At 43.6% G+C, this 144,179-nt stretch overlaps 3 protein-coding genes, 1 long non-coding RNA gene and 1 pseudogene across 14 annotated transcripts; 3 read left to right on the top strand and 2 right to left on the bottom strand.

Annotated features, from left to right (window-relative positions):
• Positions 1-227: 227 nt before the first annotated feature.
• Positions 228-69,456, bottom strand: LOC147615268 (sucrose nonfermenting 4-like protein). Of its 11 annotated transcripts, XR_015262803.1 has the most exons (16): positions 69,133-69,456; positions 63,492-63,521; positions 63,340-63,402; positions 43,466-43,615; positions 43,217-43,276; positions 43,020-43,109; positions 42,744-42,878; positions 2,133-2,277; positions 1,858-2,022; positions 1,671-1,734; positions 1,449-1,518; positions 1,122-1,239; positions 900-1,003; positions 702-752; positions 576-618; positions 228-456 (listed from the first exon to the last, which is right to left on the bottom strand). XR_015262803.1 is itself a non-coding variant. In XM_086779348.1 (14 exons), the coding sequence occupies exons 1-13, from the start codon at positions 69,229-69,231 to the stop codon at positions 906-908; spliced, it is 1,287 nt and encodes a 428-aa protein (XP_086635474.1). In that variant the 5' UTR covers positions 69,232-69,456; the 3' UTR covers positions 228-752; positions 900-905. The 11 variants fall into 11 exon arrangements, 4 of the variants coding, with proteins under 4 accessions (XP_086635474.1, XP_086635473.1, XP_086635475.1 ...); XR_015262804.1 differs by lacking the exon at positions 576-618; XR_015262802.1 differs by having other exon boundaries at positions 228-618.
• Positions 22,070-24,717, top strand: LOC147615269 (uncharacterized). Its single transcript, XM_086778869.1, has 3 exons — positions 22,070-23,484; positions 23,580-23,895; positions 24,026-24,717. Exons 1-3 carry the CDS (start codon positions 22,070-22,072, stop codon positions 24,449-24,451), a joined length of 2,157 nt encoding a protein of 718 aa, XP_086634995.1. The 3' UTR covers positions 24,452-24,717.
• Positions 67,041-69,124, bottom strand: LOC147615270 (uncharacterized). Its single transcript, XR_015262805.1, has 2 exons — positions 68,122-69,124; positions 67,041-67,983 (listed from the first exon to the last, which is right to left on the bottom strand). It is a non-coding gene; the product is annotated as an uncharacterized LOC147615270 (long non-coding RNA).
• A 38,536-nt stretch (positions 69,457-107,992) lies between the features above and the next one.
• LOC147615271 (uncharacterized) lies at positions 107,993-109,017 on the top strand (annotated as a pseudogene).
• A 964-nt stretch (positions 109,018-109,981) lies between these two features.
• Positions 109,982-112,865, top strand: LOC147615272 (uncharacterized). The gene is made up of 2 exons (XM_086779351.1): positions 109,982-110,190; positions 110,669-112,865. Exon 2 carries the CDS (start codon positions 110,671-110,673, stop codon positions 112,756-112,758), a length of 2,088 nt encoding a protein of 695 aa, XP_086635477.1. The 5' UTR covers positions 109,982-110,190; positions 110,669-110,670; the 3' UTR covers positions 112,759-112,865.
• Positions 112,866-144,179: the final 31,314 nt, after the last annotated feature.

The raw sequence follows: 144,179 nt of genomic DNA on the forward strand, positions 1-144,179 counted from the left end.
TGGCTAGCACAACTAAATGTGGAAAAAAAAAGGGGTTGATCACTCACCCATAGAACTACGCAGTAGCCCATTGAGATCAATAATGAGGATGCCATACATGATATCCATCACATAAAAAGTGCTACTGGCAAAATCATAGTGATAATAAGCTAGATCGTTATGATAACAAGTTGAGACGTGGCAGCTAAGTAATGATGAGACCTGATAGATAGCATCACACAATCGGCATGAGAAAGATCATAACACTCACCAAGCTTACAACTACTAATTTAGCAAATATTAAATATTCTTCAGCTAAGCCAATAGTAGAGCCCTACTGGCCTTCTTTGTGGCTGCCACACTTCTTGTAGCAGATTCTGAGATCTGCCTCTTGCAAGCTTTACTTAACACTGCCCACTTACGAGACCAGCCCCTGTCAAGCTTTGCTTACATTGCCACTTCTTCTGTTGGTGTCTCCTGGCCAAAGGGACAGTCCAAAAAAATTAAGTTTTTCCACAAGGGGTTTTTGAGAGAGAAAATTTCATTAATAAATCACTAGCTCCTCGTGTGCAAATAGGCGTGCTTCACATGAGCACCCGATTCTCCTTTCTGATCACCTCCGTTTGTCAAGGACATGGCCTAGGCGACAAAGAGATCCAGAAAACATAAGCTATGGATCACATCACTGCATTATCATTTTCAGTTTGTATGCCTGACCCTACCTGCATTACTTCACACTCACTGAAGAATCCCAATACTGCACAACGAACCTCCTGCATTCAGATTTCTTCTTTCAAAGAACATCCTCTGACCACAAACTCAAGGACTGAGAGTATGAATTTCGCTTGAGCTAGGCAAATTGGGCTCCCTACATGGCTTTCAGGGGATTGAAAAAATCATTAAAAATATACAAGACATGCCATATGTCAGCACTCAGAAAGTAGGAAACCAAAGACATCACTTAATGTGATGATGCCTTCCACGCGCCGACTGCCAGCTTCTACACAAATGATTCGCCGCACGCCTGCACATGGACATGAATAATGAAAAATGAATAATAATACACACAGTTGGCTCCAGAAGTAAGCTTGTAAAAGACCTGCTCACTGTTCAAAAGCAACATGCACAGGAAGCTATCATACCGGGTATGGCCAAACGCTCCAAGATGATCTGCAAAGTATCAGTACGAAGACACATCTGGCATCTCAAAACAGGAGCTGCACCTGCTGAGGCTCTTCCATCATGAACTAGATGCAAAGCCTGACAAAATTCAAAAAAATCATCTTAACTACTGAAACTTTTTTGGGATTCATGCATGGTTGGTGTGTGTGTTTCACGTGTAGGTGAGCATGGGTGGGGGCATGGTCGCGGGCACATGGGTGCATGCGGTTGGGCAATCTTTTAACGATTGCCAAAATGTGAAGCTACGACATGCTATCAAAGAATACAATGATGATTTAAGCTTTTACTTGCTCAATAGTCAATTGGTCAGGTTGCACATGGACATAGGCGTTGTCCCTTGCCAATGCTGTGACGTCACTGTATACATGAGATGCAGAAAAGAAAACGTAAGCATAAGTGTACAGATTATCAATGAAGTTTTTTATAGACAAAGAAGGCCTCCCTCTTGCTGCCTCTTTAAATCACCCGATTAAATAACTGAGATCAACAATGCTGAGTTTAAAGCATACCTTCTGGCAAAAATATCTAGCAAAGAGCCATTTTCATCTACAATCGGTACTGCACTAACTCTTGCTGCACAACAGAACAAAAATTACAATTTTTGTAAAATAAATATTTTACATATAGGGTGCACCACGAGTCACGACTGTACACACCTGCCAAGAATCATTTCATAAGTGATGCCAAAGCAATTACCTTGTATGAGTAATGCCAAAGCAGTACTAAGAGAAGCGTTAGCTCTAAGAACAGCAAGAACGCAGTTAGGTGCCTCCCTCCTCCAAGTGCCCACAGGCAAAGAACCTATTGGCTGGTTTAAAAGCGGCAATGACCCAGCTGCATGCTGGAAATGCCTACACAAGCCTGACAGAAAAAAAGAACAAAAAGGCGAAGTCTTTCAGAGAAAAATAAAAAAACTATTCGTACGTGAGTCAGCTTCTGATACAAAAATGTTGCAGTGACCTGTCACTTACATTTCAACACACTGGAGAGAGTGGCCAAATGTAATAGCTGTGGCCATGCCCAATCTCGAGCTGGACAGTGGAGCACCGGCACTGTTGTCACCTGATAGTGGAGTAACTTTTTGGCTACCAATTTTAAAGAATCATCAGGGCCAACCTGCCAACATGAGCAAAGTGTAAATTGTGAATTATGATAAACCTAAAGAACTCTATGCCTGCCTGCACACATTGGGGTGTGTGCATGCCTGCGCCTGACTAAGGTGTAAACGTCTGTTTGGGTTGGAAGGTGAGGGGGATAGGAGAAGAGGATGAACCAATGCTGGCAGTAATGTGCTAGCTGAACCAACATAGGCAGCCCATGAAGTGAAACTTTCTTTCCCAAACTGCCAATTTACTTTTCAAGCTAAATACTCGTCAAGAACAAGGAGCATGTGGTGGCAGATGCCCTCAGCAGGGGACAGCATTCAATGCAAACAAAAGAGACCTGCTCAAGTAAGAAATTTTTCCTATGTAGGAAGGATTGCACTACTTCAGTATTTGTGAAGGGCTACGGAAAAGTGCTCCACAGACATGGAATTCTTTTTAGTACTCTAATTACAATGGCTATACAAATTCCAATATTGTGTAGTCAAGGATGGAAATTTCAAGCACTGTTACGGACCCAATGGTCATAATGTGACTGGCACTTTTGATGGGGTTTATACTTATGCCTATGGATGGTTCCTGGAGAGGGCTATAAGTGCTTTTCAGTATCACCCAGGGGTATTGGGCTCTGGCAATATGTAACACCAGGGTTTGGGCAACAAGCTTTATTTGGTGTTGGTGTAGCCTCAGACTCCGGGGGGCTCCCCGTGGGAGTTATATCTGGTTGGTAAGCATGTCAGCTACATCTACTACAGTGGTCTTTGCATTTAATTGTGTATTTTGCATGTGTTGGCTGGGGCAACTCTTGAGAAGTTGACCTTTTTTCCTTTTTTGGCTCACAGCACACTCTTTGGCTACTCCACACTTGCCAGGGGAAGACGTTTCTATGCATACTGCGAAAGTCGCCAAAGAATGCATCCTCATAATTATGGATCACTTGAGTAAGCAGATGCACTAATCCCTTGCAGCATACTTGCTATGGGAAGAAGTTACTAAGGATCTTGCATTAGGGTTGCCAAAGAGAAGCAAGTTCTACATCCTCACACTCATGGATCACTTGAGTAAGCAGACGCAACTAATCCCTGGCAACCCAGATGCCAATGCTCAGAACTTACAAGATGGCACATGAGCTATGCTAACTTCATGGGCTGAGTCCAAGATGCCAAGATCACATATCCTAGGGTACACTTCAATTCAAAAGTACTATTCACCCTGTAATGACACACAGGAAAGTATGAACAATACCATTATCGCACTGCTCTCTATTACTGCCAGACACTTTGAAAGGACTACTTGCTGTCAGAGTTACTGCAAATCAGATGATGACCCATACATTACTTTTAAGGTACCAACATTACATTTTAAAAAATCCATACTGTATGAGGTATGGACATTACATTAATAAACACTATTATTACATTTTGTATAAGCAACCATACATAAATGAGGTACTACATAGGCACAACATAAAAAACAAGCAAGCTAGCTGTTGGTGAACAGAGAACTTGGAGAAGAGAGAGTGCAGGAGAGAGACGGGGAGAGTCATAAAGGAAGTCATGGAAACAAATGTAGATGCACTTAGATGGTGGCTATTAAATAGCCTTTGAAGTACAGAAGATAAGGTCGTGAGGACCATACAAAAAATAAAGTGCTACATCACACTAAAAATAAAATCTAGATAATACTAGGGTGTGTTCACACACTTACACACAGGTGTGCACACACTTATTATTGTGAAACCACTATCAAATCCCTCAAAGCAAGAAGCTCTCATTTAAGTGCATCTAAAAACAATCTGTTGCTGCAGCTCAAAACTGTCATGCAATGACTGACGTAATGATTGACGGAAGTACACATACTTGGCGATCCAAGGTTGTGCAAACACCTCATAATTACGATCCAGCCATATTGTCCACATAGCCCAATATCTTGCCCAGGCAAAGAAAAGAGCATATTCCTGCACTCTGAAGGAAAATCTTCCAAACATCCAAAATATTTTCCTAAATGTCACCCCACAGAACCTTATTCGCATATCCGAAAATAGACAATTCAAAAAATCTCGTGTCAATGCATGCCCATAGCAAATGATAAGTACTCTCCATCTGATGATGGCACCGCAAACAATTTGGAGCTTCAATTTTCCGCTTTGTCAAATACTCTCCTACCAGGGGCGTTCTCATGAGGCATCTCCATAGAAAAACCTTCAATTTTAAAGGCAATTCGCTTTGCCATATCTTTCCCAAATTGCCTTTCCACCAGCCTAAGGACTTGTTCATATGCCACACCCAATCTGCATGTCCCTTTATCCATGGCTATCGAAGCAGTAATCTATATGCCCTTGCTGTTGTCAATCCACAAAGAGGAAACTCCATAGAATAACCTCGTCGTCTGTTCTTTAGTAGCCAATCATCCTGTCGTTCCCAACCGATCCATAATGGGCTCCCAATTACCACCGTCATCATACTTGTGGAAACGATAATGATCTGCCTTCAGTCGATATGACATCTCCCACTTTGCAAATTCCTTTTTGTGCTAAAAAATAAGCTTTTCTTGGCTCAGCCACAGCCAATGGTGTATCAAATGCTCTGCTCCAATGCACATTTTCAGCTACCAGCGTGTGTTCACGGGGCACTAGCCTATGTACTGTATGAGCACAAACTACCAGTCTTGCAGCAATCTCGAAGAGTAGGGGCAGCTTGGGATTTTTCCTTATACCTAACCTACCAAGATATCCGAGTAGAAGAGATTCCAATGCCCAAAGGAATCAACCTTGTAACACGCACACATTGCAGCCAACATCCATGCCCATGGATGTCCTTGTTCCACGAAAGTTATTATTATGGTACTTTTTCGAGCCAGTACACGGTAATGCACATTCAAGATATTCAGCCCACCATGCATTTTAGGGCTGCATACATGCTCCATTTTCAATAGCCTTAAAGCCTTCCTATCAATGCTTGTTTTCCATAACAGTTCCATTGTTGATGACATGAATGTGTTGAGCGATTTTTTGTCCCAAATTAGCAACGGCAAGAAGAACTGTATGTAAGACATTATGATAGATTGTACTATTCGCAACCTGACATGCAAAGGCCATGCAAACAAGTGCTAGTAATCAACCTTTTGTTTGCACCCATGCAACTGCTTCTCTCAAAGAAATGTTCCAACCCAAAGGATATCCCAAATGGCTAGTGATTTGGCATGGGGATAGCGTCGGAATGTGCAACGAAAAATGAAACAGAAAACTGAGAGAAGAAAAACGCAGAAGTGATGGAGAGAGAAGTGTTATATACCTAGATGAATCCAGGAACATGCCCAAATTCACTTTTTAGGAACGTGCATGATATATAGTCATGGTAGTCAACCCACAAGACTATATAACTATCAACTCCATTATGCATAGTATGGACTAGATACTACGACATCCCCACTAACGTTATCAGTGCCCAATAGTGGGTGTAGAACTCTATAACAAGATATGCTCTCACACACACACATAAGAGCATCTAATCACACAAAGCCCTTCGTACTGAGTTTCTATCAAACCTCCAGAGATGCAAGGCAAACTCAGCCATAATGAAGCCTAGCACTCAGGGAAGTAGCAAATAGAAAGAATTAGTATAGCAAATAAGTATAGATCCGGTATAAAACTGGGGAAGGGGAGGGGAGGGGGGGATGAAGTGGTATATACATGGACTGGGGTTGCCAGTCGGCCAGTGGAAAACAGGCCGACAGCCCCTCTATATGCCCCATGGGCTGGTCGGCCAAGTCGGCCACCTCCTACAAGCCGACAGAAGAGAGAAAAAAAGAGTATCCCCCCATGATTAGAAAAAAGTTGGAAAACATGGACAAAAAATGGATACTCCTCACGTGGGCGGGCACACCCACATCACTCGCCCTCACTCCCTATAGTGTAATATGGTACAGACAGGAGATGACTCCTAACACCCCATCTTAGCTCCTGGATGTGGAACCAACCCCAGTGACATAGAGTGGTGACGGAGTATCTGCTGAGGTAGAGACTTCGTGAAGAGGTCCGCCGCATTGTCCTCGGTTGAACAAAAAACCAGCAAGATGTCACCAGCCAAAATCTTATCTCGAACAAAGCGATATTGTATCTCTATATACTTGGTTTGGGCATGGAAGACCGGGTTCCAAGCAATAGCTATACAACTCTGGTTGCCACACTACTCGATAACCGTGGGTTCCTTCTATGGAAACCCAATCTCGCCAAGTAACCTCCGTAGCCACACCACCTCGCAAGCAACACCACAAGTAGCTTGATACTCTACCTCAGTGGAAGAAAAGGCAATAATTGGCTGCCTCTTGCTGCTCCAAGAAATCGCTCTTGAGCCAAGGGTAAAGCCGTATCCTGAAGTAGATCTCCTCATGTCTGGATCTCCTCCCCAATCAGAGTCACTCCAACCTCGGAGACTGACTCGGTCCTTCACTCCCCCTCCAGTGTTATAAAAGAGTCCAAGATCCTTTGTAGTCTGCAGATACCGCAAGATCTGCAATCCTACGTCCTAATGAGTCTTCAAAGGTGTCTGCATAAATGAGCTCAACAACCCCACTGGAAAACTCAAGTCCAATATGGTGTTCAGCAACCAAAACCATGAACCAACAAGTTTCCGATATAAAGAGGCATCAACCGCTCACAAGGATCATGTAGAGTAAGTTTGGTATTCGGGTCCATCAGAAATGAAATAGGCTTGCAGTTCTCCATCCCAAAGGCCTTCAGTAACTCATCAACATACCGCTGCTGAGAAACAAAGAACCCCCTCTGGGTCTGCCAAAGCTCCAATCCCCAAAAAAAAAATGAAGCCAACCTAGATCCGTCATCTTAAATTCCTCTGACAAGGCAACCTTCATCACAGCTATGTGCTCCACATGACTGCCATTGAGGACAAGATCATCCACATAGAGGATAATCAAAGTGATCATACCACATTCCCGAAAGAGATACAAGTTCAAATCTGCAATTGATCTCTGGAAACCCTGTCTATGAAAGAAAGTATCAATCTTCTGGTTCCAAGCCCTAGGAGCCTGTTTCATACCATACAAGGCTTTCCGCAACCTGTAAACCATACCTTTTGAGCTCGGAACCTCAAAGCCTGGAGGTTGCTCAATAGACACCTCCTCCTGCAAGTCACCATTTAGGAACGCAAATTTAGCATCCATCTGATACACCGGCCACTACTGATGAGAGACAAGGGCAAGAACTGTCTGAATCGTGGTCATCCTAGCTGTCGGTGCAAAAGTGTCCTCACAGTCGATGCCTGGCTGTTGAGCATAGCCCTTATCTACAAGTCTGGCCTTGGGCTTGTCCACAGACCCATCGGACTTATACTTGGTTTTATAGACCCACTTGACGCCAATGACTGACCGTTTTGACAACCTCGGAACCAACTCCCAAGTCCCATTCTTCTCTATGGCCTCTAGTTCCACTTACATGGCTTTCCTCCAAGTCTCCTAGAAAAGAGCTTCCTTAACTGAAGTAGGCTCCTTGTCCCGAATGATACGAGACATCAAGGCATAATTTACCTCTAAATGCTCCTCTGATTAACATTTGTCACGAACTCTATGTGATTTTTGAGGTCCATCCTCCGTGGTCCACTCGGAGAGATACCGCGTCACACCAGACTCTCGAATGGTATCCAACAACCACTTCGGTACTCGAATAGAACGCAGAGCCTCCTACTGCGGCTGGGGCAAATCTCCAACCTCGGGATCAACCTCTTCGACTGACTCAGGCTGGCTAACTGGAACAAGAGCCTGGGACTCACCCTCATGCTCATCTGGCTCTCCAGGAAGCGGTGGCTACTCAATAGTGGAAGTTGAAACATGCTCATCTAGCTCTCCAGGAAGCGGTGGCTACTCAATAGTGGAAGCTGAAACATGCTCATCAAAGACAACATCTCTGCTGACAACAACCTCATTCCGCTCTGAATCATATAACTTGTAGCCTTTGGAAAGAGAGTTATATACCACAAAAACAAGCTTCTGGGACTTGGAGTCAAGCTTCCCCCTCTACTTCTTCGGAATGTGAACATAGGCATCACTCTCAAAAACATGGAAATGGGAGACATCTAGTTTCTTCCCAAAATAAGCCTCAAACAGAGTCATCTTAGACACTGCAGTCGTCAGAAATTGGTTGAGGAAATGGACAGCCTTAGCCACAACCTCTCCCCAAAGTGGACAAGGAAGGTCGCAATGCTCCAACATCGTCGTCGCCATCTCCACCACAATCCGGTTCTTTCGCTCAACCACTCCATTCTCTCAAGGCGACCTTGTATTGGCCAGCTCCCGCTTGATGCCATGCTCCGCACAAAAGCATTAGAAGAAAACTCCCCTCCTTTGTCAGCCCGAACAGTCTTTACCTACAATCCAAACTCCTTTTCCACCAAAGCATACTAGTCCTTAAACCGAGCAAAGGCTTGGCCCGTATGTGGCAAAAAAATACACCCATGTGAACCTGCTACAATCATCCACAATCAGCAAGAAATACAAGGCTCCTCCCAAGGATGGGGTCTACATGGGCCCACACAAGTCACTGTGAACAAACTCCAGAGGTCTCAAAGCCTGCCTGGTAGCCTGCTTCCCTATACTGCTTCCCACATATGCAAGAACTCCAATGTCCCTGCCTGCTGCCAACATCTGGCAAGCCACCACCATCTGGTCCCGAAGGCCTGCCGCAACGCGCCCACATTTAAGTGGCCAAAACAAAAATGCCACAATCAACAAGCTGAGTACCTGTAAGAGAAGAGAGTGCTGAGAGTTTGTAAATCCCATTCTCCACTCCACCTTCCCAAACAACCTAGCATGTTCCTTTGTCCCGGATAGCAACTGAATGCTCATCAAACTCCACCCGCATGCCAGTCTTGCAAACCTCATGTACTGACAAAAGATGAAAACCAAGAGATGGAACATAAAGAACTGGGATAGAATGCTTCCCCCCTCTGCCATCGGGGACAATCTCCAACCTGGCCTCACTGTGAATCGGGGTCACCAATAAAGATATGACTTGTTTGCCTCCAAAGGTCCTGTAACAACTCTCGGGAAGGAGTCATGTGCCTAGAAGCACCACTATCCAAAATCCACTCCTGAGTATCCCCAACGGTGAGACCAACCGCCTCCCTACTCGAAAAATATGAAGCTCCGGTGTCCATAATCTCCAAGTGCACAAAAGCTGGAGTCTTCAAGGCTAAGGAATCCGCACCTTTCTCAATGCTCCACTGAGGACATTTCCTCCAATAATGACCCTTCTGGCCACAATGGTTACAGGCCCGCTCGGCCTTCAAAGCATCACGATCTAAGTCAGGCTTGTTCTTAGGAAAAAAAATAAAGAAGAGGCTGAGTTTTCTTGCAAGGTGGCTGTCCAGCAATGTCACCCGCCTTCTACCCGCTTCTCCACGTCCTGTACAGCCCAAATACTCTCCAATCAGCACCAAAAAACAGTGATATTGCAAGCTCTCACCGTCTCCAAAGCTTCAAGCCACCTGGGGCTCTGATAAAATGTCGGAATGTGCAGCGGAAATGAGACAGAAAACTGAGAGAAGAAAAACACAAAAGTGCTGGAGAGTGCAGTGCTGTATAAACTCTACTATATACACAAGATCTGGTACAAAACTGTGGGGTGGGGGGTGGGGGGGGAGGGAGGCAAGATGAAGTGGTATATATATGGGTTGGGGTTGCCATTCAGCCAGTGGAAAACAAGCCCACAGCCCCTCTATATGCCCCATGGGTGGTCGACCAGCAAGGCTTGGTCGGCCAGCCCCAAGTCGACACGCCGACCGAAGAGAGAAAAAAAGAACAGCTCCCCACAACTAGAAAAAACTAGGAAAACATGGACAAAAAATGGAGACTCCTCACGCGCGTAGGCACACCCACATCATTGGACCTCACTCCCTACATTGTAATATAGTACAAATAGGAGATGACTGCTAATAGGTAGTATATCTCCTGGCCAAAGTATATATTATGCTAATCCGCCTGTTTTAGTGGTAGCAACTTCGACTTTCTAAAGTTGATTTTCAGCCCCACCACTGATGTCCCAAACAATTGCAAAACATCCATAATAACTGTCACTCCCTTGGAGTATCTGCCGCGAAGAAAAAAGAGTCAATAGCATATGCATGTGCAACGATTGATGACCCGTAATTCTCCTTTCCAAGTAATAACATCCATATATATCGGTAGAGGATGAGTGGCAATTGCATACAACATGAAGCTCAGTGGGCAGCCCTGCCTAACCAATCTTCCCAAAGTCCAGGGTGATGATAATGATACATCTAGCTTGCTGCCTGCATACAACCAGCAAATAACTTCTATCATTTTCGAAACAAACCCCAGATATTTCATGGTGGCAGCAATAAAGTCCTAGTGCACTGTACTAAATGCTTTGGCAATGTCTACCTACAGTAGCAACACCTCCTAATCAATATATTTGGCATACTCCATTCCCACATAAGCATTACATATGTTGTATGTTATTTGTCATCTACAAATGAACCCATATTGGGCAAGATGCAAGCCTTTGTTAAGCACATTGGCTATTCTATTGGAGATAATCTTTGTCACCAATTTATATAGCACTGGCATTTAAGTGATAGGTCTCCAATCAACCAAATTCAGGCATACATCCTCTTTTGGAGCCAATTTCACAAGGCCCTCTTGCCATGAAGCAGGCATCCATCCCAATCTAGCAAGAGCATTTTGTAATTCCATGTTCATGAAAGGGGATTCCTTTTGTGCAGCTTCTTGTTGATTAAGAATTGGTGTCACATGTATAAGCATCTTGGCTTTCGCTTTCGACTCTTTCCACGAGAAGTGTCGCTAGTGTAGCAAAGACAAATTGGAAATGTACCACACATTCCCTTTTGAGTTCATTTACATCATTGGTCCACTAACCATCAGGCTTCTACACATGATGTATGCTTTGCTCTTGTCTCTTTGCATGCAAGCTTTTGAAAATTTGTTTTGACGAGCACCATTCATCTAGTAAAGGCTTTTGCCTCACTCATATTTGCTATTTTTTCAATTTCCTCTCATTATTGCAATCTATCATATATCATGCATTTAAAAGCTCTTCTTCCTTCTCTTGACTCAATTGCCTTGTTTGTGCAATCTCATGCAATGCCTGCACATCAACTTTGCATCAGTTTATTTGCTCTCTTTGCTGCCCCATATACCATTTGCCATATTCTATAATGATAGATTACATCCTTCTTGCAAAGTTTCTCCATGCGAAGTCCAGGTCATAGCAAGCATCTTCTCTAATTAGTCCAATGATTCTATACACCTTTAATCGATACACATCATGTGATAGGTAGGAGCTATTGACTATGCACAGTCATTTCCATGGCAGCCTTGCATTGTCCATAGGTATTTCAAAATGCATCCCCACCCATAATGGATAATCACCCAATAATTGAGATGCATAATCCATCCATACCTTCGCAGGGCTCAGATTCCCATTGTGTACATTTAACATATACCATCTATCAAGCCTCGCTTGCTACTTTGATCTAGCATTATGTTGAAATGTAAATCCTCTTTTATCGAAATTCCACATATCCATTGCTACAATGTCTCTAATAAATGTCTTCCAGGCCACTTTTTTTGCTGCAATCATGTGAATATCCCCATATGTGTTATCTTGCACTGATAGAGAGTTATTGAAGTCCCCTAACACAAATGTATTTGTTAACCATGGATAGACACCCAGTCTTCTCTAGAGTTCTAACCTTCTAGCTAACATTGTTGGTGCATATACAATCGCAAATTCATGCATTTGTTCATTTAACATACATTGCAGTACAATGTATCTACCAAGAGGATCGTTATAGGCGATCACTCGTCTCAAAGCTGTTCGTATCATTATGCATGTGCCTGAGTACTCAACAATTTCCGCATAAAATATACTAAAACCTCTAAAATAGCCTATTCTTCTAGCAAAAGTATGTTGATTATGTTCTTGCAAGCAAATCACGTATGGATTTGCCGAAGCAACATAATCCCAGAGCAACCTCCATTTATTTGGATCGAACGAGCCTTGTACATTAAATGTTGCATATGTACGTAGTGTCGTGTCCTTCATGCAACTTGCATATAGTCTGTAGCTCTCCATGCATTTGTTGCAAGTATTACATCCCTCCCTTCACTACATTCAACCAATTCATGGATGTACATGTGGCTGATTCGCCCGAAATGGAGGCCACAGATGTTTTATTCCAATGCCTCGCAATCAATGGCTTATTTCTCAAGGCCACTGTTTTTCGAGCATTTGGTGTTGTTCAACCATCAACATCTTTTTTTTTGTTGATTTCTCTATTTGCACATTGCTTTTATTTTGTACTTAGTGCACTGCTTTCCCTTTATTTTGTGCCATACTTTGTTTCGCATTTGCCATCAGCACATTTACCATAGTTATTTATTCTAGAAGTTTTGGTTGTTCCTACATCAATGGGGGAGGAATTGAGTCCTCAAGGCATTGTGATTTCAGTGGCGGGCATTCCGATGCCAAATGCCCAAACTTGTGACATTTGAAACACGGCCCAATAAAAGAGACCAGTTTAATTCATATGGCTTTTTCCCCATGGGAGTATCTCGATTTCAGTGCTTTCGGGTGTTGGCACATCCGTATCCCATAGCAAACAAAATTTGTTTCTATTGCCCATGATTATGGGCACAATCCACCACTACAACCCATACCAAGCATTGATGTTTTAGCAACCCTTGATAGTCAACAGTAGGCACCCAAGGCAACACACGCACCATTTGCCTGGCGTAAAAGAGAGGTGCAATCTCAAACAACTTTTGCTTTGCCTGCACTGAGTTAAGCAGGATTTCTAAGAATCCTTTCGCTACATAGTAAACTTTGTCCACACATTCTTCAACCAAGAGATTGTTGACCCACAACAAATATGCCTTGCTGAGGGTCCCGAGAAAAACAATATTGCAGCCTGCTGTGAAAATTTCCTCACTTGAGGCATTATAGTTTCTGTCTGCACTACCACTTGGTGCACGCGCGCACGCGCGCACACACACACAAAAACACACATATACTACCTAAGGGAAGGTTCATACACATTGCCACTAAACATATTCAACCCCTTGTAGTGGTAATGTGTCTAGGTACCATTGACCATGCTTGCGTTGTGCTTCTCCTCAGAATTGTCCTTTGCTGAATTGGCTTGTTCTTTCCTCCGCTCGCGGCTCGCTAGCGATCCGCTTCCTGCATTCATTGATCAAATGTCCCTCCTCATGACAATAGTGATACTTCCCTTTCTTCTTCTTGGAAGGATTTTCGGATTTGACTTTATCTTTGACTTGAAATGCCTGTTCGCCATGAGTAGGAGTGAGTTAACTCTAAATTTCTCCTCCTACAAAAGAAGACCTATCAACTCATCAAAAGAAGACCTATCAACTCATCAAAAGTTACTCGAGGTGCACCTCTTCTCATTCGGAGATTCAAAGAGGTACGAAACCATTGGTAGGGTAGCGGGTGAATTGAGACTAACTCTCGATCTGAAACCACTTCGTTGATGTTAAGCAGCTACTCCTTGAGGTCTTTGATCTTGGTCAAATAATTGATGACTGGCGTACCTTCATCCATGGGAGTAATATCTATCTCACGCTTGAGGTACGTCACTTGAACCTCATGTTGCGAGCTTGGTACATAGACTCCACAACTTGCCATGCAAGCTGAGACGTCCTACAAGACCGGATGGGTGGGTGAAACCGGCCTTCAAAAACTTAACGGGCGGTGAAACAAACACTCACACACAAAACACTTCAACACCTTTGAGGACCTGGAAAAGGAAAACAAACAGGGGGAGCTAGAGTGCTCCTGCAAAAAGTACACAGACACCGATTGGCCCCAAATCGCAGTGGCGCCCCTTGCGGTATTTCTTTAATTTAATCAAATTTGAGTACAGAGTACAACTTGTAGAATCCTCCACCAACAAGATCCCTTGTAGTAGTTTCACCCAGGTCTTCCAAATGAGTGCTTAGCAAGCCTTACCCCATGTCTTCTTCATCAAGAGCCCTTCTCACAGTCTTAACCCTTGATCTTTGTCTTCAAAAGCCTTCAAGCTAAGTGCTCGAGGGCCTCGTACACACTCAAGGCTCAAGACTCGCTAGCTGGCACCTCTCATGGCGCTCTTGCTCTCTTGCAAGTCTACCTTGGATGTGTCCCATGATCCAAGTCCTACCACTTGCTAGCCAAGGCACTTTTCATAGCACCCTTGCTCTCTTGGTTAGGAGATGAAACCGGCCTTCAAAACAACTTCGCAGATCTTCAGGAAGAATACATGCTTTTCCTAAAACGGGGCTGCCAAGAGCTCACCCGAGAGAGAGAGAGAGAGAGAGAGAAACACGTGTGAAATCCCTGTTCAGTCCTGTGGCAGTTCTGCACCACCTGAAGCCGCCTGCAGCCTTGCGCCTCCTCACAAGAGAGAGAGAAAGAAATAGCGCGAGAGGAAACCTGCCCGGCTGTCAACTTTCGTACACTTCCTGCAGTTCTACTGTAGCCAACCTCTCTCAAAGAGCATTGGCAGCCCCTGTGCGCCTGTAGTCCAACCCGCTCGTGTGCCAAGCGAGGAGAGAGAGAGAGAGAGAGAGAGAGAGAGAGAGCAAAACTCTGCCTGCAGCTCTGTGCGCCACCTTCTGCAGCAGCCTGCAACCCTGCGCCTCCTCCCAAGAGAGAGATAAAGAGAGAGCACGTGAGGAAACCTGCTCAGCCCTGTGCGCCTCCTTTCTTGCAGCGGCCGACTTGCCCCTGCAGACCTGCGTAGCTTTTCACAAGAGAGAGAGAGAGATCCACGCAGTCCAGCATGCCGGTTTGCAAGAGAGAGAGAGAGAGAGAGAGAGAGAGAGAGAGAGAGAGAGGAAGCAAGCGCAGTCCAGCCATCTTTCCCCCCCCCACGCAGCTTTGTGCCACCTTCCGCTTTTTTCTACTAAAAAAAACTAAAAGCAAAAACAATAGCAAAAAGCATATTCTCCAAATTATTAATATTTTAAATCATCAAAGGTTATAAAACCTTATAATTTAAAAATCCCTTTGTACCAAAGGTTATAAAACCTTTAAACTTAAAATCCTTTGTCCCCTTCGCACTTGGGGCTGTCCACACATGGGTTTCCTTCTCAATTCCAAACGGATGCCATTCACACTGTCCACCATGTCCCCGTGCCCACCTGAGAAAAAGACAGGGTCGTAACATACCCCCCTCTTGAAAAATAGCAAGCGTCCTCGATTGCACTCAATGGCACAGTAAGACATCTTATGAGCAAAGAGTTCCCATATGACAAAAGCAATGGCCCTCAAATGCATCTGGGTGATGAAACAATCATCCTAGACAATATAGCCATACCGTCACTTGAAAGTGACAAACAACTCTTGCTTGTTCCTTCAGAACCTGCAGCAAAAGTCTACAACCAAGTGGAAACACATAACTTGTGTTAGCCAAAAACAAAATCATGCATCATTCTACATATGACACATACATGCATTTGCAAACAATATGCTCCTCAAGTTGCTCTACCTACTCCACCTGAATGAGCCGTCGCAAGAGTCAGCTCCAACTCACAGGCATCAAGATAAAACTGCAATACCTGAGGTGAATCTGCGAAGTCACCCTCCTCCATCCACTTCGCATCCATCGATGAATAATTCTTGAACTTCACAGGATAGCGACGGGAAACTTTACCTTGTACCTTTCTTTCCTTATGTGCTAGTATCTGCTCGAGAATAAAACCTCATCAAGTTCTTCCACTTTCGTCTAAGCCTCATCTGATACATCCTCAGGCACCCAAAACCTACTTGCACTCCACCCAAGTGGTAAGCACAAGTCCCTGATGAAGCATAGTAGATCACCACTGCTACACATAGAAAGAAGCTGCCTTCCGAACCTATGAAGCCTCCGTGAAGATACCACCGGTGACAAAGTGTCAAAAGCCATAGCCTTCATCCCATCTCTTGCACCATAACACTTCAGCTGCTTCTTGTTTCTAGCCAACTACTTCCAGTCCTTGGTGCCTTTTCTCCTGAGCTTCATCTTTAGCTTTTGCTCTTCACCTCATATAGGCAAAGACACACAATCCTGCACTGCCTCCTGTACTTCCTTTTCACTTTCCTCATGAAGAAGCTTTTGATGTGACTCTCATGAAACAACCACGAGCTCGCCTCCTTGAGAAAGTCGACGATGTCTCGGCAATGGAACCATGAAACCGGCCTTCAAAAACTTGACGGGCGGTGAAACAAACACTCGCACACAAAACACTTCAACACCTTTGAGGACCTGGAAAACTCCAGGGCCTCGTACACACTCAAGGCTCAAGACTCGCTAGCCGGCACCTCTCATGGCGCTCTTGCTCTCTTGCAAGTCTACCTTGGATGTGTCTGCCATGTGCACAGTGTGTATCTACCGTGTGCTACACGCACACAAGACTAGCTTCGAGGTTTAGGGAAGCTTGGAGCTAGGCAGGCTGATTGGCAAGCTAAGTTAGGGATAGAGGTACCCTAGTATGGATTTGTGGGCGCCCAAGTGTGGACACCCGATGACCGGCCAAGAGCCTATAAAAGGGTGGCCAAGGTTAGTCATTAGTCATATAGAGTCTCGCGTGTCTTCGTGAGAGCTCTATGGTCAGGAACCTGGATCTAGTGCAGACGTACACCTACTTTACGCAATCAAGGTCGGCAGCAGTCTCGAGGCCCGCGAGAGTAGCTTCGTGGCGGTATGGGACGTCATGAGGTAGAGATTGGTCGGTACGTCCATCTAGTTAGCTCATCTCGTGGCTCGGTACGGACAGCCAAGACTTGTGGGCTTGCCCACGGCTGTCAAGGTTGGGAGGTGAGTCAAGCCTGCACCCCCTCCCAACCTTCATAGCCGTGGGCAAGCCCACAAGTCTTGGTTGTCCCCACCGAGCCACGAGCTGAGCTAACTAGATGGACATACCGACCAATCTCTACCTCATGACGTCCCATACCGCCACGAAGCTACCCTCGTGGGCCTCGAGACTGCTGCCGGCCTCGGCTGCGTAAAGCAGGTGCACGTCTGCACTAGATCCAGGCTCCTGACCATAGAGCTCTCACAAAGACACGCGAGACTCTATATGACTACTGACTAACCTTGGCCACCCTTTTATAGGCTCTTGGCCGGTCATCGGGTGTCCACACTTGGGCGCCCGCCCTTTAGTCTATCCCTAACTCAACTCACCAATCAGCCTGCCTAGCTCCAAGCTTCCCCAAACCTCGAAGCTAGTCTTGTGCGCGTGTAGCACACGGCAGATACACACTGTGCACATGACAGTGTCCCATGATCCAAGTCCTACCACTTGCTAGCCAAGGCACTTTTCATAGCACCCTTGCTCTCTTGGTTAGGAGATGAAACCGGCCTTCAAAACAGCTTCGCAGATCTTCAGGAAGAATACATGCTTTTCCTAAAACGGGGCTGCCAAGAGCTCACCCGAGAGAGAGAGAGAGAGAGAGAGAGAGAGAGAGAGAGAGAGAGAGAGAGAAACACGTGTGAAATCCCTGTTCAGTCCTGTGGCAGTTTTGCACCACCTGAAGCCGCCTGCAGCCCTGCGCCTCCTCACAAGAGAGAGAGAGAGAGAGAGAGAGAGAGATAGCGCGAGATGAAACCTGCCCGGCTGTCAACTTTCGTACACTTCCTGCAGTTCTGCTGTAGCCAACCTCTCTCAAAGAGCATGGGCAGAACCCTGTGCGTCTGTAGACCTGTCAGAATACGCAGCGGAGATGACAACCAAATCTGAAACCACAAGAGCAAGTAGAGTGCAGAAAATAGACAGCACAAGAGAAGGAGAGAGATAGGCGTGTAACTCTGCTCTATATACACAAGATCCCGGAATGATACAAGATGATATGACAAGGGAGCAATGGGGCCATTTTATATGGCCCCCATACTACAGTTGGCCTGCATCAGAAGCAGCCAACAGGCCCTAAACCTCCACGACTTGCTGCAGGCACCCAGTCGGCCAGCTATAATGAGTCGGCCAACTCATCGGTGAAGTCGTGGACCTGATGCAGGAGTCGGCCAGAATCTGTGAGCTCCAGCCACCACAGGGCAGCCACCCAAGCCATAGAAAAATAGAAAAAATGGGAAAAAATACGGGGAGTGAGGAAAAATGAGAAAAACACCTAGGAGGGCAGGCACACCCACAACAGAGGCCGTGGTGTCTCAATTAAGACAGGAGATGACTTCTAACACCCCCTCTCAGCTCCTGGCTGAAAAACCAACCCTAGGGAGCTGGAGTGCCGCCTGAGCATAGCCATAGGTAGAGACTTCGTGAAGAGGTCCGCCGCATTGTCCTCCGTCGAACAATAAAGTAGCAAGATGTCACCAGCCAAGATCTTCTCACGTACAAAGTGATACTGTATCTCTATGTGCTTGGTTCGGGAATGGAAGACAGGGTTCGGAGCAACAGCTATACAACTCTGGTTATCACATTGGATGAATGTGGGCTCCTTCAGTGGAAACCCAATCTCGCCTAGCAGCCTCCACAGCCACACAACCTCGCAAGCAGCACCACAAGCAGCCCGGTACTCTGCCTTTGTCTAAGATAAGGCAATAGTTGGCTGCCTCTTGCTGCTCCAAGAAACTGCTCCTGAGCCGAGGGTAAAACTGTAACCTGAAGTAGATCTCCTCGTGTCTGGATCTCCTCCCCAATCTGAGTCACTCCAACCTTGGAGTCTGACTCCATCCCCTCCTATGTAGAAGAGTCCTAGATCCTTCGTACTCTCCAAATACCGCAAGATCCGCAATCCTGCATCCCAATGAGACTTCAATGGTGTCTGCATAAAAGAGCTCAACAGCCCCACGGAGAAGCTCAAGTCCAATCTGGTGTTCAGCAACCGGATCAATGAACCAACCAGCTTCCGATACCGCAAGGCATCAACTGGCTCACAAGGATCATTAACAGTTAACTTTGTATTCGGGTCCATCGGCGAAGTAATAGGCTTGCAGTTCTCCATCCCAAAGGCCTCAAGCAACTCATGAACATATCGTTGCTGAGAGACGAAAAAACCCCTCTGGGTCTGCCAGATCTCCAATCCCAAAAAGAAGTGGAGTAAGCCTAGATCGGTCATCTCAAACTCCTTTGACAAGGCAACCTTCGTCACGCCAATGTGCTGCACATGACCGCCGGTGAGAATCAGATCATCCACATAAAGGATGATAATCGTAACCATGCCGCGTTCCCAAAAGAGATACAGGTTGGGATCTGCAACCGATCTCTGAAAACCAATCCGAACAAAGAAGGAATCAATCTTTTGATTCCAAGCCCTGGGAGCCTATTTAAGACCATACAAGGCCTTACGTAACCTGTAAACCATCCCTTCTGATCCTAGAACAACAAAGCCTAGAGGCTGCTCAACATACACCATTAAGGAACGCAGATTTTACATCCATTTGATACACAGGCCACCTCTGAGAAGAAGCAAGGGCAAGAACGGTCCGACTCGTGGTCATCCTTGATGTCGGTGCAAAGGTATCCTCGTAGTCGATGCTTGGCCGCTGAGCATAACCTTCAGCCACAAGTCTGGCTTTGTGTTTGTCCACCGACCCATCTGACGCATATTTGGTCTTAAAGACCCATTTGACACCAATGATTGACCGTTTCGACGGCCTTGGTACCAACTCCCATGTGTTGTTCTTCTCGATGGCATCAAGTTCCACCTCCATGGCTTTCCTCCAAGTATCCTGTGAAAGGGCTTCCTTAACGGAAGTGGGCCCCTTGTCCCGCATGATACGAGACATCAAAGCATAGTTTACTTGAAGAAGCTCCGCTGAATGGCTTTTGTCGCGGACTCTGTAGCCCACTCGAAGGGAAGCTCCGTGACACCTGACTCCCGAAGGGTGTCTATCAACCACCTGGGTACTCGAACAGATCGCGGAGCCTCCTGCTGCTGCGGGGGCTCTACTCCAGCTGCGATAAACCTCCTGTACTGACTGTGGTTGACCAACTGGAACAATGGACTGGCAATCATCATCAGACTCCTCTGGATCTCCAAGAAGTGGCGGCTCCTCTCGACAGTGAATACTAGAACATGCCATAAAAGACCACATCCCGGCTGACAACAATCTCATTCCTCTCTGGATCATACAATCTGTATCCCTTGGAAAGAGAATTATACCCCACAAATATAAGCTTACGAGATTTGGAGTCAAGCTTCCCCCTCTGCTTCTTCCGAATATGTACATACGCATCGCTCCCAAAAACACGAAAGTGGGAGACATCAGGTTTCCTACCAAAGTATGCCTCAAACGGAGTCATATTAGGTACTGAAGTCGTTGGAGACCGGTTGAGGGTATGGACAGCCGTCGCCACAGCCTCTCCCCAAAGTGGACGAGGAAGATCACGATGCTCCAGCATGGTCCTCGCCATCTCCACCACAGTCCTGTTTTTGCATTCTACAACTCCATTCTCTGAAGGCGATCCTGTATTGGCCAATTCCCTCTTGATGCCATGAACTGCACAAAATCTGACGAAAGCATTCGAAGATAATTCACCTCCTTTGTCAACCCTGAGAGTCTTTACCTGCCATCCAGACTCTTCCAGCACCATCACATGCCAATGCTTGAACCGTGCAAAAGCTTGGTCCTTTTGTGAAAGAAAGTAGACCCACGTGAATCTGGTACAATCATCAACAAGCAGCATGAAATATAGAGAACCTCCCAATGATGGTGTCTGCTGTGGTCCACACAAGTCGGTGTGAATCAACTCCAATGGTTTTGAAGGCTGCCTAGAAGCCTGCTTCGGAAAGGATTCCCTATGCTGCTTACCACATATGCAAGAACTGCAATGTCCTTGCTTGTTGCAAACATCTGGCAAGCCAACAACCATCGGGTCCCAGAAAGCTCGCCGCAGTGCATCCACATTTAAGTGGCCAAACCGAAAGTGCCACAGATCTCCGACCTGAGATGTCAATGAGGAGAGTGCGGAGAGCTTGTAGATACCATTCTCCACACCACCTTCCCAAACAACCTGGCCAATCTCACGGTCCCGTAGAGAAACTGAATGCTCCTCAGATTCCACCCGAAAGCCAGTCTTGCATACTTCATGCACTGACAGAAGATGAAAACCAAGAGCATGGACGTAAAGAACACAGGAGGAATGCTTACCCCCCTTGCCGTCAGGAATAATCTCCATCCGGCCCTCACTGTGTATCGGAATGGTGGAGTTGTCGCCAATGAAGATGCAACCTGACTGCCATTTTAAATCCAAAAAGAAGTCTCGGGAAGGAGTCGTGTGCCTGGAACATAGTTGCAAAAAAACGCGTTTCAAACTTTAGGCTACTCGTTTGAAACGTGCAAACGTTTCAAACGTTTGAAACGCGTTTTTTTGCTGGGCCAGTTTTTTTTTATGATAGAAAACGTACGATGCAGTATCTCCTGGCATTTCAGTTTTGAAAGTGACGCTTGAAAGAGACGTTTCCAGCCTTTGAAGTCTTCCAGGTTTGCTTGCACCCCTACCTACGCACCAGTCCTTCTCCCCCGGCCCCTACGCACCGTAGGTAACAGGTTTGTACTAACCCTAAATCCTGATTTTTTCTGATTTTGGACCAAATTTCAGATTTGAAATTTGGGCATTTTTTGCCAGGTTGCCTACATTGGTGCATGCACACCTTGCCTACGCACCAAGCCTACTCCTCCGGCCCCTACGCACCCTGCTTCTCAGGTTTTTAATAACCCTAAATGCTGATTTTTTCTGATTTTGGACCAAATTTCAGATTTGAAATTTGGGCATTTCTTGCCAGGTTGCCCAAATTTCTTCATTCATTCATCATGCCTCGGGCTAAGGATGCCATGTGGAACCACGTAACTCCTGTGAGCAGATATGGGGGTTCAGGCACAGAAAGGTGGAAATGCAATTTTTGTGCCAAAGTGTCAGGTGGGTCTATTATTAGGGTAAAGGCCCATTTTACAGGAGTAAGAGGGGAAGGCATTGGCCCTTGCAGTCAAGTACCAAGAGAGGTTGTAGCGTCTCTTCAGCAATGGAAGAGAGAACATGAAGCAGCAAAGGGAATTCAGCCTATTGATGATGATGTACAGGATACAGATTCTGTAGGTGATGTGTCCAAAAGAGCTAGGACAGAGGATGATTTGCAGAGTCAAGCAGGTGGGTCTAGCTCCATTCCTGTAGCCCACAGATCTTCATTGCCCACCGTGCCTTCTCTAAAGAGGGCAGGCATTAAAGCAGGCATACAAAAGCAAGCTGTCAAGGAGGCCACACGTGAATTGACAAAGTTGTTTATACAATGCGCTTTGTCATTTCACGTCGTGCGTACTCCTCGTTGGAAGAAGGCCATTAAAGCTATCAGCCGCATTGGGTATGAGTGGGAGGGTCCATCTTATGAGTCCCTTCGCAAAACCCACTTAAGGAAGGAGAAGAAGGCAGTGGAGCTTGAGATGGAGCCTTTGAAGGCAACCTGGCAGAAATATGGATGCACATTGCTTTGTGATGGCTGGACAGACATGAGAAAGAGAAATGTATATAACATTTTGGTGTCCTGTTGTAAGGGCACAATGTTTTTGCGTGCCATTGATGCCTCGGTTCCAGGTACAGTTGTTACTGGAGCATTCATATGGAGACATTTGCGTGAGGCAGTGCTAGAGATTGGCCCAGAGAACATAGTGCAGGTAGTTACAGATAATGGGTCAAATTGTGTATCTATGGGCAGGATGTTAGAGGATGAGTTTCCAAAGATAGTGTGGACTCCATGTGCATCACACAGCTTGGACCTCTTGATAGAGGATGTGGCCAAAATTGGGTGGATTGCCGACCTCTTTAGTACTTCTCGGAGCATGGTGAAGTTTGTCACCAAGAGGCCAAAGGTTTTAGCTATGTTTCGTGCACACAGTGATTTGGAGTTGTTGAAGCCCTCAAACACCAGGTTTGCTTACATGCTCATTGTGGTTGAGAGGCTTGTGCGGGTCCGTACAGGTTTACTCCGCACTGTTGTCTCTCAGGAGTGGATGGCATGGGATGATAGAGAGCATCCCAAGGCAGTAGCATTTGTGCGCGCGGTAATGCGAGACACTTGGTGGGCTGAGGCCCTTGCACTTGTCACGGCCACTCAGCCTATATATAGTGTGCTTCGCATTACGGACATGGAGGGCAGCACCCTTGGACTCTTATATGAGTTCATGGACCGCATTGGAGAGGCCCTAGATCGATGCACTATACTATCAGCTGAGAGGTATGTATCATTGTATGTCATTGTTGTTCTTTTAGTTGCCAGTGGCCACATTATACATTGATATTAATTCCATGCTTCCAAGTGTCGTTGAACAGGATCCAGGACATCAGGGAGGTGTGGAACCGTAGATGGGATTGGTTTCATAGGCCAATCCATGCGGTTGCCCATATACTACACCCACTATGGCGGAATGAGGAGCAGTTCAACAATGAGGAGCTAGAAGAGGGATGGCAGTCTTACATCCAGACCTGGACTGGAGGTGATGTTCAGCTCCTCAGGAAGTTAGAGGATGAGCTCCTAGTATTTCGGAATGGGAGTCATGCCTTTGGGAGAGCCACTGCAGTTTTGAGAGAGACTCAGCTTCAGCCAGTCTCTTGGTGGGAGAAATATGGCATCGGTACTCCAGTTCTGGTAAGTGCCCACTGACAAGTTACAACTTACATGTAATAAGTTTGCACTTTGAAGTAACAACTTAGTACTTACAACTTATATAAGTTGTTTCTTCTTATTATTTATAAAGTTTTCTGTTATCTTTTGACAGAAACGCCTTGCATTACGAGTCCTCTCACAGGATTGCAGCTCTGGTCCATGTGAGAGAAACTGGAGCACATGGGCCCTCTTCCATACAAAGAAGAGGAACAAATTGTCCACTGCTCAATTAGAACGGTTGGTGTATTGTCATTGCAACCTCCGTTTAATTGAGCAGCAAGGCAATCCCATTGAGCCGCGCCAAGTGAATGTCGACAAGATCGACATAGAGAAAGTGAAGGACGTACCAGAGATCCCTGCTGAGGAGCGCGACATCTATGCCATGCTATACGAGGAGATGATGGCACCAGCTACTATGACACGATCACGGGCACCGACATCAGCAGATCATGCATCTACGAGTGCTGAGGCTGAGGCTGAGGCTTCATCTTCTTACGACACAGACTCACATTCCTCAGAGGAGGATGATGCTGAGTAGTTACTAGTTACTACTAGTGACTCTTGACTCTTGACACTTGAGTCTAGAGTTGAGAGTCCAGACTCCAGACATTGGAGACCATTTGTTTTTTCAGAGTTTTTGTATTTGGTCTTTCGGTACAGACATCTGTATTTCAGATTTCAGATTTATCATTTGACACTATTCACTAGTGCTTAGTATGTTGCTTAGTATGTTGTAAGTTGTAACTTGTAACTTCAAACTGGTTATGCTATTAATAATTATATGGGTTTTTGCCATCTATGATCTAATTCCTGATTCCTGAAGACTGCCATGTATCATGTATGATGTATCATGATTCATGTTACATGTATGATCATTGTATGATGTAAATTGTAATCATGTATGATGTATTAAGAATCAGGATTCAGTATGAAATTTGAATCATGGATTCATCATTCATGATGTATCATGATTCATGTATATGAAAGTTGAATGTAGATTTTAGCATTAAACTGTACCAAACATAAATTTATGGACACCCCCCTAAAAAAAACCTGGAAAAAACACCTGAAAAAAAATTTGAAAAAAACTTTTAAAAAACTTTTGGAAATTTGTTTGAAACGTTTTTGAAACGTTTCAAACACGTTTCAAAAACGCGTTTCAAAAAACGTGTGGCAACTATGGCCTGGAAGCACCACTCTCAAGAATCCACTCCCGGGTATCCTTTGCGATGAAGCCAACTGCCTCCTCGCTCGAAGACGACGAAGCATTTGAGTCCATCATCTCTAAGTGCACAAATGCTGGAGTCTTTGCAGCTGAGGCTAAAGAATCAACACTCTTCCTAGTGCGCTTGGAAACCTGCTCAGACCTGTGCGCCTCCTGTCCTGCAGCCGCCGACTTGCCCTTGCAGACCTGCGTAGCTTTTCACAAGAGGAAGAGAGAGATCCACGCAGTCCAGCCTGCCGGTTTGCGAGAGAGAGAGAGAGAGAAAGAAAGAAAGAAAGAAAGAAAGAAAGAAAACTATATTAACGTCCTTTAGAGGCCACATCTGACCTATAGGACTAATCAGATACATCCATGTGATTACATTCCACTTCGGGGGCAACAAAATGAAAATAGAGATAAAACTAAAAATAGTTCAAATTCCCTACATGAACGTAGGAGAATCCTAGATAACATGAAGGATTTCTCTAGCAGCTACTCTTCATTACTACCATGTTTGGTTGTCCTGAAATCTGCAATAACAGCTCTACCTCTACTGTAGACTGCCCATTTTCCTTGTTTCCTTGCTTCGTATACTTTATTGAGTTCTTGTTTCCTGTTTTTTAGTTGTGTGGCTGTGAGTTCATCCGCCATCGAGAGAGAGAGAGAGAGAGAGAGAGAGAGAGAGAGAGAGGAAGCGAGCGCAGTCTAGCCATCTTTCCCCCCCACGCAACTTTGTGCCACCTTCCGCTTTTTTCTACTTAAAAAAACTAAAAGCAAAAACCATAGCAAAAAGCATGTTCTCCAAATTATTGTTATTTTAAATCATCAAAGGTTATAAAACCTTATAATTTAAAAATCCCTTTGTACCAAAGGTTATAAAACCTTTAAACTTAAAATCCTTTTGTCCCCTTCACACTTGGGGCTGTCCACACATGGGTTTCCTTCTCAATTCCAAACGGATGCCATTCACACTGTCCACCATGTCCCCGTGCCCACCTGAGAAAAACACAGTGTCGTAACAGCGGGATGATTGTGCGTTTGACTGAGAGGGAGATGATGCCAAGGGTTTGTGCATCTCGAGCATCCCGTCAACTTGGTCTTTGGTTTGAGGGAATTCTTTCAGAGGGAGCTTCCGTTGTGCCTGCTACTACCTTTGCTAATGACCTCCGTGGAGTAGTTGGCTGGTTGGGAATTGGATGGGACATGCCAGAGACAATTCCCCAAAGACCTTTGGCGACGAGGATATTACAGAGCATAAAACTCCACAAGCTAAAGTTGGTGCCATCCAACTAGTCCTCGGCTGTAAAAAAATCGAAGAATCTCTGAGGCCATATCACCCACACAAAGCATGCAAACTCTCTTGATTGCAGAAGAATCCCCTTGTGCAGGGAACTCCTAGAAGTCAGAGAGTGCTGAGGAAGGCTGAGAAAACTGAGGACACCAAAAATTACTAAAGAAGGCTAAGAGCACCTAGAAATAGAAGTGCTCGAAGATGGATTGAAGTACACACGGAGATCTCCTGAGTGTACTAGGAGGCTGAGTTACTGAATGCGCAAAAAAAAAAAACTCTGGAATGGTGCAATAGAATGTTAAATCCCTTTTAAGTCAAAACTCTCTCCGCTGAAAGATAACTAGAGGTAAATGTATGAACTGAATGTTAATATTTACCCCAAACCAAGCTTGCTAGAGGTGTCAGAGGCGTTTGGTACGAGGTGGGTATAGTACGCGCCTCGAAAGACTCGTATTTTTTAGAGACGTTAGAGGCGTCTGTTTATATATATATATATATATATATATATATATATATATACTCCAAACCAAGCTTGCTAGAGGCGTCAGAGGCGTTTGGTACGAGGCGGGTATGGTACGCGCCTCGAAAGACTCGTATTTTTTAGAGATGTTAGAGGCGTGTTAGAGGCGTCTGTTTATATATATATATATATATATATATATGTGGTACGCGCCTCGAAAGACTCGTATTTTTTAGAGACGTTAGAGGCGTGTTAGAGGCGTCTGTTTTTATATATATATATATATATATATATATATATATATATATATATATATCATATAGTGAAAGTTGAGAGAGAGAGAAAGAAGAAAGAAAGAAAGAAAGTTATATTAACGTCCACGGGAGGCCGAATCCGACCTATGGGACAGATCAGGTACATCCATTTACATTCCACTCTGAGTATCAATGCCAAAGAGGCATAAAACTGAAAAAAAAATAACTCAAAATAAACTCTTAAGACTCTTACGAGTTTAAATTACAATGGGTTCTATTGCATCTAGTTTGAAATTGAGGTTCAAAATAAAAATAGCTATATTTCATCCATGGATGGATTTGCTCTTGAGGGGGGTGGGGTACGGAATTCTTTAATGATTGCTTGTCCTCCTCTGTATATTGCCCATCTGCCATTCTTTCTTGCTTCTTTAACTTTATTCAGCTCTGTCGATCTGTTCTTGAGTTGTAGCAGGGTGAGTTCATCAGCTATCCATACCTTTGTCCCTTGGAGAGACCTTGTTTGCTTCATCACTGCTATTTTCTCATTGTTGTCCATATAGGAGACTTTTGCCTGTGTACCCTTTACTATAATAGAGATAGGTCTCCTAAGTCCACGAAGGGGACTACTTTGCTCAATTGTGCTGTAAGTACATCTGTATCTAATATGTAGTCTTCTCGAAGCTCTTGAGCTATGTCTGCCCTATCCCAGCCTTGAGGAAGACCACCGACTCTGATTACCTTTTTGTTACTTCCCATTCGTTCCTTTTCTTTGACCGCTGATATGACTTCTTTAACAAAATCTTGTGAGTTAACTGAATTTACCTTTGAAACATGGTTTGTCGTTTCTGTTTGTAGTGTTGTAGGTATGGGTCCTCCTCGTGCTTCCTCTTGCTTCGTCTTCATGGCTTGCACTTGCACTTTCAGTTCGTTGATTTGTTCATCTTTCTTGATAGTCTCGTGTTTCAGTGCTGCTAATTCTCCCTGGAGTTTTGAAACCGGCCTCTGATAGAAAACCAGAGTGCGGTAAGAGCTAACACCCGTCCACTTGTAGTCTAGATGAAAAACAAAACACAGATTGGAGCTAGAGTGCCCAAATCTGAATACACAACGACACCTGTTGGCCCCAAAGCTTGGCGCCCCTTGCGGTATTTCTTTATTCCATTAAAATAATATGTATGGCTGAGTACAACACAAAAACCAGCCAAGAGTTTACACCTGTAGTCCAATCTGACTGCCCACAAATCCTTCTCAGCACAGAGGATCTATGCACACAGATCTGTGTCTTCAAGCAACACACTGTGCCTCCCTCTGATCAGCCAAGTTCACAAAGCAGGCCAGCCATGGGCATACATCTGGCATAACTCATAAGCATGATACAACTTCTCAGCTCAACATACATATGCTGTTCAATCCCTGTCTTAATCTCTTGTCAATCTGCCATACTCCTCCTCTCACAAGGAGCCAGATAACACATACCTGTAGCAGACATCAAGCAACAGAAAGAGAGATAGATGAACAGAGTCAAGGCTTACCAAGTTCAGCTCGTGAAACAACTCTGGAGGAAACAACAGCACCAATCTGTGCCTGCACAGTGCAGGCACTTGAACCCACAATCCTGCTTCACACGTGTGCTTGCACTTGCCTGTATCTTCCTCCTGATGCTCACTCCTATGCTGTCCTTGAAAGTACAGATCTGAAAATCAGCACTGTACTTGATTGTACCGCCTCGGGATGCGTGCCAGGCGTTGTACTTGCATAAAACAGCCTGCTGTCCACTTCTGTACCAGCCTGAATCAGCCTGCACAGGTCTGTCCAGCACCCAGTAAAGCACCGCCTGCACCTGTATGAGCTGTATCTGACTGCCCGTACACTGTACGGCAGTCGTACAGTAAAGTATGGGCTGGAAAACAGACTGTCCAGCCTGTATAAGGCTTCTGCGCAGCCACCAGCAGCTGCTCTGTGCGCCGCCAGCAACAGAGGAGAGAGAGAGAGAGAGAGAGTGTCCTGCTCTGGCCGTACAGTGCTGTACGGCTGGTTCCACTCTGAAAAACAGCAGCCAAACTGTTCTACAGCAGTCGCCTCCTCCTCCTTAAGCTTTTCCACGCTTGGAATCACATGCGCATGAGAGAGGCTCCTCTTTTGCTACACGACTCCCCAAAAAGGGAGGAGAGAGAGTGAAGAAAGAGAAAACCTCCTTCCCAAGTTAATCCCTAGGGCCCCAACTTAATAAGTTCCCTAGGGCCACTAAGGCCTAGGGGCAACTTTAATAAACATTAAAAGTTAATGTTTTAATGTTCCCCCTTCACACCTAGGGTTGTCCACACATCTTTAAACACTGTCCGGGCACCCCCCATGTGAATCATAAAATATTCTGACCCTGCAACCACCATGCCCACACTTGTCCTGCTCCATTTTCACAGGGCCATGACATACCCCCCTCTTGAAAGATGGCAAGCGTCCTCGATTGCATTCTGGTGATGCATCAAAATATCCAAAGTGAAATATACAATATGGCAAGATCAGCGTCCCAATCTCTCTGAGCCATACACATGTATCATCATTCACTGCAAACCAATGGCATAGTAATAGTCCAAGTTGTATACCACTATGAACCATACATATCCACAAAAATCTCCATGTGACTAGTACACATATATCATAGAAGTCCCATAAACAGATGTACTGTCAGCCTCAGTACCTTCGGATGAGATAAAATCTGCACCAAGCGACCTCTAGATGTCATCTGAGCCTGTCTGTATCAAGGGAGTGGAGGTGCTACCCCCCTCTTGAGCATCAGGTAATGCTCCAGACTCATGCTCTGCTGAACCTGAATGAGCCACAATAAGAGTCGGCTCTAACTCAAAGGCATCGAGATAAAGCTGCAAAACCTGAGGTGAATCTGTTAAGTCACCTTCCTCCATCCACTTCGCATCCATCGGTGAATAGTTCTTGAACTTCACAAGATAGCGACGGGAAACTTTACCTCGTACCTTCCTTTCTTTATGTGCCAGTATCTGCTCTGGAATCAGAACCTCATCAAGTTCCTCAACTTCCGGCTGAGCCTCATCTGATACATCCTCAGGCACATCCCCACGGAAAGGTCTAAGAAGACTCACGTGAAAAGCATTGTGAATCCTCCAGTGATCTGGTAACTTCAAACGATAGGTCACCTCACCAATCTTTTCCAAAACCTGAAAAGGCCCATAATATCGCATGCTCAACTTAGGGAATAAGCGCTCTTTACCCTTCATCTTCTTGAGTCTAGCCTTTTCAAAGCGCAAAAGAACCCAATCACCCAATGCAAACTGCAAATCACGTCTGTGACGGTCTGCGGCTTTCTTTTGCTTCTGCTGAGTTTTCTGGAGGGCCAACTTAACTCTCCGATAAGCTTCATCTAAGCTCTCCACATACTGATCAGCCTCAAAGATCTTATCCTTTGTATGCAAAATGGGCGGTACCTTCTTCCCTCCTTCTACAATCTCAAAAGGCGCCTTGCCTGTCGAGCTTTGTACAGTGTTGTTATATGCAAACTCCACCAAAGGAAGATACTTTTCCCATTGTTGCTTGTGCTCTGACACATAACACTTGAGAAGATCCAACACTGTAGAGTTAGCCTCTTCTGACTGACCATCTGTCTGTGGATGAAATGACGATGAAAACTTGAGAGTTGTACCCATGTTGTCAAACAACCCTCTCCAAAACAAACTCGTCATCCGTGGATCACGGTCACTAATGATAGACGTAGGCAAGCCATGATACTTGAAGATGTTCGCCATGAACAACTTCACCATATGATCCACTTTAATTGTCTTCCTCACGGGAATGAAATGAGCCTGCTTACTGAACCTGCATATGATAGTCCAGATGCCATCATTTCCCGTGTGTGTCCGTGGAAGATCAAATACAAAATCCATGGCAATGCTCTCCCAAGGTCTATCCGGAATAGGTAAAGGCTGTAATAACCCTGGTGTCTTCTGACGGTCAAACTTTACCTTCTGACATACGATGCATTGCCTCACAAAGGCATCAACATCTCTTCTCAAGGTTGGCCAATAAAAGAAAGTCTCCACTGCTTTTGCCGTGGCGTCAATACCTCTATGACCTGCATACGGTGGAGCATGACTTTCAATCATAACCTTGAGTCGCAATGGCCTGGTAACACACAGTCTGCCATGCATCAATAAAAACCCATCTCTGAGAGTGTAATGCTCATGCCGTTGACCCTCAGACATCTGATCATACAACCTTTCAAAATCCTCATCATGGGCATACTGCTCTTTCATTTCATCAAGCTCATGATGATAAGCAAGTGAAACTGCAGAGACTTGTGGCTTGCGTGACAAAGCATCTGCCACTACATTCTTTTTGCCTTCCACATGCACAATTTGGAAGTGAAACATTGACAAAAAGTTTGCCCAACGCATATGCTTCTCTGAAAGCTTAGTCTGCGTGAGGAAATAACGCAAGGTCTGATGATCTGTCTGTACAGTGAAATCAGCCCCAAGCAAGTAGTGTTTCCATGTAGAAAGAGCGTGAATTACAGCCAACATCTCTTTCTCATACACCTGTAAATGCTTCTCGGCATCTTGCAAAACTCTACTCTCATAGGCTATCACATGTCCCTCTTGCATGAGAACTGCACCAATGCTACTTCCACATGCATCACACTGGACAACAAAAGCCTTTCGGAGGTCCGGTAACACCAATACTGGGTCCGAAGTAAGCTTTTCTTTGAGCTTTTTGAATGCTGTAATTTCCCGATCAGCCCATCTAAACGGAGTTGCTTTCTTCGTCAAAGCATGAAGAGGTGAAGCAATTTCAGCAAAGTGCCGTATGTAACGCCTGTAATAGGAACACAATCCTAGAAAGCTGCGTACATCATGCACGGTCCTCAAAGCTGGCCAATTAAGTATTGCTTCTACCTTGGCTGGATCCATACGGACTCCATGACCAGACACAATATGCCCCAAGAAATGTATATCCTGCAAGAAAAACTCACTCTTCTTGCCATTAACCACCAATCTATGGTTTCTGAGTTCTGCAAACACAATGGCCAAATGCCTTCTATGCTCTTCCTCAGTTCGTGAATGCACAATCATATCATCAAAGAATGTGCCCACAAACTCTCTATGAGGCCTGAAAATCCTGTCCATCATTCTGTTAAATGTGGCAGGCGCATTTGTCAAACCAAAGGGCATAACCAAGAACTCATACAATCCAAACGTGGTTCGGAATGCTGTCTTATGCACATCCTCAGGTCTAAAGCGTATCTGATGATACCCGCTTTTCAAGTCAATACGACTAAAAACTGTGGAGCCCTGTAAGCGGTCCAAGATGTCATCGATCCTTGGTATGGGGAATCGATTCTTGATGGTATTCTTGTTGAGCGCCCTGTAATCAATACACATGCGCCAAGAACCATCCTTCTTCTGCACTAAGAGCACAGGTGAGCAAAAGGGTGATGAGCTAGGCTGAATCAACCCCTTATTCAATAGCTCCTGCACCTGACTCATAATCTCTTCCTGTTGGGCTGCACTAACACGGTATGGCGGTCTATTCGGTGGAGTACTACCAGGAATCAGATCTATGGCATGATCTTCTGGCCTCTCAGGAGGTAATTCTCCTGGCAATGACTCGGAAAAACAGTCTTGAAACCCACTTAAGAAATCAGCCCTGTCCTTATCTAACATTGACAAATTAGACTTAGACTCATCATCCTGTGCATCCTTTACATAAATCAAGTACGCGGAAAGATGCTTTTTCATTACTGATGAAATCGCCGAAGCGGATACAATAGGAACAGATTCCCCTTTGAGTTTTACATCCAATACATGCTCTTTCCCTCTATGAGTCAGAGTAATTTTCCTATTGTAAGTATCCACCACCGCATGTACCCTGTGGCACCATGGCATCCCCAACAAAACATCACAGCCATCCAAAGGCATGATGAAGAACTCCTCGCTGTCCACATAACCCTGCAAATGAAGCCGAAGCTTCCCAATAATAGGAGTAACGGGTTCTGCATACCCTGGACAAGCCATATTTGCCTCATGTAACGGCCCCATCTCCTCTGCGCGAATCCCCAATCGGCCAGCCAAATCTGGTGAAATGAAGTTGGCTCTAGCACCTGTGTCAAAGAAGATCAAAGCATTCTGATCTCTCACTTTGCCCCATGCCCTGCACAACTCTGTAGCTTCACCACCTAGCTGCTCACCCACAAGATCAGGAACTAAGCCTGCAGAAGGCTTTGGTTTCTTTGGCTTGGGCTCTCCTTTATTGTCAGGGTCCTTCTTGGACGTTCTCTTGGGACAATTGAATGACATATGCCCCTCTTCAGTACAGTAAAAACACTTTTGAGCATCTCTCAAAGCCTGTCTTTCCTCAGAAGTCCTTTTGGGCATTGGCAACTTCTTATACTTTGTCTCTGTAGACCCTTTAGTATCACGAGAAGCATGCCCAAATTTTTCAGCTTTCTTGCCCAATTTCTTACTGCCTTTAAATCCAGATGAACCACCTGTGAGTAACGCATTAGCTGTCATAGCATTTTCAATCATCTGTGACATGTTCGTTACTCTTGTCTTTATACAGTAATCTCGTACCTCCTTGGGCAGCCCACAACAATACTTCTCTACCTGCTCAGATAATGGCACGGCACGATAAGAAGTCACTGGGAGTAGAGCTTCCCAAAACTTCTTGTTATAATCCTCCAAACTATCACACTTTGAAGCATCCAGCTTGTGCCATGCTGTCATAACATCCACCTCAAATGTAGATGTGAGCCATACAGAAGAGAAAACCTGTTTAAATTGAACCCATGTGGTGGGTGCTATGCCCTGCAAAAGAAGAGTAGACCACCACTGCAAAGCATTGCCCTTGAGAAAAGTGGCAGCTTTCCTCACCTTCGAGGACTCTGTGTAATTCCCACCAGAAAAAGCAGCATCAAACTGCTGTAAAAAGGTAAGTGCCTTCAATTTATCCTTGGCCCCACTAAAAGTGTCAAACTTCACTGCAGCTCCCCCTTCCTTGTAATCCTTCGCCTTTCCCATAGGCGTTAGATTATCATATGGAAGTTGTTTCGTGAGATTGCTGCCCCCAACATTCATACCCATCATTGGGTCAACATTTCCCATTCCAACACCAGGCATACCATACATTCCAGCCATGTTTCCATACATTCCATGCTGCATACCTGGCTGCATGCCACCAAACATATTGCCTTGCATCCCAGGTTGCATGCCTCCAAACACATTTCCTTGCATACCGGACTGCATACCACCATACATATTCCCTTGCATGCCAGGCTGAAAATTGGCTCCAAAAGGCCCATACATACCCATGCCTCCCTGAGGATAACCCCCAGTCATGGATTGAAACGCTGAGCCACCACCAAAGTACCCTGGATGCATGTTCTGCTGAGGAATAGGTGGCTGTCCATAGAAGGAACTCTGTGGGTTTGCACCAAAAGCATGCTGCATGTTCGGAAACTGTGCAGGAGATGGATCCTGTGGAGTGGTACCACTATGACCTTGAGAAAGATTCTTCGAACGAACCTTCTTCTTCTTTTTCTGGGGCTCTGTGCGAGGCTCTGAGCGAGATCTCAAAAATTCAGCAAATCTCTCACTCTGAGTGAGCTGCATAAAAGTATCCATAACACTAGGCAAGCGATCTTTGAACCGAGCATCATCATCCTCTTTACCATGCACATCTTCTGGCTGTGTTACATCCTCATAAGGCTCATCATCTGCAGCTTGTTCTCCTGCAAAAATATCCTCAGATACATCTCTTTCAGGAGAAGTCTCTTGCTCTTCTTCTTCATGATAGAAGTACTCTTCCTCTGTATCAGACATGATTGCTGAATTTTCAGCGATGGCTTTCTTCAAAGCAACCACGAGCTCACCCCCTTCAGAAAGTTGATGATTGGTCCCGGCAACGGAACCTTGAAACCGGCCTCTGATAGAAAACCAGAGTGCGGTAAGAGCTAACACCCGTCCACTTGTAGTCTAGATGAAAAACAAAACACAGATTGGAGCTAGAGTGCCCAAATCTGAATACACAACGACACCTGTTGGCCCCAAAGCTTGGCGCCCCTTGCGGTATTTCTTTATTCCATTAAAATAATATGTATGGCTGAGTACAACACAAAAACCAGCCAAGAGTTTACACCTGTAGTCCAATCTGACTGCCCACAAATCCTTCTCAGCACAGAGGATCTATGCACACAGATCTGTGTCTTCAAGCAACACACTGTGCCTCCCTCTGATCAGCCAAGTTCACAAAGCAGGCCAGCCATGGGCATACATCTGGCATAACTCATAAGCATGATACAACTTCTCAGCTCAACATACATATGCTGTTCAATCCCTGTCTTAATCTCTTGTCAATCTGCCATACTCCTCCTCTCACAAGGAGCCAGATAACACATACCTGTAGCAGACATCAAGCAACAGAAAGAGAGATAGATGAACAGAGTCAAGGCTTACCAAGTTCAGCTCGTGAAACAACTCTGGAGGAAACAACAGCACCAATCTGTGCCTGCACAGTGCAGGCACTTGAACCCACAATCCTGCTTCACACGTGTGCTTGCACTTGCCTGTATCTTCCTCCTGATGCTCACTCCTATGCTGTCCTTGAAAGTACAGATCTGAAAATCAGCACTGTACTTGATTGTACCGCCTCGGGATGCGTGCCAGGCGTTGTACTTGCATAAAACAGCCTGCTGTCCACTTCTGTACCAGCCTGAATCAGCCTGCACAGGTCTGTCCAGCACCCAGTAAAGCACCGCCTGCACCTGTATGAGCTGTATCTGACTGCCCGTACACTGTACGGCAGTCGTACAGTAAAGTATGGGCTGGAAAACAGACTGTCCAGCCTGTATAAGGCTTCTGCGCAGCCACCAGCAGCTGCTCTGTGCGCCGCCAGCAACAGAGGAGAGAGAGAGAGAGAGAGAGAGAGAGAGTGTCCTGCTCTGGCCGTACAGTGCTGTACGGCTGGTTCCACTCTGAAAAACAGCAGCCAAACTGTTCTACAGCAGTCGCCTCCTCCTCCTTAAGCTTTTCCACGCTTGGAATCACATGCGCATGAGAGAGGCTCCTCTTTTGCTACACGACTCCCCAAAAAGGGAGGAGAGAGAGTGAAGAAAGAGAAAACCTCCTTCCCAAGTTAATCCCTAGGGCCCCAACTTAATAAGTTCCCTAGGGCCACTAAGGCCTAGGGGCAACTTTAATAAACATTAAAAGTTAATGTTTTAATGTTCCCCCTTCACACCTAGGGTTGTCCACACATCTTTAAACACTGTCCGGGCACCCCCCATGTGAATCATAAAATATTCTGACCCTGCAACCACCATGCCCACACTTGTCCTGCTCCATTTTCACAGGGCCATGACAAGTTTCTTCAGTTCTTGCATGAGGTAGGCTTCCCATGGTGTCGGCTTGCTCACGGGTGGAGGAATGGGCGGTAATCGTGAAGCGATGACTGAGGCAAAAGACTTCTTACTTTCCATGTGTTGCTGCTGATAAAGGAGAGGACTGTTGGTGGAACGAGTCTCCCCTCAAGGGTACCCTCTCCCCTTTGGGGGAGACTCAGAAAATGCGACCTACAAGATGCTCAGCTACAGGTGCAGGGGAGAGTTATGTTGCTGCCTTGGGGGCCTGAGCAAGGGTGGGTGGGGAAAGGAACGCGAACAGAAAAGGACGAGGAGCGAAATGCAGAGACTGAAGCGGGGGGGGGGGGGGGGGAGACGGGGTGAACGGGCGAACAGAGAAGGACGAGGAGCGAAATGCAGAGAGCGAGGAGCGAAATGCAGAGACTGAAGCGCGGGGGGGGGGGGGGGGACGACGGGGTGAACGGGCGAACAGAGAAGGACGAGGAGCGAAATGCAGAGACTGAAGCGAGAGAGAGAGAGAGAGAGAGAGAGAGAGAGAGAGAGAGAGAGAGAGAGAGACTCCTCACATCTTTCTTCCAGAGCATTGGAAATTGTTGAGCTCAAGAGATGATTGACAATGTCAATCAAGCGAGAGAGAGAGAGAGAGAGAGAGAGAGAGACTAGAGTGTGTATGTATGAGCCTTGAGGGAGGGAGAGAGAGGGTGTGTATGAGAGGGAGAGAGAGTGTGTGTGTGAAAGAAAGAAAGCTGTATTAAACGTCTGCAAAAGGCCAAAATGACCTATGAGACCAAAATAGTCCATCATCATCATCTGGATACATCATCAAGATTCAAGGGTACAAAGTAAAATGAAATGAACCGGTAGTATAGAGAGAGCTCCAAAAGTGGGTATGAAAAACATCATCATCCTAGTGTGTTTGAACTTTGAACTTTGAACTTTGGGTCTTGAGAAAGGCTTGAGGGAGGGAGGGAGAGAGAGAGTGTGTGTGAGAGGGGCTGCCTTGGGCCCTTAAAGCCCTCGTCTAAAGACTCAAACCAGCCCAAAAAAAAAAGAAAAACATTTTTTTTTTTGGGGTGGATGCCTCGATCAGGCAATCGTACGCCTCAAACGCCTCTAACCGTTAGAGGTGCGCCTCGTAACAACTGTGCCCCAAACTCTCTGTGTCTGATGCAGAATTTCTTTGTCCCGAACTCTCTGTGTGTGTTGGAGGCCCAAACAGATTTGCTGCTGCTCCTGGAGGTGATGGGGCCATCTCAAGTGGTGTGCCCTAGCGCTGGCAGAAAGCGACGGAGGTGGTGGAACAGTTTGCAGGCAGTGCGGAGATGGCAGAGCTTCCTCCAAAGGCAGGGCGGAGACCGCAGAAGGCAGCAAAGGCTCTGAGACAGCCAAGACAGGCTGAGCCACCGGCAGAGGTGGTTCGCATTCCAGTCGAGCCGCCCGTTGGCCGGGCTGGGCCGCTCCAGCAGCTGGCAGACTGCTTTCCACTAGCGCCACTCATTCAGGTGGTGCAAGCTAGCGGCATTGGGCTCTGTGCAGCTTTGAGTCAGAGCAAGCGGGCAAAAGGGCCTCTGAGGACGGTGGCAAAATGGCCTAGGCAGGTAGAAGCATCATGAGCACAGCAGCTGGATGGCAACAGTGGTGCACACAGGGGCAGCAGTTCAAAGACAGTGACAAGCAGAAGAAACGCCAGGTGCAGAAGCTCTGATACCAACTGATGGCGAACAGAGAGCTTGGAGAAGAAAGCACAGGAGAGAGAAGGGGAGTGCCGACACCAAGAGAGTAAAGGAAGTCGTGGACACAATTGTAGATCCACACATCTTCATTAGATGGGGGCTATTAAATAGCCTTTCAAATGCAGAAGATAAGGTCGTGCGGACCGTACAATCAAAATAAAAGGTTGACATCACACTAAAGATAAAATCTAGATAATACTAGGGTGTGTTTTCACACACACATATACTACCTAAGCGAAGGTTCATACACATTGCCACTAGACATATTCAACACTAGCATGCCATATACTACAAAGCATGATTAAAAGTGATCTCGCATTCTTAAAAGGGGTATTTTGAGATCAACTATTTGTCAAAGTACTGTATTTTCCATTTTTTAATGGGTTGACCCCACACTGGTTCGGTGTCTTAACTACAAGGGCTGCATGTGTCACAGAAGAGAGAAGCCAAGGTCATTGGTAGATTTTGAGAAAAGCCTCTCCTGGGGTGTGGAGACTGGCCCTAGCCTGATGCACAAACATAACTATGATCAACATGCTTCAAATGTTATTAGAATAAGCACCAGATCTTGGGAGGAATACCTGCTGTTGGTGCGCCACTTCTCAGGTGTTTCATGATCAACCCCATGAGCTAACACCCAACAAGCCGGGCAGCCCCAAAATGCTTGCCGACCCAGCCAGATCATGGTGATAAAATAAAGGGTTGGCCAGTTAAATAAGAGGCTAATCAGCAAAACAAGAGATATAACTGATCTCCATAGTGACATGGGACGGGGGGAACGGACCCTAGGGACGGGGAACGCGTGGAACGGGGGCGGGACGTCCGTGGGACGGAGGGACAGGGACGGCTGCCTAACGGCGGGACGGGGACGCCGGGAACGGCGTTCCCTGTCCGTACAGGGACGATCAAACTGACCGTTGGCGGCAGTTTTTGACCGTTGACGGGGCGCCAACGGCTATCTGTCCTAGCCGTTTGGTGATGCGCAACTCCTCCAAGGCTCCAAGGCTTCTTCCTTGAGTCTCTCTCTCCCACATGGCTCCCCTCTTCTTCTATATAAGAGACCTCTACCTCCATGCTCTCCTCAAGCCATCTCCTCTCCAAGCTCTCCCTCTCCAAGACCCCAGGCTCAAGCTCTCCCTCTCCAAGCTCTCCTTCTCCAAGCTCACCCTCTCCAACCTCTCCAAGCTCACCCTCTCCAAGCTCTCCTTCTCCAACATCCAAGCTCACCCTCTTCAAGGTCTCCTTCTCCAACATCCAAGCTCTCCCTCTCCAAGCTCACCCTCTCCATTGTCCAAGCTCTCCTTCTCCAACATCTCCATCCCGATTCTCCGTCTTGACTCTTTCTCAAGCTCTACCATCCATCTCAAGCTCTACTCTATCACTATGGCATCCTCTTCTCAAACCCCTTCCTCTCCTCAACCCGGGTCCGCCGCCGCCTCCACCACTTCAACACCCGCTCCATCACGACGAAGGAGGCCCGCCGTACATCGATGGAGTTGGTGGGATGAGGTAGAGTGCTCGCAATACGGTCAAGGGGGTGGTTCAAGACCATGGGTATGTAAGCTTTGCGGCTACAAGCGAACCGGCGGTGCCCACAAAGTGCGTGCTCACTTCTTGCATGAGCCCGGCAACGAAGTGCAATTTTGCAAGGAGGTTTCGGCCGAGAAGAAGAAGGAGCTCCTTGAAAAGCTTGTGGTTTATGAGGCAGCCGAGTTGGCAAAACGCAATCCTCAAGTGGCCGTCGACCCCACATCCTTTGTGAGGACATCAACGCCGCATGTACCTCGTTCATCAAGAGAGGCATCCGCTTCCCGGGGACGCCAAAGTACTCTTGATGAGAATTGGAACCCTCAATTGAAAGAGGAGGTGGACATGGCGGTGGCACGATTCTTCTTTCATGACCACATAGCATTTCGGGCGGCACGGTAAGTCCTTGGCACTATGCTCATGTACTATTCAAAATTCAAATATCATGCTCTAAAGACTAAAACTTAAAAGACTAAATGATGGTAAAAATCTGAATTTTGTTTGTGTTTTGCATATGGTGTTTTGGATAGATCTCCATACTTTCGGGCCATGTGCAAATTGATAGCGGAGTATGGACCCTCTTATGTTCCCCCCTCTTCGGAGACCATCCGCACACCTCTCCTTGAGAAGGAGAAGGCAAGCGTGGAGGTGGCGACCAACCACATGAAAGAGCAATGGGCTGAAAATGGTGTTACCCTCGTCGTTGATGGGTGGAGTGACACTAGAAAGCGCTCCATCCATGGAGTTGTTGCCTACTCACGAGGGGAGACATACTTTGTCGACTCCCATGATGCTTCCGGGACCGGGAAGAGTGCCGAGATACTTGCTGCGGAGTGGGCAACAACACTAGAGACGGTGGGGGCGGAGAATGTCATTGCCATATGTGCGGATGGAGAACCGGCAAATAGGGCGGCGGGGACAATTCTCCAAGCAACTTATCCTCGCATCACCGTGTGCTTTTGCATGGCCCATTGCCTCAACAACCTTATCAAAGACATAGGGGCCTTGGATTGGGTTGCACCTATCATTGAGGGTGCCAACAAAATAGTGACCTTTGTCCTCAACCATCAAAGGGTGCAACACGAGTTTTCCAAGAAGTCAAGCCTCTCTCTTCTTAAGTATTCCGAGACGAGGTTTGCATTCAACTTTCTCATGCTAGGCCGCTTGTGTACATGTAGCGGGGCATTGAGGGGACTCTTCCTCAGTGATGAGTTTGCACGCACTTCAGAGGCTTCCACGACGGTCGGCAAATTTTGCAGGGAAAGGGCGGATGATGCGGCATGGTGGGAGGAGGCCAAGGCGCTTGTGGAGATGGTGCAACCGATTATTGATCTCCTTAGGGTAGTGGATTCCACTCAACCATGCATTGGCAAAGTGTACGAGGCAATGGATCGCATGACAGAGAAGCTAAAAGCAATGTTCAAAGTCAAGCCTCACTATAAACAGGTCAAATCCCTATGTTTGAAAAGGTGGCAAGCCTACCACTCTCCCCTCCATGCTGCTGCCTACATTGTTGATCCTGAGTTTCAAGGCAAAGGGCAACACAAGGACAAAGAGGTGAGCAAAGGCCTTCGACAAACCTTGGATCGCCTTTACACTAGTGAGGAGGATCGCCGCACAATCAAGGACCAATTGCAGATTTAAAGAGAGAAGCGGGGGGCTTTTGGTTTGGCAGATGCACAGGCGGACCGCTTCAAGGTAGGGTCTGCACTTTGGTGGGAGGATTATGGTGCGGAAACTCCAAAGTTGCAGGAATTTGTTGTGCACGTACTCTCACAGGCTTGCAGTAGCAGTTGCCTAGAGCAACTCTGGTCAGTTTATAGCCACATTGCCTCTACGAAGAGGAACCGCCTTGGTGTACAGCGTGCAAATGATTTGGTATTTGTCAGTGCCAACTTGCGAATGCTTTGCAAGGGCTTGACAAAGAAGGCAGATCCTTTCACCGAATGGGCGCAGGCACAGCAGGACCCACATCTCTCTGATCAGCAGAGGGCCGAGATTTTAGAGGAGCTTGAGGTTGTGCCCGAGGCATTGTCCCCCCCACCTCCCCCTCCCCTCCCACTTGAGGACCAGCCTATGGAGGACTTCACTGAGGAGGTCACGATTGATCTTCTTCACCCTTTTCAGCCTCTTGCCTAGTCTCTTGAGTCTAGAGTCTCGAGTCTCGACTCTTGCCCCACTTTTTTGCTAGCAATCTTGTATCTTGGCACTTAGTCATTTTGCCTTGAGTGTACACCCTCCTTGGGCCTTTCATTATGCCATTTGGCATTTATGTTTAGATTGTACACTCAGTTTTGTTTATCACGCCATCGGCGCCCCATTATAGTTTTTTGCTAATACAACTATGCATTTCTCCTCTTTTTGGTGCAATTTTGTGCTTAATGTCTTGGTTTCTAAGTGTAAATCAAGTGTGTTAAAAAAATTTGCAAAAAAACAATCGTTTTCAGATTGCCGTTTTTTCCACCGTCCCCGGGACGGCCTTTTGCCCCGTCCCCGTCCCGTTCCCCGTCCCCGTCCCCGTCCCCGTTCCCGTTCCCCGTCCCATGTTTCTATGCTGATCTCCCACCCCCTTCTTTCAGCATCCTGAGCAAAAAGCAGGCAGCCATCATGGGCAGCCAATAGGAGTGAGCGCCTGCAGGAGAAGACCAGCCCATGTCAACTTGCAATAGTGTCTTGCTACTTGCATTGGAAATCGGAGATATCTTGTGAATTTTTGTGGCTTCCAAGGTTCTCTTGATTCAGCAACATTCAAACATACTTGACTGAATTTGAGTATTTTGCTGATCTCTTTGATTTCCAAAACAAGGTAATGCAAGTAGGCTTACAAACAATAATTTGAACCTTCGAAGATTGGAACTGGAAAAGGTGAACAGAAACATCACTCTTTCTCACTCTCATAAACAACACTATTTTCCATTCTCATAAGCACTCAATTTAGTAACACGTCGATTGTCAATGGACTACAAAAATACTCACAAAATGGAGAAGGCTTCTTGATGTAGCTAGAGAGGTATCATTAATCCTAGCAATGCTGATTTTTTCATTTTTCCAAGCAGCTATGGTGTGGGTTTCCAGTTCCTCCTCTGACAAAATTGCTTGCTGGCTTCTTATCTGTGAGAGATGAGAATACAGGCCTCCAGGATTACCATAAGCTTGACAAATTCACTTCACAGACAGTGCATGTAGTGTATTACTCAAACCTAGGTCTTTCAAAACTGAAATTGATTGTCCCCAATAGACTGCCCCGCTCACCTGCATCACAATTGCAATGAAGTCGGATGCAGTCAGCATTCCAACAAACTGCTGCTGATTGGAGTCCCATAAAGGGGCCACTGAGATTCCCTGCATCTCAAAACCTTTTGTCAGAAAATAGCATTACAGCCTCTAAAGTTTCTTGTTCTGCAGCACTGTAATCTTTAAAGCAGACACTGACAAAGAAAAGAGAGAACCTGCTCGTAAAGCACATGGAATGCCTGTTTTATAGGCAAAGAGATGTCAAGTGCAACAATCTGTAACAAAGTTGCATCATTTCAATACATGCTGAGAGTTTAAAGAACAAAGTCATGATGTATGTACATGTACACACACACAAATGTGCTGTGTGTGCGCGCGCGCGCGCGCGCGGACACTGTGCAAAAAGTTTTAAAAAAAACACTAGAAAAAGTTTTGCAAAGAAAACAAGGTCAGCAGGCAATTACCTTTCCTGAATCTGGCAATAACTCAAATGCCGTATGCTTTGTCAAAAAGTCATCAATGAGTCGTCGTGATGCATCAAGATCAGCCACTGAGATATTCCTCATGCCCTCCAATGGCAGCTCTTGATGGTGTGAAAAACTTGGAGTAGAGACCTGAAAACACCACCCCAAAAAAATATCACCAAAATTTTCACCTAGTTTCTCACAATGGCACCTCTTTTGCAGCACAGCTTAGATAGTCCAAAAAACCCCGACAGAATACAATATTGAAGTCCTCAAATTTGTAATGTTTAACAAAGCTAAGTTCTGAGTTATAATTTTTTTTTTCTTTATCTTCAAGGGCGCTCTATTAAAATAAACTTTACCGTGGCTATCCTCCAGAAGCAACCTTGCTGGAAAGCGACATTAATATTTGCAAGGTTATCGTAATACTAAGGATATGTGGTAGAGCAAGTCATAACCTTAGTTGCATGGAAGTGTTTGCACTTTTGACTGTTGCAGCAAACTTGATTCCTGCATTCTTCCTGTGGCTGCCCCAAATCCTCCAGAACCGTAAAACACACTGCTTCACAAGCAGCTATGCCAGCAGCCCTATATTCTGCTTCTACAGGGGAGAGTAAAACACTCACTTGCCCCTTTCTGCTCCGAGAGAGAATACCTGTGTCAAGGGAGAAACATAACTTGTAGTGGACTTCCTTGTGTCCACATCTCCAGCCCAACCCGCATCAGTAAAACCCTGAAGTAACACCTGCCCATCCTCTGGTACAAAATCTCATATTCAATGGTGCCTTTGATGTACCTAAGAACCCTCAAAGAAGCTTTCCAGCGGCTCATGCACCCCTACTGCATATGAGATATCAGGACAAGTGTTGGTTAAATAGAGTAGGGAACCAACTAGTCTCCACTATCGTGCTCTATCTGCCTGAGGTAAAGAGGAATAGTGGGTGAACTTCATGTTCACATCCATCGCGGTTGTTGCCAACCTAATCCTCCATCTCACTCAAACCTGTGGAAAAGCTCCATACAATACTTCTTCTGACAAATGAATATCCCTATAGGCACATATACAATCTCCAATCCTATGAAGTAGATCCTTTTCTTCCCATTCTTCAAGCTCCACGGCATACTCTTGAGGATCTTTCTCCACTTCTTTGTCTGCATCGTCAATGATCTGGCAAGCATCTTCACCAATTGCCACCTTCCATAGCTTTCCGGCGGTTGGCTAGTTCTTTATTTTGAACTTCCACAAAGGATTTAGTTGCTCCCGTCACGCTTTGTGGCTTTGGGGAATGAAAGGGCTGACACACCAGCCATGGCTCTTGATTCTATACTTGTCTGTCCAAGTGTTAGGTGGTTGTGTAAACTAGCACTCTATTGTGTAAATAATTCAGCTTTAGTGTGTGTGAACAGCCGCTACTGTGTACGTTCCTTTGTGTGTAGGAACAACCTCTTAGAAGGATCTTATGTAAGCAATGATGTGTAAAGGTGACACCTCTTAGGTACACTTGGCATCATGCTTTGACATTTGGCATGTGTGGTGGCAGCATATGCACACACCTTGTAAAGGGGGCCTCTCCTAAAAAAAGGACCAATTATCATAATGCAAACATGCTTTTCCACCACTCTTGAGTATCTACCCTAATCGCTCACCAGAGTCCGACAATTGGTATCGGAGCAAGGTTCTCCAGCTGCTGCTACTTGTGCCACCCACACAGGCCCAGCCACTGCAGTACTAGTAGCTGCCATCCACCTGCCGCCCAGAGCCCACCTCTGCCCGAACATGCCACCTACTAGTGCGCAGCAGACCACTGTCAGCGGCCTTTGGGGCAGCTCAACTCCTCCGTGCCACCTAGTCGGGCAGCTCTATTGGAACGAGGACCGCCCCGGCCAACGCCTCTTGTTTCGTTTCTGATCGAGCTCTGCCCACCCTCACGGCTCTGAGACCGCTGCCGCCGCCCAGCCATCCAGTGGGTGTCAAGTACAGTGGTCATCCAGGAGCTTCTTTGTGCCTTCTTGAACTTCTGTCGCCTACACATTTACAAGGTATTCATTGTTTAAGAGCTTCCATACCTTCTTGAGTACAGTCCGTCAGGCCCTTCCTCAGGCTGACTTCTGGTGCATGGGTGGAGACTTTAACATGATCAAGTCAGCAAAGGACAAACTCGGAGGAGGCACGGCTACACTCTCAGACACAGAGTACTCTGCATGGGAGGAGTTGGTCATGGCACTCAGGGGACAAGACCCTTGGCATATACCAGAGTTTGAGCTTAGCTCCAGGAGCCTGTGCTTCTCATGGTCCGATAGGAGGAGCACCGGCCCAAACCTCTCTCAACTTGATAGATCCTACATGGATGAGTGGGCTTGCGGTCGCAGAGGCATGATTGGCATCTTGGCAAGTACCACTTTCTCTAATCTGCTCTAGTTATTCTGCCCTTGGAAGACCCCTAGAGGCAGGATAGGCATTTGAGCACCAGGATTCCGGACAGCCTCATACAGGACCCCGAAATCTGCAGCAGGATAGAGCAGATATTGGCAGGACTGGATTTTATCTCATGTTCTGCCGCGTCCACCTTGGATGCGGGCCTCGACGAGATCAGCTGATTTTTGCAAGAGGCAACACAGAGCAGATTGGAGGGATTTCGTGAGCAGGAGAGGAGCATTCGGAGCTCCCCAACGTCTTCAGGAGAGTTCCCCCGATAGCCCGTGGATTGAGAGTCAGCTTGCTGCTTGCTACTGCCCGTACAGAGATCAAATCCATGGAGGAGAGCAGGGTGGAGTACAGATACCATGCCAGAGCTTCCTTTTGGACCCACGCCGTAAATAGAGTCATGGGGGACTTCTTTGAGATTGTAGTCCCCCATAGGCGGAGAGATGGTATTCACAGGTTGCGTGGCTAGGATGGAGCTATCATTTCTACCCACCCCACCCACCCTTGTGAGAGCCATTGTCACTGATTTTTTCTGATCCTTCCTCACAGGTGCCCCATTGTCCCCACAAGTGGTGGACACGCGTGAGAGGGTCTGGCAGCCCATGAGAGAGGTGGTTCCCCCGCTCTCAGGACCTTCTTATTGACTCCCTTCACAGCAAAGGACCTAGCGGACACATTGACGACTTTCCCTAGGGGCAAATGCTCGAGGGCAAATGGGCTTCCAGTGTCGTCCTTTCTTCGCCACTGGGATCTCATGGAAGGCGGCCCTCAAGCAACCTTCGATGAGATTATGCTTACAAGTGCCATGCCAGTGGGTTTGATTCACTGGATTCCTAAGCAGGGTGGTGACAGAATGGAGATCCGGCATTGCATGATGCAGAGCTATCTCTTGGCATTTATGAGAAAGAGCTCTTGGCTGTAATTCATGCACTTACTATATGGAAACATTACCTTCTTGGGACTGATTTCACTGTGAAGACAGATCACCAGTGTTTATTTTCTTACCCAAACTAAGTTGTCAGAGAAGCATATGAGGATGGCCAATTTCCTCTCTATGTTTCATTTTCAGATCTTGCACATCCCAAGAAAGAAGAATGTAGTGGTTGATGCATTGTCACAAAAGCCGTATGTAGTAGCTATCTCGGTTGCCTATCATGGGGACTTGTCTGCCATGCGTGATTTGTATCATACGGATGCTGATTTTGCCACTATTTGGGCTTATTTGATGGCTGGTCATGCACATGCCTCATATGTGATCAAAGAGGGTTATCTCATGAAAGATAATTGCTATGTGTGGTGTCTGACATGAGGCAAAAGGTTTTGGATGAGTGCCATGCTCCTCCTTATGCTGGTCATAGAGGCATAATGCCTACTACGCACATGATTGAGCGGTATTTCTTTTGGCCAGGTATGTGGAAGGACATAGAGACACATGTACGTGCATGTATCACCTGTCAAAAGGTGAAATTTGATAGGCAAAAGGCACCAAGTTTGCTTCAGCCACATTGCCTATTCCCACGCAGGCATGGGAAAGTATTACAATGGATTTCATTATGGACTTGCCACGCACCCAACAGGATAATGATGCAATTTGGACAATTGTGGACAAGTTTAGCAAGCAAGCTCACTTCTTGCCGGTCAAAAAGACCATCAAAGCTGAGCATATGGTTAAAATATATCTTGCACAAGTGTTGAAGCATCATGGAATGCCGAAGTCCATTGTGGGGGATAGAGATCCCAGAACTACAAGTCTCTTTTGGCAGGCCTTATTTGATAATATGGGCACCAAATTGGACTTCTCATCAGCTTATCACCCTCAAACGGGTGGGCAAAGTGAGGGTGCAAATTCAGCCATGTTGGATCTCTTGAAATGTTATGTGGCGGATCAGAAGTCTTCTTGGGAGAAGTACTTACCGCTTGAAACCGGCCTTCAGCAACTTGACAGGCGGTGAACACACTTAATCACACTTTACGAACTGGAATAATAAATTTGGAAGAAGAAAATAAATAAGTGGAGCTAGAGTGCTTCTGCACAAAAGACCAATTGGCCCCAAAGCATGGCGCCCCCGTAGGTATTTATTTATAACTCAAGGTTGGCGTAGCCCTTGTACAATTCCCAAGAAGATTCCTCCTTGATCCACGGGGAGGAAATCTCCTTCAAGCTTTCACCCAAGATGTGTTGTTGGATACAAGGGCCTTGGCCCCTTATTTATACAAGTTTGGGAAAAAAAAAGCTATGCTTTTCTCCCTTAGAAAAATCTATTATAAAGTGCTTTTCCCCTTTATTGAAAAACTCTTCGAAGGATTTTCTCTTATTCTTATATATATATATATATATATATATATATATATATATATAATACATGGCGTTGTGTTTTTGACTTCAGCGCAGTTTTTCTACGCTTTTGGCTACACGTTGATTTTTCTCTTTGCGTTTTTGCTGCCCAACGTCTCTCTTTCTGCGATTTTGGGGATTCGTGCCAGATTGCCTTCTTTTAGTTGCAGCCCAGCCACCTTTGACACGTGGCAGTGCCACGTCACCTAGACGTGCTGCCTACGTGCTACGCTGGCTGCTACCTGGCTGCGTTGGCTCACGCTGCTGCCTCTTTCTCTTGCGCTACCCAGGCGCTGCAGTGCAGCCGGCTGCCTGCCCACGTGGCAGCACACGTGTTGTCCTGTGCTGCCAACCGCCTGCGTTTTCTTGCCTCCAGTGCTATTGTGTGCCTCAGCCACACGTCAGCTGCGGCGTAGTCTTTGGCACATCACCTATGCCACGTGTCACTATGACAGTACTTCTTGTACTTGCAGAGATGACCCATAGATATCCTTGAGAGAGAGATTGCTATACCTACAGCAAGGTAAGAGAGAAACCAAAAACATGCACATGTACATACAAATGGGCATGCAAAAACATGTACTCACAAACACACTAAACATGTATCTGTATCCTCACACATGTGTACAAACTTACATATGCATACACAGATCCAAACATGATTAGTGAATGTTTAAACATGCTTAAAACATGATTACAATGCTTAAGATAGAGGTAAAACTCAGTCCTGTAACACCACTTATGGAATTTGCATACAACAACACGGTGCATGCATCTACAGGAAAGGCCCCGTTTGAGATTGTTTATGGTAAGGTGGTTTTGCCACCCATCCTTCGCACACAAAGGATCAGATATTTGCTGAGCTGATGAGTATGTAAGAAACTTGGATATTACTTTTGCTCAAATGCGGACAGCCATTGCAAGGTCACAAGACAAGCATAAAAAGGCTGTCGACAAGCATAGAAGGCAATTGGATGTTAAAGAGAATGATTGGGTATTGCTGAAATTTGAGAAAGCAAGACTTGCAAAGAGGCCTAGCAAAGAGGGTGCATATCCTAAGCTTGCAACCAGGTACTATGGGCCTTTTCGAGTGATCGAGAAGATCAATGACGTGGCTTTCAGATTGGCATTACCTAGTCATTGGCACATACACAATTCTTTTCATGTGAGTCTCCTTCGCAAGTATGTAGGGCCGGAGCCCAGTGAAACGGTCATTGAGGATCCACTGAGGAGTGTATCACAAGGAATGCAAGCTTGCTGCAAGCAAAGTTGTCAGGCGTTATCTTGTCAAGTTTAAGAACTATCTTTCCATTGATGCTAAATGGGTAGATGAAGAGTTCTTCAGAGATTGCCCGCATGTGCTTCAGACATATTTGGATGCTTTTCAGTTGCGGACAGCTGTTTAGCAGCCGGGGGGGATGTCACCATTTGGCCACCCAATTGGTCCGCCCGTGCTTTCTCATCATGTATGTACATTGGACTAGTGTCCATGGTAGTATGCCGGGGATTGATGCCACTTGTGTGATACTGTGGACTTGGCTTTCCGCTGGGACTTGTGCCTCCGTATACATGCCCGGAAATGCTTGGTGGATTGGTGTTCCATTGGGTCTGGTATCTCGTGTACTTGCCTGGAGCACATCTATTTTGGTATAGTCTCATGAACAGGGATTGTCCATACCAATGCTGCATTGCATAGCATCTTTATGTACTTGGTTGCAATTGAAATTGCATGCTATTTTCATGCTTGCTTGACCAATGTGTAGTTCCGGGTAAGGGGACGCCCACCCGCGAACCGTGCATGTGAAACTGTCTGTTGACATGGTTATGTGGCATGTGACAGGTGGTAAGTATTGGTCATAAACCTAGCCTTAGGAGTTAGCACTAATTTATTATAAGTGAGTGTGTACACACTTCATTAAGTTTTGGGCGACCAAAACTTATAAATTATGACCAGCCTAGTGTTCACACACACTGATGTCCCGAGGTGGACATAACCCAATGTCCACCGCCCAAACCTTATCCCCTTTGTACAAAGGGAGTAACCAGCCATGTGTCCACTCTAGCTTGCTCCACAAAGCACCTGTCTACCACCTACACTCGACAACTCACCACCTCACTCCTCCTCTCTCTAGAGATTGGCGCCTCCTTCATGAGGGCTGTTGGACTGCTGCACTTTCTCCTTCCCAACTCTATTTCCAAGCTTGCTAAGGTGTTTCACAAGCTTCCAAGAGTGTTTTCGGATACTAATCACTCTCCTACACACTCCCAATGACTGAAATTCAGCAAAACAGCTCTCTTTATTGCTGTAATTTCTGGTCTTTTTGCTGAAAACCCTAATTTCAGCCCTCCTTTCTCAAGTTGAACCATAGGTATTCATACTGTATTCATACTTGTTTGTAATACTGTATTCATATGCATTGGTATGGAAATCTCGTCAAAAATGCCCATGACACTATGTACTTGATTCTCCCAAGATCAATATACTTTATTTGAGGGAGAGGTCGGCCGTTCCGGCTCATTGTGTGTCTCTTGTCAATTCAGAAAATTACTTCTTGTATTTGAGCAAGTGTCCATCACATCTTAGTGTATTTAAGTGTATTGATTAGTGAAAAGATGCAGGGGGGAAGAGAGCTTGAGCTCTTGCAAGCACACACACACACTCACAAAACCCTAATAGAGAACACACAAGGTGAGAGGCTGAAAATCTTCTTCTTCTCTACTCAACACTCAACACACCATATACAAGAATAAGAGTACACAATAATATGAAAGGTACTCAACCAATACATACACGGGTTCTCTATAGTGTGAACCCGACTAAATGAGCTGGCGCTATAACTATGCCAGTCTCTAGAGTGGCTGTCACACAGCCTGTCATCCCACTGGCCGCATATCACCCAAGATCTCACCAACCATGCCAGTGGTGTAAGTGCGGGGCCTATCCCCCAGGCGGGTCATCAGTGTCCACCGCCTCACTAGAGCTCGATATCTCAACACTCCCCCTCGAGCTCAACTCCATCTCATGTACACCAAGCGAAGCCCTGAATCTGCGGAGCTTCTCTGTACCCAATGCTTTGGTGAAAATGTCAGCTACCTGATCCTCTGTGCTGACATAAACAAGGTCAAGGTCTCCTGCCAAGACCTTCTCTCTGACGAAGTGGTAGTGGACCTCTATGTGCTTCGTACGAGCATGAAAGACTGGGTTCCTGGCCAACTGTATACTACTAATGTTGTCACAGAAAATGACAACTTGTCTATCCACTGATAGACCCAAATCTGCAAGTAGCTTTCTCAACCAAGCTACCTCACATGCTGCCATAGCAGCTCCTCTGTACTCGGCCTCTGTACTCGATAGAGCAACCGTAGGTTGCTTCTTGCTGCTCCAAGTCACAGCAGCACTCCCCAAAGAAAACATGAATCCACTGGTAGATCTTCTGTCTGAGATACTACCAGCCCAATCAGCATCTGTGTACCCATGTACACATATCTCTGTCCCAGTCTCATAGAATAGTCCACAATGCAAAGTAGACCTCACATACCTCAGTATGCGTCTCACAGCATCCAAATGCGGTTTCCGTGGAACCTGCATAAACTGACTCACCAACCCAACAGCATAGCTCAAATCTGGTCTGGTGATCGTCATGTAGATCAAACTTCCTACTATGCTCCTGTACATAGTAGGATCCTCCAAGATCTCTCCTGAGTCTGCACTCAACTTGCCATTCTGATCCAATGGCACAGAAATAGGCTTACAGCCTGTCATACCATACTTGGACAACATGTCCAAGCCATACTGTCTCTGCAGTAATCCAATACCATGTGGTGACCTAATCACCTCAATGCCCAAGAAATATCTGAGCTCCCCCAGATCCTTCATCTCGAACTTCTGTCTAAGCAAGATCTTTACATCGAAGATCTCTGCATCATGGTCCCCCGTAATGATCAAGTCATCTACATAGATGACGACAAGCACAACTCCTCTATCACCATGTCTCACATACAGCGAGAAATCTGCATTGGCTACATGAAAGCCAATAGTGACAAGATATTCAGAAATCTTGTCAGACCATGCTCTTGGTGCTTGCTTTAAGCCATACAAGGCTTTCTTCAACCTGCAAACATGCTCGGGGTGACCCACATCCTCATATCCAGGTGGCTGCAACATATACACCTCTTCTTGCAAATCCCCATGCAAGAATGCATTCTTTACATCCATCTGATGTAAAGACCATTGCTTTGACGCAGCCACTGCTATCACAACTCTCACCGTTGCCATCTTGGCAACTGGGCTGAAAGTTTCCTCATAATCAATCCCATATGTCTGCGCATATCCTTTGGCTACCAATCTAGCCTTGTACCTGTTTATGCTTCCATCACTGTTATGTTTAACTTTGTACACCCACTTGCAGCCAATGGCTTTCTTGCCTTCAGGCAGTTGCACTAAATCCCAAGTTTCATTTCCATATAGTGCATCCATCTCCTCATCCATAGCTTTTTCCCAATTCACATTTCCAACAGCCTCATCAATGCATGTGGGCTCAACAACCTGCACAACCTTTGCCATATATGCATAGTGATGTGCCACATAACCATCATATGTAAATCTCTGCACAGGATTTTTCACTCTCCCAGATCTTCGCAGCTTTTCATTCATGGCTTCCATAGCCTTCTTTACACCAGGTGTTCTCATAGCTGGGATCCCAAGCTCCTCATCAAGGCTCATATCTGAGCCACTAGACTCTCCATCAACATGAGAATGCCCTGCAGAAATGTCAGGCATACCAAGGGGCTCAACCACTTTCTCTTTTCCTTTACGTGATGTACTAATCACATTTGCAGGGCTGGTATTATGACGCAGCCTGCCACTCCATGGTCTATCAACAGACCCACTAGATGAGGACTCTCCTGGTCCACTCAAGGACTGTGATTGCTGACCTGCATTCTGTGCAACCACACTTCCACTCACATCAGCCCCAACAGCTTCTTTTTCAACAGCATACCAGCTGCTCATCTCATCAAAGACAACATCCCTGCTTACCCTCAACTCACGTGTAGCAGGGTTATAACACCTGTATCCCTTTTGCTCAAGGGAATATCCAATGAACACACATTTTTCAGCTTTCGGATCCAGCTTGGTTCTCAGCTCATCTGGCACATGCACATATGCAATGCATCCAAAGACTTTCAGATGAGACAAATCTGGTTTTCTGCCAGTAAACCTCTCCTCTGGAGTTACATCATGTATGGCTGCAGTTGGAGTCCTGTTCATGATGTATACTGCTGTAGAAACAGCCTCAGCCCAATAGCAATGCGGCATATTTTTCTCTTCCATCAATGCCCGCGCAATCTCAGCAATGTGCCTGTTTTTCCGCTCAGCAACTCCATTTTGCTGCGGAGTGTATCTGCATGTATACTGTCTCCGAATTCCATTCTTCTTCAAAAATTCAGAGAACTCATTGGAGAAGTATTCTCCCCCTCCATCTGACCTTAGGCACTTGACATATTTTCCTGTTTGCTTTTCAACCAAAACTCTGAAATTCTGAAAGTGAGTGAAAACCTCACTCTTTTCCTTCATGAAATATACCCACACTTTCCTTGTGTGGTCATCAATGAAAGTGACATAGTACCTGCAGCCTCCCATAGACACGGTCTTCGTAGGACCCCATACATCTGAATGCACAACATCTAGTGCATTTCTGCTCACATATCTGTTACGTGGAAACACATGCTTTGTTTGCTTCCCAAATTGGCATGCTTCACATATTTTCTGCATACCTTCCACTTTAAATTTTGGCAGCCCTGTCACAATTCCTTTTGTTTGCATAGACTTCAATCTCTGCACATTTACATGTCCAATTCTTTTATGCCATATGTCTGTGTCTGCAACAACTCCTGTACCATTTGCAAACATCGCAGCACTCATTTCAGGCATGTCTACATTCAACGTAAACATTCTGCCCACTCTGTTGCCTTTTGCAACCAACCTGCACTTGTCTTTAAAGTCTTCGACATAACACCCATCAGGGTTAAACCTAACCTGCAAACCCTGCTCAATCATCTGGCCAACTGAAACCAGATTCTTTGTTATGTTCGGTACATGAAGTACATCTGCAAGGTACTTCACTTTGCCATCCTGCATAGATAATGGCACATCTCCAACGTGGGCGATTGGATGAGCTGTGTCATCCCCTGTTTCCACAAAACCTGGTCTTTCCGGGTTTTTCATCTCCTTGAACCACTCTCCATGACTCGTCATGTGGTTCGAAGCGCCTGAATCCACATACCATACATTATCTTTTTGTGCTGCATCAACATTTTCAGACATGGCATTCACAACATGCTGCATAACAAACAACCTTTCATTATCCTCATTATTTCTGCTTGAGGATGCATAGTTGTTTTGCTGCACTTTCCCATTTTGCATGTCAGCCTGCTTCTTATAACATTCTGACTGCACATGTCCTGGCTTACCACAATAGTAGCATTCACGTGCATCATTATATTGCCTTTGCCAATTTCCACGGCCTCTTTGACTCCCCCTGCCTCTGAATTTGCCTCTTCCACCTGCGTGTTGTTGTTGTTGATTCTGGGACTGTTGTTGCTGCTGCTGCTGCTGTCCAAAATTCTGATTACTTGTTCGGCCACCTCCTTGACCGCGTCCACGGCCTCCTCTACCTCGTCCTCTTCCTGAACTCGTGTAGAAGGCCTGTTGCTCTGAACTGTTTTTGCTTTGTGAAGACTGTTGGTCTTCACCCAAGCTCTTCTCTTCGATAATCAGCATAGACACCAAATCTGTAAAGTTGGGAATGTTTTCCCGAGTCTGAATAGACGTCTTGAACGCCTTGTATTGTGGCCCGAGACCACGTAGACAGACTTCCACCTTGTCATCATCATCTACTGACACACCAATAGATGCAAGGGATTCCACAATGCCCTTTATCTTCAGCGCATAGTCATTCACAGACATGCTCTTTTTCTCCACAGTGTGAAGTTCATTCTTCAACTGTATCTTACGTGCCTTGGTGTTTGTTTCATAAAGCTTTACCAAGGTGTCCCACGCCTCCTTGGGGGACTTGGCATCCTGAATGTGCCCAATCATGGTGTCCTGTATACTAATGGAAAGCCAATACATTACTTTCCTGGCTCCTTGGTTCCAATCTTTAAACTCTTTCACATCTGCAGCAGTCGGATTTATATCCGGTATCTCCGGTGCCTCTTCATGCTCACCTTCTATGTAGTCCCAATAACCTTTTCCCATCAGGAAATTCGTCAATCTGAACCTCCAAGCATGGAAGTTATTCTTATCCAGCTTCTCAGCCACAATCTGAGTTATCCCATCATTTGACATCTTGCCAAACACACAACTTTACCAGAAACTGCACTCTGGTTTTTCTGCACAAATGCTGTATTTTCTGCACAGCGGTACTGCAGCACTCTCAAATGTCACAACCAGTGACTTCAATGCACATACATACACCCAATGGCAACTGTAGACCTCTTTGCAGCACCCACAGTGTCTGCACAGTCAATCTGTCTTCCTGCAGTTCTTAAAACAGAGTTCTGCAGAGAATCGATGACTTACCCGCAGTACTCGAAATCGCCTGCTTTCTGAAAAACGGAGGTCCAGACGCGCCCGAAACGCGTTTTTGGCCCGAAAAATTCAGTCCGTAGGACTATATAGTTGCCCTGTAGCTTCACTCCCGCGAAGAAAGCTCCTCAATCAGAGATCGTTTGCCGGTGCCTCCCGTAGAGCTCCCGACAAGGGTGTAGTCACCAACACAATAGGGAAGAGTAGTTGAAGCTCTTACCCTCGTACCGCTTCCTGTGGTTCTCTTGCTTGCAGCTCAGCCCTTAGCACGAACCAGGCTCTGATACCATGAAAAGATGCAGGGGGTAAGAGAGCTTGAGCTCTTGCAAGCACACACACACACTCACAAAACCCTAATAGAGAACACACAAGGTGAGAGGCTGAAAATCTTCTTCTTCTCTACTCAACACTCAACACACCATATACAAGAATAAGAGTACACAATAATATGAAAGGTACTCAACCAATACATACACGGGTTCTCTATAGTGTGAACCCGACTAAATGAGCTGGCGCTATAACTATGCCAGTCTCTAGAGTGGCTGTCACACAGCCTGTCATCCCACTGGCCGCATATCACCCAAGATCTCACCAACCATGCCAGTGGTGTAAGTGCGGGGCCTATCCCCCAGGCGGGTCATCAGTGTCCACCGCCTCACTAGAGCTCGATATCTCAACAATTAGCATTGTGTTCAACCAAGTTACACCTAGGTATATTGACCCCGCCATTCAGAGTCGTGCCTTGCAAGTTGATTGTTAGAGGACTTCTTCCAAGTGAACATCTTGGAGCTCAGGCCAACCTGTATCCATTAATGCAAGAGTAGCTACTTTGAAAGAAGCCAAGGTTTTAGTAGCCAATTCATCAGCCTTTTGATTATCGTGGTTGAGTATGTGTTGGAAGCAGATTTGATCTTGGGGCATAAATGGACTATTTGCTACCCAAGCACCACTGTGCTTTGCTAGCGAGAGTCATCATGGTGGTCAACGACAAAAAGTTGACAATACCATACAGCAAGGAAGAGGATCCAACTTTAATGGATTTCTATGATGTTGAACGCAAAAGGTTACAAGCCTCTTCCACAGAAGCCCCTCTACACAATGATGACCTACCATCTACGTCAATCATAGTGACATGGGACGGGTGGAACGGACCCTAGGGACGGGGAACGCCTGGGACGGGGGCGGGACGCCCGCGGGACGGAGGAACGGGGACGGCAGCCAGCCAGCGCAACGGGGACGCCGGGAACGCGTCCCGGGAACGTTCCGGGAACGGCGTTCCCTGTCCGTACGGGAACGGTCAAACTGACCGTTGCGCAGTTTTTGACCGTTGGGCGGGGCTTCAACGGCTGTCTCTCCTAGCCGTTTGGTGATGCGCAACTCCTCCTCAAGGCTGAAGCTCTCCCACATGGCTCCCCTTCTTCTATATAAGAGACCTCCATGCTCTCCTCAAGCCATCTCCTCTCCAAGCTCTCCCTCTCCAAGACCCAAGGCTCAAGGCTCAAGCTCTCCCTCTCCAAGCTCTCCTTCTCCAACATCCAAGCTCTCTCTCTCCAAGCTCACCCTCTTCAAGCTCTCCTTCTCCAACATCCAAGCTCTCCCTCTCCAAGCTCACCCTCTCCATTGTCCAAGCTCTTCTTCTCCAACATCTCCATCCCAATTCTCCATCTTGACTCTTTCTCAAGCTCTACCATCCATCTCAAGCTCTACTCTAGTCTCTATCACTATGGCATCCTCTTCTCAAACCCCTTCCTCTCCTCAACCCGGGTCCGCCGCCGCCTCCACCACTTCAACACCCGCTCCATCACGAAGGAGGAGGCCCGCCGTACATCGATGGAGTTGGTGGGATGAGGTAGAGTGCTCACAATACGGTCAAGGGGGTGGTTCAAGACCATGGGTATGTAAGCTTTGCGGCTACAAGCGAACCGGCGGTGCCCACAAAGTGCGTGCTCACTTCTTGCATGAGCCCGGCAACGAAGTGCAATTTTGCAAGGAGGTTTCGGCCGAGAAGAAGAAGGAGCTCCTTGAAAAGCTTGTGGTTTATGAGGCAGCCGAGTTGGCAAAACGCAATCCTCAAGTGGCCGTCGACCCCACATCCTTTGTGAGGACATCAACGCCGCATGTACCTCGTTCATCAAGAGAGGCATCCGCTTCCCGGGGACGCCAAAGTACGCTTGATGAGAATTGGAACCCTCAATTGAAAGAGGAGGTGGACATGGCGGTGGCACGATTCTTCTTTCATGACCACATAGCATTTCGGGCGGCACGGTAAGTCCTTGGCACTATGCTCATGTACTATTCAAAATTCAAATATCATGCTCTAAACTTTAAACTTTAAAGACTAAAACTTAAAAGACTAAATGATGGTAAAAATCTGAATTTTGTTTGTGTTTTGCATATGGTGTTTTGGATAGATCTCCATACTTTCGGGCCATGTGCAAATTGATAGCGGAGTATGGACCCTCTTATGTTCCCCCCTCTTCGGAGACCATCCGCACCTCTCTCCTTGACAAGGAGAAGGCAAGCGTGGAGGTGGCGGCCAACCACATGAAAGAGCAATGGGCTGAAAATGGTGTTACCCTCGTCGTTGATGGGTGGAGTGACACTAGAAAGCGCTCCATCCATGGAGTTGTTGCCTACTCACGAGGGGAGACATACTTTGTCGACTCCCATGATGCTTCCGGGACGGGGAAGAGTGCCGAGATACTTGCTGCGGAGTGGGCAACAACACTAGAGACGGTGGGGGCGGAGAATGTCATTGCCATATGTGCGGATGGAGAACCGGCAAATAGGGCGGCGGGGACAATTCTCCAAGCAACCTATCCTCGCATCACCGTGTGCTTTTGCATGGCCCATTGCCTCAACAACCTTATCAAAGACATAGGGGCCTTGGATTGGGTTGCACCTGTCATTGAGGGTGCCAACAAAATAGTGACCTTTGTCCTCAACCATCACAGGGTGCAGCACGAGTTTTCCAAGAAGTCAAGCCTCTCTCTTCTTAAGTATTCCGAGACGAGGTTTGCATTCAACTTTCTCATGCTAGGCCGCTTGTGTACATGTAGCGGGGCATTGAGGGGACTCTTCCTCAGTGATGAGTTTGCACGCACTTCAGAGGCTTCCACGACGGTCGGCAAATTTTGCAGGGAAAGGGCGGATGATGCGGCATGGTGGGAGGAGGCCAAGGCGCTTGTGGAGATGGTGCAACCGATTATTGATCTCCTTAGGGTGGTGGATTCCACTCAACCATGCATTGGCAAAGTGTATGAGGCAATGGATCGCATGACAGAGAAGCTAAAAGCAATGTTCAAAGTCAAGCCTCACTATAAACAGGTCAAATCCCTATGTTTGAAAAGGTGGCAAGCCTACCACTCTCCCCTCCATGCTGCTGCCTACATTGTTGATCCTGAGTTTCAAGGCAAAGGGCAACACAAGGACAAAGAGGTGAGCAAAGGCCTTCGACAAACCTTGGATCGCCTTTACACTAGTGAGGAGGATCGCCGCACAATCAAGGACCAATTGCAGATTTATAGAGAGAAGCGGGGGGCTTTTGGTTTGGCAGATGCACAGGCGGACCGCTTCAAGGTAGGGTCTGCACTTTGGTGGGAGGATTATGGTGCGGAAACTCCAAAGTTGCAGGAATTTGCTGTGCGCGTACTCTCACAAGCTTGCAGTAGCAGTTGCCTAGAGCAACTCTGGTCAGTTTATAGCCACATTGCCTCTAAGAAGAGGAACCGCCTTGGTGTACAGCGTGCAAATGATTTGGTGTTTGTCAGTGCCAACTTGCGAATGCTTTGCAAGGGCTTGACAAAGAAGGCAGATCCTTTCACCGAATGGGAGCAGGCACAGCAGGACCCACATCTCTCTGATCAGCAGAGGGCCGAGATTTTAGAGGAGCTTGAGGTTGTGCCCGAGGCATTGTCCCCCCCACCTCCCCCTCCCCTCCCACTTGAGGACCAGCCTATGGAGGACTTCACCGAGGAGGTCACGATTGATCTTCACCCTTTTCACCCTCTTGCCTAGTCTCTTGACTCTTGAGTCTTGTATCTTGGCACTTAGTCATTTTGCCTTGAGTGTACACCCTCCTTGGGCCTTTCATTATGCCATTTGGCATTTTTGTTTAGATTGATGATTGATCATTGTACACTCACTTTTGTTTATCACGCCATCGGCGCCCCATTATAGTTTTTTGCTAATACGACTATGCATTTCTCCTCTTTTTGGTGCAATTTTGTGCTTAATGTCTTGGTTTCTAAGTGTAAATCAAGTGTGTTAAAAAAAATTGCAAAAAAACAATCGTTTTCAGATTGCCGTTTTTTCCACCGTCCCCAGGACGGCCTTTTGCCCCGTTCCCGTCCCGTTCCCCGTCCCCGTCCCCGTTCCCGTTCCCCGTCCCATGTTTCTATGACGTCAATAATCGACTCCGTTAGAGCATCTACATCAATAACCGACTCCGTTAGAGCATCTACTCATTCAAACCCATCCTCACCTACAAAGTTCTATGCCAACCTCGCAGTCAATAGCTATTCCTAAAGAAGTTTCCACAGCCCCCCCTTCAACAGTTAGCTCTAGTAGCCTGAGAGGAGCGTCTTCAACAGCCCCTGATCTGAAACCCCTTGATCGGTTTACCCAGTGGCCATAAGTTGGGGGCCCGACCTCATGTATCATGGGGAGCATTAAGCATAGAACCTGCAAGGTCCCTTGGAGATTGGCTTGCATTCACACAACTTCCCCCAGAGACTCAAGAGAGGCCTTGCTGGGATTCCGAGGTAGAGACAGACTCAGCCTCGACATCGACTCCCAGGAGTGCCCCACCCCCCCCCCTTCTCTGCCGCAACGGGCGCGTGCAGAGTGGCTAAGCGTGTTTACTAGGCATGCTATTCTCTTGGCAGTCCATGGCGCAGATAAGAGCTCTGCTTTGCTCAACTTTTCTATTGGTCCACATGGCAGATTAGAGAGATCAAAGCCCCCTCTGAATGATTTCAATGGTTGCACGTTACAGAGGGTGAGGGTGATCAGATTTCACGCACGAGTGGCACATTGACCGCCCTCTGGCCAAGGAGGCCAAGGAGAGACTGGCGGTTACAGATTTGGGAGAGCCGTCCCCTCCCGCGCCTCCAATGGGACCCGGGGGAGTGGACTTGGCATGATCCTGCTGATCAACAAGAGACTGAATACCCTATTCTTCGCATACACCGTGCAGGATTCAAATACTCAAGGTTGCCCTGGCAGCAAGAGTACACTAGCAGTCACAGGGCCTCTCACAATAGTTTCTCTCATATTTTGGAAGAGGCCCCGAGACAATTTTCGGCCTCAAAAGATCACCTTCTTTCTTTGGCTGTCTCTCATATTTTTGGAAGAGGCTCTAAGACAATTTTCGGCCTCAAAAGATCACCTTCTTTCTTTGGTTGTTGACACACATGAGCTTGGCAATTGGCACGTTTTAGCTTGTGGTGCAACCACCCTCAAGAGTCTCAACGACATTGTCTTTGGGATTCCACCTTTTGATTCTTTGATCCTCGCCCTGTACATGGAGGTGAGTTTGTATCTAGCCCTTCATTGTTGTATGTAGCCTTCAGAGGCTAGTTTTTTTGTTAACTAATAGAAGGATCTTTTTCTTGTTAGAAAAAAAAAAGAAGCTTCCATACCTTTGTGATTTTGTGGGGAAGCATAAAGAAGAGAGAAGAGGCACATCAATACATACCAATATCTTGTTCACAGAGGTACATATATTTTGGGGCTTTCTTTTGCATACATCATTTTTGGCAAATTCAAAGCTTCTATGCTGCATTTATGGGGATTCTTGTTCAAAGGGGAGAATCAATGTAGTGAAAGCATCCATAGGCACTCTTGTACCTGTGCAAACTCTAGGCACTCTCGTTCTTGTGCACATATCTCAGAGCCTGTCTCTGCTCACGCAAGTATACATCCTATCCTTGTTATACTTCGGCGATCGCATCCTAAATCCCGGTGTCTTGTACAGGTTCTAGTCATGATTCAGTATTTTCTTACTAGCATATAGGGCATCAAGGGTTCTCTTCTAGAGGGGGGGGGGACTTTCTTGTTTTAAGTGCACATAGTTTGCTTTGAAAATCCAGCATTGTGAAGAGAGATGGCAAAGAGAGGATCTGATCTTTTTGGATATATAGCCACTAAGGATAGACTTTGTTCCCAAATGCAAGGGTAGTGATGGGTGAACACTAGTAGAACTAGCCGGGGCACTTTTTACCCCCCATAATAGGGATTTTTTCCCCCGAGCTCTTAAGCATGTGAACCTACCCTTATTTTACTTATATGGTTCACTTATATTGTACTTTGGCACTTTATCCAATACATTGCAGTTCGTGCTTCTCCTTGTACTCTGTGGGGGGGGGGGGGGGTGTTGTCTGTGCTTGGCTATAGCCTTATTCCAACATTTGGTTTCAAAGCAAGCTTTCATCACCAGGGACTTCTCTTTCTCCATTTTCACTCATTTGCTGCTCACAAGTGCGATACAGGCTGCAGCCCTTTTTTGCAGATTTAGCCTGTTTCGTCGCCTTCTCTAGCTTCGAAGAAAGCCTACTAGGCCTCTTATATAATAAAAACTCTTCTCTTTTAGTATTTAAAAAGCTTTAAATCTTTTTCTTTCCGAAAGCTAGTTGCATCATTCCAAGCTTGTTAGGTTGCCCTGCGCTGCTATCCTACCATGTGGCAGTGCCACGTCAATCTTCTTCTTCTTCTTTTTGGTTGCGTTGCATTTTTGCATGTCAACAACCTGTATTTTGATGCTTCGGTGACATTCAACCCAATATGCAAAAAGTCCAAGCAAGAAAATTATCTAAGATGCATGGCATACCTAGTTCCAATCAATCAAACACCCTATTTTAATGTAGCTATGTAATACCAATACTCAAACACATGACCTTGTCATTAAGAACATCAATTTTACAATCTTTACGCTCAAACCCACCCTAATATAAGTAGGCTCATTAGATAACTAGGCATACCAAAAATAACTTTCCTTCAGTTCTTCTTACATTCAGATAAGTAGGCTCAGCCACACAATTACTGATATTCTCTGGTTAAACAATCCTAATACACTCATACATGAAGTGGAAGGAAGAAATGCAGTGTTCACACAGTGAGCGATTTTGTAACAGTGGCTCCAAGCGCATCCCTGGATTCTTACAAAGAAAAGGGATCATGACCACCTATATATTAGCTTGTTCTTTGCATCCGTCTGCTGCCATTTCAGAAGGGCTTGACGGAAACATGATATATTGCTTACTTTATCTCATGAAAACAACAAATAAGTGGTGGGCCAAGTAGTGTAAGGTGTGAGTTCGATTGGTTCTTACGATGAAGAAAAGAATGTATATCCTTTTGAACCCTTGAAAATGAAATAGAAAATTAAGCCTCTTCAAACTTAACTTTAAAACCCCTAAAATCCTCATATTGTAGTTTGCAGAAAGCAGAGATAAATCAATTAGAAATTGCCAAATCAGCCTAAGATAAGTAACACTGGCTATAATAATTCAAAACTTGATACCTACCCTCTCTACAAGCATATCCCCGTCCACTTCCATACTTGCTCCAAGTATTGGTCCTTCAGTACCCTGTGAACTGGAAATGCCGTCTGCTTCACTGACTAGCATAAAATTGTTGAAATTGCCAATAGAATCTGTTACAAAACATTGTTGCTCACATCAAATCTCCATTCGCTATCCACCTTAAACTGCAAATCAGATAGAAACTGTTTTAGTAGCTCTGTGGAATCCAGCACCGTGTTTTTCAAACTATTAAGATTTGGACTTGTCAGCTCGCTTTCTCGATCTGTTTTTGAGTTTCACCTACCTGCCCTTCAAGGTTTAGTGTGAATGCTACATAATTAATAAGGTGCATGTGGTCGTACCATTATTTCTAACTCAAGGTGGCTTCAGAAAGGCCCACCCACCAACGTGTGGTGTCCAACTGTGGTCCTCCTCTTAGACGTCTTAGGGGCCGTCAGACTGTCAGCAGAAAATGAGGGAGGAGAGTATGGGCTCCCTTTCTGAAGCCACCTTAAGGTCCATGGGTTGATTGAAGGTTCAATGGGTTGTTGGAAAGTTTGAGAGAGTTTTTTGTTGAGCTATAGAAGGAGCTTGGTCTTTTATGTCCTTTGCATGCTTGATAATATTGCCACAATATTTGGAAAAAAAGAAAAAAAATCTAGAGTTTTCAGCTGCTGCATATCACATTTTAGCACTGGCAAACAGCATCTTGACACAAATGCATTTCATCCAATTTGAAATTGAACAAAGTGTTTTATTTATAAATGCTGACATCCACGGGGCCACAAATTGGAAATGGGCCCTCTTTTGCTTAGGCAACCTTTTGGGTGCCAAAGCTTTCCATGCAGCTATTTTTCAAACAGAAAACACTGTCCTGAAAGAAAACAGCTGTTTTCTTGTGAGAAATGGCCATGTCATTGCGTTTCCACTCCTTCCAGCCTGTCCTTGTTCCTATCCCAAGAAACAGCTATTTCCAGTGACTGCTGAAGGACCTTTGGTGCTACACAATGCTTTCAACAAGAGAAAACAAGCCATAAAAGTAAAATGCATTTATCAGTCAACATGAGCATGACAACTCACACATTATGTCAACCCATTGCTGTAATCACCTAACTGCAGTAATTACTAATACCTGCACACTTAGCAAAGAAGTGATTACAATAAATACTGTGTATTAATTTCTTCTGAATGATTACTTCTGTACAGGGAAATGATATGTCTAAATAACAAGAAGAGAAGTTGCTGCGAATTAAAGCTAATGACTGTTAGGCTTCTGCCATCTGAGTCTAAAATAAATATGGGACTGACAATTACGATATGCACTGGGCAGCCTTTGATAGGCTAATGACCCCTTCAATTATGCAAATCGGGTGCTGGTCAGCAGCTTCACGCTGGTCACAAGCTGGATGTGGGCTGGTCTGACTTATCTCCTAGCTGGTCCGACTGCTCCACTACCTCGCCACATGACTGGTCCGCTGCTTGCCCACGTGGCATGTCCACCTGTACATCTGCCCATCCAGCCTAACCAGAGCCCTGTACTGCCTGAACCTGCTCAGGGGTCAAAACCTCTAAAGACCCACTGTATCCACCGGCTCGGGTTCAGGCTCGTCAGGTGGTTGGGTCCATGATAAGCAAAGAGGTTAACCGTTACAGACATGAAAAGTGTGGTTCATCATCCAATCAGCTTAAAGATCGAGCACATCACTGAGTTTCTCCACAATCCTAAACCGGCCTTTCTTTCTGGGAGCCAGCTAAGAAGCTGCTTCACCAAATTCCTTGAGTCTCGACTTCTCGACCTTGAGATAACCCAATCAACGAGCTCAACACTGACCTGCCTGCAATGGTGATCCACCACCTTTTTGTAGTTCTGTTGGGCTCGAAGAATATTCTCTTTTGTTTGAAGATTTAATTCATGTGCTGGATCAGATGATCTGCAACAAACTGGTCACTAGAGGTCTCCAAAACCTTGGTGAGAGTAATACCGACTGGCCGCCCATTAACAACCTCAAAAGGCCTCTTTTTAGTGGAAGCTTGGACAGTATCAATGATCACATGCCAGACCAACAAGAACTCCTCCCCTGCATTCTGCTGGTCCCAACAGTCTCGGGGTGGAATGGGGTCCAAAACTTGAGCTTGGTCTCAAGGCCATAGAAAAGGGACTTCCAAAATGCTCCTAGAAACGATACGCTTCAGTAACACATGCAACCTGTACACCTCCCAGATGAACAATCTGGCCATCTCCATCACATCCAGATCAGTCTTGTAAGGGATGAGATGGCACTGTTTACTGAACCTCTCAACCACCGTGAAAATAGCATAGTTCTGGAAACTCCTATGCTTGGACAATCCGACCACAAAATACATAGGAATGTCCCCCCAAGTGTGAGGATTATGTTGTTAATCCCTCATGTTTTGTACTAATTACTACTTAAGTACTTAACTTAGAGAACAAGAGACTTCAAGAGAACACTTGAGAGAAGATTGAATTGAATTGAATTAAACTGAGTACAATATGTCTCTTATATAGGAGATGAAGAGACATTTGAAGAGGCATGTCCTTTGACGAAAGGACATGACCATAGATGAAAGGATACAACTTTAGGCTAAGGGATGTGTCTATTCGATGTAAAGGCACAACCAGTCATCAAGGAATACAACCATTCATCGAAGGGATGTGGCTATTCGATGAAGAGGTACATCCTGTGGCGAAGAGTCGCAACCAGTCGAGGGTAGGGGTTCCCTTGGCTGGTTACTCTTTGCATCTGCAACAGGAATCAGCAATGAAGAGAGGATATGATACATACATACGTCACAACTGTGACACCAAGGCTCCTCTAAAACTGACAATGCTTGGAGAAGACCCACACATTTCTTGTTCTCGAGTTTGAACTTCTCTTGGGATCACAATTCAAGTTTCAACATGAAGGGCTTACTGAGATTTTGAAGTCTAAGGACTAGGGTTGGGGAGACTAGAACTTTCACATGGTCAAAAGCTTTTTTTTCTTTTCCAAAAATAGATCCGTCTATTAGTTAACAACAAGCATCCACTCGTGGAGGACTACAACCCTCTGTAGAGGTAAAATGCTCAAAGAAAAGAAGGGGGTGCTCGCTCTTGCATGGAGACTGCATCCTGAGAGGAGGGGGGACGGGAAGCCACACTAGTGCCAAAAGATATCACCATCCTTGTAGGTGAGGAAGGGGCAGTTACTCCAAGTAAGCAAGAAGGCCACGTGGCGTTGCCTCACACAGTCAGAGTCTCCTGCCAATCCATCCCAATGTCCATGCAAGGTGTGGATAATGTCCGTCCATATGTAGCGAAACTCTGTTGGAGGGGTGAGAGTACCTCAATAACTTTGCTGCAGCGTGTACACCAAATGTGCTAGGCTGTGGTGCTGCTGATAACTTCCACCTCAAGTTAGTGTGGGTGTTGAGGGTCCAAGGGGACACGAGGGCCATTGATGCTGTGAAGGTGGTGATCCTGAAACGTTTAAGCTGAAGTGCAATGCCATCAGATAAATTGTCAGCTCACGAATGCGGTCCACTTCTGTTCCATATGACTAAATCCTGTACACTACAATACCACCTCCCCCTCTCTTTCCAAATAAAACCACCAAAAACAAAGCTTTTTACAAATGTTTCATACAATCTCAAGACATACGTTTAATGAATTGCGTGGAAGCTATGCTTTAAATACAAGAAACTTGCAAATTGTAAACTATTAAAAAAAAACCATGAAAATGGAAGAAGGGTACAATTATGGCTGCAAAGCTTCTGCCACCATGCTATAAATCCAAAGAGAGCTTGACTGGCAAAGTTGAGAGCTGAAATCAAAGGCAGTATGAAGTTGGATACAAAAAGCTGCAATGCCCACAGAATGGCGGGTGTGTAGGATCATCAAATGGGAAGAGAAGGCATTTCATAGCCCTCCTACTGTAACCGACCAAGTTGGTCAACCCATCAACTGCAGTCGTGGACACCCGGCACCCACAACCAATCCTGTAAAGGGCCATCTTTTGGACAGCCTGCTCCTCCCCTGCATGCTACCAACTCCTGTCCTTAAATGCCCTCATGCATAATCATACTACTGTCGACCCTGAATGGCGTTCCAGCTTGCTGTTTGACAGCCCATTGCAGATAGTCCCATATTGGTTGACTTGTTCACCTACCTAGCCATCTTCCTCTGCCATGAATCTCTAATTGGATCTCATCTTATGCCCCAACACAGAACCTGGTTAATCTGCTCAAAACTAGACTTCTTTAACAGTGGGGGGGGCTTACTGCAAAGAGCAAGCCAGAACTGAAACACGATCTTGAAGGCATACTGGACCTTGTTGACAGCACAAGGCACCTGATTGGTTGAGATTTCCCCCTTGTTTGGTTTGAAATCTCCCGTTTGTATATTTTTCTATCAATAACTCCTACATTTGTAACAGCCTCTTGGACCTCAAGTGTGGTGATGGCTAAAAGAAGAACCTCCCAAATGTTGTGATCAATGAGGCCAAACTCAAGATGGGAGGATGACTTCAAGCACATATATTATGCCATACAATGAAGACACACAAAATGTGGAGATGTGTTATAATAATCTGAGATTGAGCATCAGGACTCAGGAAACCTTCTCCAAGTGCATATCAGGGCTCCAGAGAGCTGCATTAACAGCATTTAATCAAATATGAGTTGCCCTCTCATGAGGGGAAGTAAGTGAACCGTTTCCAAAGAACCATGCATGATACACCATGCCTTTCAAAACTGAACCTTAGCCGCAAGTACGCATCCATATCTTACCAAAACATCCAAGAATGAGTCTAAGGAGGGTGCAGGATGGCATCACATCTAGGGGATCCGATCCGAGTCGAGGCCAATGTCAAGCATAGATGTCTTTCACGTGCCTCCTTCCTTGGTGCTGGTGCTGTGTGCATAGCCTGATACATGAATGGGAAAATGATCCTGGAACGCAATAATTTCCTCCAAGTAAGGGTATCAAAACTCTACAGTGCTGTGTTGGCATTCAGTCAAACACAGGTAGCCAGGTCTACCATCCCACCAGGGGAAAGAAGCCAAAAAATACTCTCATGCCGTTTCCAATGGGCTGTGAAGGATACACCTGACCTTCCAGGGCCAAATTTTGCATCAATAATATGATTTCACACGACTTAAATACTGCAGTCTTACTCGGAGCATCAAAGAACTCAGGAGCCAAGGATGCTGGGATGCAGAACCCATCCAGGACATCAGGCCAAGGCAGTATGAACCTGCCATTGATGTAGCTGTCCTCTCACAACCCCCACCCCCCCCCCTGCCAGTGGATACAAAGTAGAGAATTCACTGCTAGAGGTAAAGATCCTAGGGAAGGCCCTCCTGAAGAGAGAGCTTGACATTGTACAAAAATGACCAGTGTGACTGGACTGTGCCAAAGAGCTTTATGACCGACTGGTACATATACCCAACCTTCCAAAGCTGAAAGCTTCAGATCAGCATTCCATGTCCTACCTTCCCAGAATGAAGGAGGCCGAGGAAATTTCAGGGTGAGAACCAGGTTAACAAGCCATTGACATAACTGCCATCCAACAAAGCATTCCAATCCCCGTGAAAGCGGGTTTTTGGGAGGGGGGGGAGGGTGGGGGGGCTTCATGTGAGCAGCCTAAGACATAATCTTAGTCCAGCCTCTTCATTCAAAGTACACAATTGACTAATTGTGGTGTACATCATAAGCAGGCAGGCAATCTTCATGGAAAATCAACTTAGTATGATAGAGCTAAGATCACAAGAGGTCTCCTGGGTTAGCAGTGGTACTACCTGATGAATGAACTGCAGGGATACACACGCATCCGCCATGCGGCCAGACAAAGCGAGGTGAAGGCGATCCGGCTGCTGCTGGGGGGGCTCGGTGGGCATTTGCCCTTTTACTCTCTCTCTCTCTCTCTCTGCTTAGCTCCAACGAAGCAGGTCCATCAAAACCCTCTTCGCAATCAAAGGGCGATCGGAAATGAAAGAAAACGGGATGAATCAGAAGTCCATGAAAAGGGCAATCTGCAGAGAAAGGGAAGGCAGAAGCCGAAAAAGAGCCCAAACAGACAAAGCAGAGCTAAAATACAACAGTGCCCAGGACCTATGAACAGTAGCCAACTTTTGGGGTCGATATCTACAAGGGCTTGGCTTGGAAGGCAGCCTTTTGCCAAAAAAGTGAAAATAATGGATTCCCCTTTTGTCCCACCCAACACATTTGGTAAAGCTGGAACTTTAGGGTGTGAAAGGAACTTTATTAAGGATTGTTTTACTGGTGAAACTATATTGTGGGAAAGACAAGACAACCTCCCATAGTGAGAAGAGCCTAATGATGTATACAACAACTCTTATCTCCTCGATCAATTAAACTAATTCGTTGTAAGTATGCTAGAACCAAATTACCCTATAAAAGAGAACCTTGTTCTACCCCGTCATGCAAAGAACACTTTCAAATGGGGATGGAGGGTTCTCTCATCCCTTGGATCAATTAAACTAATTCGTTGTAAGTATGCTAGAACCAAATTACCACAACTGTGCTCTTCCCCATCATGCGAATGCTACATGACTAGAAAAAGAACACTTTTAAATGGGGGAATTACATAATCTCCCTCCTAAAACTATTGTCAACCTTATTTCTTCTTCCTATCCTGTTAACTCTGGCATCTACAACTTTGGAAAATTAGAGGTTATTTATTTGGCTAGTGAGCATTTGGCGGCAAGCTTTTTTTAAGGGCAAGTTTTGGTTCCATGGGGTTTTGCTTATGTGGACTACTATGATGATGTGGCACTTGACGTGTCCATGTAAGCTTGTGACATGGCATGGACATACATGTATCATAGACATATATGCTATCACGTGCACCATGCACATGTATGAATTATCCACATGATGGCCATGTATGATGTCATAGATCATGGTTGAATGCTCATTTGGTATGTACATGTGTGGAATGGGTTGTATAGGATCTCCACATGCTTTATCTTCTCTTGGTGTGCTCTCTACGACAGTCCATGTGATCCATATATGGTCGAAAATGGGCTCAATGTGATTTCTATCTGCTTGGTCTTCTCAAGATGTGCTTTGCATGGTCCATATGATTTTGTACACGGTCGAAATGGGCTGCCCAAGATCTTTACATGCTTGCCTGCTATCTCGGTGTGGTCTATACGGTCTATACGTGTCCCATGGATAGTTAAAACAAGCTTTGAGATCTTTACATGCTTGGTGTCATCTTGGTGTGGTTTATACGTTGCTTTTGGTGTTTTTTTATGTGTTTGTGGTATAGTCGTTAGGTGGTCCGTATGGTCTATATGATCCTTAGCAAGTGGTAATGGGCTACATACGTGGCCTATATACTCCAAATAGTACATGCACAATAATCATGGCCTATAAGTGATCTTAATATGGTCAAGGTAATGCATGGACAAGTCGTATGATGTTTATGGCCTGCATAAGGTGGCAACGGGCGGTGATCGTTATATGTTTGATATAGCTTGTATGTATGATTGGGATGGCCTACAAGTGATCTGTACTTGCTAAGTATAGCCCATGTATTATTTGCAAGGTCTGTATATGGTCTATATGAATTGGGAATGGGTTGTTTATGATCTTTATATGGTTTGTATTACACCCGTGTGATCTTTGAGGTCCACATGGTACATGTATCATTCAAATGGTTTATGGGTTATACATAATTAGGTGCCCTTAGTATAGCTCTTATGTGGTTCTTATGGTTCATATAAGGTGGGAATAGGTTGCATATGATCTTACACATTTGGTATTGTTGGCAGTTGCCTTACATGGTGTATAGAACATAATTTGGATGGGCTACAAGTGGTCTTCATGTTCTCAGTATAGTCCTTAGGTGGTGCATATGGTTTGTACAATGCCTATAAAAGGGCTCTTGTGTAGCCTATATGGTCCATATAGCATGTGTATGATGAGGATGGCCTCCAAGTGAATAGTATGTGCTTAACATAGCCCGTGTTTGGTCTGTTTTCAATCTACATGGCCCATTTTAAAAGGCAATGGGCTACATGTAATCTTAACATTGCCCCCATGTGGTCTATATGGTCAATACACCACGCGTAAAGTCAAGAAGTATATTATTTCTGTTTACTTGATCTTGTCTCAATGTGCTTTATATGGTCCACGTGGTTTGCAAATGGTCTAAATGTGATCTATGTGATCTCTATATGGTCGGGCTTCTCACGGTGTGCTCTTCATGGTGCATGTGGTCCATGCATCATCAAAATGGGTTCCCCAAGATCTTTACATGGTCAGTATTGTCCCAACATGGTTTGTACGGACCCCATGTTCCATACATAGTCCAAATAAGCTTCTTCATATATTTAAATGTAACTACATTATCTTGATGATCCACTGTTTTTCGTATTCTAGTGACATGAAAGATAGGATGTACTCGAGAGCTCTCCAGCAACTCAAGTTTGTATGCTACGCTACCAATCTTCTTAAGGATTTTAAATGGACTTCAGTATCTAGGAGAAAGATTTTGACACTTTCCCATCTTGAGAGTCTTTAACTTCGCAGGGACTTTCAAGAAAACAAGTCACCCTCTTCAAAGGTCAATTCTCTGTGGCTCTTGTCAGCATACATTTTTGCACAATCTTGTGCACTACGAATGCTATCTCTTGCTGCTTTTAGTATGTCTTGCATGTCCTCAAGGAAATCGTTGATAGACTGAATTCTCTCCTTCTCTAGCCCTACGGCTATAGGAGATCTTGGTTGGAAACCATACATTAACATGAGTGGGCTGCCAATGTCTTGAACTATTATAAGCAAATCCCAACAGTGGTGGCAGGTACTCCTCTTATTCCCTCGAAAAGTGGCTATTAAACTTCTATCGCTATCATAAACTATATCTACAGGCATGCCATATAGGTTGTAGAGATGTTCGATAAATAATTTAGCTAGCTGAAGAGTTTTTACCTCCTTTCTAGTAGGAATAAACTTGACCATTTTGGTCAACCTATCTACCACCACCCAAACCAAATCATATCCTCAACTCATTTTAGGTAACCCGGTGATAAAATCCATGGAAATACTCTCCCATTTTCTCTTGGGAATATCTAATGGATGGAGAAAGCCTCCAACTTTGAGACATCATGCTTAATGACCTGGCACTTCTTGCATTTCAGTATGGAGTCTTGGGCGTCCTTGAGCAAACTAGGCCGCTAGAATTGTCTTTCAACTAGTGCATATATCTTTTGTACCCTAGGGTGACGAGCAGTTGGACTATCGTGACTTCCAATAAGAATTTGGTGTCAAAAGTTACCAATAGATGTTACAAAAACTCTACCTTTGTAAAGCAAGTACCCATCGTCCTCAATAGAAAAGGTCCTAAACCTTTCCCCCCTAATGAACATTCTCACCTCCATTTGAAACAATGTCAAATGGTAATAAAGGGTCTATCCCCGAGCTCTCCATCTCAGTACATAACCCAAGAGATCCATCTAGTCTCTCTAAGCTAGAGCTCCCTCTTCTTCTTGTAGAAACCTCGACTAATCGCTCCAGATTAGCACTCCTTTTTGACAAGAAAGATAATGACAGTTGGCAAGTGCGCACGCGTACAACAAGCCAAACCTTTGAATAAGATCACACAAACCACATAGTGAATCTAAGAATTTGTTCTTGAATATGGTGAAGCTTAACTCATTCACCATTGGCATATGACTCAGCGCATCCACTACCACGTTAAATTTACCTCTTTGGTAATGAAGTTGAAGGTCAAACTCTTGTAGGATCTCTACCCACCTTGCCTTTCTACCTTTCAACTCATTTTGACTAGAAAGCCATTTCAAACTTTCATGGTCTGTGTACGGACCTCAAAAGTAGCACCATATAAATAATGTCACCACTTTCTAAGAGTATGAACTACTGCAAGTAACTCTCACTCATAGGCCAAGTAGTTACGCTCAGCACGGTCAAGCTTTTTGCTTTCAAATGCAACTGGGCATCCCCCTTACATTAAAATTGGAGTTCTTCCCAATTAATTGATTTATCTTTTATTTTTAACTGCTCAGTCAATGGGACTGCGATCTTCGTGTAGTCCTTTACATATTGTCGAGACAAACCAAGAAAATTTTACAATTCTTATAGGTTTTTAGGCTCTGGCCATTTGAGAATGGATTCGACCTTCTCTCGGTCCATTTGAATTCCCTTGGCAGACACAATATGCCCCAGATAGTGAATCTCCTTAGTAAAAAAATCACATTTTCTTTTCTTCGCAAATAGTAAATTTTTCCTAAGCAATTCAAACACTAGATGCAAATGTTGTAAGTGTTATTTTTGTGACTTACTATAAACAAGTATCTCATCTAGGAAAACTACTACGAATTTCAAATTTTCCCAAGTATAGATGTAAAACATTGTCCATCAATGGCATGAAGGTTGGCTGGTGCATTCATTATGCCAAACGGTATAACCAAGAACTTATAATGCCCAAAGCGAGTCCTAAACACAGTCTTGGGAACATCTTGCTCCCGTATATGGATCTGATGTGGTAACTCGACCTACGATCTATCTTAGTAAAATATGGGGCTCTAATGAGTTAATCAAATAACTCATCGATTCTAGGCATTGGATATTTATTCTTAATCGTTATTTGATTAAGAGTATGGTAGTCTATGCACATCCACATAGATTCATCTTTCTTCTTTACCAGAAGAATGGGTGATGCCCAAGGCGAAGAACTAGGTTTAATAAAAACCTTCTTGAAATAGTCGGTCGACTGCTGCCGCTTCACCTCATGTGCTTCAGATGGTTAAGCCTTACTTATTGGTTTTGAACCACGCAATACCTCAATGGTATGATCAATAGCCCTCGATGTGGAACACCATCTGGCAAGTCTTTGGGAAAAACATTCATTTGTTATGGGCTACCGCACTTCCCAAGAGGAAACTCTACACAACCGCAAACGGGAGAAGCAATAGACATAACAATTGTTGGGTACTTACCAATGCTTCGAGCTCATGTCCCTTGAGTTAAAATACAAGCAAAGTGATGGGCTATGGTGGATCAAATGCAAGAATCAACATCATTAGCAAGTGATTAGATGATGATTAAGATGAGATTAGTGAACAATTAACTGATAGCTTAATGTAGGCATGGATACTCAAAAACCAGCAAATACTCATTAGGCCAATGCCTCAATTTATAGTGTTTACATCCACAAGATGACAAGCATCTAATCCCACTGATCTCTCCTTGATTTGTGCCACCTCCCCTACATCTGGGGGGACACCTTTTGCTTGATTCTCTCCACCTCTTCACTTTTCCCATAATATCTCCTCCAGATCTTCTCATGCTACCCTTTATTCTCTCCTAGTAGATTCCACTCACCTTTTCACTCACCCTTTATTCTCTCCTAGTAGATTCCACTCACCTTTTCACTGCTACCCACTCATTTACAGACTCTCTTTTATAGCCTCTTGATAAGGGCTTGTTCTCGCACACACCCATTCACTTGTATATTTCAACACCTCCCCTCAAGTGAATAATCCTAGCACACCTGGACCCTATACCAAGTTTCCCTCTTACTTGGTAGCTTGTGAGACCAGTGCCTCAAGTCCCTAACTCATAGTCCTTGACACTCTCTCTTTATGTGTCCAAGACTACTACAAGTGCCCGTGACCTTGACTAAAGTGCTCACACATACATTTACCACATGGCCTACATCATCAGTGGCTCAGAGGTGGTTTTACTCTGTTGGGGCAAGTTACATTGGGTTGTGGGGTTTCTCTCTCTTTCTCTCTCATAAAAGATGATCTGATTCCACTTCCTTTTAGGAGTCTCCATGAAGTTTGCCAATGTCGATTCGTCTTCACTGGGTTTGTTGTAGCAGTCTTTTGCCATGTGTCATGGCTTCCCACAATTGTGGCAAGTGATGATCCTTCCTTCTGCCCTGCCTCTTCCACGTCCTCATCCTCCTGAGAATCCTCCTCGGGTGAAGAATGTTTCCACCCCTTTCTTCTCTTTGACCTTAGTCTCTTGCTCTAGTAGAGCTCCTTCTATCTCGTGCAGCTTCAATTTAGGTACATTCTTTAAGGTTGCCACAATGTTTTCATATTCTCCTTTGTCCACACTTTTCTTGTAGCCTCTTCTTATGCCCTTCTTGCATTGGTGGCTCCTACATTAGCATCTTCAATCTACTTCAGCCGCTCCTCTGTCAAGCTTTGGTTAAAGCTCTGGTTAACTCATTCAAGGCTTTGAGCTTCTCAGCATGGGCTTTATTCAGTTGCTCCCTCTCTGTTTGAAGGTTGTTTACTCTTTGTTTGGCTGCAACAATGGCTTTAGTGAGTGTAGTGATGTGCTTTGTAAATCCTTCTTCCTTGGCTTGGAACGTGGCATGGGTATCCTTAAGTTGATGTGTATGTTGCTCTTCTATCTCTCTTGCATGTGCCACTTCCTTTTGAAGCTGCTCCTTAGCTTGGTCTACTTGTGCCTTGAGCTTAGTGTTTTCTTTGATCCTCTGAAACTACTGTCTTGCTGAGTAGTTTGTTGTGTCCCTCTAATGTTTGGAATCTGTTTTCTTGCTCTTCTGCTGCTTTTAAACTTTTGAGTATTACATCTCTGTGTGTTGCATCTACCACATCATTTTGCTCCTTAAGCATTTGCACTTGGTCCATTGCTTCCTTTACTTGTTGCCATAGGGTGGCATTTGCTCCTTAAGCATTTGCACTTGGTCCATTACTTGTTGCCATAGGGTGGCATTCCTGTCATGTAACATATGAGTAGTAAGTAAATGATAGTGCCATACCCTTTCCTCTTGTTCCCAAATAGAGGCACTTATGGAGGCTGAGCCCTCTGTTTCATGGAATTGCAGTTGCAACATGCTGTCCGTCGAGGCCTTCCATGGTGTCCTGTAGGAAATGTTCAGCCTCTAAGTTGTGCAAGAAGGAATCTTCTCTTATTGTGCCTTTATCTTCCATCGATGCTTCTTGCTGGGGCTTGTAGGCTCTTCTACTCTCTTCATCTTTTCAGCTTCGTGGCCTTCCTATGTGGCCTCTAATTGTACTGATGTAGCTTCTTCATTCCATTCACTTACATGTTCTGCACCTATCTCTGCTAAAGGTGGCTGATCTGAGATGACAGTTGCAGAGTGGTGAGAGGTTTGTGAATACCATTTGGGCAGGGTTTGAGAGTGGTGTGTTAAGTGGAAACTCAGGAGCTGTGGTTGCTGGTATACTTATCTTTTCAATTCCTTGAGCTTCTTGCTGCTCAAGCACTTGCTTCAATGAAGCTTTTTTCAAGGATCCTGCAGTTTGGGATACCTGTGCTTCCGAAGTGGCTTCAGGAACTGGAAGGTTAGCTGCATGGCTGAGCACTTTAATAAGGAGATAGGGGTTACACACCTTTGATTGGTGTGACTTGAGGTAATTCTCCATTTCTCTATGAATGTACCATGCCCAGTCCTCTTGCTTCTCTTCATGTACCTTTGAGAGGTACATTGTTATATCTATCTACGGGCTTTACCTGCATTAGCATGGACATGGCCCTATAGGCTTTCTCATCGGTTTCATCTCGTATATTGTAATATTTGTCCCATTTGAGTTATAGGAATTCCTTTTTAGCATGTCTTCCATGGGCATCTGTTTGATTGTGTGTACATGTGTCCCATATGGGTGGGGGCAACTGCAGAGCATCCCATATTAGTTCCTTTGTGAGATGAGGACCTACTCAATGGTGCCATCTAACTTTGTTACTATACCTCTCTTGGTGGCCTTATCATACGACTTTATTAGATACTTCACACATAAGTCTATGTTGATGGTGCGAGGGAGGATTTCTGCCATGTCCCAGGCCTACCTTCTCCAACTTATTCTTGACATCTGTATCTTCTAAAATCTGCAAAAGCACTTTGGGTTGTGGTACTGGAGCATAATCTTTCCGTGTACTATCTGTATGTCCATGGTGATCATGGAACCTTGGAATCTCTGTGCATACGGGCCAAGGTAGCTAAGCTTGGTGCCGCATGGTGCTCTTCTCCTCTTTTCCGCTGGTGACCCTGTGGTAGTGGACTGAGTTATGGCCGGAGTCCCTTCGACTTCTGGGTCTGATGTAGCAGAGGAGGCCATCTGTAACATTAAAAAGGACATCAGTCATAATGACTGGTAGGAGCTCATGGTCCTCCTCCTCCTTTTTTTTTTGGGTGCGTGAATGTGTGTGTGTTGATGCTTGATGGGAAGGGTGTTAGTGGGGTGAGCAATAAAGGTGTGTATTAGTTAAAGTGGTTATAAGTCGTGAAGTTGTAGGCATGAAAGTCTAAGCCATGAGGTGTTAAGCCGTGAAGAGCTTAACACGTGAAAGGCTTAGCCCATGAAGTGTTAATAAGTGAAGTGTTAAGCCATGAAGGGCTTAACACGTGAAAGGCTTAGCCCGTGAAGTGTTAGTACGTGAAGTGTTAAGCCGTGAAGGGCTTAGCGCGTGAAAGATTTAAGCCATGAAACGCTTAGCCCATGAAACGCTAACGCGTGAGAGGCTTAAGCTGTGAAACGCTTAGCCCGTGAAATGCTTAAGCCGTGAGAGGCTTAAGCCGTAAAATTTTGACACATGAGAGGCTTAAGCCGTGTGATAGGCTTAGCTCATGAAGTAGCAGTTTAGTGATTCGTGAAAAAACAGAGTTGGGTGTGTTAACATAATTAGTGTAGAAGGAGTGTTAGTGATGTATGTGTGGTATGAACAACAAATTTTAAGTGCTCAGTGCAATGTTTACCCACTTGAGGGGTTAGTGTGGACTTCGTGAAATAGCAGACTGCTATTTCATGGGTTAAGGGCTCATGCCCTTGTGAGGCGATTTGAAGGGAGATGTTACATTCTTGCATGCAATGGATTAATCATTTGAAAAACAAGAAGGGGAAGGAACATATGCAATCGATTAAGGAGTTATGTAATTGATTAAGAATAGGAATACTGAAATTATTCCAATCTTTATCCACAATACTTTTATTCAACAAATGAAACAAGTGAAGGTGGACAACGTGCTCTTACTTGAGATGGATGGTCGCAAGCGAGGAGAAAGGGATGAACATCGATGCAACCCAGCAGAGCAGGCGATGAAGACCAATGCAAAACGATGAAGCTAAAGTGCAGAGGAAGATCGCACGGAGGTCAAAGAAAAATGCACAAAAAGGGAAAGAAGAAGTATTTATAATTCAGCCCCGTCGGTCCCGACGATGGCTAGCTTAAATGGGCATGCCACATGTCCGCTTGCGATTGGGAGAAGGCTTGTGACCATTTCACGACGTGAACCATTTTGAAGTGTTTCACGATGTGATAGTTCTGAGCATTTCACGGGCGTGAAGTAGCCTACAGATCACGGCGTGAACTATTTTACCCCTTATGTATGTAAATTTTGATACCCTATGGATTCCTATATGCTCAAACACTCAAGGCCACACATTATGCATTCATAGGAGGAGAAGAGTACACATGAAACGATGTTTCATGGTATGAAAGGCATACTCTTTTACCTTGTACCCACTTGATTAGGGATGGGTACCCACTTAATTAGGGATGGGTACCTCTTATGATCCTTCTTCGTTTATTGCCACGTAAACCAATGGGGTACTTTGGAACCTATGGGTATTTGTTTTTGCAACTGCTTCAGTTCAGATTGAGAGCTTTGGATTTTTCCCTCCATCTAGTTGAGGAGTACATCCACCAAATCCTGGTGAACCTATTCTATTTCTTGTGCATTTGAGTGCATGTCCTCTTTAACTTTCTTTTGCTAGACCAATGTTAGTTCTTCTTTATCATTTGATTTAGCAGTGGATTGGTTTTGTTTGTGCTTATGGGTCTCTTTTGTTGACCTGAAGGTGCACACAACATTGGGGTCTTGGATTGGTCTTTGGTACCCATACCATTGCATTAGCCCTGTGCTTCTAGTAAGTCCTTTCGGACCCATAACTTTTGAATGTTGAGTTAAGTGCAGGCTTGCTTGGAATACTGCTTCCTGTCCTTGGGTTGCTTTCCTGGTCCCTTGCCTGGTAGCATGACTTTTTTGGCTGGATCCCCATGAGGCCTTGTCTGTATCATAGTAACCTTGGGTTTGAAGCTGGGCTTTGGGAATCCAATATTGACATACTGGATACTTTTGCTACTTTTCTTGTGGTTTTCTCATATGGAGATGAGGTTGTGACGTGGACACTTTCTCTGTTTTCTTTGGTACTCGTGGGTCCATGTCACACGTCATTGCCTGTTTTCCTTTATTCATAATGGCATGATGATGGTGTCCTTGCCATCATTGAGTTGCAATGCTCGTTCTTCCCATTGGATGTGACAATTACTAGCATAAATCTAGGATCGCCCAAGAATCATCTCTTCCTCCATGGATCCTGTAGGCATGACAAACACCTTTCTGACCAAGGGATTATTTCTAATAGAAATATTAACATTCAAAAATCCCATGATTTTTGTAGTTGACAAATGCACACTGCGAACTTGTGCATTAGAGACCTTGTGGTGAGGTATGTCTAGAGCTACCCATGTTTCATAGGAGATCAAGTTATGACTTGATCTTGTATCAATTAATGCAATGCTCTTAGTGTGATTCTCTTTTGTAGAGACTTTTACACTCAGACGTGCAGGCTCAATGTCCAGGTCATCCTCTTCAAGCAAGGTGAGTGAAGCCATGTTCACATGTATCATTTTACCTTGGACTCTCTGCTTTGCCTTGGCTTCTTCTCGAGCTTATCTAATTTTTTATTTGGCTAGCTCCTTCTTTTGTTTCAAAAGATGCTCTTGTGCGACGAGCATTTCTTAGGTTAGGAGTTCGTAATACTTTTTGAGTTTGCTCCCATTAATGTATCCTTCCATTTCTACTCCCTCGATGGTTTTAATTCATACCGACCCTTGAGGGGTGATTTCGGACACTCTAAAAGGTCCTAACCCTCTGTATTTGAATTTCTTTTTCTTGGTACTTCCAACACATAATCCTACTTGAAGCACCTTGCGTAGCTTCTCCAGCAAAATGTCCTCCGGTTATGCGCTTCTTCTAATATCATGAATAAATTTATCTTCTCGCACACATCTTCTTAGGATATCATCCTTGCCTAGCTTATATAGTTCTCCAACAATCAATTGGTAAGGTGTGGCCAGCTTAATAAGCCGACGCATTTTATCCTTGTTCAAAGGTCGATCTTGCAGAAAACTATGAGCTAGATAGTCTGAAATCTCCTCACTCCACTTAAGCACCATGTCAAGCTGGAATAGAAAAGCATCTGGGAGATCATCATTAATGCCAATTGTTGCAAATTCTCCATTTGGAATTCTAGATAGATGGTTGGCCAACAAGTCTCTTTTCTTATGGTGACCGTAAAGTCAAATTCCAAGAGTAAAAGTAACCAGCGTGTGATTCTTCATGAGGTGCAAGGCTTGCTCATCACCAAATATAATAGGGCCTGATGGTCCACAAAGAATACAAATTTGTTGGCTAATAGGTAATGTCTAAATTTCTTTACAACATAAACCATGGCCAATCCTTTACGCTCCGTTGTGGTGTAGTTTATCTCTGCATCGTCGTTTGACGACTTGCAAAGCAGACTGGGTAATCCAATTTGAATTCCCTACGTTGCGCCAACATGCATCCTATTGCAAAATTCGATGCATTGATGTGCACATGGAATACAAGATCCCAGTTGGGTGGTTTTAGAATAGGTGCACTTTTCAGTGCTTTTTTCAACTTATCGTATACTTCTTGGCATTCCTTAGTCTATTCAAAGACAATGAGTAGTCTATGCAATGGCTTAGCGATTTCAGCATAGAATAAGATGAAACGACGATAATACCCAACAAGGCCCATAAACATCTGTACACCTTTGTAGTTGGTTGGTGGGGGTAACTCCAAGATCAATTTTACCTTGCTCTCATCAGTGAAAATACCGTTTTTAGATGCAGTGTGCCCTAAGATTACACCATGCTTGATCGAGAATTGACACTTTAGAGGGTTTAAAGATATACGATATAATCAACATCTCTTAAGTACCTTTTTCAAGCAAGCCAAGTGTCCAGTCCAGTGCGTGAGTGTGCACACAAATCGTCAATGAATACCTCCAGCCACTTTTGCAAATAATCCTTAAAGGCTGTGCACATCAATTGTTGGAAGGTTGCTAGGGCATTGGTGAGGCCAAAATCATAACCTTATAAGCATATGTTCCCCACATCTTCCCCACATCGTATTAAAGGACATTTTGTTCTGTATACGACAGTGGGTAGTGGTCCTTCTTGGTGGTTGCATTGACCTTTTTGAGATCAACACAAACTCTCAATTTCTCATTTTTCTTTGGCTCGATTTCATAAATGAAATCTGTAGTAGCAATGAGTTTATCTTTTTCTTCCTTTACAATCACTGCATACTTTGGATTCATTTGGTACAGGTTTTGCCTGGATGGTCTTGATCCTTTCATGATCGAAATAGTGTATTGAACCACCTAGGGTGGTACACCCTTCATTTCATTGTATTTCCAAGTAAAGTAATCCTCGAAAGGGTGGTGCCCAGTTCCCTAACTACAACTCGACCCATTTTTGCGGCCATATTTAACAGATCTGCCCTTGTGACTGCATTTAGATCTGCATTGGGATCTACAATTGGCCTCCGAGGGGCTATCCCCCCTACCTAGACCACGTCCTCTTCTTGGATTAGTTCCTCTATTTAATTCAGGTCTATAGCTAGGTCCGGCCAACTCCTCGTCTCTTGGCTCATTATTAGTAGCGTCAGCCCACCTTTGTTGGATTAGGAGCTCCATGCCCTGCAAGAATGTGGGATCATTGATCATTTCTTGTATAGAGACGATCCTCAACTTCTACATGTACCCTAGGTACATTGTTCTCTTCTTGCATCTCAAGGCCTTCATTCACTTTTGATCCCTCATTGATGGATTCTACAGTTGGTATTGATCCTTTTGTTATTCCCATCCACATGCTATCAGTGGAATTTCTAGATGTTTGTGGTTCTTTACCACGTGATCAAAACGGATTTACATTCTCCATTTCCCTATGTTCTGCCCTTGCCCTTGGCGTATCGAGCTCTTGTTTTCTCAAGCACAATATCCGCTATTGTCACTCTATCTTTGCCCTCTTCAAGTCTGTTTCCATTTCCGCCGATGTGGGGAAGAAGACTTGACTAGTTCTGGCAGCGCTTTTCTTATCCCTTCTAACCCTAGGGGTCGTCCCATTGATCCTTACTGTGTTAATGTTTCTGGGGCCAAAAGGTTGGGTTGGTAATTCTGGTCTTAGACCGTGTCCTACACTGGTTGATGGGCTCATGCCCGTAGATTGCGCGTCATCTTTTGTGCCATGTTTGAGACCAAAAAATCCCTGGGCCATATCAAAGATTCCACTAAATCTAGGAGGGGAAGAGGGTTTTTCTTCCTCTCCAAGGCCAGAGAATCTTAGCCCTTCCTCCATGGATTCCTTGCTACTTGTTTCTATGGTGGTTAGATTCTTCCAAGCTGAAACACTCGATTGAGTGCTCGCTTGAGTGGCCTGAACCAACACTCTTTTGGTCGGAAGAACCTAGGTGGTTTGATGCACTATCATCGAGGGTAAGATCATCTCAAATGAGTTTACTAGACCTCAAGTGCATGAGAATTTATTTCGATAAGCGAGATCACTCCTCCAACTATTTCAAATGGTTTTCTATCGAATTGTCTTTTTTGAAATAACAGATATTTGTGAAACCGCAGAAAATACTTCACGTCATGGAGTAGTAGGGAGCAATTCACACCGTGAAGTAGCAAGCAATGGTTCACGTCATGAACTATTTCTCATGGTGATGTTTTAGGTTTCAATTATTTAACTCAGAATTACTTCAATTCAAGTCGGTTAGACTCCAATGGTGTAATTAAGGTCCTTCTCCTACTACTGGTCTGATAGCCCTTAATTTGTGAACTAGCAGTCCGTGAACTACTAACATATGAAGCTCTAAGGTGTGAAGGGTTAACTCGTGAAGTATTAACCCGTGAAGTAGCAAGTTATGGTTCATGCTGTGAAGTATCAAATGCTTCACATCGTGAAACAGAATATGGTTCACGTTGTCAAACAGAGTGTGGTTCACATCGTGAAGTGCTTCGTAACTGTTTCACGTGATAAGATTTTTCAATTTTGTTATGTCAGATGTGTCAGGATCAGATGACCTAATTTTAGAAAGGTAATCCTGAGATTCTCAGCGCTGATTGTGGAAGGCTTTTCACGTCATGAAGTAGCAAGAAATGGTTTACGTCGTGGAACAATTTTTTGCACTTTTATGTGTTTAACTACCACGTCGACAGAATAATGTTTGGAGTGTAATTTTTCTATCCAAATGATCCAGAATGGTTGTGCTGCTAAGGATTAGGAATACAATGCAAGTCACGAACACAACCAATGGCTCCTTGTTTTTGTAATTTTTGTGAATTTTTGGAAAAACAGAAAAACAAAATGTCACCCCTACTAGCTCATGATAGCAAGATTGGTGACAAAAACATCAAAATTGAAAAAAAAAACCAGTATATCTTTCCTCTAGGCTCAACCAAGTACTCACCCACACTTTCACCACATGATTTTCTACAATTCCTTCTCTACCACTCAAACCTTATCTACACAGTTTTTTTCACATTGCACCTTCCAAATGCAAAGACAATGGTGAATCTTGCATAGTGGGAGCTGAAGCCCCAAGAGGGTGGAAGAAACAAAGGTGTTTCCCTGGTAGCGGCACCAAAAATGTTACGAGCTACTACACCTCCTAAGAGGGAACTCCACATAATTGCAAAAGGGAGAAGTAATAGACATAACAATAGTTGGATACTTACCAATGCTTTGAGCTCACATCCCTTGAGGCTCCCCAAGATCGCTTTGCAAGCTCCACTCCTCTGAGCTCCACGTCCATGCTGTCACCACGGAGTCCCTCGCACCACAATGTAAGGCAATTGACCTCTCACTCTCTCACACACATGCATGCATGACAGAGGCACATGTACTAGAGCATACTCTCACTCTCTCACACATGCATGCATGACAGAGGCACATGTACTAGAGCATACTCTCACTCTCTCAAGATAAAGCACAAGAGTTCTCATAGCACAAAGGGGGATTGTGTCATTTCATTGGATTATGAGAATTGGCCTTTATACAACTGGCCTTTATTCACACTTGGGTGCCCAAAATTTATTAGCTAAGGCCTTGGGTGGCCAGTATCTCAATACAACTTTTATAGTGCCTTTACATGACACTTATTACTTAATGTCCTCAATTGAAGGAGCATATTTATTAATCCAAAATGGGATTAACACATATATTCTTGTATCAACAAGTTAAAAGTAATTACATACTTTTGATTTTTCAAATTTTCATTTCTGACTTTGCATTGTTTTATGTTTTGATTGTAAGTATATAAAATAGGGTTTACAAATAGTGGATCTCCGCTAAAGTCATTAATGCATTCTATTTCAACAAGAAAACAATAACATCATCAAAACAAAGAGTACATGAATATACCTGATTAACCTGGTTGAGCTCGATGGCATGGTACAACTCCATGGAAGAAATCAACGGTGATGCCGACACATCATGCTCACCGTGCAATGCAATGGTTCTACCCTCATGCATGGTACAACTCCATGGAAGAAATCAACGGTGATGCCGACACAGCATGCTCACCGTGCAATGCAATGGTTCTACCCTCATGCATCAACTAAAAGTTGTGCTGGTAACTACGATGCAAGCTTGTGTGGCACTGTCATCGATCATTATGAATGACTCTATGGTCATTGATCGAACCGCGCATTCGGATCAAATCATGTGGCCCAAACGACAGTTGCCACATTGCCTGTGTAACATTACAGGCATGGGTGCTATCAATGTGACATACTATCACATACCTAAACTCTGTGCTCTGAAGAGGCAACACCTATACCATGTGTACTTGCCAAGAAGGCTTAGCATCCTTCTTAGCGTCATTGGAATTATGTCCAGGACCCAGCAAGCTGCCTTACTATGTCTGCTTTCGAAGCAATGAAAGCATAAATTATCCTTTTTTGCTTTCTCACATTGCTCTTTCTTTTGCATGTGTGTGGGGTTCCTTTCTTTGTGAGATTTTTTACGTCTCTTCATCTAGTGGTCCCCTTTTTCTCTCTTGCCCTACATGATCCCCTTGTCCCTTGTCACCTTGAAAAAAATTTCTTTCAAATTTTGATGTCCTACCCTCCCTAGACTATTGTTTGAAAACTCACTACGATCTACGAGATATATCATCGTATATCTGAGCATACTTGATCGCTTCGTCAAGGTCTTTAGGTTCTTTGGGTTGCACATAGTTTTCATACTCGGGTTCTAAACCACGCATAAATCTGAAATTTGGAATGCATCGATTCCCTTCAATTTCAAACTATCTTGTGATTGTTTGAAATATACTGCGTGAGTGTTATGCCCCTCATGGAGCATCTATCCCACTTATGCCATGACCTCTGAAGCTTGTTCATCACTGGTAAAAAATCCTTATGGAATGCACTCTCAAACTCAACCTAAGTGCCACACTGTCTAGCACTATTGGCTAGGTTTATCCACCATTTTTATGCCTTGCCCGACAATGTCAGGCTAGTCTCAATCGCTCTATATTATATGCCTCCTAAGGTCATGTAGGTTATATTGACTGCATCCTTATTGCGTTCTTTTTCCTCCCCCCCAAAGACTAGGCTTTGAGATCTCTTAAGATGTTTGTAGCCACTCCGAATGACGTGATAGACACTACGGACTAAGATCTTTTAAACTACGTGGCATACACTACGGATTGTGGATTGCATGGAATCTCATTGAGTAAAGTCACTTTGCCCTTTTTATTTGTGTAGCCTGCAATTGTTTCAATCCATGTAGTGTTGTCCCGCTTCTTGAGCATAATTGATCATGCCACGCTTTTGATACAGTCTATTTCTTGTAGCCACATCTAATCCACAAGTACTCGCAATCATGCCAAAGTTAAATAATTTTGGATGGTCACAGGCAGGGAGTGGCATTTCCACTTAAGGAAATTGCAAGACTCCCCTCCTAGTGTATAGTAGGATTTGTCGCTCCTATTGCCAACAATGTAGGTAGCTGCTGCAATGGCTTCTAGCTATAAGCAATGCTTGCACTATTGGTTGATTTTTCCACCACTGCTAGGCATAGGTCTGGGGGGCATAATTGTAGTTACACAATACACACTGTGTGTGAGGTGGTGGCATTGCCTACAGATCACTTGGGTTTGTGGTGCATTCACCAATTTAGATTTTTGGGTTTGATTAATGTTGACATTAGAGGAAGTGACACAATTTTCATTTTCAATGATATCACATGCACGTTCAGTTTGGTGTAGTGCTTAAGAAACTAAACCTTGTGGAGGATGTCATCACTCGAATTTCTCTCAAGCCCATCTTCTGACTGGGTGTATGTACTAAATGTAAATGTTGATGTGATAGAACCTCTAGGCATTAAGGGAGACATCATGATGCTTAACCCAATGGATTTGGACCATCCACTTTGTGTAATTATCCATCTTTCTATTTCACTAAGCTCTCTGTCCACCATCAACACATCCACATCATTGTTTATCATGATTACGACCAACGAGGCTTGCATGGCTCTTGAGGATTCACTGACACTATAAGTTAATGAGGCCATTGGGCTAGTTGGAATTGTTTTCCTAGAATCAAATAAATCAGTGAGGGCTTTGACTAATCTTGCTCTCGTTCCTTTAGCCATATCAGTGAAAAATTGAGATTTTTTTCAGGGTAGATGGACCTTTACTTGATGAGCATTGACTCATAACCAGGGGAGGTTGCCTTAAGGCTAGTACTTCATACTTGACCTCACTCTTCAATGAGTCACTTGGCCACTATTCTTCCGGACTAGGCTTAGAGGTTGCCGAGTGTGACGATTTGGTAGAATTGCGAAAGGAGGAGATTTTGAACTTTCTTTCTTCTACTTCCTCACTTGGCACAACTGAAGTGAATTTGAGGAAGGAAATATCAACATTCCATGAAATGGAATTTCAGTCAAGCATCCTCTAATATGCCATGGTTTTTGTACATGTGGACAAGTGCATAGCATGTTATGGATGAGTAAAAGTGACTCGTGGGGGTACATGCAAAGAGAACATTAGAAAGGTTACCTTGTTTGGAATGCTACATTCGAAAAATTAGTATTTATTTATGCCAACGCATGCTCTTATGCATCGAGGCCATACATGATTCATCCCTCGATCCATTCATTGTAGCTACATGCAAAGATTTATAAAGTGGATGGTTGTGCAAGGAATGATGTGCATGTTACGATCTCAACTCTCCAATTCTACATGAACAGAGGTTCATAGCCAAGGGGGTGACTATGTTGAAGTGTGCAATGTAAAATGTGTGAGAGTGAATCTTGGGCTTGAGTATGTGAACACCCTAGAGGTGCTAGATATTATCTTGAGTGTGTGGATGCCACATAAGATGTGTGAATATGAGAGCCACATAAAAGAATGTGAAAAAGGGAGTGCCACATGGCATGATGATGTGTAATGTGGGATAAGGTTAGAAGGCCTATATCATTGTATGGTTCATTGAGATATGAAATATAGATCTTGTGTTTGAGTGTGCTCTCTCTACTCTCTAGTTATGGAATTTCTTGTGTGGTTTAATCCACCTTAATCTTATGCTTAATATTGTGTCTATCACCATGATCAATCCCATATTAGGATTGTTAACATGGTATCAGAGCTAGGATGGGCTCTTGGTCATGGTGCATATCTATGTATAGTTTTCTTGTTTATGAGGTTATTTGATTAAACCATTGTATGGTTCATTGTCATTAGTATTGCATTTGGAGAGAGATTATATTGCTGGTGATTAGAAAGATCATGAAGCCGCCTACAAAGCTAAAAATGGAGATTTTAGCAAATGTAGTCAACAAGGAAGTTGCCAAGGAGACAATGGTGTCTCAAGATATGGTATGGTTGCAAGTTTCATTTCAATTTATTGGTTACAAATGATGTTTTGGTGCTTATCTTGGTTGGGCACATGGAGAAGTGCTTCAATGGGAGGCACTATTGCTGTAAGAAATTTGATGGAATATGCTCAAGGTGGTTGAGCATATATTTGGGTACTTTCATGTGGAAGAGAGCAAATTTTGGTGCACAAAATGGGTGCATGTTAAAAGCTTGGGCAGCAAACTTGTAAAAAGAGAGGGGACTCTCTCTATCTAGCAATGATGAAGGCCATAGTGGCCTACAAAGGCAAAGGAAGTGTTTGGATGCCTCACTTGGGGGGCAATCTTGCAGCATGGACTAAAAGCTCTATGGATGAGCTTATGCAACCAAAAACCATGGAAAAGCTTATGGAAGCTTTGAAAAGCCTTAAGAATGAAGGAAGAGGTTTTGGGAAGCCTTCGTTAGTCGTTTGCAGAAACGACTAGGCAAAGATGCCAATGTGGTGAATACATGTATTCTTGTAGATTTAATTGAGCCTTTGGTGTTACCATACGAGCTAGAGTGCATCTTAGATTTTCAAGAGAAGCAAACTCGTTCACAGAATTAGATAATAGTGTCTAGTTAAGTGGAAGGATAGACCGGAAGAAGGTTCAACTTGGGAGGATGTTCGTACTCTCAAGATCTGATTTTGTACCTTTTTTTAAAAGGACAAAAACTCTTCCAAAAGGGGGGAGTAGTGTCAGGACGACACCGATAGGACTAGGTGCGGTTCAGGGGAGTCCGGACATGTGTGGACAGCCAGGGCTATTTTAGCCGGCTAGGGTTCCTATATCCAACGGTTAGAGAGTTGCCCTATTGTCTTCTAGCAAGTTCATGGAGGTCTCATGGGGATCTCAGAGGTGTTGAAATGTGCAATGTAAAATGTGTGAGTGAATCTTGGGCTTGAGGATGTGAACGCACCCTAGAAGTGCTAGATATTGTCTTGAGTGTGTGGATGCCACATAAGATGTATGAATATGAGAGCCACATAAAAGAATGTGGAAAAGGAAGTGCCACATGGTATGATGATGTGTAAACTGGGATAAGGCTAGAAGGTCTATATCATTGTATGGTTCATTGAGATATGAAATAGAGATCTCGTGTTGTGTGCTACTCTCTCTTCTCTCTATCTATGGAATTTCTTGTGTGGTTTAGTCCACCTTAATCTTATGTCTATCACCATGATCAATCCCATGTTAGGATTGTTAACAGACTATATATCATTTGCATTGCCTCCTACCTTACATGCACCAACACCAACTTTGAAGATATGATCAACACATGGTTTTAAACACCATTGCCATACTTCAAAAGACCCTTCAACGACTGCATGAGTGCAAAAATTAGTACTGGCATGCCTTATCTTTATCAAGAGAATCAAGGTGCATGAGTGTCATTTGTGGTTTACTCGCTTGGTTAAGATGTTGATAGTCATCTCTCTCTCTCTCTCTCTCTCTCTCTCTCTCTCGGTTTGCACATGCTCCTCTTTACACCGGTTCGGTGACTCCGTCTAGTTCTTTTTGTGGCTTTTGCAAGTGGGCCCCAACACTGGACTCCACTGTTCTTGCTACATGGTCATTGGAACATGGCACTCTGGCATCATCAACACGCTGCAAATAGCATGTTGCCATGTGACATGTGATTTTTTGTGAACTAGTCACACCACTTACACACCCAATATGAAATTGCCTTTTCACAGATTCAACCAATTTTAAAACAATCCTTTAATGAAACCATAGTATCACTTATCACAATCTTCCAAATTATCCGGTTGATTCTTAATTTCCCATAATTCCTTCATCAGAGTATCTATGGCATCATTGGCAACCAGAACGCTCACCACCTGTCCACTCAGGGGTCTTTTCAATAGTTCCTAGCCCATAATACTCGGCAATATAATCACTTATAAAAAACCAAGATGGACTCTTGTTGAAGATCAACAAGATCAACCAACAGATCCATATAAAGAGCCATGGACTCATCCATTGAAGACCAGCAAGGTCAATCAACCAGATCCATGCCCGGTTTCAGAAAACAACTCTTACTCCTTGTTCCAATATCTTCCTCGGCGCACGTGTGGGTATCCTAGGCGACCCAGAGCCCGAGCATCGTATGGTCAGCACCCTCTAGGATCCTTCGCAGGTGACCTAGCGCTTCACTCATAGGCCGCTTCCTTGGTCCCTCATCCACCGTACCGAAAGCTCACCATTCATACATCCACATCTCCATGCATACATCCACATCCACATTCACATTCACATCCATACATCTACATCTACATGCATACATCCACCTCCACATTCACATCCACATCTATACATCTACATCTACATGCATATATCCACATCTCCATACATACATCCACATCCACATTCACATTCACATCCATACATCTACATCTACATACATACATCCACATCTACATCCACATCCTCATTCACATCCATACATCCACATTCACATTCACATCTACATGCATACATCCATACATACACATCCACATTTACATCCATGCATCCATGCATCCACATCCACATTCACATCTACATGCATACATCCATACATACACATCCACATTTACATCCATGCATCCACATCCACATCCACATTTACATCCATGCATCCACATCCACATCCTCATTCACATCCATACATCCACATTCATGCATCCACATCTACATGCATACATCCATACATACCCATCCACATTCACATCCATATTCTCACCCTATCACAACCCATATACATCTTATCCCATCACATACACTTCTTACCTCATCCCATACACATCCTATCACTTCTTAACTCATCTTATCACATCCTAACTCATCTCATATTCATCAATTATGCTAAAAGTAACACTTTTATAATAAAATATTCATCTCTCATGCATACCTCTATGCATTAAATTCAATTATGCTAAAAGTAACACTTTTATAATAAAATATTCATCTCTCATGCATACCTCTATGCATTAAATTCAATTATGCTAAAAGTAACTCTTTTATAATAAAATATTCATCTCTCATGCATACCTCTATGCATGAAATTCAATTATGCTAAAAGTAACACTTTTATAATAAAATATTCATCTCTTATGCATACCTCTATGCATGAAATTCAATTATGCTAAAAGTAACTCTTTTATAATAAAATATTCATCTCTTATGCATACCTCTATGCATGAAATTCAATTATGCTAAAAGTAACTCTTTTATAATAAAATATTCATCTTTTATGCATACCTCTAAGCATGAAATTCAATTATGCTAAAAGTAACACTTTTATAATAAAATAAAAGATGAATTTTCTTTTACTAAATTCTAAAAATTTCGCCATAACCTCCTTTGTATGGCTAACCATTTTTCAATTTTCTACGTCTTTAAAGCTAATTAAAAGTACACCAATATTGAAATTATCCTAAAGTAAATATTTTTTTTCACTTAATTGAGATAAACATTATAAAAATTTGATATTAATCACTTAACCATTCACCTAGGATAGAGAATGGTTGGTTTTGTTAGAGAAGAGAGGGGAATGCCTTTTGTAATGAGGCCTAACATTACAGAGAAGACATAAAGCATAAAAACCATTTAAACCATAAAAATCTATAAAATAACTGAAAGAAAGAAGAATTACCAACTTACTAATGACTTTGATAGATTTCCTTTGGCTTGATGGTTTGAGGGTTCAACTCTTGTTTGGACAAGAGTGGCCACCAATCTTTGGAAGAGGGAAATGTCAAAAACTAATGAATTATTAACAAATTCATAATTCTTGGCTTGGGTGGAGTAGAGTAACAATGCATTAAACATTGTTAATTTTCAACAAGGAAGAGGCTTCTATTTATAGGAAAAATTGAGCTCCTAACCAAACAAACTAATTCTAGAATTTTCCAAATCAGTTTGGTTGAATTTGGACTAGATTTGGATCTAGTTTGGTTCCTTTTTGATTCGGTTTGGTTCAAGAGAGAGGAGAGATAAAAATATCACATTATTTTTGAGTTTAAAACTCATTCAAGCATGTGAAGTATGTACCTCCTTTAAGGGACTCCCCTTCCTTACATATGTGTCAAAATGGAATCATTATACCCAAAATATCTCATTTTTTTAGTAATACTCATAGTTTCTTACTAATAAACCTTGTACATATTCAACTCTTCATCTTCTGTGAGCATTTACTCATTTTTGGATACCCAATTTATCTCATTTTTTGATATTACTCATCGTTTTTTACTAATAAACCTTGTACATATTCAACTCTTCATCTTATGTGAGCATTTACTCATTTTTGGATACTCAATTTATCTCATTTTTTTGATATTACTCATAGTTTTTTACTAATAAACCTTGTACATATTCAACTCTTCATCTTATGTGAGCATTTACTCATTTTTGGGTATCTTCTTTTACAAATTGGATTTATCTCCTCCCTACACATGGATTGATGCTATTGGCCCATAGGAACCTTAATTGGACCATAATCCAATTTTTTTTGAAAATCTAGACCCTTAGGCTAAGGTTCTTTATACCCATTTCCAATTAATTCCAATTGCACATTGGAAAGTTCTTTGTGAATTTCTATTTCAGGGGAACTTATTTTAATAAGATGAGATAATTTTCTATCCAAAATATTAAAAATCTAAATATTCTCTCTCTAGAATATTTTCTCTCTCTCTATGTCAAAATAGGCAGAGACGAGATCTCTTATAATTCTGAAGAGGGAATTGATTACAGGGAAAGATGCTGGATATCTTGAGAGGCTGGGGAGGAATCTTACATTCTCTCCCACTTGAAAAACGCGAGATGTCCTCATCTCGCAAACTGGGGGTAATTTCACAAGATGCACGAATATGAGACTGAGAAATTTTAATTAAGATTAACCACCAAGAAAAGTCTCAAAGAGAGCAAGACTCAAGACAAGAACAAAGATTTCAACTTTATTCATTCTTGGAACATATACAGCAAGATAGAAGAACTTTTTACAATTCCATAAGCCCGTCCATCATATGGTCACAAAAGCAGCACTCACAAGCTGCACACGTATAAGGTAACTCATCCATGGGAATAATTAGGCTGGATATTGCAGCACCTACCTCAGTGGTATGAGGTGATCTAACAAAAGGACCTCTAAGAGGCAAGCCGAAAACGGGATAAAGGCATATCTTCTGGTGAGGAAGAAAGCACGCTAGTAAGAAGACCCGCTCAGAAAATCCACCATGCCTTAATCTCATTACGTAGTAGTATCGGGGACCCAAACCCAAGGCTTCAATAACCATAGCCAAGCGGACATTGTTACGGAAGTGCTGTTGCCTCCACGGTGTTACCCTAGTTATATCTCGACAGGTCTGCCATTTGGTCTGAGCTACAGAAGTTCCCAAGTGAGGGAAAAGTGAGCGCTCATACAGTTCTATAAAATCCTTCTTCACAGACTCGCTTGCATCTTGAAGGTGAGAAATCATCATGGATAAAACCAATTCCTGCTGTGCCAAGCCATGAAGGAGATTAAGAAAGAAAGGGGATCGATGGAAGTAAGATTACTGTGAGCAACAAGTAAAAGTTATGACTTATATAAAGGAAGGAGCTAGCATAACCTAGAAGCCAACGGTATCTTGCCACTGAAGTTTTACCGTCTTTCCATGATTTGGGTTTGGCACATATTTCTATAGAAGGCTTACATGAAATACATTATGAACTTTGAGATGAGGAGGTAAAGGAAGCTCGTAAGCTAAGTCACTTACTTTCTTTGAATTCAGATAAGGCTCACAATATCTGGGGGATAACTTCTTATACTCCCCAAGAGATAAAGAACTTCTTTTGGGCCGTACTCGAATGAAAACCAAAACCTTGGTATCCAAAACACCGATTTTCACTTCTGAACTCATTGTTTTGAATCCTTAAAACAGGCGTGACTCCTGAGAAGTATTCTAGGGAAAGGGTCTTCCTTTTTTAAACAGAATCTTTCTTTTGTTTTAGAGAGGAAATAATTATAAGATCAAAAAGGGAGATTCTTACTCCTGAATACCTCGAAGGCTGGGGAGGAATCTTACATTCTACCCCACTTAAAAAAGTGCGAGATGTCCTCATCTCGCAAGGTAGAGGACAACTCTTTTTCTTAAGATCCAATTTTATTCTGGGGTTCCTTATATTCTGGTCAACCCAACAAAATACTGGGATAAATATCCCTTATATAGAACTCATCATTAAATAACAATTCATTCAGATCATATCATTCATATCTTTAACATGATAATGGTCCATTAGACCGAAAAATTTCCTTCTGAACATTCCTCCACGGGAATTTCAGTTAAGTAAGTTCGCAATTTGTCATCCCTTAACTTGATCTACCGGTCAAGTGTTAACAGTAACAATTTGACAGCACAACCCACTAATCTCATAGTGATTTGCTGAAATCATTATCATCATTCTAGTTATGAATATCATCACAGGGACTCGTCCCATTCATCCTCATTGTGGTTTCGCTCAGGTTATTATATTTCAACTAAATTTCAAAAATCATCATTTTTCAATCAGAATCCAAATCAATTTATCAATTCTCAAACAGAATTAAAAATCATATCAACCACATTCAAAATCATCATCTGGATAGCATTAACACTTATAATTTCAAGTCTTAGATTTACTCGTATATACTGTCAGTAAAGAGCTGCAGTTATACTCTCGGTATATACGGGTATTCACGGCCCTTGGAATTATAAGGTAAATACCATCATGTCTAGGCCTCAAGCAAGTCAGGGATTCTATATAATTGCGGTATTCCATCTGAAGACCCAATTACCAAATTACGAGTTTCAGTTTGAATATCAAATTGTATGAATTATATCACACAATTACAACCTTTTTGTGTTTCTTGATAAATTTTTGACATATTTGTCTTCTCAATTGATCTTTAATAGCTCTCTGATACCAACTGTGAGAATCCTGTTCCCACCGAGCAACAGATTCGGGGTACTAGCAGCGGAAGTAGCACTTCTCGCGCGGGACAGGGGTCCCACATTCGGGGCCTCGCCCACGGATATCCAGACAAGAGACTAATCCGTCGGTTTTTCCAAAACCGGACTCGAAAAAACTTCCCTTACCCGGAAATCACGGGCGATTCCACCAGGATAACTTTTTACTCTAACGTAGTCAAGACCATTACTGATCAAGCTGATCCGATTGCACCTATAAAGATACTCGGTCAGATCAAGGAAGAAACTTGCACTTGGATCATTGGGATCAATGCTTTTTTCCCCATCAAGGAGGCAAAGCCGTTGATTCCTATCCATAGAACAATTACTATCTGGGATTTACTTTATCTATCGTAATAACAGAATTTGAGTCTCGATTTACGGATCCATCAGTCTAGCCTAACCCCATCCAGTCCCATGGGTTAGCCAACCGCCCAACCACTGTAGTGATGGGATCCAATTTAGAATTTGATTTTTGTCCCGGGTACCAAGGAAAAGAGTTCCCAGCCCCCTAGCCGGATGTTCATGCAAAAATAAAACTAGTCACACCACTTACACACCCAATATGAAATTGCCTTTTCACAGATTCAACCAGTTTTAAAACAATCCTTTAATAAAATCATAGTATCACTAATCACAATCTTCCAAATTATCTTGTTGATTCTTAATTTCCCATCATTCCTTCATCAGAGTATCTATGGCATCATTGGCAACCAGAACGCTCACCACCTGTTCACTCAGGGGTCTTTTCAATAGTTCCTAGCCCATAATACTCGGCAATATAATCACTTATAAAAAACCAAGATGGACTCTCGTTGAAGATCAGCAAGATCAATCAACAGATCCATATAAAGAGCCATGGACTCATCCATTGAAGACCAGCAAGGTCAATCAACCAGATCCATGCCCGGTTTCAGAAAATAACTCTTACTCCTTGTTCCAATATCTTCCTCGACGCACGTGTGGGTATCCTAGGCGACCCAGAGCCCGAGCACCGTATGGTCAGCACCCTCTAGGATCCTTCGCAGTTGACCTAGCGCTTCACTCATAGGCCGCTTCCTTGGTCCCTCATCCACCGTACCGGAAGCTCACCATTTTAATCGAACCGAGGCTGGTCAAGACCTCGGCCGACTTTGCTACGCGAGACGTCCTCCATTGACCCTCCGTCTCAGCAGTTGCAACTTTATCAGTTAGGTCTCCATGACCTTAATCACAAGATGGTCAAAATGCTTCCCAAGTATTCTTGACATAAAACAGCCATTTCCAAACAGCATTTACAAACAGTTTACAAATACAGTTTCTATATTAACTCTCATTTTTCCACATTATCCCTCATCAATCCACATTACTTATTCCACATTCCATTTATATGTGTACTCATCCCATCACATCATTTTCCATCTCATCACTTCAGATTCCTTCACATCACATATCATATATTCACATTCATACATATATCCACATCCACATCCACATTCACATCCATACATCCACATCTACATCCATGCATCTATTTTCACATCCACATCTACATGCACATTCATGCATCCTCATCCATACATCCATATCTACATGCACATTCACATCCATACATCCACATCTATATGCGTACATTCACATCTACATGCATACATCCACATCCACATTCATACATCCACTCCTACATGCATACATCCACATCTCCATGCATACATCCACATCCACATTCACATTCACATCCATACATCTACATCTACATGCATACATCCACCTCCACATTCACATCCACATCTATACATCTATATCTACATGCATACATCCACCTCCACATTCACATCCATATCTATACATCTACATCTACATGCATACATCCACATCTCCATGCATACATCCACATCCACATTCACATTCACATCCATACATCTACATCTACATGCATACATCCACATCTCCATGCATACCTCCACATCCACATTCACATTCACATCCATACATCCACATCTCCATGCATACATCCACATCCACATTCACATTCACATCCATACATCTACATCTACATGCATACATCCACCTCCACATTCACATCCACATCTATACATCTGCATCTACATGCATACATCCACATCTCCATGCATACATCCACATCCACATTCACATTCACATCCATACATCTACATCTACATGCATACATCCACATCTATATCCATGCATCTACATCCACATCCATACATCCACATTCACATTCACATCTACATGCATACATCCATACATACACATCCACATTTACATCCATGCATCCACATCCACATCCTCATTCACATCCATACATCCACATTCATGCATCCACATCTACATGCATACATCCATACATACCCATCCACATTCACATCCATATTCTCACCCTATCACAACCCATATACATCTTATCCCATCACATACACTTCTTACCTCATCCCATACACATCCTTTCACTTCTTAACTTATCTTATCAAATCCTAACTCATCTCATATGCATCTTATCACATCTTATCATTTCCCATATCTTTTATGCATAAAATTCAATTATGCTAAAAGTAACACTTTTATAATAAAATATTCATCTCTTATGCATACCTCTATGCATGAAATTCAATTATGTTAAAAGTAACTCTTTTATAATAAAATATTCATCTCTTATGCATACCTCTATGCATGAAATTCAATTATGCTAAAAGTAACTCTTCTATAATAAAATATCCATCTCTTATGCATACCTCTATGCATGAAATTCAATTATGCTAAAAGTAACTCTTTTATAATAAAATATTCATCTCTTATGTATACCTCTATGCATGAAATTCAATTATGCTAAAAGTAACACTTTTATAATAAAATAAAAGATGAATTTTCTTTTACTAAATTCTAAAAATTTCGCCATAACCTCCTTTGTATGGCTAACCATTTTTTAATTTTTTACGTCTTTAAAACTAATTAAAAGTACACCAATATTGAAATTATCCTAAAGTAAACATTTTTTTTTCACTTAATTGAGATAAACATTATAAAAATTTGACATTAATCACTTAACCATTCACCTAGGATAGAGAATGGTTGGTTTTGTTAGAGAAGAGAGGGGAATGCCTTTTGTAATGAGGCCTAACATTATAGAGAAGACATAAAGCATAAAAACCATTTAAACCATAAAAATCCATAAAATAATTGAAAGAAAGAAGAATTACCAACTTACTAATGACTTTGATAGCTTTCCTTTGGCTTGATGGTTTAAGGGTTCAACTCTTGTTTGGACAAGAGTGGCCACTAATCTTTGGAAGAGGGAAATGTCAAAAACTAATGAATTATGAACAAATTTATAGTTCTTGGCTTGGGTGGAGTAGAGTAACAATGCATATGATAGCATATCATATTTGAGGGCTAGGTATGCTAGAGCTATTGAGGAACTCAAAGCTATGTGTGTCAAGTTTGAAAGAGGGAAATGTCAAAAACTAATGAATTATTAACAAATTCATAGTTCTTGGCTTAGGTGGAGTAGAGTAACAATGCATTTAACATTGTTAATTTTCAACAAGGGGGAGGCTTCTATTTATAGGAAAAATTGAGCTTCTAACCAAACAAACTAATTCTAGAAATTTCCAAATCAGTTTGGTTGAATTTGGACTAGATTTGGATCTAGTTTGGTTCCTTTTTGATTCGATTTGGTTCCCTTTTGATTTGGTTTGGTTCAAGAGAGAGGAGAGATAAAAATATCACATTATTTTTGAGTTTAAAACTCATTCAAGCATGTGAAGTATGCACCTCCTTTAAGGGACTCCCCTTCCTTACATATGTGTCAAAATGGAATCATTATACCTAAAATATCTCATTTTTTAGTAATACTCATAGTTTCTTACTAATAAACCTTGTACATATTCAACTCTTCATCTTATGTGAGCATTTACTCATTTTTGGATACCCAATTTATCTCATTTTTTGATATTACTCATAGTTTTTTACTAATAAACCTTGTACATATTCAACTCTTCATCTTATGTGAGCATTTACTCATTTTTGGATACTCAATTTATCTCATTTTTTTGATATTACTCATAGTTTTTTACTAATAAACCTTGTACATATTCAACTCTTCATCTTATGTGAGCATTTACTCATTTTTGGGTATCTTCTTTTACAAATTGGATTTATCTCCTCCCTACACATGGATTGATGCTATTGGCCCATAGGAACCTTAATTGGACCATAATCCAAAAATTTTTGAAAATCTAGACCCTTAGGCTAAGGTCCTTTATACCCATTTCCAATTAATTCCAATTGCACATTGGAAAGTTTTTTTTGAATTTCTGTTTCAGGGGAACTTATTCTAATAAGATGAGATAATTTTTTATCCAAAAATATTAAAAATGTGAATATTCTCTCTCTAGAATATTTTCTTTCTCTATGTCAAAACAGGCAGAGAACGAGATCTCTTATAATTCTGAAGAGGGAACTGATTACAGGGAAAGATGCTGGATATCTTGAGAGGCTGGGGAGGAATCTTACATTGTGGGTCTGTTGCTTTCCCACTACGGCGGTTAGAACTGATCCATGCACGTGATCCATAAATTGGTACCATTCATGCATCTTTGTTTCTCTTGCACTTCGAAGTACTGCATTGCCATTCTCCTCGTTTTAGTTTCTTTCCACTTGATTTCCTCTTGGCTGCTTATTAAAATGATTTCATGTTCAAAATGTTTACTGTGCTAAATGTTTTGCATGTTGTGAATGAGGTTTTGAATGATTCCTTACTATGCTAAAAGTTTTGCATGTTCTGAACGACTGCTTCTGTGTGCTAAATGTTTTGCATGTTCTAAATGATTGCTTTCTATGATAAATGTTTTGCATGTTCTGAATGAGTGCATGTTCTAAATGAGGGTTGGGTTTGTTTACAAGCTCCCAGAGCTAATAGATAGGTTAATACAAGAGGAAACGAATTTAGTCCTCCCGACTAACTAGATAGGTTGACAAGATTAACATAATGGATTATTTGTAAAGCAATGGCTGGTTTAGGTAGTTGCCAACTTCTCTCTCTCTCTTTCAATTGACTATATGTTCAAACGAATGCTGTTTCCATTCGACTGCATGTCCTCTGAGCATCCATAGACATGCCCAGTAGCCCTTTCCTTATAAACCTAGCTGAATACAACCCATTTACTTGTTGCCACCTTGCGTTACTTAAGCCAAGCACTTACTTCACAGTATTGCATCGCCTCGTATTTTCCTCGTTCTAGTTTCTTTCCGCTTGTTTCACTCTTGGCTGCTTATCAAATGGTTGCATGCTTCCCAAAAGACATTCTTAACGAATACATGTCCCAACTAAACAACTTGCATGTGTTGAGAACTAATGCATCTTGTACTTTAAAAATGCTTATGCAATCGCATGTTTAAAATGAATTCTTCTTGTTGAATTTCCTAATTGACTACGTGTTCTAAACGAATGCATGTTGAAAGCTTCTAATTATATTTTACCTCTAGGAAGATATTCTGGAGTATTGTATGCAATGCTTTGGGGGGATGCATGACTCGACACTCCTTAAAGGGTGTAGACTTCATGGATGCTTAAAGAGAAGAGAGGTACTTTATGTCCCTAGGTTGCAATTGCAAAAGGAGAGTCCATACGGCTGTATATTGTAGTTGATTTTGTATATAAGTCCACTACTTTCTTGGTTAAACCTTATAGATCAAAGGCTTGAGAACACTTACGAGAGAAAATAATCTTTGATAAACATTTGTCAAAGGGTAGAGTAAAGGTAGAGAATGCTTTTGGAAAATCGTTGGTGTATTTTAAGGGACTTAAATGTGGCCATGAATTTTGTACCAAAAGTAGTAATTGCATGTTGTGTATTACATAATTTTGTGCAAATGCATGGCAAAGTTGAACGGCAAGATTAATGAGATCCTTATTCAAATGGGGGAGATGGCAGAAGAGCTAGCATGGGGAGTCAACGAATCAGGATGCGAGACGCTTTGTTCCATGACTTCCGTGAGAGAATGCAACAGGATCGTAGGCTGAGCAGGTGATTTACTTGTTTCTAGTTTCATTTTTTGTTGTTGACTTGCTTCGAACAATTACTGACTTGGGTGTGGGTGGGTGGGAAGCCTCTTGGTCGTGTAGAGTAGCAAACATGCTACTTTGGGGTTCGATTCCACATAGGCTAGATTGTGATGTGTTTGAGTGCAGGTCATTATATGGCAGTGGAGGTATCTTGCATGAAGTTGGCAGTGAGATGAAAGGTAATTTTAGAATTTGTTTATTTTACAACTGCACTTTTTTTGATCATCGACGATCGGATATGTCCATGCATGTGCGAGAAAAGCCTATGTGTAACCAACTCTAGCCAGGTCACTTTTTGGCTGGATGGAGGTAGCCGGAGAGTTGCATGTGCACATGCTCTCTCTCTTGCCCTTAGTACACGGCAGGAACCAGTCGGCCAGCTTGTGTTTCAACAGGCGCGTATACTTGCATGGCAGCCCAAAAAAAGAAAGCGCCCATGTGCCAGCTGGCTGGAGGAATTCAAGGCCAATTACTCCAGCCAGCTGAGCTTCTCTACTGGCCTCCAATCAATGTCGAGCAACGTGCAACTCTCTTGTTGAGATATTTAGCAGCTCAACTAGTGCTACGATGGATATTGATGATCCGCATGGGTGATACTTTTCGCATCTACCATTTCCGCATCTACACCACCGCCATGGTTGGTGAGATTATGGGTGATATGCGGCCAGTGGGATGACAGGCTGTGTGGTAGCCATTTTGGATTACTAGAGACTGGCATAGTTATAGCGCCAGCTGATTTAGTTCGGTTCACATTATGGACCGACCCTTGTATGTTGTAGTAGTTGAGTACTAACCCATATAGTGTGCTCTTATCTTTATGTTATGTTGGTTGAGTAGAGAAGAAGAAGATAGAAGAAAATTCAGCCATCCATCTTGTGTGTGTTTGCTTTTGCTCTAGGGTTTGAAGCTCTCCCTCTTCCTCACATTCTCTTTATGGTATTAGAGCCTGGTTTGTGTGAGAGTTAAGGAGGCAAGCAAGAGGCAAGAACAAGCAAGGAAGGAAGCAGTACTACACGGGTAAGCACACCATCATCTCTTTCCCTTTCTTGGTTTACGTACAACACTCTCTTAGTAGCTTTGGGGAGCTACACATCTCCGATTGAGGAGCTTTCTTCGCGGGGTGGGAGCAGCAAGAAAACATGTTTGACGGAATTAATCAGATTGTTAGTGAGAAGCTAAATAAGAATAACTTCCATGCCTGGAAGTTCAAAATGACCGATTTTCTAATGGGTAAAGGATTTTGGGATTATGTAGAAGGAGACAATGAGGAGCCTCCAGAGTTATCTGAGGAGAATGCCACTCCTTCAGATATAAAGGCATTCAAGGATTGGAATCAGGGTGCAAGAAAATTCATGTACTGGCTTTCAATTAGTGTCACAGACACTATAATAAGACACATACAGGATGCAAACACTTTAGTAGTTACATGGCAGAATCTGGTTTAGATGTTCCAGACTAATACAAAGGCAAGGAAGTTACAGTTAAAGCAAGAGTTGCATACTGTGGAGGAAAAGAAAAACATGTCCATCAATGAATATGCCTTAAAGATCAAGGGCATTGTTGAATCCCTTGGGTCTATCAATGTATCAGTAGAGGATGATGATTTGGTGAGTGTTTGTCTGAATGGGCTTGGCAAAGAGTACAAGCCATTCAAGCCCTCCATTGCAGTTAGGGAGAATATTCCCAACTTTCGGGACTTGATATCCATGCTGATCATAGAAGAAAAGGCTTTAGGTGAGGATTCTTCTTCTCTCACAAATCAAGAACACATCGAAACAGGACTTCTACTCTAATTCAGGTAGAGGCAAAGGTAGAGGTCGTGGTCACGAGGCCAAGGTGGTGGCCGACAAGGAAATCAGAATTCTGGACAACAACAGTCCAATGATTTACAGCAACAATCATACACAGGTGGAAGAGGCCAGTCTAGAGGTAGGGGGAGCCAAAGAGGTCGAGGTGGATGGCAAAGAAATCAAAATATGCAAATAGCATAGAGTGCTATTACTATGGCAAACCACCAGGACACATGGCAAAGGACTGCTACAAAAAGTAGAATGACATTAAAAGTGGGAAGTTGTAGCAAGGCAACTATGCATCATCTAGCAAACATGGAGGTGATGACAGGAGTGAGCAGCTGTTTATGATGCAGCACATGCTTAGTTCCATAACAGGGGATGTGTCAGGATCTGAAGATATATGGTATGTGGATTCTGGCGCCTCTAACCACATGACTAGTCATGCTGAGTGGTTTAGAGATATGCAGAAAATGGAAAAACCAGGTTATGTAGAAATAGGTGACTGCGCATCCCATTGCGCATGTTGGTAAGGTGCCATTGTCTATGCAAGATGGCAAAATGAAGTACTTGGCTGATGTACTTCATGCTCCCAATATTACAAAGAACCTAGTTTCTGTTGGATAGATGGTTGAGCAGGGTCTACAAGTGAGGTTTAATCCTCAAGGATGTTTTGTGGAAGACTTCAAAAATAAGTGTTGTTTGGTTGCAAAGGGAAACAGAAATGGCAGGATGTTTACTTTGGATGTAAACATGCCTGAGATAAAGATAGCCATGTTTGTGCATGGAATAGGTGTCATTGTAGATATTGACATATGGCACAAGCGCATTGGTCATGTGAATGTATGTGAATGTACAGTGAGACTGAAGTCCATGCAGGCCCAAAATATTGTTATGGGTTTGCCAAAGTTTAAGGTTGACAGTATGCATAAGGTATGTGAAGCATGTCAACTTGGTAAGCAGGCCAAACATGCTTTCCCACATGAAAAGCATGTCAGTGCAAGGCCATTAGATGTCATACATTCAGATGTATAGGGACCCAACCAAGATTGCAACAATTGCAGGTTGTAGGTACTATGTTACATTCATTGATGACCACACTAGGAAAGTGTGGGTTTATTTCATGAAGGAGAAAAGTAAGGTGTTTGCTGACTTTCAGAGATTTAAAGCCTTGGTCGAGAAGGAAAAAGGCATGCAAATAAAATGCCTAAGATCAGATGGTGGGAGAGAATATTTCTCTAATGAGTTCAGCGATTTTCTGAGAAATCAAGGAATCAAGAGGCAATTTACATGTAAGTACACTCCGTAGCAGAATGGTGTTGCAGAAAGGAAAAACAGGCACATTGTAGAAGTGGCACGTGCCTTGATGGGTTGAAAAGAATATGCCGCATTATTTTTGGGCAGAAGTAGTAGCAACTGCTGTGTACATTATGAATAGGACACCCACTGTCGTTGTTCATGGTATGATTCCTGAACAGAAGTTTACAGGCATAAGACTGGATGTGTCTCACTTGAAAGTGTTTGGGTGTATTGCATATGTACATGTTCTTGATGAAGTGAGAACAAAGTTGGATCCAAAGGCAAAGAAAGTATCTTCATTGGCTATGCCATGGAGGAGCAAAAAGGTTATAGATGCTATAACCCTATCACTTGTGAGATGCGAGTAAGCAGAGATGTTGTCTTCGATGAGATGAGTAGCTGGTATACACCATTAGTGAAGGCAACAGAAGATGCAGATGTAAGAAGTGCTGATGCTAAACCACATATAGAGAAGCAATCACAAGTGCTGAGTGGACCTGGGGAGTCCTCGAGCAGTGGATCCAATGTTAGCCCATGGTTAGCCCATGGTCAGGCAGGTTGAGGAATGATGCAGTACACATGTATCACAAAAAGGGAAGGAAAAGGTAGATCAACCTTTTGTGCCTGATCTATTAGCAGGTCACTTATATGTGGATGGTGACTCTAGTGGCTCTGAGCAGAGCCTTGATGAGGAGCTTGGTATTCCATCTATGGTTACTCCTGGTGTAAGGAGAACCAGGGTTGTTTTGAGAGGAAACCTAGCAGTGATCCAGGTGTACGCAGGTCTACAAGGGTTAGATACCCTGTGTTTGACAGGTTGAGATATGATGGATATACAGTCCATCATTATGCTTACATGATGGTAAAAACAATATAGGAGGTTGAGCCCACTTACTTTGAGCAGGCAATTGGAAATAAGAAATGGGAAGATGCCATGGGTGAGGAGATGGCAGCATTGGATGCAAATGCAACATGGGAGTTAGTGCCTTTGCCTAAGGAAAATAAGGCAATTGGATGTAAGTGGGTGTACAAAGTCAAGCACAATGCTGATGGTTCAGTGAGTAGGTACAGGGCAAGATTGGTTGCCAAGGGCTATGCGCAGACTTATGGCATAGACTATGAGGAGACATTAAGCCCGGTTGCAAGAATGGCAACCAAGTGAGCTGTCATTGCTATGGCTGCAGCGAAGGGTTAGTCTTTACATCAAATGGATGTAAAGAATGCTTTCTTGCATGGTGATTTGCAAGAAGAAGTGTACATGATGCAGCCACCAGGTTATGAGAGTGATGCACATCCAGATTTTGTGTGCAGGTTACGCAAAGCCTTGTATGGCTTGAAGTAGGCACCCAGAGCATGGTCAAACAAGATCGGGAAGTATCTTGTTACCATTGGATTTCAGATATCCAATGTAGATTTTTCACTATATGTGAAAAAAGACAGATAGAGGGATCATGCTATTAGTCATCTATGTGGATGACTTGATTATCATTGGTGATAGTGATGTAGACATACACGATGTCAGGATGCTTTTGAAGCAGAAGTTTGAGATGGAGGATTTGGGTGAGCTGCGGTATTTCTTGGGCATAGAGGTGGTGAGATCACCTCATGGCATTTTGCTGTTGTTGCAGAGGCAGTATGGCTTGGACATGTTTTCCAAGTATGGTATGACAGGCTGTAAGCCTATTTCAGTGCCATTGGAGCAGAACACAAAGCTTTTCGTAGATACCGGTGAGCTTTTAGAGGACCCCACTACATACATGCACATAATGGGTAGTTTGATCTACATGACCATTACAAGGCTAGACTTGAGCTATGCTGTTGGACTTGTGAGTCAGTTTATGCAGGCCCCTAGGAAGCCACACTTGGATGTGGCTAGACGGATCCTCAGGTACATAAAGTCCACAGTTGACTATGGACTTTTCTATGAGGCTGGTACATAGATACAACTGCATGGGTACATAGATACAGTTGCATGGGTACATAGATGCTGATTGGGCTGGTAGTATTGCAGACACGAGATATACCAGTAGTTTTATGTTCTCATTTGGGAGTGCTGCTGTGAGTTGGAGCAGTAAGAAGCAACCAAACAGTTGCCTTGTCGCGAGTACAAAGGAATAGTATAGGGGTGTTGCTATGGCAGCTTGTGAGGTAGCTTGGTTTCAACAGCTACTTGGTGACATGGGAGAGCTCGTGGAGAAAGGGCAGTTGTCATATATTGTGAAAACATGAGCAGCATACAGTTGGCCAGTAACCCAATATATCATGCTAGAACGAAGCACATTGAGGTGCATTATCACTTTGTGAGGGGGGAGAAGGTTCTAGTAGGAGATATAGATCTGGTATATGTCAGCACAGAGGATCAGGTGGCTGACATCTTCACGAAGGCATTGGGCAGAGAGAAGCTCCACAGGTTTAGGAGCTTACTTGGAGTGTAGTGTGTGGAGTTGAGCACGAGGGGGAATGTTGAGATATCGAGCTCAACTAGTGCTACGACGGACATTGATGACCTGCCTGGGTGATAGCTTCCGCATCTACACCACTGGCATGGTGGGTGAGATTATGGGTGATATGCGGCCAGTGGGATGAAAGGCTGCTGTGTGGGAGCCATTTTGGATTACTAGAGAGTGACATAATTATAGCGCCAGCTCATTTAGTCGGGTTCACATTATGGACCGACCCTTGTATGTTATAGTAGTTGAGTACTAACCCATATAGTGTGCTCTTATCTTTATGTTATGTTGGTTGAGTAGAGAAGAAGAAGATAGAAGAAAATTCAGCCATCCATCTCTCTCTTGTGTGTGTGTGTTTGCTTGCTAGGGTTTGAAGCTCTCCCTCTTCCCCATATTCTCTTTATCTCCTCCCCTCACCTCTCCCGGCTCTATACGTGCTGCCTTGTGCTGCTGTTGATTTCTGCAAAGGCGCATTGCAAGAGCACTTCCAGGTTAGTTCTCATTTGCAATACAGTTCATTTTTTTAACAAAATATTTCGTCCGTCTTCTCCTCTTTCGCCCATCTTCTCATTGTGTTTGTAATGGAGTTCTTCATTTTCAATACAATTCCTTATTTTGCAAAATATATGATAATATTTTCAATATAATTCATTATTTTGCTAGAGTCCGTCATTTTCAATACAAATTCGTTATTTTGCAAAATATATGATATTATTTCACCCATCTTCTCAATGGAGCCCGTCATTTTCAAAAATACAGTTCGTTTCGTCCCCTTGCATAAAAACCCTATAGTTGGTGAGCACCTCCACTCCACCAAGCACAAAAAAGACCACATTGCTGCCCACACACAACCATTACCATAGCCACACAATAACCTTTAGTTCACGTTTTTGTAATTTTTGATACAATTTCCATTCTAATGCATGCATAATGCATAAATATATTTTGTAATTTTTGTACATTTACATTTACATGAAGTGCAGCACAAACACACATTAAAAAAACAATTGGCCGATCATTTGTTGTTGATTTTTATCTACATGTCAGGACCATAATGTGTAATGCAGGTGTGGTGTTGCGTGTGCGCGGTATATCTCACCATGAGCCATTTTAATGTTCGCATTCCCAAACGAGCAAGGGGCACAGCTGAAAGCCAAGACACTGAAAACCTTTCTCATTGGGAGGACGAGAGTGTAGTGTGCACTCAATTGTACGAAAACAGTTTGTTCACCGCAATGCTAACTGAACCTTGGGAGGGGCTTACGAATGATGCACAATCCCAAATACAAGAGGAACGCTCTCCCATGTTAGATCCCATGGGCACGAGTTGAAATGATACTCAAACACCAATTGTACATGTCTTATGCCGTCCATACATGTTGCAAAATCAATTAGTGGTCCCAGAGGTGAATGTTTAGCAAGAATCATTTCTGATTTCGAGGCCATTACCACCTTGCCAAATATGTGTGGGGCTATTGATGGTTCCCACATTAAACTTCAAAGGAAACCAAGAACATAGTACTTTTTGGCACAATATGTGTGCCGACATGGCTTTCATAGTCTCCTTTTGCAAGGAATTGTAGATGCAAAGGAATTTTTTTGGAATATTGTATGTAGTGCACCTGGGGCCACTCATGATTCCATAAACTTCAAAGGTTCATGGCTGTATGGGAAACTTAAATCTTGTGAGGTTCTTGATAGACCTCTACTGTTTGTTGGAGGCTTGCCTGTCAGGCCATATTTGGTTGGAGACTTAGTGTACAAGTCAACTAGCTTTTTATTGAAAGCATTCAAGTAAAAATCTAGACAAGACCTTGCTAAAAAGAATAAGTTCGACAAGCTAATTGCCAAGGGGAGGGTGAAAGTGGAGAATGCTTTTGGAATCCTAAAGAACCGTTGGCGTATTTTAAGAGATTTGAATGTCAAACTACCTTTTGCACCATCTGTGATAGTAGCTTGTCGTGTCTTGCACAATTATGTTCAACTAAGAGGGGAAGTCGAACCTATTGATCAACGAGATCCGCACCCTAATGAAGACGAGGCTCTTAGATGGAGGGTTATGACCCGCCAACGGGCCATGGGTATGCGAATGCGCACCGCATTGTTCAATGACTATGTAAGGTGATCCAACGAGGTATACAAGACTTGCATTTTCAATTTTGCAAGTGCTGTGATTTCCAATTTCTAAGTGCTGCAATTTACAACTTCTAAGTGCTGCAATCGTGATTTAGCAATTAAACTTGCCAGAATCTTGAGGATGTTGGACATGTACAGGTAGATCATTTTCTTTCTATTTGATGCTTTTTTTTTCATTTTTTCATTTTTTTTGCTTCTCTATGTGTGTGTGTGTGCGTGCGTGCGTGCGCGCGCTTTTGTTTTGTCATGTGTTTTGTATTTTTTATGTGTTTTGTTATGTGTGCGCCAGAGTTTGTGTTTGTTTGGCTAGGGATGTGTTTGTGTATATGTATTACCCAAAAAAAAAATCTTCTTTGTGTGTGTGTGTGGAGGATAGGAATGGGCAACCTCAATGTGATTTGGTTGTGTGTGGCTTCCATCAATGAAGTGGGCTCTCATTGATGGTTATGATTCACCTCCCATGTGAATCTACTTGTGGAGGGCTGGGTTCGAATCCCGGGTGACTTTGATGGAGTGGACCCCCTCGTAGCACGCTTCTAAGCAACTACAAAGAAAAAGAAGCTCATAATTTTACAATGTGTGGTACTGCTCAATAATATTGTAATGTATGTTGAAGTCTTCATGTATACTGGCAGGTTTTCTATTAATCATCCATATGGCGAGACATGGTGTGCTTTTGTGACATACGAGTAAGTGCCTTCTTTCTTGCATTATTGCCGGGTCTTCCATAACATGCTGTGTGTTTTACTAGTGGTCGAGCAGCATGCATGTGCTGGTGCAAGCGGCAACTCTTCGGCCGGCCTCAAGATGGCTGACCGGCAGGAGAATATTCCCGAAATTAACCTACCTATTTTGAACCGGTGGGAGGAGGCCGATAGGCCCATGTGCTAAGGCTCTCTCTCTCTCTCACTCTCTCTCTCTCTCTATGAGAAGCGCTTGAACGGTAATGCTCTATAGATACTTGCACAAATGTAATTGATTGGGGTGCGTGCAAATCCGAATTGCCTTCATTGTTCCCCTCTCTCGCAGCAGCCCATCGAGGAAGACAACACACAGATACACGGATTAAAGCTGTGGACAAGCACGCAGGCGAGAGAAGAAGAAGAAGAAGAAGAAGTTCGATCGGGTCCTCCCGCCTTCCCATCGCCAACTTATCCTGAAGGTGCTCCTCTGATTTCCTTCATCTCATATTTCTCATTACTCTGGGATCTCGCGGTTTGTTTACGCTCTTGCATGTTTGTTTCTGCTGGCTTCTGCCAATTCTGGAACGAAACCTCAGCCATTTATCCCTGCCCTTATATACCTGTTACCCTAAGTTTTTAGAAGCATCCCCCCCCGCACCTTCTTCTCCCCCTCTTTCTTCTTGTTTTAGGATTTCTAGCAGAGATGGGGAGTTCGTTTAACTGTGGCTGCACAAAGCATGGTAATGTCTGCGAAATCAGTAAGAAACATGGCCATGGCAGTGGATGCCTTAGCAATGAATGTGAGTTTAGGGCCACTTAGCAGAGTTAGGGCATGTGATGTGGCTTTTTTTTTTTTTTGGTTTTGGTGTTTTAAGGTTTATCCACACATTTTTTTTTTGGCGTGCCTTTGGACTAGAAAACAGTTGACATGTGATCTTGGATTCTTTTCTGTTGCAGCAATGTCACCAGGAAAGCAGAAGTCCAACGAAAGACAGGCAGCCAGAGATCGGAAGGCATTGTCTCAGCAGGCCTCAGCCGGCGTTGCCGGCGTTGCCGTGGGCGGCTCCAGTGCATATAATCCTGTCTCTGGCACATTCCATGCTCTGGATTCTGTCTCCTCAGATGCTGGAGCAGGTTATCTTACTGGGAGATTCAAATCCATTGATGCTGATGATGATTACTCCAGTTCGAATGGAGGGGGCGCAGAGAGGGAGTGCATGTCAAACACGGGTAGCTGTTCAGGAGAATCCGAGGACCAGCTGCATGCCAATGGCAAAGATAATTGTGGAAAACCAGTGACTGAATCTGGACTGATTGGAGGTAGTGACAAGCGGGACAAAATACGGGTGAAAAATGAGAGGAAGCATCAGCGACAGAAGGAGCGAAGAGCACAAGAACTGAGGGACAAGTGTACTAGCTATCTTATGTCTCGGAAGCTTGAAGCTCTCTCCCAGCAGCTTGTAGCAATGGGGTTCCCTCAAGAGCAGGCTACCATGGCTCTGATTTTCAATGATGGGCATGTTGAGCAGTCAGTAGCATGGCTTCTCGAGGGCGGTGAAGGTCAGGTGCACGAGGATTGGAATATGGGTGGCAATCCAAAAATAGATATTTCTGAGGAACTTGCACAGATGAGTGATATAGAGAACAAGTACAAGTTCACAAGACCAGAGATTGAAAGAGCTGTTATCTCATGTGAAGGAGACTTAAAGAAAGCACTTGACTTTCTGCAGGTTTATAGCCGGGATACGTCTCCCAGTCCTGGGGAAGGCCACAGTGTTACTCAAGGTGGTGTACCATCAACCTCTAAAGATGAATTAACACCAGCCACGTCTAACGGTTTGGAAGCCGCTTCCTTGAGAGCTAATGGTGGACTGCAACCTGTTTATCAAGCTGGAAAGGAAGAGAAAGGGGTGGTACTCTACATGAGAGGGAGTCCACAAGGCAGTGCTGTAAACGTGTACGCTTCTCGGGACGAACCAGCTAAAGGTTTCACTCATGTCAGGAAACTCTCAAACCCCCCGACTATTCTGCCGAGTTCTTTGTTGCCTGTCCAAGGGGCAAAGCCACTAGCAACTTCTCAGAAAACCTCTCTGCCCTGTATGCCTACCCATGCAGCTGGTGCTGGATCAAATTGTGGCCTTATGTTTGGCACTGGTGCAACTGGTCCCAAGCTGGTCAGAAATTCTCCGTTGAATTCATCATCAATAGAGCCAGTAATAACAGTTCAATCACCCCCTTTTTTATGTACCGGCTCACAATCAACCTCAGGGATAGGCTCTTACCCTCTATCGTCTTCGCCTGCATTTTCTCCACCCAGCTGGGGTTGTGGTTTTATGGATTCAGGGTCTTCATCCAGTGTTCTTTATGTTAATTCAGCATTTGGAAATGCAGGGTTAAAGGGTTATAACACAGTAAACAGTTTAGTGGAGAATCTTGATCCAGGGATTGCAGACGTGCAAGGGCAACATGTTCCGATTGGCTCGATACAATTAGAGCCCCTAAGCTCTCGCTGGACTTCGATTGGGAATGGGTTTCTGGATCAGAAGACACATGCTCCTCTGTCAGGGCACGTTGATTTTTCTATACATCCAAGGAGTTCTCCAGTGACCTCGTATGGGCTATATAAAGGTTGGGGCACCAGACTCCCTCAATCTTCTGTAGACTGGACTACTGGTCCTATTGCAAATTGTGACTACAGAAACATCGACTGGAGTATGAGTGTATCACCATCTTCTGCAACAGAAGCTGAAGGTTTGTGGGGACTTTCAAGCAGAGTGGGGTCATTGAAGCTGCAAAAGAAAGGCAGTTCTGGCTGGAACTTTGAAGAAGAGAGGCAATTCCAAGCAATGTCAGGAAGTGCAGGCCTCATGAGAGAGTCTATTAATGGGCTTAATGGCTGGAAGGTAGGGGCATCTCTAGCTCGAGTACAAGAAAGCACCTGCGAACCAGGAAATTCTACTGCTTTTGATGTACATGAGTGGACCACACCTTTTGCAGGAAAGGATTTGTTCACTCTTCCTCAGGCAATTCCATCGCCTTCTCTGTAGGTTCATGAAAAGCAGCGGCGCTTCTTCTGGCTGCTTACTTTGTTGGAAGCTTTCTGCAGTGTACCTGCATCTGCCTTTTCAGGAATTATGATGGTTTGCTTCATAAGGTTCTTCCTGTTCAGTAATTCTTGTTTAGTTGTTGGTGTATGGAGCTGACATTTTGGTTTCTTCATGATGAAATGTGCTTGCTGCTAAAAGCATGGCAGCTGTGTTGTAGGGATTTCTCCTCTTCCAGTTGCCGGCTAGCTGTAGGGTACCCTAAGGTCCCTGCCCCCATGACCCATCTGATTATGTGTGACATGGGTTTATACTGTACCCATTAGCATCAGGAAAGTGGTTAGGGGAGCCAGAGAAGGTGCTCAGAAGAACCAGTTTGAAATAATGGCTATAGGGTACATGATTGCTCCCTGAAGGTAAAGGTGCAGTTTTTGCTAGAGTTGCTTAATTTAATTGTGAGTCACTAATCGGTTCGACTTAAATAGCATGTGTAAAAGTCAGATGCATGCCATGGCAGTCGAGGACACTTGTAAAGGGTAGTTAGTGTGGGCAAATCAGTCACATGAAAATCTGTTTTGTCTTATGAAACATGGAATGTTTCAAAAATGAAATACTCCAAGCTGAAACACCATTTTGTCGAAATTTGCGATTTTTTCTTTATTCGATATATAGAAAAAAACCTTTAACTTTCTTTTCTTCTCCATCTCAAAAAAAAAAAAAAAACAAAACAAAAAAACGAAATGATGAAATAGGTGAAATGTTTCTTGTGACTATATGTAACACTCCAAATTTGACTTCTTGGTCAATTTCACCTAATTTTACACCCAATTGTTGAAATTTATTTCACCACTCTCCTCAAACAATTTCTTCAATTTCTCACTTTTCTTCAATTTATAAATCTCAATTTCAAACTTTCAACATCAATCACATGTAATTTCACATCCAATTGTTGAAATTTCTTACATTTCCTTAATTTCTTCCTTTTATCTAATGTGATTTGACTTCAAAACGTCTCCGTTTTGTTCATAGAGATGAGACGAAATGAAATGGATGAAACAAAACGTGTCATTGTTCGAAACACTCTTTTGTCCAAATTCGTTTAATTTTACATCCAATTGTTGAAATTTCTTATAACGTTTTCACTAGCTCTTCAATTTTTTGCTTTCTTTGCATTTATAAATCCCTATTTCTCTTTCAATCTCCATTTCACCTAATTTCACATCCAATCTTTGATTTTTTTTTTGTAATTTCTTTAATTTCTTACTTTTCTTTAAATTTATAAATCTCAATTTTATACTTTCAATCTTAATTATATATAATTTTAAATTTATAAATCTCAATTTTATACTTTCAATCTTAATTATATATAATTTCACACCCAATTGTTGAAATGTTCTACGATTTTCTTAATTTCTTACTTTTTCATAACATGATTTGACAAGTGTCCCTTCAAGGTGCAATTCTCTGATCGCCCACCACTGTCGTGTTGTGCATAAATTTTCTATCCGATCCGACTAGTGCATCAAATCACGGATTGATCATACAAGCACGCCATTCCTCTTGAATCGACGATTCATTGAAACAATCGTTCGATTCTTCCTAAAATCAGCACGACTCAACCTTTCAATCATCTGATTGTTTCTCAAATTGACACGACTCAACCTTCCAATTGTGCGATTCAATCGTTCGATCATTTGATTCTTATATTGCTGATCCTCTAATCATCCGATTACTTCACCGATCGTTTGATTTCTTCACCAATCGGTCAACTGCACTCATATTGTGTCGATCCAATTCTTGCTTAGATAGTCCAATTGCTTCACCAATCGTCTGATTCCTATAACAATCACCAGTTTTTGCTCCAATCATCCAACTTCTTCTTCGATCTGCTGATTGCTTGTGACGATTACACATTTTCAACTTAAAAAAAAAAAGATACAAGAGAGACCCCAATCTCCGGAGAAGGTTGAGCCACGACTTTCCATATCAGAAAGGCACAGGAGAAATAGAGCCTTGGTAGAAGCTGAACGAGAAGCCAAGAGGATTTTGGTCCAAACAAAGGCAAAAGAATATGGTGGAACAGACCTAAGACCAAACCCTGAACGAGAAGCCAAGAGGATTTTGGCCTAAATAGAGACAAAAGAAGATGGATTTTGGCCTAAATAGAGACAAAAGAAGATGATGGAATAGACCTTAGACCAAACCCTGAACAATATAAAATGTTCACGGTGGATAACTGATGTTTACCTCAAAGCCCAATATTCTAAGGAGGGTCAAGAAGGAATTTCATATGATAGACCCATCGGGGTCAAGGAAGTAGACTTAGTGGAGCCTAGGATGAAGCCCAAACTAGTGTTAATTGCTAAGGATCTGACCCTAAAAGAGGAAAGGGAGATGGTGGAGCTATTAAAATAGTTGAAGGATTGATTTGCTTAGAAATATATTGACATGAAGGGAATACCACCCAAGGTGGTACCATACATGATCTCTATCATTGAAGGATCAAGGCAAATACCTTACCAAATGAATCCCATGTATTCACCCATTGTATTAGAGGAGATTGACAGGCTCATTACTGCAAGATTCATTATGAAATCAAGCACATCGTTTGGGTATCATCCATCATAATTGTGCCAAATAAGAATGGAAAGTTATGAGTGTTGTGTGGATTTGAAAAACTTTAATGCAGCCATGCGTAAGGACCATTACCCCTTGTCGTATATGATGATGAACACATTCTAGCGAGAGTTACTGGGTGAGGAAGCTTGGAGCTTCTTTGTCATGCTATAGTCAAGTGTCCATCTTATACACTCTCTTTTTAAAGCATCATGCCTCGCTAAGCTAGTGGAGTTGTCCAAGGTGTTGTACATGATGACCTTCAAGATCCCTTATGTAGAGCCCAACCTAGGACATTCTTAAGTGAAAGCTCCATCGTAGGGGACGCACTAGTGTTAATCCAATTCTAGGATTAACAAGAGCTACCGCCATTATCTTACATCAAGGAGTCATGGTAGATACACCAAAGGGTCATACATTCAAGATATAAAGCAATAGTGTCCAAAGCTACAACTTGGACGGGCGCCCGTAAATGGTGTGACAGAGTATTTATGGGGCAATTCCCACTTCAAGAGCGTGTGGTAGCAAGTTAGGATGAAGTCCTAAGTGATGTACTTCATGGATATATTATGAGAGTAGTCATTGTAATAGCATTAGGCCTCTTATGAGCCTAAAGTGCCCGGCCAGCCATAGTTTAAGTGAGTGTGTACACTTATGGCCATGTATATAAGTGAATTTGTCTCATAATACAACATACTTTCCCATTGTGCAATTGAGTCTTGCTCTTGCTAATCTCTCTCCCTAATGCATGCTAGTGAGTGTGTGTGAGTGAAGTGAGGTGAGAGGAGGGACGAGGACCCATAGTGCAACGAGTTAAAGCAAGAGTTGCATACTGTGGAAAAGAAAAACATGTCCATCAATGAATATGCCTTAAAGATCAAGGGCGTTGTTGAATCCCTTGGGTCTATCAATGTATCAGTAGAGAATGATGATTTGGTGAGTGTCTGTCTGAATGGGCTTGGCAAAGAGTACAAGCCATTCAAGCCCTCCATTGTAGTTAGGGAGAATATTCCCAACTTTTGGGACTTGATATCCATGCTAATCATAGAAGAAAAGGCTTTAGGTGAGGATTCTTCTTCTCTCACAAATCAAGAACACATCGAAACAGGACTTCTACTCTAATTCAGGTAGAGGCAAAGGTAGAGGCCGTGGTCGAGGCCAAGGTGGTGGCTGACAAGGAAATCAGAATTCTGGACAACAACAGTCCAATGATTTATAGCAACAATCATACACAGGTGGAAGAGGCCAGTCTAGAGGTAGGGGGAGCCAAAGAGGTCGAGGTGGATGGCAAAGAAATCAAAATGCAAATAGCATAGAGTGCTATTACTGTGGCAAACCACCAGGACACATGGCAAAGATTGCTACAAAAAGCAGAATGACATTAAAAGTGGGAAGTTGCAGTAAGGCAACTATGCATCATCTAGCAAACATGGAGGTGATGATAGAAGTGAGCAGCTGTTTGTGATGCAGCACATGCTTAGTTCCATAACAGGGGATGTGTTAGGTTTTGAAGATATATGGTATGTGGATTCTGGTGCCTCTAACCACATGACTAGTCATGCTGAGTGGTTTAGAAATGGAAAAACCAGGTTATGTAGAAACAGGTGATGATACTGCGCATCCCATTGCGCATGTTGGTAAGGTGCCATTGTCTATGCAGGATGGAAAAATGAAGTACTTGGCTGATGTACTTCATGTTCCCAATATTACAAAGAACCTAGTTTCTGTTGGATAGATGGTTGAGCAGGGTCTACAAGTGAGGTTTAATCCTCAAGGATGTTTTGTGGAAGACTTTAAAAATAAGTGTTGCTTGGTTGCAAAGGGTAACAGAAATGACTTTGGATGTGAACATGCTTGAGATAAAGATAGCCATGTTTGTGCATGAAATAGGTGTCATTTGCAGATATTGACATATGGCATAAGCGCATTGGTCATGCGAATGTATAGCGACGCTGAAGTCCATGCAGGCCCAAAATATTATTACAGGTTTGCCAAAGTTTAAGGTTGACAGTATGCATAAGGTATGTGAAGCATGTCAACTTGGTAAGCAAGCCAAACATGCTTTCCCACATGAAAAGCATGTCTCTCCATAACATGCTATGCACTTGTCCACATGTACAAAAACCATGGCATATTAGAGGATGCTTGACTGAAATTCCATTTCATGGAATGTTGATATTTCCTTCCTCAAATGCACTTCAGTTGTGCCAATGTGAGGAAGTAGAAGAAAGTTCAAAATCTCCTCCTTTCGCAATTCTACCAAATCGTCACAGCAGTCGGCAACCTCTAAGCCTCTAGCCCGGTAGAAGAGTGGCCAAGTGACTCATTGAAGAGTGAGGTCAAGTATGAAGTACTAGCCTTAAGGCAACCTCCCCTGGTTATGAGTCAGTGCTCATCAAGTAAAAGTCCATCTACCCTGAAAAAAATCTCAATTTTTCACTGATATGGCTAAAGGAACGAGAGCAAGATTAGTCAAAGCCCTCACTGATTTATTTGATTCTAGAAAAACAATTCCAACTAGCCCAATGGCCTCATTAACTTATAGTGTCAGTGAATCCTCAAGAGCCATGCAAGCCTCATTGGTCGTAATCATGATAAACAATGATGTGGATGTGTTAATGGTGGATAGAGAGCTTAGTGAAATAGAAAGATGGATAATTACACAAAGTGGATGGTCCAAATCCATTGGGTTAAGCATCATGATGTCTCCCTCAATGCCTAGAGGTTCTATCACATCAACATTTACATTTAGTACATACACCCAGTCATCAGAAGATGGGCTTGGGAGAAATTCGAGTGATGACATCCTCCCCAAGGTTTAGTTTCTTAAGCACTACACCAAACTGAACATGCATGTGATATCATTGAAAATGAAAATTGTGTCACTTCCTCCAATGTCAACATTAATCAAACCCAAAAATCTAAATTGGTTGAATGCACTACAAACCCAAGTGACTAATCCGTAAGGCAATGCCACCACCTTACACAGATAGTGTATTGTGTAACTACAATTATGCCCCCCAGACCTATGCCTAGCAGTGGTGGAAAAATCAACCAATAGTGCAACCATTGCTTATAGAGCTAGAAGCCATTGCAGCTACCTACATTGTTGGCAATAGGAGCGACAAATCCTATTATACACTAGGAGGGGAGTCTTGCAATTTCCTCAAGTGGAAATGCCACTCCCTGCCTGTGACCATCCAAAATTATTTAACTTTGGCATGATTGCGAGTACTTGTGGATTAGATGTGGCTACAAGAAATAGATTGTATCAAAAGCGTGGCATGATCAATTATGCTCAAGAAGTGGGACAACACTACATGGATTGAAACAATTGCAGGCTACGCAAATAAAAAGGGCAAAGTGACTTTACTCAATGAGATTCCATGCAATCCACAGTCCGTAGTGTATGCCACGTAGTTCGATGTGGCTGCAAACATCTTAAAAGATCTTAGTCCGTAGTGTCTATCACGTCATTCGGAGTGGCTACAAACATCTTAAGAGATCTCAAAGCCTTGTCTTTGGGGGGGAGGAAAAAGAACGCAATAAGGATGCAGTCAATATATTTTTACAAAAATGGTCTGACCTACATGACCTCAGGAGGCATATACCTGAGAAATATAGAGCGATTGAGACTAGCTTGACATTGTCGGGCAAGGCATAAAAATGGTGGATAAACCTAGCCAATAGTGCTAGACAGTGTGGCACTTGGGTTGAGTTTGAGAGTGCATTCCACAAGGATTTCTTACCCGTGAACAAGCTTCAGAGGTCATGGCGTAAGTGGGATAGATGCTCCATGAGGGGCATAACACTCACGTAGTATATTTCAAACAATTGCGAGATAGTTTGAAATTGAAGGGAATCGATGCATTCCAAATTTTGCATGGATTTATGTGTGGTTTAGAACCCGAGTATGAAAGCTATGTGCAACCCAAAGAACCTAAAGACCTTGACGAAGCGATAAAGTATGCTCAGATATACGATGATATATCTCGTAGATCGTAGAGTTTTCAAACAATAGTCTAGGGAGGGTAGGACATCAAAATTTGAAAGAAATTTTTTTCGGGGTGACAAGGGACAAGGGGATCATGTGGGGCAAGAGAGAAAAAGGGGACCACTAGACGAAGAGACGTAAAAAATCTCACAAAGAAAGGAACCCCACACACATGCAAAAGAAAGAGCAATGTGAGAAAGCAAAAAAGGATAATTTATGCTTTCATTGCTTTGAACGCAGACATAGTAAGGCAGCTTGTCCTAAGCTTGGTGCTGGACATAATTCCAATGACGCTAAGAAGGATGCTAAGCCTTCTTGGCAAGTACACATGGTATAGGTGTTGCCTCTTCAGAGCACAGAGTTTAGGTATGTGATAGTATGTCACACTGATAGCACCCATGCCTGTAGTGTTCATAGGCAATGTGGCAACCATCGTTTGGGCCACATGATTTGATCCGAATGCGCGGTTCAGTCAATGACCATAGAGTCATTCATAATGATCGATGACAGTGCCACACAATTTCTTAACTATGCGTTGGTTAAGAAATTGAAATTACCTAAAACCCATAACAATCATAAGTACATGGTCTCATTGGCAAATGGCTTTGATAAGACCGTTTGGGACATGGTGGTTTTAGGAGTGCCTATCTCATTCCAAGGTCAGAGACCAAACTTGACTTTTAAGTGAGGCACTTGACTAGAGTTAATGTAATACTAGGGAGGGAGTGGTTATCCCACTTGGGCCCTAGCTGGCATCGTAGTTACCAGCACAACAACTTTTAGTTGATGTATGAGGGTAGAACCATTGCATTGCACGGTGAGCATGATGTGTCGGCATCACCGTTGATTTCTTCCATGGAGTTGTACCATGCCATCGAGCTCAACCAGGTTAATCAGGTATATTCATGTACTCTTTGTTTTGATGATGTTATTGTTTTCTTGTTAAAATAGAATGCATTAATGACTTTAGCGGAGACCCACTGTTTGTAAACCCTATTTTATCTACTTACAATCCAAACATAAAACAATCCAAAGTCAGAAATGAAAATTTAAAAAATCAAAAGTATGTAATTACTTTTAACTTGTTGATACAAGAATATATGTGTTAATCCCATTTTGGATTAACAAATATGCTCCTTCAATTGAGGACATTAAGTAATAAGTGTCATGTAAAGGCACTATAAAAGTTTTATTGAGATACTGGCCACCCAAGGCCTTAGCTAATAAGTTTTGGGCACCCAAGTGTGAATAAAGGCCAGTTTCTCAAAGCCCAGCTTCAAACCGAAGGTTACTATGATACAAACAAGGCCTCATGGGGATCCAGCCAAAAAAGTCATGCTACAGGCAAGGGACTACGAAAGCAACCCATGGACAAGAAGCAGTATTCCAAGCAAGCCTGCACCCAACTCAGCATTCAAAAGTTGTGGGTCCGAAAGGACTTACTAGAAGCACAGGGCTAATGCAATGGTATGGGTACCAAAGACCAATCCAAGACCCAATGTTGTATGCACCTTCAGGTCAACAAAAGAGACCCATAAGCACAAACAAAACCAATCCACCGCTAAATCAAGTGATCAAGAAGAACTAACATTGGTCTAGTAACAAAAGAAAGTTGTTCAATTAAGTAAATAGGGGAGTGCGACAGCGCCAATGTCATCCACCAGAAGAAAGAGATGAACCAAATTATGGACTAGGTTAAAGAGGACATGCACTCAAATGCACAAGAAATAGAACAGGTTCACCCAGATTTGGTGGATGTACTCCTCAACTGGATGGAGGGAAAAATCCGAAGCTCTCACTCTGAATTGAAGCGGTTGCAAAAAACAAATACCCATAGGTTCCAAAGTACCCCATTGGTTTATGTGGCAATAAACGAAGAAGGATCATAAGAGGTACCCATCCCTAATCAAGTGGGTAAGTACAAGGTAAAAGAGTATGCCTTTCATACCATGAAACATCGTTTCATGTGTACTCTTCTCCTCCTATGAATGCATAATGTGTGGCCTTGAGTGTTTGAGCATATAGGAATCCATAGGGTATCAAAATTTACATGCATAAGGGGTAAAATAGTTCACGTCGTGATCTGCAGGGGCTACTTCACACCGTGAAATGCTAGAACTATTTCACGTCGTGAAACACTTCAAAATGGTTCACGTCGTGAAACGGTCACAAGCCTTCTCCCAGTCGGTCGCAAGCGAACATGTGGCATGCCCATTTAAGCTAGCCACCGGGACCGACGGGGCTGAATTATAAATACTTCTTCTTTCCCTTTTTGTGCATTTTTCTTTGACCTCCGTGCGATCTTCCTGCACTTTATCTTCATCGTTTTGCACTGGACTTCATCGCCTGCTACTACTGGGTTGTTGCATCGATGTTCATCCCTTTCTCCTCACTTGCGCGACCATCCATTTCAAGTAGGAGCACGTTGTCCACCTTCGCTTGTTTCATTCGTTGAATAAAAGTATTGTGGATAAAGATTGGAATAATTTCAGTATTCCTATTCTTAATCAATTACATAACTCACTCCTTAATCGGTTGCATGTGTTCCTTCCCCTTCTTGTTTTTCAAATGATTAATCCATTGCATGCAAGAATGTAACATCTCCCTTCAAATCGCCTCACAAGTGCATGAGCCCTTAATAGCAGTCTGCTATTTCACGAAGTCCACACTAACCCCTCAGGTGGGTAAACATTGCACCAAGCACTTAAAATTCATTGTTCATACCACACATACATCACTAACACTCCTTCTACACTAATTATGCACCAAGCACTTAAAATTCATTGTTCATACCACACATACATCACTAACACTCCTTCTACACTAATTATGTTAACACACCCAACTCTGCTATTTCACGAATCACTAATAAACTGCTACTTCATGAGCTAAGCCTGTCACACGGCTTAAGCCTCTCACGTGTCAGAGTTTCATGGGCTAAGCCTCTCATGCGTTAGCATTTCACGGGCTAAGCGTTTCACAGCTTAAGCCTCTCACGCGTTAGCGTTTCATGGGCTAAGCCTTTCATGGCTTAAATCTTTCACGCGCTAAGCCCTTCACGACTTAACACGAAGCAATTACGGAGACTTAGGAGCACATCAAGAATAGAATAACAATGCTCTTGTCACCCCTCTGGAAGTAAGAAATGAGCACATAAGAAGCTGTTGCTTGCAAATCATGACATAGATGACCTAAAAAAAAGGGAGTCAAAATTTACAAATTCACGGAATTCCATCTCACGAAATCCCATCTCATCATGGAATTACAATTCACGGAGTTCCATCTCACGACTTAAGAACCTGCACTTTCACAATTTAAGCCTCATCACGGATTAAGACATCTCATGCATTAACCTTTTTCAATAATCTTCAATAGCCATTATATATCTGTTATTGCTTACTATTCTTTTGGCTAAATTAATGTAACAGCTACTCCATGAGTAAATACCCATACTCATGCACTTGAGAACATTTGCACCAAAGCCTCACCATCAAAAACTTCCAGGTACATCCATGGATGGGGGGGCCATGGTGGGCGAAAGCCTGGTCAATGGTACAACCCATCAACTGAAATTTTTCTTCAAATTACAAACCTCTCCAAACGACGCCACCATCTTCACAAATAAATGATCTTCAATCCTTAGTGAAGATAGCAACTAAGGAGGTCTATCATTGGCTTGGGATATCCGCTAAATTGAAGCTTTGTACCTTCACAAATAAAGTTAAATATCTCGGTCATGTAGTTTCAAAGGAAGAGTAAATGTACCTTCACAAACAAAGATGAATATCTAGGTCATGTATTTTCAAACGAAGGGTTGACTTTGGATCCTACTAAGATCTAGACTGTGATTTATTAGCCTTCTTCTAAGTCTACCTAGGATATTTGAAGCTTCTTGGGTTTAACAAGATGGTGTCGAATCTTTGTAAAAGACTATGCCAATATACATTGCTTACTTCTCAGCTTAAGAAGGAGCTACCCTTCTAGTGGATGTCAAAATAGTTTTGAGAAGCTAAAGGCGGTACTTGCTTGTCAACCTGCGTTAAAGCTTCCAAACTTTAAAGAGCCATTTGAGGTGGGGACTAATGCTAGCAATATTGCTATTAGTGTTGTCTTGAAGTAACAAGGCCATCATGTTGCTTATGAGTCAAAAGCTTCGGCCACATGAAATGAATTATCCTACCCATGATTTGGAGTTCTTTGTTTGTGGTTCATGTACTTAACCTCTAAAGGCATTACTTGCTAGGACATAGATTTCAATTGACCATTAATCACAAAAGCTTAAAGTGGATCTTCTCTCACCTTGTTCTTAATATGATGCAAAGGAGATGGATTTAACTACTTCAAGAGTTTGATTTTGAGATTAAATTCCATCTTGGTAAGGAAAATGTATTTAGTTGATGCTTTTAGTTGTCAAAGTTTTAGTATGGCCATATGCATGCCTTCTAATCCTATTCTAGAGTAAGTTAAGGGTCTTCTTAGTCAAGATCCTTATTTTCAGCCAACTGTGGAAACTCTCAATTCAAACCACAAGGATCCGAAGCTTGAAGGTTTTACCTTAGACAATGGATGCATATGCATGTTGTGTGATAAGGATGTGCATTCCCCTTAGTGTGAGAAGATTAGAAACAAGATCCTCTCTAAAGCACCTGGTTATGCAAAGACATGTGCTTCAGTTAAAAGGACTTCCTTTTGGCTAGATTTAAAGAGGGACGTATTGAATTATGTAAAGAAATGTCTTTCTTGTTAGAAGATTAAAGTGGAAAGAGTTAATCTTCCAAGGAAGACTCCTCCCTTAGAGTTTCCATAGAGATGAAGAGGGAATGTATCAATATGGATTTCATCGATGGGTTCCTAATTGCACAAGGTGGATATGATTCCATCATGGTTGTGGCGATGGTAATCCATTTCATACTAGTTAAGAAGACTTTTTAGCGATGTATTGGGCTGACATTGCCCATATTTTTGTAAGAGAAATAGTAAGACTTCATGGATTGCCTCACCGCATTGTCAGTGATAGGGACAATAAGTTCACTTCTCAGTTTTGGAATACTTTATTTGAGGCCATGGGGTACTCACTTAGATATGAGTAAATCCTATCACCCAAAGACATCAACAAACTGAGAGGGTTGATCACATTATTGAAGATATGCTTAGGGAATATTGTAGTTAAGAACCTAAGAAATGATTTAAATTTTTGCATGTGGTAAAATTTGCTTATAATGCCACTTGTCATAGTATCTTGGGTGAAAGTTTTAGTGCAATAGGAGCACCTATCGGTCCCTTCCTCTCCGTAGTTCTATCATTTTCTTTTAATGTGCTCCTATGTTGAAAAAATTAAACTTGTGAAAGTTTTAGTGCAATAGTTGGCTAGGAAAATTTTTAAGTTGCCCACTATAAAGAGATATAAAATTACTTTTTTATTATGAGACTCAAAGATAGATAATAATGGATATTTTACAAGTTTTATAAGGCATCGGTGTGTTATTAGATAAGAGAATTTTTATTGGGTAAAGAGCTAGAATTTTTCTTAAGCAGCTTGGCCATTATGCTGATAGATCTTGATTTCAACCTGTGCATGGTATATTAGGAAGAAATCAAAGAAAAACATTAAATTATTTTAGAAAAATAGAAATAAATTATTTTTGGTGATTTTTGTAAAAGATAAAATTTTGGTCCAATGTTAGGTGACACCTAGGTGTGTGTAGATTGTACCCTTAGTTAATTAGACATTATTCATAAGGGGCGTGCTTGGGAAACCTGCTTGAGGGGCTTGCGTTCCTATCCCCCCCAGCCATGTGTCCACCATACCTCCTTTTGGAAAGTGTAGGATGCTTCTCACCTTACCTCTCACTATCCCCTTTCCATGTGTGACCATTTGGGTTGTTTGGTGGCCTTCTCCCAATCCTCAAGCTAAAAAATGTGCCTACTTCCCTAGCCATTGGGAGTTATTTTTTGTCACAATTAATCCTCCCTCTTGTTGCCTATTACCTCCTCCTACAACTACCCCCTCCACTCTCGGGTGACCTACTTTTTGTCACGATTAATCCTCCCTCTTGCTGCCTATTACCTCCTACTACCCCTCCACTCTTGGGTGACTTCGGAGTAGTTTTTGTAGCTAGAAGACCACTTCCTGCTCTCCTAAAGCAAAGCTGTGAGTCCTTGTCATCTATGGGTTGAGGGGAAGGGTCCCTAAATTAATAGGCTAATTACCTCCCATTTAAGTTGTTAACCTATTGCCCCCCTTTTGTGTTGTTAACCTGTTTGCCACCTTTTATGTTGTCCACATATTGTAGGATACTTCCTAGACCTATTTTCATAATATCTTTCTCATATGTGGTAGTGTGGCCACTCTTATTCATGCATAGCTATCCTTTCCCACATGTCCTAGCCTAAATAATGCTAAAATTGTTTGCAAAAAACCTTGTACCTTTAGGTGTGCTTATGTCTATAGGCATATCACATTCAACTTGAACTTTCATCATAGAGGGTATTTGGTTCCCTTAAGCTTTCCATTCAACATCAAATGATGATGGGTGGGGTCTTGAAGAAGAGGTCGTTTCTCCTTGTGTTTTGTTAGATAACAGCTTTGTGCTAAGCTGCCAGAACTCTAATACCATATAAGAGGATACATGTGGTATCTGTAGGTAGGTATACATAGGCAACACTCACAAAAAGTAGGATCTTTCACAACATAAAATTGGAGAACATTACTATATCACTAATGTAATAATATAATAGATGGCTATGCATCACACTTCTGTAGTAAAATGGGTTGATGCAACCATTTTACATCCTCAACAATGGATACTCTTCATAATGGGGGCCATACATATAAGAGAAGTCCACTTTGGGTTTGTTATCTCATGTACGATAGTTTTTCAAGCATCTCAATATTATGTCATGTAGCTTCTTGTATAACAACATGTGGGAGTCCACTTTGGGTTTGTTAGCCTATCTCATGTACGATAGTTTTTCAAGCATCTCAATATTATGTAGCTTGTATAGCAACATGCGGGAGTCACCCATAGCGGTGGCCGAGCCCGCTAGACATGGAGTCCACATGCTGGAGTGCATGTGGCGAGTGTGTCTGGGGTTCAGGGGTCAGGTGCTTGGGTCGGAGGTCTATGGGCGGCCAAGCTAGTGTGGGCAGGCAAGCCACTATATAAGCCTGGCAATGTGGACACTTATCCATATTCCTATATGGTTGGGTGGTGACTAGAGCTCTTCCTCCTCTTGGCTATGGTGGCAGTCTATGGCGGTGGCTATGATGATGTAACATTGGTCTCGTTCAACATTGGTTTGATTTGTTAGGCCAAGGAAATGCGTTCCTTAGGTCTAATTTATGGTTCTTTTTAACCATACTTGTTTGGAGACGATTCTCTGACAAGTTTATCTGTCTTGACTAGTTGGTTTAGACAATGGTGGGCCCAACTAAAACTTGCTTTGTATCTGTTTACAAAATTCACCATAGTGTGATTGAAACCAAAGTGTGGCCCATTCTTCTTGTCCCTAGTTAACAAGAAAGCATCTTTGGGTACATTAACAATAGTGGCATTGTGTCATTTAGTAGCCGTGGTGTTGTGCTATTTAACAACCAAAGTGTTCTTCACTTTGTTTGTAGCGATGCAAGACCTTATGCGTGGCATATGTAGGACGCATCCCTTGTGCATGGGTTCTTTTGGCAAGACCCCATGCACAAGGGTGTCATTAACATTAGTGGCATTGTGTTATTTAGCAACCATAGTGTTGTGCTATTTAACAAAACTAGAGTGTTCTTCGCTTGGTTTGTAGAGATGCAAGCCCTCATGCGTGGCGTGTGTAGGATGCTATTAACCAAAACATATTACCTTGCATAAGAGAGAGAGAGAAGAAGAGAATGATACCATGCAAGGGTCGATTCGGAGACTTGCATTTAGCCAACCCTAATGAGGGTGAACTCCCCTATGTGAGGGCGCTAGGGGCTCACTCCACCTCCACTTGTGTCACTCAAATGGAGATCCACAAGCTAGGTAATGAGCAAGGAAGAAGGGAGAGCTATGGAAAGCTCTACCTCCACTCAATGATGCAAGAGGGATCTTGAGAGGAAGCCAAGAGAAGGGAGAAGAGAAGAGAAGCTAGACTAACACCATCCACTCCATGCATACACACCACAATAGAACAAGCAAGCATTCACCAACACAAGCATGCAACCATAAATACAGGAGAGTGTGTGAGAGACTGAGCAAGACTCAATTGTGATAAATGGGATTGTGTCTTTTCATATTCCATAAAATCATTTATATATATGAGCTCACTTTTTACAATGGCCGGCCGCCCATTTACAATTGGGGGCCCAAAATTGGCTTCCTGGCTCTATGTTCATCTAGCTCATTCCTACGACCGGCATTACACAAGCCGTAAGCTCGGTCATCCCATATATCTTTTCTCAATAAGCACTTAGCACGGTTACATAATGGTAGATTACAAGAAGTGGTAACCACGCTTGAAAAATGATGTTAACCCGTGTGGTTAACATACCCTCCTCCCTAATTTAGGTCCGTTCTCGGAGCTGGCAAGGATCTAGCAGTAGTAGATCGAGTATGTGCGGACGAAGTCACGCTGTGTTTGGGGTCCTAATGGAAGACTTTGTAACTTGTCCAGAAGATTGTCTCCATCATATCTTCAAATGTTTGTAGGCACCAGGCACTGGATGCGCTTGTAGTAGCCAAAAAGTTGCTCCTTCAGAGTGGGGCCTTTGTTGAGGTGGTCGAAGGCCAAGCCTTGATTGCCCTCGTGGTAGTGGTGCCAATCGGGAAGGTCTCCAAGAGAGTGATGATGAGGTTGAAGAACCAGATGGTGGCCACCACCAGTGCTGGATCCGGCACCTACTCATATCTATTGAAGTCACTAGGCATACATCCACTGGATGCACTTGTAGTAGCCAAAAAGTTGCTTCTGAGGAAAGGGCATTGCCAGGCTAGTTGATGGCTATTAGTTTGAAGGTGATGGGTCGAGAAGCGGGGGCAAGGGGCTTGTGGTAGCCTCCACGTTGTCAAGGGGGGTGCTCATGCTTCCAGGTGTGCGATGCTTGGCATCGAGGTATGTTTGCAGGACGTGGAGGTCCATCGGTCGGTGACCCTGGTGATGGGAGCCTCCTGGGTGCGTCTATTTAGCGAGCCAAGAGCAGTGAGCACAGAGCAGTGAGTAGAAATAAAGTCCTTGTGAAAGTGAGCAAGTAGGGGCATGGTATGATGTTAAGCGAGCATGTAATGTTAAAGAGAAGAGTGAAACCATAGTGCAACTCTATAATGAACAGAACAAAGAAGACTAAAAAAGTTTAAAAATGACTATTGCAAATAAAGCATTTTCAAATGAATGGTGCGGATATAAAAAATCACTACAAAACTCATACTACTTGGCTCGCTAAAAAGACGTTGAATTGGTCATTGAGCTACTAATAGAAACAAACTATTGTTGCAACCACATGGAAACCACAACGACCAGAGAGCATAGAAATCAAGCCATTAAGATGCACACCAATTTTAATAGCCATACCACTGACACAACAATATAATACTCTTTAGAAACCATAACCATAGGATTTAAAAATTTTATAATCCAAATAAAAATTATCCAACAATCAGCTACATGCTATTGTAAAAAACATTCAGAAGCATAACATCCATCAAAACATTACTTCCAATAGTCCCAAAAAAATGATTGTCTCAATTAAAAAAAAGACTATCTCTAATGGCATTTTGATGTAGACATGTGATCCTCATAACTGCACGAGACACAAAGAAAAGAAAATAAGCTTTATCAATACAAAATTATTCTCTACTAACATATTTATCTTTTCAACATGCATACCGTTGCTGAGTATGGTTCTAACAGGTGATCATAGATCCGCTCATCCTTGTCTAACATTATGACATTGCGATCCATAAATGCTGCCACTAGCCCAAGAGTTCCAGTGCCAGCAAACAAATCCAAAATCGTGTCCCTAGGACGACTGCAGATGGAGATGATGTATTTGCTAAGCCGCTGACCTCTCTGACAACCGCCCCGCCATGGTCTACCCTTTCTCTTCACCAGATCCTCCGATGGCACTCTTGAAAACGCACACAAACCATTAACCATATGCCATAAAGATCACCGAAAATCATTTTAAATTCTATCTTGATTTGAATGCATATACATACATGTCAAAGATAAGATCTTGCCCTACATCAAGATCATCACCTAGTGCCAAATCCCTTAGTTGATCCCCATGCATCACAAAGCTTGTAGCAGGAGATGTTGAGCGAACAAAAACAGCCAATATTAGACAAGTGACCTACAAGCAAAGACACATTGGTTGTTCATGCATTTTCACCTTAAATGGGACAAAGAAGATTTGCACAAATGACAGCCCCAAAGAGAACAACACCAATACCTGGGTAGTAATCATTTGCCCCATCTTCTTCCCAATAGGTGGAGTACACCTCACAACCTGTCTATGATAAATGCCAAACCCAACGCTCTGTGCAACCTGCTCAATGGTCACTCCTTCTTCCATAGTGTAAAGGCATGTAAAGAAGCCTCGATCCGAGAGACAAGAATCAACAACTTTAAAAGTAGAGTCATACATGCCATCCCCAATCTTATTCCAATATGGAACCTTGTTTGCAACACAACCTCCAATGATGATATTTGAGGGGAAGTCTGCAAATATCAACTCCACACAGTAATCGGACCCTCTACTCTTGACATTCCCTACTGTGCAAATAACATTCATGGCATCAAGCACTCGCTTTCCCAATGAGGATGCATCCTCCATGTTCACAAAAGTAGCTGCAAGGTCCTCAATACTGACATTGAAGGCATAAATGGTTCCTATAGACAGGTTTTTGACATTTAACACACACAGTCTTAAGTCAAAACAATCGGATCACGATAGAGATGAGGTAGGAAGCTCACATACCTGGAGCTTGAAATGTCTTGGTTATGATGTCAGTTGGTTGTATCCCGCCTGCACTACTATTGGATGTCTGTTATTGACTCTGCTCCCTATTTGCTTCCATTGCTCGATTCACCTCCAATGCATGATTCACTATTTCCCTCCCTAAATTCACTGGCAATGACTTACGAAAAGAAGCCGATGCAATCGATGCTGCATGTGATGTGGATGTGCACTGCATTGTTTTTAATCAATTTCTACCACTCTCTTGTAGGATGGAGAGCCTATTGTCAATGCTCTTGTCCCAAGGACAAATATGTCAGAGACCAAGCATGCAAGCTGGTTGGCAGGGGAGGGGTATAGGCAAAAGATTAGTCTTTATGATGCTTGTGTGACAGATCTAATCAATGCTTACTTCCAATGTGCCAGACAACTGGCTTTCTTGGAAGGAAAATACACAGGTTGTGGGCCTACATTGGAGCTTTTGGTTGAGAGAGCTCTTTCTCGACAGAAAGCAAGTCCATCCCCAATAGCTACCTCACGAGCAGTGGATGATGCAGTGGTGGCGGGGACCCCTATGTTTTCAAATAGGGTAAAATTCAAGGGTGAGAATAAAACTATTCGAGCCAAAAGGCCACTACACGACTCGACAGAAGAAAACTTTGGCAACTCTAGCCATAGGCCTGAGTTTAACTATGTGACAAGAGAGAGGTTAGAGCCTGCAATAGAGGTCGATGAGCAATGCAAAGTTTTAGAGAGCCTTGAAAGTGACGTGCATGATACAAAGTGGGCCTTGCGGAGGATACCAACAGTGAATCGAGTTGAGTGCAACCACTGGGCATCGGGGAAAAAGTGTAGCTCAAGGTTGCGAGGGGGTGATGTCAGTCCTTGTTTTTGGAGTGATTGTCAACTATCCTCCTGGAAAAAGGAGAAGTATTGCTATTTTTGTAATACAGATGTTAGGCACACTTGGAAAATTACAAAGACAATATTACATCCACTAGAGGATGTCCCTTGTGTTTGGCCCATTGCTAAAGGTACCAAGTTACAAGTGAGAGAAGCCTGCAAGCTTATTAGAGCAGGATATGACATTGGTATTCCTCTTGAGTTTTTTCTAGAAAAGGAGCTTGCAAAAGGCAAACAAGGAGGTGAAACAATTTCCATATCGACGAGGAATTTCAAAGGCTGCATTTGGTCAAATCACTGCAGCCTTAGATATGCATGCAGAAGTTGTAGGCAGCCATATACATATAGAAGGGGTAAAGGAAACATTTAGTATTAATCCATTGACCAATGGGAGCCAAGACACACCTCTGATAGAGGTAACTATTCAGAAGAATCCAATGTGTTCATGTGTGGAGTTCAGAGATAGAGTGGCCAAGAAAAGACCATATCTTGCATGCAAGCACATATACTTTGTGTTCTTAATGATTCTTGGACAGGATGTGAACAACAATATGCATATTCATCAAGTTTGTATTTTTGAGAGAATTGTAAAAGACATGCTAACTAAGTCTATTAGAAGTCATCCTCAACAGCTTTAGGAACCTGCAACAACCCACTTTAGTTGAAATATGTATGGGGGTCATGTCATACCAGCTGAACCGTAGTACGAGTTTATTAGTTATTGTTTTGGAAATGTTTTGGTTATTTTATGAATTTTCATGTCTATTGTCTTTTGTTTGCTAATGGCTCTCCAACATTGTGAATATTATAGATTCAACATCTTTTTAGCGAGCCAAGCAATATGGGTTTAATAGTGATTTTTTGTATCTGCACCATTGGTTCGAAAAAAAATTATTGCAATGGTCATTTTAGAACATTTCATGTCTTCTTTGTTTGATTGCTACAGAATTGCACTGTGGTTCCACTCTTCTCTTTAACATTTCATGCTCGCTTAACATCATACCATGCCCCTACCTGCTCACTTTCACAAGAACATGAGCTCTACTCATTGCTTTGTGCTCGCTGCTCTTGGCTCGCTTTTTGACCATCCCCGAGCCTCCTAGAGTTGTCGACCAAGCAGGATATTTATCACCTGCTCGAACTCTATGAGACCTAATGGATTGTGCCAGTTGAGAGGGTTCAGCACGGGGGGATTGATCTCCTCCTACTCTCTTGGGGTGGTGGCGGGGGGTTTCCCCTTCTTCCAAGGGTATGTCAAGTGGCGGTTGTGACGAAGGTGGAGGGGTGCCAAGGGTTGCAAATAATAAAGAATGGCGGAGGCCTTGCCGATGTCGAAGGGTAAGTCTTTGATGGTTATGTGAAGGCTTAAATGGAGATTGAGAGTGGCAGGTGAGGGTGGAGTTGGTGTGGAGGTGGAGTGGAGAGGTGAGGGGTGTAGAGGACTATGAGGTGAAGAGAGAAAGTGTGGTGGTGCTGGGTGGGGGTGGTTGGTTGCTTGTGTTGGGGTGAGAGGAGTTGGGAGGAGGCGGTTGTTGTAGGGGAGATGAAGGTGGGGGTGGGTGCTCGGAGCTCCTCCTCCATGGTTGTTTTGTCGTCTTCATTCAGAGGAGGTGTTGTCGGGGATTTTGGAGTGGAAGAAGGCCTTGGAGTCTATGGCTTCTTGGGGTGTGAACTCCATGGGGAAGGCCACATGCGAGTCATCAAATTGCATTATCCCTATGGCCTGTATAACCTCCATTTGTAGATGGCTTCTATGGTAGAGAATTAGGAGACCCTCAATTGAATACAACGGGAGCTTGTAGCGCTATAGGGATTTGATGTTGCATAGATGATATTCCAACCAGTGCAGTGTAGGAATTGGAGGGCCTCTACTGTCTAGGGGAGGAGTAGGGGTAAGGGCATAACCCATCGGGGATGGTGAGGTCAATTGGGTCGGGTTGTTTGGTGGGTTGGCCATAGCGAAGGAGATGGGCCTAGTTCATAAGGTTGGCTTGGAGAGGGGATGGGTAGGGAGTTCAAAAAATATGGTGGGGTGGGTGAAAGAGAGTTGTCCCTCTGAAAGAAGAAGGTTGCTAGGAGGGAGATGCTATGAGAAGCAGGAGTTTGTTTAGGATATAGGAGAAGGTAGCTTGTGAGAGGAGTTCCTCTATGAAAATATCATGCTGAAGTAAGTTAAGGTGAATAGTACAGAAATGAAGTTCAAGAGGAGTTGGGATGGGTTCTGTGGAGGGATGGCAAGGATGGGGAGTTTTGTGGTGGTGTCCATCAGCGTGTCGACCTTTCTTTGAGCACACTGGGGGACATGGCTAGATGGAGTGGTGGGTGGCAGCCTAAGCTTCTATGGCTTCGAGTTGGGTGGTTTTGTGGTGGAGGGCCTCCTTTGTGACCTCATGGTATTGTCGGAAGTCGATATTGGTTTTTGTGAGGGATTCTTTAGCTGTGGCTGCTCTTTGCTAGAGCTCTCGTGCTTTGGCCTAGGCAAGGGAAAGGTCATGCAGCAGGGCCGATTGCTATGCTTTGTGGACTACCTGTAGTATAGTTGTCTTTGAAGCTCTGAGAGTGAGGAGAGTTTGTTGGCTAGGGTCCGCCGCTCTCTATCCTCCACGAGGTTGATGTTGGCGATAGTGGCATCGTAAAGAGCTTCCTAACTTTGTTGCTCCTGGGCCTTTGGAAGCAACATTTGTTGCTGCGCCACTGTGCAAGTTCCTGTTACCTGTACATGCAGTACCTCACTTTCCCATGTGATGAACGGACGCCTTTAGAGTAAGCCTCATGGTACTGGAAATTGCCTGTACTACATGCCTAACCGAGGGTTTCCAATGTGTTTCTGTACATGTAGTCCGTCACTTCCCCATGTGATGAATGCCTTCAGAGTAAGCCTCATGGGACTAGAAACTGCCAATGCATGCCCAACAGAGGGTTTCCAATGTGTTTCTGTAGGAGGAGGCAAGGAAAGATGGGCCAGCTTTTCCAAGAAGTGAGGAGGGAATGGAGAGGAGCCCTGGTGGTGGCATTTTGTACAAATTCTGGTAAAAAAATGCCTTTTCTTACGCCGCCTCCTTAGCAACCTTACAGTGGGCTTTAGCAGCTTGTGCCTCTGTAGTATCTAGGCTAGGACCGGATTGGGGTGGAACTTGCTCCTGCGGGCGGCGGTGGTGGCTGAGGGTCACGGTGGTGTCGCTTGGGGGGTGGAGAGGTGGGAGAGGAGCCAGGGGCAGGGAAAGAGGTTGGTATTGCATATGGACCTGGGGAGTACGTCCCACCCTGCGGCATGGTACAACAACTTTGTGAGTAGGGACATGGCCACGTGATTTCCTTGTAGGTTGGCACATATGGAGTGCAGCTTCTTATGCGGGTACTTTTCCTAGTTGACAGGTGTGCCTTGGTGGGACCCTAGCAAATGTAGAGAGGCTACATCTGCTGAATTGATCTGTCCATCGAGTGGTTAGCAGAAAGAACATGGCCTTGGCTGGCACGACAAGCTCCTCCTTGGTAATGTTGGCCCACTCCACCCCATCCTTGGTGGTGGTGCCTTAGAAAGTTTCGCGAGCCAGACGGGTGGCGTTGGTCAGTCGCACGTATGGTTGATCCATCCTCGAGAGGTGTAGGGCTTCTCGAACCACATTGAGACTTAGGTGGATGGTGTGGGTTTGGCCAGTAGCATCCAACACTAGTGGTAGCATTTGCATCGTAGGTCTTGGTGAAATATAGACTATTGAATAGATTAGGGCCCTAAGGTTCCAAGGTGGGCAACCCACTGGCCGATTTGCTTCAGGCAGGCAACAACAATAGCTGGTGGATCTACGACACAGCTCTATAAGCAAGGCCCTGTATAATAGAGGAGCTTGTGCTCCATCTTATGATTGTTTTTCTTAAGGCTGTGGACAGTGTATCCACTCACCCGTTTCATCAAGGGCTCCTCGAGGTGGGACAAGTGTGTGGGGTGACTGCCATATTCTTCAAAGCATCCCCTAGCTAGACGCTTCATGTGGGGTATGGGTGAGGACTTTGAGGGAGGATTTTGAGTGCTCAGCCATTGTGTGGAGGATGGGAGGAAGGAAGGTGCAAGCATAAGAAAACAATTGGCAAGGGTTTTGCTAGATGAAGAGCAAAGAGTGGGGAAAATGAAATGGTGGGGCCCTTTTTATAGTTTTTTAGGAAGGACACGGGTGTGGCAAAGAATGGTACGGTCGTCAACCAAAAAGGTATGGCCATGGATTCTTCAGGGGTACGGGTGTGGTTGGAAGTTGGTATGGTTGTGGATTCTCTTGGGAATGGCCGTGGCATAGTGGATGGAACGGGCATGCACTCATGATGGTGAGAATGGTATGGGCGTGGCTTCTTTAGGGTACGGCCATGGTTTATGGGATATAGAATGGTACGGTCATGGCTTTTTTTTGGGGGGGCACCTTGCAAACAGGTTTTGTACCCCCAGGCTATGTAGCCAGCACCCCATTGTGGGTTTTGTATCGACTCCATGCCCAGTTTGCCAAAGTGAGAAGACAACTCCAATTTAGTGGTGGTGAGGTTGGGATATCCCTTGGGAGTTCAAAAGCTTGCAAAAGGAGGGAGCAACTGAGGGTGGAGAGATCAAGGGTTGAGTGGGAGTATATTGAGGGAGTCGGATAATGAGGCATGGGGGAGTAGCTGAAGTTGAGGGTATATCATAGTTATGGACCATGGGCTTCGGTTGGAGGGGCAAGGGTGCTCCATGAAGTTCTTGTTTCCCTTTTGCATGTGCAGTAGTGGTGGTGGATGCCTCTTTGGGCTGATTGAAATGTTGGTAACTATGAGATGACTAGAGGAGGAAGGGGATACCTTGGGGGTTTGGGGAACCGAATTTGGCGGCGATTGCCTTGATAGTGGTTTTGATCTTGAAGAAGCAGAGGCTTGGGGATCCACCGGTAATTTGTTTTTGGGCAAGGCTTAGGCTGTGGGGGGCGAGGATGGTTTGGCCTTGGGGAACGTTTGGGCAGGCAGGCAATTGTCCTATACCCCCTCTGTGGGCTTGGGGTTGCTGAATGGGTTGCCTCTTCGACGAGGAGTTGGTGTTGCCGGGGTAGGTGAGTGTGGGAAGTGGATCGATGGGGGATCCACAGAGTAGTGGTACCTTCAAAATACCCTTGGGCTGTGAGAAGCTTCTTAGGTATCCCCACTGGTGGTGAGAGTGCATGCCCTGTTTGTGTCGGCGGCTGGGCCATTCATGACAAAAAACAATGAAAAACTGAACATGAAGAGATGAAACAAACAACCCAATGAGAGGCCAAAGAGCGACAAGCCAAACTTCGAGGAAAAAACATTATGGTCAACATGGCCCAAGTAGTAGACCTTGAAGAGGAAGATTGGGAGGTGAAACCTGCTTGGTTGTAGTTAGGAATGACCACCCCAACAAGCTTCACCCAAATTCTGGCTCTTGTTGATAGAGGGACTAATCTTAACTTAATGTATTATGACACATTGCTTTCCCTCGGGAGGCCCCCATTAAAAGATACCCCAACCATGGTCACAACAATGGCCTCACAAGCAGTTCAAAGTTTAGGCACACTCACAACCTTATTCCACATTGGAAATAACCCTTTGGAAGGGAAGTTTAATGTGATTCCTGTGCACACGAACTATGCATGAGGAAATTCTTCTCCGGACAAGGATGGACAGGACCAACACAACCGCTGCAACATTGTCTGGAATAATGTAAGGACTACCACCCTACAAGTGGCCTCCAGGCCAAGTTAGAGTCCTAATGATGGATGAAGAATCCATGCCCTCCGATCACTCATGCAAAGATGATAAACCCCCTCCTCACCTCACCACTATTATTTCACCCTCCGATTAACACCAATCCATACCGCTTAAAAAGAGGCCTCTCCCTACTCTCGACACCCAATTACCTCACATATCCTCACCACTACCCAACTTCGCACACCCAATCTGACCTCCCCAATGCCACCACTGCTCTGCTAGCCTCCCCCATAAAACTAACCTCACTCATAACACTAACCCTAATAACAAATCCCAGAGGGTGGTTTCTATTAGTGGGCCATATAAGCATTTCAATTTGCTACCATTGAAATATCCCGCCATCTTGACATCATCGAGTGTCTCTATGCGCACTGCGCCTTGCGAGGTTATCTTAGTGATTAGGAAATGTTCTAAGCCTCTAAGTTTGAGTTTCTTTTTATGGGTTTTTATGCTAAAGAGGAGGACCATGTTGCCTTCATTCAATTTTTTAATCCTTAAGTTGGTCATCAAACCATTGTTTGCGCCTCAATTTTTCGACAATCATACTATACACACTGAGGAGGCGTGTTTCATCAAGCTTTTCAAGCTCAAATAGGCAATAGCCCAAGGACATTTCTTGTGAGTTTTTCTTTTACTGTAATTTGTAACTCAAGACCAAGAACTCCATAGGCATAATTGTTGCTAAAGTACCATAGGACAAATTGAAGGGTGTCGCATTGGTGGTGGCAGCCCTGTAGGATGTTCGCGATAGGCCCAGAGTGCCGTAGGCAACTTTTGTTCCCAATTGTTTGTTGCTGGCTTCAATTGTTTTGGTTAAAATGACACAAAGAACTTTATTGGTGCTTTGCTTGGCCATTGGCTTGGGGGTATGTGCGCTTTTGCCGCATAGGTTGTAGCTGGGGACTTGCCGAACACCGTATGCGAGCCACGAATGGCTGCAAGCATACAACCAGGAAAGCAAGCTCAAACAGAATGCAAAAGGTGTGTCACTCACCGCTCAACCGCCGCCTTGAAGGATTCTTGCGTCGCACTGAAGAAGGAGCCGCCGTCTCGCTGCTCTACCGCCTCTCCGTCGCCGTGCCGCTACACAATGCTCGATCGCTCTCTCACTCTCTCTCTCTCTCTCTCTCTCACACGCAGGAGAAGGAAACGAAGGAGATAAGGCAAGAGCACTCTTGTATTCACAACACATGAGAATGAGGGTTTTAGGGTTACATTTGACTCTTATAGGTGACTTGGTCGTTCACACATGGGCACCCATACATGGCCGGCCGATCCTAACCCTTACCCTGCTGATATTCAAGGTGCGCCTCTCATCCGCGATCACCCAATCCCTTTATCCTTAACATATGGTGCCGACAAGCCTGGCCCATGACTCAGAATATTTAAATTAATGACGTAAAACATAGTACGTCTCAATGTCCGTCATGGGTTAACATGTCCCCCTTCCTGATGTAGATTCTGTCCCCTCCGAAGCTATGGTATGGTAAGCTCGATAGGGTTGTTGTGGTGGTCCATCTGCAAAATAGGGAAGTAGAGTGAAAGTATGCTGGAATTCAAAAGATAGAAAGTGTATAAATTCAAGCATGTTAGACCACAATGGATGTTGCTATGAGAACTTAGTTTAAGGGTCACATGAATGAGCTAGTGTAGCAAATTAATAGGAGTTTAAAATTATTGAAAGTAAATCAAGAGTTAGCAAGGTGTCAAAGGTTAATCAAGGTTTATAACTGGCTTAAGTCAAGGAAAATAACCAAGCTTAATAAATAAACAGATGACCACACTGTGTCTACTCTAAGAACAAGTTAATACCACGAGCCTAGGGACACAAGAAACATCAGAGTTACAGGAGCCTTTTGCCTTTATTTCTTTACGCACGTGACAATTTTTATACACAATGGTGATCTTCCTAAGGCAAAACTAACATCGATCCTGGTACCATGTTTAACACAAGGCATTATCCAGGAATCTATTAGCTCACTTTAGGCAAGGCTACCCCCTATCAACCAAGGCATCGGTGTGGAGTAGAATACTCCTCGCCTACCAAGTATTAATAAGGTGATAGGCCAACATTAAAGCACATCATAGACTTGTATTGCCATTTATTGTAGGCTCTTTTTTTTAAATAATTTCTTTTGATCTTCGCTCCTGAACTATAATTTGTCTTGCATCCTTTCGACAAAGGGGTAAAAGCTATGTCCTAGAGGTCAACACACACATGGCCAGGTGTCAAACATTAAGATGGTTTGACCTTAGACCTAAGACAATCGTATTCCAAGGTTAACTAAAGACGTCATGCATTCTCAGGAATATATCCAATAAGGTTAAGCTCATTAATGATTTACACTAGCACGTCAAGCAACTTCAAAAACTAAGTAGTTCATTGATAATTTCCATGTGGTCATGGATTATAGTTCATGCAATTAATTGAACAGAAAAAACAAAAGAGAGTGGGTATGGAAGAATTACACTTGTATTTTGGAGATCTCCTTGATTCGATGAGAGAAATGCCCGCAATTTGATGAGATATTTATGTATGAGCGTTGCAGCTATCTCAGGACTTGAAAGCGAACCCACCTCAAACTTTTCAACCTGTACAATCAACTAACAAGCACTATACCTCGAGAGGCACATCAATGTGAAAAATTAAAGACTCGTTTAAGGAATCCAAACTAGAAAAAACTTGAAAACACTAACCTACCTACCAGTCACCACACTACTACTGAGGATATGGTAAGAGGATGTTGTAGAGTCTTGGCTCTAGCCCTAAGGCTAAGCCTCTATCCGCATCATCCAAATAAATAAAGTCAACCTCAGTAGTGCCATGAGTTTCATCCATCCATTCATCATTCTCAGATATTTCCTTTTCATTTTTCCATCCACATAAACTCATCAAGAATGTAACCATGCGAGGATAGTCATCTTGTGGAAAAGGAAATCAGTGGGCTATCGGGGATATTTCCTCTACGGAGTAGGGGTCAGTCATGGTCAATAGGCGAATTAGCCATTCTAATTCCTCAACATTTTCCTCTCTGGCTAGTACATCTATATGATCCCATTCAGTTTCAATTACAGGATAGCACATGTGAAATATCTGAGAAAGGTACATATGATACCTCTCACCAAAGGTGGGAGTGGATGAAGTGTATGATGATCGTGCATCTGCCATATCTGCAAACACAGATATAGCATCAGTAGGTTTGTGACAGGTCAATCTAGTTCTTGATTGTATACGGATATTTATCCTCTTTTTTGTGCTCTTGCTCTTTTTACTATTTTTTGTTTTTTCTTTTCTTTGTTTGTTTTTTTTTAATGTATGAAGCTATATATATATATCCCCTTGAATTTGGCAATTACATGGTCAGGGGAGAAGGTTAAGAAGGAAGCATTAGAATGTCGAGCGTGAGTACATGCTCCCCCTTTCCTTGGGTAGATCATATTATTTACAATGATGTTGCAGTCTCTTGGAACCAATTTGTCCAGTGGGTCATAGGTTGTGATGTGGGCAGATAGCTTTTTATGACCCTTGTGGCCACATCCAATTGTTGCAGAGATGGTAGTGTACGCTCCCATTGACGAATGGAGGAAATGGTTTCCGATGATACTATTACAAGGGGAGACGTAGACTCATCGGTTTTTTGTTGGGGTGTTGACAAGAGTAGGTGAGCATGTAGAAACTTCTATATGAGTGTGTGCCTGGCATGAGGAGCTAGAAGCTTCATGTGGCTCCCCCCTTCTTGAGCTAGGTGGTAATGATCTATATCGTTTGGGAATCCAAACTAACTCTGGAAGAAGTGGTGCGGAGCACTCTGTTACCTTTCCCTTACCACGGTCTTGAATTGTTATTGGGGTGGCAACAATTGGTTTGCAAGGTTTTATAGGTGATGTAGAGGGATTCAGCTTATGTTTAGGGACCCAAATCTGGTCATTCCCCTCGTAGTACCCTTGGGCTACTAATAATTTTTTAGGGATCCATCGCGGTGTTACATTGCCCTTTTTCTCGGGTGGTTAGCTGCTTTCCTTTTACGAGGCTTCTTGGTGGCTGAACGAGATTGAGCAGGGGAAGTAGCTGTTAACGAAGCTTTTGGGACCCATTTGTATATACTCTTTGGCATAGTAAGCGGAACCTTAGAGACCACCTTGCCTGTTTCCACTCTTGGCGTTGAAGCATTAGAGGGATGACAAACAATCAAAGATGGTTTTGCCACTGGACTTTGTGATTTTTCATTATCTAATATTTGAGTGGATGACTTAGGTGCGGGATTTTGAGCGGTCAGACCTAGTGTTGGTTCTTGCGTTGTGACTCATCTAGTTGCCCAATCGATATTGAATTTGGTGGCCATCATCCATTTGCACCCTAAGTTTACAGTCCCTTCCATGGTACCCGCAGGCATAACCAAAAAGCTTTAAATTACGGTCCCCTTGTTATAGGCAACCGGAGTGTGCAGAACTCTTGAGACAGGGGTTTTTTTCTTGTTGATTCCTTGAACTTGGATAGCACTCTTGGATAAAGGTGGTTTTCCAAGTTGACACGACACGCCATATGATAGCAAATTGTGTTGAGCTCCTGTATCCAATAATGCATTATACAGCACCTCCCCGTAAGGACTCTGTAACTCAATTGGGTATCTTAGAGGTGGGTCAAATTCTAGTGCATCCTCCTCTGCTTCCTCGAAAAATACTTGCGTAATTCCCAAGTTGGCTTCTCGTTGTTGCCTAGCACGCTGTTGACGTTCTTTGGCTTCGACTCTCGCTTGTATCTTTTTAAGCTCAGCTTGTTCTTTAGCTGCCTTCTTTTGATGGATTGCATGTAACTCCTCTTGGCTCAGGGGGTCATAGTATCTTTTGAATTTACTCCCATTAAGGAATCCAATGGTTTCAACTCCGCCGAGAGTTTCCACCCTAATGGTACCTTGCGGGGTAATTTCACATACTCTATACGATCCCTTACCAGCGTATTTGAGCTCCTTCTTTTCGTTACGCACTCCATACATCAGGACTTTATCTCCAACCTTGATGTCCTTGTCCTTGAGGTGGCGATCAAACTATTTTTTCCTTCTATCCTTCTCCACAAGGGCATTGTGTACAGCCAATTATCTTTCTTCGTTTAGCTGCTCAAGGATATATAGATGCTCTACTAAGGGATTACCATCCCAACCCTCTTGAGTAGCAACACGAAGACTAGGAATGACAAATTCCCACGGCATGACTGCTTCTTGGCCATATACCATTTTGAATGGTGTGCAATTAATAGCCACTTTGTACGCAGTAGTACGATAGGCCCATAAAGCTGTCGTAAGCTTTAGATCCCAATCCGTGCGATGAGCTTCAATTGTCTTTGTCAAAACAGAGATTAATGTCTTGTTTGTACTCTTGGCTTGGCCATTCGCTTGCGGATAATAAGGAGTAGATTTATGATGGGATATCATGAAATTTGTTGTGAGCTCCTTAATCACGTCATTTATAAAATGCGTCCCATTGTCGCTCACAAGTTCAAAAGGACAACCGAAGCGTGTGATTATATTTTCAAAGAGAAACTTGGCTGTTGTCCTCGCATCTTCCTTACGTGTCGCTTTCGCTTCAACCCATTTGGTCATATAGTCAGTGGCCACAATAATATAGCGAGATTGTGTGTTTCAGGCCGCTGGGCTAATTGGACCTACAAAGTCTAAACCCCACTTTTCAAATGGTTGGTTTACTTTGATTGGATGTAGGGGCATCTGATCTTTTCGTTGGGGTTTCTTGTATCGTTGGCATTCATCGCAACCCTTCACAAAGAGTGATGCATCTTGGAACATAATGGGCCACCAATACCCTGATTGTAAGATCTTTCGCACAGTTAAGTCTCCTGAGAAGTGACCACCGGCTACGCCCATATGTGCCTCTTGCAAAATGTATAGATACTCATCCTCTCGGGCACAACGCCTAAGAACGTCATCCTTTTCTCTTTTATAAAGAGTCCCGGCTATCAAGCAATAGGGTTCGCATTCTTTGATCAGCTTTCGAGCTAGATCTTTACGAAGATCCTTGGGTGGAAAGCCATTAACCAAAAAGTTAACAATCTTCTCACTCCATTCAGGCATTGTCTCTACCATGAACAGGGAAGTGTCAGGTAAGTCATCATCAACCCCCGTAGGAGCCTCACCATTAGGTAGGTATGCGAGACAAATGATCAGCCATAACATGTTTTTTGCCAGGTCTCACAACAACAGTGAAATCAAACTCAAGAAGAATCAATAGCCATCGTGTGATTCTTCCTGTGTGGAGCATGGTTTGTTTACCAGATACAACAATGCTTGATGATCCACATAGAAAACAAACTTGGTGGCAAGGAGGTAATAACGAAATTTCCTTACTGCATATATCATTGCCAACCCTTCTCGCTCCGTAGTGGTGTAGTTCATCTCAGCATCGTTCAACTGGTGAGACTGGCAAAGCTAATGGGGTAGTCTAGCTTGTGTTCTCCAGGTTGAGTTAACACACACCCAATAGCAAAGTTTGATGCATCAATATGCACATGGAAGAGTAATTCCCAGTTAGGCATTCTCAAGATTGGAGCACTCGCCACCGAGGCCTTCTTTAATTTCTCATAGGCACGGTCACATTCTTCGGTCCAAATAAACTCGATGAGAAGCTTATACAATGGTCGAGCTATCTTGGCGAAGAAGAGAATAAACCTTCGATAATAACCAACGTGGCCCATAAAGCGTTGGACTCCCTTGTAGTTGGTGGGTGGTGGCAATTCTAGAATGACCTTGATTTTACTCTCGTCCGTGGAAATCCCATTTTTGGACACTATATGCCCTAAGATAACTCCGTGTTTAACCCAGAATTGGCATTTGAAAGGATACAAGGAGATGCGATATAATCTACACCTTTCAAATATTTTTCGTAAACACATCAAGTGCTCATCCCAAGAGGAATGAACACAAAGATCATCTAAGAAAGCTTCACAGAAGTCCCTTAGATATTCCTTAAAGGCCGTGTTTATCAATCGTTGGAATGTTGCAGGTGCATTGGTCAAGCCAAAAGCCATGACGCGGAAGGCAAACACTCCAAACTCCGTGATAAATGCTGTTTTAGCTTGGTCCTCGACTGCAATTGTGATCTGATTGTAACTCGAGTATCCATCTAAAAAGCTATATGCCTCCTTGCCTACCACTCTTTCAAGCACATGTTCAGAATATGGCAATGGGTAATGATCCCTTCTGGTGGCTGCATTAACCTTTTTGAGATCAACGCACACTCTGA

The sequence above is a fragment of the Cibotium barometz genome, chromosome 40 (assembly GCF_041138505.1).
Source record: "Cibotium barometz isolate CiBa-2024 chromosome 40, ASM4113850v1, whole genome shotgun sequence".
NCBI lineage: Eukaryota > Viridiplantae > Streptophyta > Polypodiopsida > Cyatheales > Cibotiaceae > Cibotium > Cibotium barometz.

Excerpts from the sequence above, each read along its gene's own strand:
- LOC147615269 (XM_086778869.1), top strand. The coding sequence starts at position 22,070 with ATGCCTCGGGCTAAGGATGCCATGTGGAACCACGTAACTCCTGTGAGC. Across the intron at positions 23,485-23,579 it reads ACTATACTATCAGCTGAGAG|GATCCAGGACATCAGGGAGG; the intron begins GTATGTATCATT and ends GTCGTTGAACAG. Across the intron at positions 23,896-24,025 it reads GCATCGGTACTCCAGTTCTG|AAACGCCTTGCATTACGAGT; the intron begins GTAAGTGCCCAC and ends ATCTTTTGACAG.
- LOC147615268 (XM_086779348.1), bottom strand. The coding sequence starts at position 69,231 with ATGCCCACCGAGCCCCCCCAGCAGCAGCCGGATCGCCTTCACCTCGCT. Across the intron at positions 1,519-1,670 it reads CTAGATATTTTTGCCAGAAG|TGACGTCACAGCATTGGCAA; the intron begins GTATGCTTTAAA and ends TCATGTATACAG. Across the intron at positions 1,004-1,121 it reads GGAGCGTTTGGCCATACCCG|GCGTGCGGCGAATCATTTGT; the intron begins GTATGATAGCTT and ends GTCCATGTGCAG.
- LOC147615272 (XM_086779351.1), top strand. The coding sequence starts at position 110,671 with ATGTCACCAGGAAAGCAGAAGTCCAACGAAAGACAGGCAGCCAGAGAT.